This window comes from Nicotiana tabacum, chromosome 3 (assembly GCF_000715075.1).
Source record: "Nicotiana tabacum cultivar K326 chromosome 3, ASM71507v2, whole genome shotgun sequence".
NCBI lineage: Eukaryota > Viridiplantae > Streptophyta > Magnoliopsida > Solanales > Solanaceae > Nicotiana > Nicotiana tabacum.
In genome coordinates this window covers 116614731-116750848 of record NC_134082.1, presented here as the reverse complement: position 1 = coordinate 116750848, position 136118 = coordinate 116614731, and the positions used below count along the sequence as shown (strand labels likewise).

Genomic DNA, 136118 nt, shown 5'->3' with positions numbered 1-136118 from the left:
ACCTCAGCCCTGTCTTGAGCAGCTCACATCTTTCATTAACTTCTGCATTTGGATTCATTTCTTATCTTTCTTTTTGTTGTTGTTTTTTTTTTCTTTTTATTCTGGATTGTGACAAACTTCTGTTGATCATCTCAGACTGCTGACTCGTATTCTTGACGTGATCTTCTTTTGTTGTTGACCTGAATTGCATTCTGAATTGAAATCCCTTTTTTCAGGTGGGCGCCTGATTGCTGAACTTGAACTGACTTCCTTTGAAACTTTAACTGTTTTCCCTTGAAACTCGAACTATTTTCCCTTGAAACTTGAACTGTCTTCCTTTGAAACTGCTTTTCCTTGAAACTTGAACTATCTTCCCTTGTTCTCTAGGTAGGCGCCTGATTGCTGAACTTGACCTGTCTTCCTTCGAAACTGGAACCGTTTTCCCTTGTTCTCCAGGTGGGCGCTTGATTGCTGAAACTTTCTATGTTCCCTTGTTTTCCATGTGGGTGCCTGCAGTCAAAACCAACAAAACAAACGAAATTTTCTACCCCAGTTTGCACTAGCAAGATTTGTGAGTTGTTAGCAATATTGTAAAACACTTATATTATTGATGCTATGATGAGTAAACTAAATACTAGACTAGGATGTACGTCTCCTAAAAGTGATTGAGCTTGCGGAAAACTATAAACTAAGCTTGACTAAAGTAAAGACTGACCCCTATCTTCTTTACAAATATTGATAACTTATAAAAACTAAAAATTGACCCCTCTCTTCTTTACAAATTCAGATTTCTTTTTTTTTTCAAAATATCCTAGGAAAAAATTCGTTAGACTAGGTTTTCAATCTTAGGAAAAAGATTCATCAGACTAAGACGTTAATCCTAGGAAAACGTTCATCAGACTAGGTCCTTTTTCTCTTTTTTTTTTGTTTTTTTTGGTATCTTAGGAGAAAGATCCATCCGACTAAGACGTTTATCCTAGGAGAAAATTCAGCATACTAAGATTTTGATCCTAGGAGAAAATTCATCAGACTAGGTTTTCTATCTTAGGAGAAAAATTCATCAGACTAAGACATCTATCTTAGGAGAAAGTTCATCAGACTAGGTCTTCTATCTTAGGAGAAAAATTCATCAGAATAAGATTTTTATCCTAGGAGAAAGTTCATCAGAATAGGTCTTCTATCTTAGGAGAAAAATTCATCAGACTATGATTTTGATCCTAGGAGAAAGTTCATCAGACTAGGTTTTCTATCTTAGGAGAAAAATTCATCAGACTAAGATTTTGATCCTATGAGAAAATTCATCAGAATAGGTTGTCTATCTTAGGAGAAAGATTCATCAGACTAAGACTTTGATCCTAGGAGAAAATTCATCAGACTAGGTCTCCTTTTTTTGGTATCTTAGGCAAAAGATTCATTAGAGTAAGACTTTTATCCTAGGAGAAAGTTCATCAGACTAGGTCTTCTATCTTAGGAGAAAAATTCATCAGACTAAGATTTTTTATTTGTATCTTAGGAGAAAGATTCATCTGACTAAGATGTTTATCCTAGGAGAAAGTTCATCAAACTAGGTTTTCTTATCTTAGGAGAAAGATTCATCAGACTAAGATTTTTATTGGAAGGAAATCCATTAGACTAGGACATATTACCCTAGGAGGAAACTGTAAAGAGCAATGGCATGATTTTATGCATATTAACAAGACAAATAAAGGCAAAAATTTGAGAAATTTCCCTTCGTCACCTCTTCTCTTCTTTTCTATGTCTTTTTTTTCTATTTTTTCTCTTTCTTTTTTTTCCTCTTTTCTTTTCCCTTCTTTATTTTTTTTCTCTTTTTTTTGGAACCTCTTTCCTTGCACTGCTTTGTTCCTGTTTCAAACAAAGAAAATTTTGTCAGTTTTGAAAGTGATGGTCGGTTTGTGGCGTTGAGTCTTGAGTAGCTTGACTTTTGCTCGATCAGCCTGAGTCGGTCTCAAGAGACTTTTGTTCTGCACCAACTTTGATTGTTTCACACCTAGTACCGTTTGTATTTGCACCTCAAACAGCCTTATCCCAACTGGAGATCTTTGCTTAGGTGACCTTTTCTGATATCTTGAATGACTTCCTGCTTTTGAGCAATTTGTTTGTCAAAAAGAATCAGCAGTTATCTTTGCTTGCGCCAAGTAGGCTGACTAGAGTCTTTTGGGGAAGCCTTTGTATGAATCCTCAAGGTATATTGACAGTAACAACCGAGTGTACTGGCCAAATTTACTTTGTGCAACTGAAAAGCTGGTAGCAGATTTTGAAATATTTTCTTGCTTATTTTGACAAGGACTGACTCAGAGGGAAGGACACAATGCTATAAAGAAACAATATTAACAAGAAATTCCCCCTGTCGGAAGGACATAAGGAAGAGTTTCTTTTTTTTCCAATAACTAGCCTTAATGGTCATGACATGCATTTTGGACTCAACGGCTTGATCTATCAAACTAATCCAATCTTCCCTTTTGCCATTCTTATGAGCTTTGAAGTCGGGCTTGTTCGTACCAATTCTTTGCATCAGCTTCGCGACTCACTTTCGACTTGGGGTGCCCCGAGGGGTTTTCACCAACAAGTCTCTCTCATTTATTCATCTCTGCTCACCGTCGTCTTACAATGCCCGTGAGGGTTTTCACTAATAAGACTCTCTCATTTTTCTTTTCTTTTTCTTTCCCTTTTTGCAAGAAACTCGACGGTGTTCTACGTCATGTGACAACCGTTGCTCATTGCATGCTTCTCTTGGCATTCTTGAAGGCATATCGGGAGGTCTTTATTTGGAAGGATTTTGGATAGGGTTAGAAAGAAAGGACGTCATGAAGGCTCAAAATAAACTCAAAGTAAAGGGGGTTGTGGACTTACAACTCTTGGAATCGACTCTTCCAAAGGTGAAATAAAATCTCTGCCCCAGTTTCAGATGCTGGGGATTTTTGGATTTTTCTATTTTTTCTATTTTTTTTTTCTTTTTCTTCTAAATTCTTATTTGGTTGGACCGAACCGTGAGGCTGCCTACGTATCCTTTTTTTAAAGGGATCAGGTCTAACATAGTTCAAACATCTAATCTAAACTATTTTTCATCTTTCTTTTTGTTTCTCTTTTCCTTTTTCTTTTTTTTTTCTCTTTTTGTTTTTCTTTTCTTTTTTTTTGTTTACCCCAACTTCTATTTTTTAGGGCATGGACCTTTGACAATTCTTTTTTTTTCTGAACTTTCTAAGAATTGCCCTAGTTTGTACTCTTGGGCCATGAATTTGTTTTTTGTTTTTTGACTCTAAACTTGATTCCAAAAGAGGGTAGTCAAAGAAAAATAACATAGGCTCAAAAGAGGTAGCAAAGGATATAAAGTATTTGGGTAGCATAAAAAAGGTCTCCCAACCTAAAGAACATCAAACATGGTATCTTTTCGCGATCACAGCATTGACGAACATGTCTGTCTTCTTGGTGTTCCATGGTCACAAGACATTTTTTCATCCCTTAGTGATAAACTTTCCAACAAACATCAATTGATTAAACATCCTCAAGCCCGATCTTCACAATGATTTGAATGTGAATTTTACTCGACCTTAGTTTCAAAGTATTCCAACTCTTTATTCATCCTCAAAAGTATTTTTTTAGTTATCGAATTCCAGATTAAATTAGTTCCTAAGATCTGGCCAAATTTCTGCATGCATGTCATGTCATTAGAACTAGCGAGAAAAGAAATAGGAATAGAATGACACAAAAGGACAAACTGTATTTTATTGAGTAAAGGATGAAAGGATTTTACAACTAAACAAGCAACCTAAAATACGAGTTACAACCCTAAAATAACCTGAATAATAAAAATAGCAACAGAACAGACATACAAGACTCACACAAACAGAATGGGGGGAAAGAAGGGTTTGACTCAATAAAACAAATAAAATCTAGACCACAACCCTGAAATAACCCAGATAATAGAAAAAACATCAAAACAAGCTACCAAGATTCCTTCCTGGTGAGGAGGGAATGACTTTTCAATTGCTAGGCTTGGCATTTAGCCACAAATTTGCTTATCAGAATCAACAGAGCCTTCTCCAATTTCAACATCATTAACTTAAGTTAGCAAGTTCCCCAGAGGATTCTCATACTCCATGTCACCAGGCATCATCCCCACAAAGTGTGCATCATGATGTGCATGTAAAGGATTCTGCGCGACATTCTGGGTGTCACTGTCTTGGATCACAATCAGGTTTTCCTGGATCATCCTTCTATTTCTCTTTTCAAATCCCGACAGCTTTCAACATTGTGCCCCTGGGCATTGGAATGCTATTCACACCTTTTAGAAGGATCAAAGCTTCTTGTACGGGGGTCCACATGATTTGGAGGAATAGGTGCAATCATGTCATACTGCTTTAATTTCTCAATTAAGCTTGCATCGGACTCTCCTATTGGTGTAAAATTATCTTTCAGCCTTTGTTCCCTTCTATACCCTGGCTTGGATGTGGGTTATAAGGCATTTGAAAATTTTGTGGAGGCTGGTGGAGATTTTGCGATGCTGGTGCTCGCCTTCTGGGGTGTCTTGGTGGCCGGGCAACATACTGAGGTGTAGCAACAGAATATTGAGGGTTCTGAGGGGGATAGCAATGCTCAGGGGAGTCATGGGAAACCTGATGAGGCTGCGCATACCTTCGAGGTGTTTTCCTGGGACATCTTCTCGAACTTGTTGTCATCATGATTTCTTCATCCTTCTCATTCGTGCTACTGAAATTATCGGATTCAATCGGGACAACCTGAGTTGCGGCTTTGAGAATTGCTTGACTTATAATTTTGATTGTCTTAAGACCATTCTTAATAATTTCCCCCATTTTGATTGCTTCCGAGAAAGATTTACCCACTGCGGACATCATGTTTTGAAAATAATCTGGCTCTTGAGCCTGAAGGAAGACAGTGATTAACTCGTGCTCATCCATGGGTGGCTCAACTCTGGCCGATTGCTCTCTCCATTTAATGGCATATTCCCTGAAACTTTCAGTTGGTTTCTTCGTCAAGTTTGAAAGGGAAATGTGGTCTGGGGAAATGTCAATGTTGTATTGGAACTGTTTGACAAAGGCCTGTGCCATGTCATCCCAGACATACCAGCGAGACGTGTCTTGATCCATAAACCATTCGGAGGCTACTCTCGTAAGACTTTCCCCGAAATAAGCCATCAACAATTCTTCATTTCTTCCCACACCTCTCAGTTGATTGCAATACCTTTTCAGGTGGGCTATGGGATCTCGGCAAGTGGACAATGGGGAACATACATAGATCTTTGAAGGCAACACACTTTTGACCTGCCAACCCTTGCATGTTTTTCAACCGTTGTTCTAAGCTTTTCACTCTTTGGATCATTTCTTCCTGTACCATCTTTCGGGCAGGCTTCTTAATATTTGCAGGAAGATCAAACGAGTACGAGTGGTACTCAGGAGAGTGGTACTGCTCTTGCTGTGTAGCAGATTGTGACTCATGACGAGGCTGTCCTCGACCACTGGCCCACGCTTGACACATTTCGGTCATTTGCTGTTTCAGTATTCTATTTTTTCAAACACAGTAGACTCTTGTTGAACCCTCTGACCCTGAGTCTCTTGAGCACTTGTAACATCTTCGATGTCAGTTATCAGTTTTCCCTAGATCTTGTGTTTCCAACTTACCACAAACCCCACCTCAACTTTCTTCATAATTCAAAACAAAATATGTTAGAATGGACTCAGTTAGTCCTTATTATTATCAATATTTTTTCATTTCTTTTTAATGGTGATCGAACCTGATATGGGTTGCCTATGTATTATGTGGAAACATAAATCAGATCTTGGGTAGTTCGGGAAGATTAGGAATAAAGGAAAAAAACTAAATTTATGTTTTTCTGGATTTCGAATTTTCTTTTCTTTTTTACTTTTTTTTCAAAGGAAAGACTTATAAAGAAGAAAGAGAATATTTTTGGATTTTGATTTTCCTTTAGCATTCTTGCAAAGAAAGACTTCTAAAGAAAAAAGATTTTTTTTTTTTTTTTTTTTTGAATTTTAACTTTTATTATTTATTTTTTTGGAATATTTATAGAAAAACTTCTAAAGAAGAAAGAAAAATATTTTATCATTTATGGATTTTTATTCTGAGGTTAGGAAAGAAATACTTCTAAAGAAAAGGAAAGTATTTTTGAAGCTTGGATTTTCTTTTCAATTTTCGAAAGAAGAATAAAAATATTTTTGTATTTTTTGATTTTGAGAAGCAACAAAAAGAAAATATTTTTTGTATTTTTTAAAAATTGGGGTCTCAAAGAAAAAAAATTCTAAAGAAGGAAGTAAAAGAATTTTTTTGGATTTTTTGAAAATTGGAAGCCGGAACCGATGAGGTTTGCCTATGTATCTCACATCCGGTGAGAATCCGACCCGCGTAGTTCTACCGTTTTGACGGAACAGGAAAACATGACACTTGAAAATTTTGGCTCATTTTGAAATGACTTTTTTTTCAGAATTTTGGCAGATTTTCAGAATTTTCTTTCCCTATTCTAGAAGCCAGTCAACATGCAAGCCGAAATAGACATATACACAAGTAGCATGTAAGATGTATCAGGATGGTCTTTTAATTTGTATACACCTGTCCTAGACGGACCCAACCCATGTGTTGAGTCCCCAAATTCAAATGCACGTGATGCAAACAAGCGTTCCTACTAGGGATCCGCCATGAGGCTATGCTATTCTAGGTTTAAAATCTGGGTGTATTGTTCTAGACCTGGCTTACCCGAGCGGACAGCTCGAGCCGAAGGGGATGCAGCGTACCGGAAATACAGAAGCTTCACCGGCTTTGCAACTTGTCCGAACCTCGTTCTAAAATTAGGATATGACTCTAACAGAAAAGAAGTCACATGAAGTGCACACTTCCCAGATGATTAAGAAGACTCAGAGAGAAGTGGGTTTTTGTAACAGTTTATATACAGTTCAAGCAATATTAAAGCGGTATTTCGCACATTAGGCTCAAACACGCAAAAAATCAGAAAATAGATAAAAGCCAAGTATAATAGTTATTCTAAGCTCGAATTCTCAACCCTGAACTAGAGATTCTGGGTTCGATACCCAGCACAGTCGCCAGAGCTGTCACACCTCCTTTTTACCTACCCCCCGGGAATGGGTATATAAGGGAGTTTTTTTTCAACTTAAAGTGACAATCGAAACGGAATTTATTTATTTAAAGATTCAGAGTCGCCACTTGGAATAATTTTATGGTGTCCCAAGTCACCGGTTCGAATCCCGAATCGAGGAAAAGATTGACTCTATTTTATAGTCCGCGAACACAGAAATTCGGGTAAGGAATTTTGTTAACCCGGGAGAAGGTGTTAGGCATTCCCGGATTCCGTGGTTCTAGCACGATCGCTCATTTGTTGTTATTGGCCTATTATCTGATTCATAATACACTTTTAAACCTATGTGGATTTTAGCTTTAAACCACTTTTAAATATTTTAAGGAAGATTTCAAAGTCATCTAAAACACGTCTTTGGACCTGAATTTAGGAAAGGTGTATCACAACTACATCACGGGAACCGTACCCGTAGCAATGATAATTTTATTATAACGCGCCAAAAGCACACTACAAGTGTTCCTTAAAATGTGAGGCACACCTCAGCTCAACTTATTTTCAATAAACAAAATGCGAAACACCTCACTTTTCATTATTGTGTTCTGCCAGATCATAATATTAACACCAATGCATACGATAACTGCAAAGAGTGCACATAGTCAAGCATGAGAAGGTAGTGAAATACACTGACCCATTTGATGGATCACAAATCACTCCACTTAACATTTTAGATTTAACAGAAAGAGAACGCAGGTCTAACTTAGAACTAACAACGAACATGATATCTTAATAGTCATATCCACAGGATGCTAGTATATTCCAATTAACATTAATAACACCAGACCAAACAATTACTTAAACTGCTTATTCAAACACTTTTAATTTCTAAATTGATGAAGGAGAATATTTACCTCTTTTAACCATACAAGAATTTGAAAATTTAAGAGTGAGATGCCAGACTACTGCGAGGCACAAGAAACTGAAGTTAAAAGAAAGACTTTCAAATCCTAAAACAGAGCTTACACAATACTCATGAACTACTCAAAATAGCAAGGATGAATTCTCATGAACGCATCTAAACCAAATATGCAACAGTGATTCACAAATCTCAAACAATAAACAAACATGATTAAATCATAGGCTAATATTATTCTTATCACCACCATTAGCACTATAAACAGAGCATCGTAAATAGACTTAAATAGCATAGGTATATGAAAGGATTGAAACTCAAACCTCAAAGAAAAAAGAACAACGATTTCAAATCGAACCTCGACGGATAAACTCTTTATAATTAACTTCTGATCGAACACACGGACAAATGGAATGCCATTAACAAAAATCCAAACTCAAACAGACACACGCAGCGACAAAACAAACGAGCTACCATAGATTCAGTGAAACCCGGACAGAAAACTTTGAACCTGAACCTCGAGCGACGATCCCCACTTCAATTAGACTCCATAGCAACAAGATATTTCCAGCATAATTACTGTTACGCGGCGCCTTCCTGAGATTCTTTGGAAGGGTGACGTAAGGCTAAGAAACTGATGTCAGTGCAGTTGCTGTCCGCCAACTGAGGTCCCCTCCGTACGCTAGACTAGATTGTCAGTGCCGTACGGGAAAACCAATGTCAAGAGCAATTGAGAGAACAGGAATGAGAATTGAGAATAAAAGAAAGCTTGATTTCATTAATGAAAGCTATTACAGAAAGGCAACGCGGTGTCGAGGGGGAGAGACACCAGTACAGAGAATTGTTTGCTTGCTAGAAAGTTTGATTGCTTGATCCCCCTAATAATGCTTAAAAAAATAATCCAAAGCTACAAGACTAGACTTGATTAAACTAGAGAAACATAATGGAAGTACATGGAATAAAACTACTCTATATTTACAATGAAAAAGACTTAGTTTGCTATAAGGGAGAAAACAGGTCAGTTGTCGGCAGCATAGTCTTTGGCATCAGGGTCTGCGCGCACGGCGTTGTCTGCGCGCACGGCGCTGTTGGCATCTGCCTGCGGTTGGGCGCTGGCGAGGGATATCGGTGGGGCGATAGAGGCACATGCGAGCTTGTCACTTGGCGCGGCCAAGACCACGGGCCATCCGTGGCGCTAGGCATTGGAAGGCTTCCTAGGACGTCACGGGCCGCGCCCAAGGGGTCATGGGGCACCGCTGGAAAGCCGCCCATGACATTCTCCCCCACCTGAGTTGGCGACGTCCTCGGCGCCTTACTTGCAAGATAATCTTCAATTAGGCTCTTGTAGGCTTTGAGGTTTGTTCCCCTCTCCCAAGTGTTCTCCTCTGCATCACAGCCCTGCCATTTCACCAAGAACTCTTGGTGGTCTTTCCTTGAGGCATGAATCACTCTATCATCAAGGATAGCTTCAACACGCCTTTTCCCGGTTGAATTGGTCCCTCGAATACTGGGTATTGTGAGCTGGCTCCTTGAAGGATCCTCCGTATCTTCTCGAAAAGGTTTCAGGAGGCTAACATGGAAGACATGATGAATTTTCCACCAAGCTGGGGTATCCACCCGGTATGAAACTTTCCCAATACGCCTTTCAATGGACAAGGGTCCGATATATTTTTGCAATAAGCGAGGGTCATGGACCCCGCCAAATAAGTAACGCTTCGGAATTTTGACCATCACTTTGTCTCCTACTTGGTATTCAACAAAGCGACGATTCTGATCAGCATGCCTCTTCATCCGCTTTTGAGCCTTGACAAGATAGCTCCGCACTATCTCCAAATTTTTCTTCCACTCTTTAGAGAAGCTAGCAGCTCGAGGAGATTTAGACATATTTGGTACGTTTACTGTGTGTGCGAGTAGCGGTTGTTGTCCGGTAACAATTTCAAAAGCGCTTTTGTTTGTACTAGAGCTCTTTTATGAATTGAAACATAGTTGAGCAGCATCCAGAAGCTTCACCCAATTCTTCTGCGATCCGGTTACAAAATGACGGAGATATTCCTCCAACATACCATTGAACCGCTCCGTCTGGCCATCAGATTGCGGATGAAAACTTGAGCTGTGACTCAGCTTCGACCCAAGGCACTTAAAGAGTTGGGTCCAAAAGTTGCTAGTGAAGCGTGAGTCACGATCACTAACAATGTCTTTGGGTGGGCCCCAATATTTGACGACATGAAAGAAGAAGAGTCGAGCTGTATCTTCTGCTGATATATATTGTGGGGCAGCAATAAAGGTAGCATATTTGGAAAACCGATCTACCACAACCAAGATAGTTGTTAGATCTCCGACCTTGGGCAATCCGGTGATGAAATACAGGGAAACACTTTCCCAAGGTCTCTTTGGGACAACTAGTGGTTCCAAGAGTCCCACCTGTGTTAAGCGGTCTGACTTGTCCTTCTGGCATACTAGACAAGTCTTCACATACTGAGCAACGTCATTGGCCATTTGAGGCCAATAATATGCACGGCGAAGTAACGCCATGGTGCGTTCTTCACCGGGATGGCCGGCCCACAGAGTATCATGACATTCCGCCAGAAGAGTCCTTCGTAAATCTCCTCCTTTAGGAACATAAAGTCGGTTCCCTTTCACTTTCAGAAAACCATCTTCCATGTAGAACTGGCGAGTCTTGCCTTGTCCTACCAAATCAACCAAATACTGTGCAGTAGGGTCTTTGATGAGTAGATCTTGTATCTGGTCCTTGATGGAGGTGGCTACTTCGCTCCCCCTTAGGGTGGCGAGTAAGCACACCGATGCTACATCAGCTCTCCGATTGAGCGCATCAGCAACATGATTGGTCTTCCCACTTCGGTACTCCAGGTTGAAGTGGAATTCAGCTAGGAGTTCCTGCCACCTGGCCTGTCGACCATTCAACTTCGGCTGGGTCATGAAATGGCTAACAACTGTGTTGTCTGTCTTGACCACGAACGGGGTCCCCAGCAGATAGTGCCTCTAGAGGCGCAAGCAGTGGACGACAGCCAATAATTCTTTCTCATGGGCGGCATAGCGCCGCTCTGCATCTTTCAGCTTCCGACTCTCGTACGCTATAGGATGCCCTTCTTGTAGCAGGACGCCACCGAGGGCATAGTCAGATGCATCTGTTTGTACTTCGAACGGCTTGGCCAGATCAGGAAGGGCCAAGATGGGGCTACTAGACATAGCCGCTTTCAATGCGTTGAAGGCCTCCGCTCTCTTGGGTCCCCATTCCTAAGGCGTGACCTTCTTGAGGAGTTCTGTCAATGGTACTGCAATGAGGGAGTAGTTTTTCACGAATCGCCGATAGAAATTGCATAGACCAAGGAACGCCCTCAAGGCGTGGATATCCTTAGGTGGCGGCCAATCTGTGATTGCCTGAATCTTCTGCTGGTCCATCTTGATCCGCCCTTCCTTGATTACATGTCCAAGGAAGTCAATTTGCTTTTGAGCAAAGGAGCACTTAGATAGCTTCGCATATAGTTCATGCTCCCGCAATCGAGCTAGGACCTTCCGCAAGTGCATCAGGTGTTCCTCAAATGTTTGGCTATATACCACAATGTCATCCAAGTAGACCACCACGAATTCATCAATGTACTCTCGGAAGACTTGGTTCATCAAAGTGCAAAATGTAGCTGGGGCGTTAGTCAAGCAGAATGTCATAACCAGGAAATCGTACAACCCATATCTTGTCACACAGGTCATCTTGTGCTCATCATCCTATGCAATCCGAACTTGCTAATAACCTGTCTTCATGTCTATTTTGGTGAACACCGTCGCACCACCCAGTCTATCGAGCAAGTCTGCCATTAGCGGAATAGGGTACTTGTTCTTCACAGTAATTTTGTTTAGAGCCCGATAGTCCACACAAAGTCGTAGACTACCATCATGTTTCTTTTGGAATAGCACAGGGGACCCGTATGGGGATTTGGAGGGCATGATAATCCCTGTGTCTAGCATTTCCGTCAATTGTCTCCAAAGCTCGGTGAGTTCGGGTTGTGACATTTTGTAAGGCGCCCGGGCAGGTGGCTTCGCGCCCGGGCAGGTGGCTTCGCGCCCGGCACCAGCTCAATTTCATGGTCCACAGTGCGCCTAGGCGGTAGTCGCTTTGCCATGTCTTGTGGCATGACATCTTCAAACTCTAGTAGTAGCTCCTTCACGGGTTCAGGAATGGGACCCGAGGAGCATTCTACATCTTCGATGCAGAGGGTTGCCAGGAACGTGGGTTCATTTCTTTTGACCCCCTTCTTCAACTGCAAGGCCGAGATGTTTTCAACGGCCATCTTCATAGGCATGCACGGGATAATGTAGGGCTTGGTCCCGTTTGCTCCCATCATCAGTAACATGTCAGCATACGGTACATGCATGGTGTTGGTTTGCCTCAGGAATTCCAATCCAACTATCAACTTGAAGTCATCTATGATCACCATGCGCAGGTTGAATTTTCCTTCGTAAGGGCCAAGCTTCATCGGTACTTCTTTGGCTATTCCACCCACTGGCTGGGGAGGTGAGTTGATAGCTTTGACACGGCCTCTACCTTTCCCTACAACTAGACCAAGGCGCTCCACCTGAGTCGAGTCTAAGTAGTTGTGGGTAGCACCCGTGTCTACCATGGCCCGAATGGGCTTGCCATTCACCTTCATCTCAACGAACATTAAGGTCCTCTCGTGCTTAAGAGGAGTCTCATCATCCGCCTTCTTTTTCCCTTTCTTTGTGACTGGACATGGGTCCTTCTTCTTACGGATACCAGCACTAGTCTCTGCTAATGCCTCATAAATGGAGCCAACAATTGCATTGAAAGCACCTATTGGTTCAGTCTGATCCGCATTGTCTGAATCGTCATCTGTCCCATCATCAAAAGTCTGATGGGCGTTCATCTGTGCATGTGGGCACTCATTGTTCCAATATGGTCCGCCGCAATGACGGCATCCTGAAGGGGGCTTCCTCCCCCAATCATTGTTGTTAGACGCAGCACTGTTGCTGCCTGTGGAGGGAGCCTTAGGTTTGGTTGAGCTCCAATCTCCCCCACTTCTGCTAGGGCCACCATTGCTAGACTGGCCCCCTTTGAATCCCGCTCGGGCAGGCGGTTGAGGCCTATCCTTCCGAGCTTCCATTTAATAGTCCCTAAGGCATTCAGCTGCTTGGATCGCCTTGGGCAGGGTATCTACCCGTTGTCTTTGTAGCTCCATACGGGCATAAGGTTTCAGCCCTTCTAGGAAAGTGAAGAGCTTGTCTTTGTCCCCCATGTCGCGTATGCTTAGCATGAGCGCGGAGAATTCCCGCACGTAGTCCCGCACAGATTTGGTCTGGCGGAGCTCCCGTAGCTTTCTCCTTGAATTGTATTCAACATTTTCGGGGAAGAACTGTTAGGCGGATGGCTGCCTTCAGTTCTGCCCATGTTTCGAGAGCATCTTCACCGGCCTTGATGGCTTCGTATTTCACCCGCCACCAGAGTTTAGCATCACCCTGAAGATACATGGCAGCAGTTGCTACCTTCTTAGCTTCTTCTAGGCCCCCAACAGCATCGAAATATTGTTCGACATCAAAGATGAAGTTCTCCACTTCCTTGGCATTCCTAGCTCCACTATATGGCTTTGGCTCAGGAATTTTCAGTTTTTGTGTCGCGGAAGTGGGGTTTGCAGCGCCCCCGATCTGGTTTCCACCGCCTCGCAGTAGGCCCTGTAAAGCAGCATTGACAACATTGAGCTTGTCTGTCAAGTCATCAATAGTTTGTTGCATGGCAGTCACCCTGTCTGCCTCTTGTGCCCTGTAAGCTAAATCCTCGGCACGCTCCTGTTGGAGTCCCTCGAATTTGCCAAAAATTTCGGCTTCCTCTGTGGCTGCCCTTTGCCGATCTCCCTCGGAGTCACGACTGATGTTTTCTATGTCAACTTTGGCCTGGAGCACCCTGCGGTCCAGGTCATCCAACCTTTGCCCTAGGCTGGTTCTTAGTTCAGGCACCGTATCCATGATGGGTAGTAATCCGTCAACCGTCTGTTCAAGGGCCGCAATGCGGTCCCCATGATATACCATGGTCAGAAATGGTGGTAATGGCAATGCGTTCCCTCGTCCGATGTCGAGCCTAAGCTCTGATACCAACTGTTACGCGGCGCCTTCCTGAGATTCCTTGGAAGGGCGATGTAAGGCTAAGAAACTGATGTCAATGCAGTTGTTGTCCGCCAACTGAGGTCCCCTCTGTACGCTAGACTAGATTGTCAGTGCCGTACGGGAAAACCAATGTCAAGAGCAATTGAGAGAATAGGAATGAGAATTGAGAATGAAAGAAAGCTTGATTGCATTAATGAAAGCTATTACAGAAAGGCAACGCGGTGTCGAGGGGGAGAGACACCAGTACAGAGAATTGTTTGCTTGCTAGAAAGTTTGATTGCTTGATCCCCCCTAATAATGCTTAAAAAAAATAATCCAAAGCTACAAGACTAGACTTGATTAAGCTAGAGAAACATAATGGAAGTACATGGAATAAAACTACTCTATATTTACAATGAAAAAGACTTAGTTTGCTATAAGGCAGAAAACAGGTCCGTTGTCGGCAGCATAGTCTTTGGCATCAGGGTCTGCGCGCGCGGCGTTGTCTGCGCGCGCGGCGCTGTTGGAATCTGCCTGCGGTTGGGCGCTGGCGAGGGATATCGGTAGGGCGACAGAGGCACATGCGCGCTTGTCACTTGGCGCGGCCAAGACCACGGGGCCGTCAGTGGCGCTAGGCATTGGAAGGCTTGCTAGGACGCCACGGGGCGCGCCCAAGGGGTCATGGGACATGGCTGGAAAGCTGCCCATGACATTACAATCGACAAAACATAACCAGAAATTTCCTTGCTCTAACTTCAAACCGTCTATGCGTATTAAGGAAGGAAAAAATTAGTTTGCTCCTTGTTTCACTATTGTTTCGTCCTCTCTTCACATTTTTTGCGTTTCTTTTTAATCTCTCAAGCCTCTCTAGGGTTCAGCTTATCTTTAAAGTAGGGGTGAGGCGTTGGGTGGTCAAAATTTAGCCGACGAAATCGCCGATTTACTGCCCATCGGCGTTCTCTCTTAAAGAACGAGGGAGAGACAGAGGGAAATCTAGACAGGGGGTTGACAATGGGTGTGTTAATGGTTGAAGAAGGTGAAGTCAGGGGTGTGGGTTCTGATTTGCGGCGCTCTTTCTGTAGATTTTTAGGCCTTTTTTTGGTGTCCCTATATTTAGGTGTTAAGTACTATTATATTGGAGTAGGGATTAGGTTATGGGTATGGGCCTAGGAATGATGGGCTAGGTAATTGGGCCAAGACTAGAAAAATGGACTACTAGATTTATAAAGACGGGATAAACCAACCTAAAACTAATTCCTCCTTCTAAAATTATGTACAATTATAATATAAAAATATAAAACTAATTTTAATTAATTGAACTAAACTATAAAACATAGAACTATTTTTTTGTGTTTTCAAGATTATATAAAAATAAATATAAGGTACTATTTTTGTATATTTTTTATTTAAATTTACGAAAAATACGTAAACTAAAATATTTTTTGTAATTTTCATTTTTGTGACGAAATAAAGTAAAAGCGTCAAAATTAGCTGAAATAGCAATATTAGGCCTAAACTAAATATTTACATGCTAAAATGGGTGAAATTTTGGGGAGGGTTAAAAATCACATGTCTACACTTGGGGTAAAGAAGTTGTGGTAATGCCATTTTCATTACAGAACTCATCAAATTTAGCATTGTCAAATTCTGTTCTATGATCTGATCTGATACATGCTACTCTAGACACCATCTTCACCTGGATTTTCTTCATAATAGCCACAAATACCTCAAAGGGTTCATCTTTTGTTCTAAGAAATAGAGTCCATGTAAATCTGGAGTAGTCATCCACTATCACAAAGATGTATCTTTTTCCTCCCATGTTTTGCACTCTCATTGGGCCACACAAATCCATATGAAGAAGATCGAGTGGTTGTGAGTTGCTGATATCCTTTTTAGGCTTAAAAGATGACTTCACATGCTTTCCTCTAGCACAGACATCACACACTTTCTGTACTTTGAACTTTGACACGGGCAGACCACAGACCAGGCCCTTCTAAATTAGTTTATTCAGAAGAGCGAAGCTTGTGTGCCCCAATCTTCTGTGCCAGAGTTCAACATCATCATCAACAACTTTAGACAACTCAGATCACCACTTTGTATATACTCGAAATCAGCAACATAGATGTTCTTGTATCTATTGGCCACAAGTATCACTTCACCAGTTACCAGATTAGTAACTGTACATATCTTGGACAAGAACTCCACCTTGTTTCCTTTATCACAGATCTGAGAGACACTCAAGAGACTATACTTAAGACCATTAACATAGTATACATTCTCAATAGAGTGAGTGAGTGATTTCCCAAATTTTCCAACTCCAAGAATGCACCCCTTTTTCCCATTGCCAAAGGATACACTCCCTTTTTTGAGCATCCACTATCCATGAACCATTGTTGACTGCTTCCGTTCACTGTTCCCTGCACAAGGAAATCAAGAGTTAGTTTTAGGAACCCAAATAAGTTTGGGCCCTTGTATTAGGCAAGAGGATGAATAAGAGCTCTCTTAGTCCATGCATGTAATATGCATTTTTTATGGGTGGCACTTGGTCCCTTTTTAGTAGTTAAATTTTCAACAAACACTTTATTTTTATAAATAGACTAGACCCTAGCTTGATAATTTTCCTTGAAATGCTCGTTATTCCCACAGTGGGTACACAGCCAGTTATCTAATATAGTAACATACTTGCTATGGGGGTTGTAAGGGATTTTCTACCTTTGGAACCCTATTCCCTGTCCGTTTCCACCATTATTAACATACATGGCAGTGATAGCTTCTGAGGACCAGGTCCACTTTATGGACTTTTCAAGATCATTTTTTACTCTTTCCAGTTCAGTTTGGAGATGCTTGTTTTTCTCAGTTTCAACATACAAGCTAGTTCTCACAGCCTTTAACTCATTTTCAAGCCTAATATGTGCCTCACTGGCTACCTCTTTTCCTTTTCAAGAATTTCCAGGTTTATACTCAGTTCTTAATCCCTCTATTGTTTCCCTCAGGTCTGCAATTACTACCAAGAGATCATCTTTTTCTTCCTTAATCTCAGTCACTCTCTTCACTAAAGCCTCTTTTTCTTTACTGAAGTTCTCAATGGTTTTATTATAGTCAACAGCTACAACCACAAAGTCATCTCTTTCATGTTGTATGTTAGCAATTTTTTCGGTTAAAACAATTTTTTCTTTCTCCAACTCACAAAAAGTTTCCTTTAGATCAACTACATACACCACCAGATCATCTCTAGTTTGTTCAGCTTCTCCTAGCTCTAAGGTCAAGGCATACTTATCCTCCACAAGACTATGATAGGCATCAATCAATACACTAGCTAAAGACATGAGTTTCTTAGGAGAGTAGAATTTCATATTTCTCTGAACATACTTCAAATTTACCTCATTGTTTTCATTGTCTTCATCGTCATCTAATTGGGACATCAAAGCAAATATTGAATCATATTCATTTTTCTCACTTTCAACTGCCATCATGGAGTTGTCACTTGCATCTGTTTCATCTTCAGACTCACTAGAGGAATCTCCCCATGCTGCAAGAGCCTGTTTCACCACATTGTCAGCGGACCTCTTCCTTTTGAAGTGCTTGTCAGGAACCGGGTTCCTCTTGGCTACTTTCTCAAGGTTGTACTTGGAGTGTTCTTGCTTCAGGAAAGGACAATCTTTGATGAAGTGCCCTGGATTTCCACACTTGTAGCATAGATCAAAGTTCTTTGGTTTGCTGGAGTTGCCCCTTTTTAGTATTCCTACATTTCTTCTGACCATCTTCTTAAACCTTTTGGTTATGTAAGCCATGTCACTGTCCTCCTCGCTCGAGTCATTGCTTTCAGCTTTGAGTACCAGGTTTTTTTCTTTCTTTGGTTCTCTTCTTTCACTGTCTATCTTCCTCTTCATCTCGTAGGTATTCAAATTTCCAACCAACTCGTTTATGGTCAGCTCCTGCAGGTCCTTTGCTTCAGTAATAGCATTCACCTTGCTTTCCTAAGAACTGGGCAGGATACTAAGAATTTTCCCCACTAGCTTGTTCCTAGGAATGATTTCACCAAGTGAGTGTAGCTCATTTATGATAGAGGTGAATCTTGTGTGCATATCTTGAATAGATTCATCGTCTTTCATCCTAAAGAGTTCATACTCAGTAGTGAGCATATCAATATTAGATTGTTTTACTTGAGTGGTTCCCTCATGTGTTATTTGCAAAGCTTCCCATATCTCTTTGGCAGTTTCACAAGCAGAGATTCTATTATATTCATCAGGTCCTATTCCACACACCTAAATTTTATTGGCACGAAAATATTTCTCTGCAGCTTTCCTGTTTGGGTTAGTGTATTCTTTTCTGGTCTTTGGCATTGTCAATGGAAGGTCTCCAACTGCCTTTGTTGGGATATAAGGACCATCACATTTGACATCCCACAACTCAGAATATTCAGCCATGATAAAATCATGCATTCTTGCCTTCCACCACCCATAGTATTGCCCATTGAACCTGGATGGTCTATACGTAGATTGACCTTCTTCAAAATTTAGTGGAGCAGTCATAAGGATCCTTCCTATGTGTTAGCCTGATAGGAGAAACCCGCTCTGATACCAATTGATAGTTTATATGAGTCCCCCAAACTATAGATTACCAGGTCCACTATGAGTTTTCACTGTGAATACTAATAAAACAGTAAGTAAATAAGACAGGGAGAATTACGTGGAAAAATCCATGCTCAAGGGGATAAAAAACCACGACCTACACTGGCAGGATTTCAACTTCACTATGAGAAACTTTTAGATTACAACCTATACAATCTAAAAATTAAACTCTTAATCCCTGACTAACTTGTAATACACTTATTACAAGCCACTTTGCAATACACCTATTACAAAGACTTCAACTCATGACTAACTCTAGTCACGACACAAACACAAAGGGTTTATGGTTTTACAAAGGGGTTCCTAAGTAATGTTTCTAGCTAAGCAATTTAGGAATTACAATGAAGAATAATTACAAAGTTACAACTCAACTAAGGACAACAAAATATTAGATTTGGGAACTGGTCTGTAGTAGTATTTAACTTTGTTCTTGAGGCTCTTGCGAATTTAGTTCACTTTCTCTGAAGGATTGAAAACTTGAAGTGACTTCTCAAGTATTCAAGTGATGTTTTGTTGTAATACTCTTGCTAAAATGCCTTTGATGGCATCATATGAATGATGTAAGCAATTGGTTGGTCAAAGTACAAGTGACTGCAAAACTGCTGCATTGTGTGCACTGTTTCTGTAGCAGTCACTTTCCAGCTGTGCTTAGTTGACTTTCGTAGTGTTGTCAGGGAAACACAAGGGATCAAGTCCCTATATTATTTCTATATTTTCTACACTTGCAGCAATTCACATTAGCTGGAGTTCTGGCTGGAATACGTTCATTAACAATGTGTACCAAATGTGTCAGTTTCCCTATCTGGTTCTTTACAATAAGTTTGTTAGATCATCCAAAACATAAGTTAAAGAAATTGAAAACCCATCAAAGATAACACCAACAACACAAGAACACAACAATAACATGATATATACATTATTTTCCAATCTTATATACACCATAAAATACAACAAAACAATCCAATACACCCCAATCTCTTCATACACAAAACGACCATCGTAGTAGTGTCAAAAGACCCGAAAATGTTACGACGAATGACCAGCCCACCACCCTGCATTTATGTGGTATTTATCCAATCCATTCCTCCTCCAAAACTCCATAAAACAGTAGTAAAACACGCAACTGAACAGCAACACAAAAGAGTCCACAAAATAGTCCGTTACAAGTGAAAATCTCGAACTCACGGCTTCCGATCACCGTCCCATGAGTTCTTACAATTTTAGAATGGCTTTATACACATAGCCAAAATTATATGAAAGAGAGAAGTAAAATTACCTTATTTGTTGAATAACACAGCTCTTATCCTGGTTCTTCAAACTCAAGGTTTCGCCTCTAACTTCAACTTGAAAAGGAGAGAAATTTAAATAGGGTTTGTGTTCAATTTTTGGGAGGATGTTTGCAGGGGTTTATGTCTGGTTATTGTGCCCTATTATCAATGTATTACATGAACAAAAGATTCCTTTAAAATGTCTCTTTGGACGACCCAAACTGGTCCATTTTTGGACTCTCATTTAAGCAAGCAGGTGACACACCTACTTGTCACCTAGCAGCCTGCGCAGTCTTGCGAAAATGCATATACCTCTCTATTCTGATGACATATTGACAAATCGTTTAATGGGTTATAAAATAGACTAATATATCTTCAGTTTAATGGGTAGAAGACCCCGTAACTCTAAGTATATTGGGAGAAAATCGCAGTTACAATTGACCTAAATTTCAGTAAAACCTATGAACGTAACTTGTGATGACTTTCATCCACTTTTGTTCCACAACTCACTTGGCATCAAAACATAACACATGACTATCATACGACTAACATAACTCATAACATAACCTTTTTATCATTTTAAGCACCCTAGTCTCACCCCAAAAGTACATGTTATACATTCCCAACTTGTCGACTTTCGATGAAACATTATTTTCTTTAATTACTTAGCTTCTAAACCTTCCAACCCTCTTTATACTTGTTGTACATGATCTTCAATATATATAACATCTGAGGTAACATGATAACTTACTTGATATACTTCCAAAGATGAACTCATTTTTGGTCATACATTATTTTACTTACGATGCACTTTTAAGTACAAAAACATAGGGTGTACCAAGTTAACTAAGAGTCTAAACTATCGACTAATGACAATGCTAAGCAAAGGAAGTTATCAATTGGGAGAAGATATGGTTGATAGGATATGTGCAAGATAAATGTTTTGGATTTAACTTTAGATAGTTCACTTTTGATGTTCAAGTGAGTCTCTCGAATTCACTTGGTTATTAGTTTAATTGTTTAGTAGAAACTCCTCTCTCGATTATGTATCAACCTTACACGATGAACCAATTTTAAGCACGTGAAGATATGCAGCAATTCGTAATGGATTGGTCTGTAGGAGAACCTCTCTCGATTATCCTCCTAATTAAGTTTAATCAACAATTTAACAAGCCCCTTCTGATTACTAAGAAGAATTAATGACTTCAACAAACAAAATATAATGCAACAATATCACAAGTTATGCCTCTCTTCAATTCATGAACAAGTGAATATAGATGCAACAGTTATAACATCCAAAATAATTCAATACATAAAACTAGAGTTAATTATCCACAAACAAGTATCAATACACTAAATTCAGCAACCCTAAAGAGAACTACTCCATGGATATGGAGTAATTCATCAAAATAATGTTTAAGTTAAAGGAAAACATAGAACAATCCAAATTCTTGTCTTAAGTGAGAATTGAATGATGAAATCCTTGAGTTTTTGCTTTTCTAACTCCTCCTTGGCATACTTAGGTCTAAGATGTGTCAAAAGTCCCAAAAATAATATTTTTCCGTGTATATATACCAAGTAGGGTTGGGTCCAAACAAAAACACCTTTTTATATGCGAAATAGTACAATTACTCTACAAATTTGCACAGGCATGCCTCATGGGGCGATGCGCCATGCGGGGAATTTGTGGGGAAGTTCAGAGAGTTGATTTCTGACAAACTGCAGGAATTCATGCACCGCCCCACGCACCGCAGAAGTTTGGAATTTTGAAAAATGTAAAACATGAAAGTTGTATCCCTTTTAAATATCTTTCCAACTATATTTGTGGAGCCTAAACAGATTTCTGAGTGAAAAGTTTTGTGCATTTTGCTATACAATGCGCATTATGCCTACTCGATTCTTCGTTTCGTTCTTAAATTGCACTATCATTCGTTGATCCTTGATCACAATCCCCACTTAATCCTTGAGCTTTTACTCAGACTTCAAAGCTCCAGAATAGCTTGAATTCATTTCATAACCTCTACATAGATATGAACACTCCTACAAGGCATAAAACACAAAATTAGTACAAAACACTAGCAATTAATACTCAAACTCAATTAAAGTGCAATAAATTAGAATGTACTAATTGACTAAAACATGAGATTATTGCTACCATCAACACCCCACACTTAAACCATTGCTCGTCCTCGAGTAATCAAACCATACTCTATATAGACACGACCTTATAAACAACACTCAAGACTCAACATACCAAGAATATTTAAAATTGGCTAAGCACAATAGAGTAACATCCTTGCCTCAATATTTGACTCACAAGTACCACACATCATTCACAACTTACTCACTTACACTAACATAGAGGTGAACGACATTACCTTTCATTCATGAATCAAGTTCCCTCACACAACAAAAGAGAGTAGTTTCACACATATAAAATTCAAGAACAATTAGGAACTCAAGATAAAAAGAAATCACTCACTCTCAGAAACGATATTCATGTGCCATGAAGATGAACCATAGGCTTGCCCATAGTGTACTACTCTACTAATTGAGTTCATTCAGTCAAGGATCAAGTAGGACTTTAAACTAGTTGTAATGTAGGCTATAGGATAGGTAGGATATATGTAGATATAAGAGTGACTACAGCTCCTTAAGAACTTTAATACATACATTTAACATTCAAAACCCCACACTTATGTCAAACCATACTCCACTTTCACATCAATATGCATTAACTCCCTACTTCTTTAAGCACAATTACATCAAGAGTTATCACTTATCAGAAAATATTTTGCACAACAATACAACTAATTTTTTTTTCTTATTCAATTAAAGTGGCTCACACTTTCAAAAACAATGAATCATTCTCCTTATTTCATAAGTTCCACTCGAAAGCCAAACCAGCCACCCCGCACTTCAACTTTTACAAAGTTCCTAATAATTTTTAAGTGCTCAAGAGAGGTATATAGGTTCAAATAGATGATAAATTCAAATAAATGGGTAAGGCTTGTAATGTGGTTGCCCAAGAAATAGACTTACAGGCTCAAAAGGGGTTAACTAAGATATATAACAATTAGGTTGGTAAAATTATATAACTTGCTCAATAAAGAAAGGCCTATATCACCTCCAAGACTAAATAAAACTACTATTTTGCTTTGCAAACACACGGGCCAAGTTCTAGACATCAAATATAATGCATAGAATAACACAAAAATCTTACACACACAAGGAACATAACTCACTCAGAATTGGACTCATCAAGACACTCTAGTCAAAACAGTTAAGCAATGTTAAGATCATACAATTTAAGGTACTTTATACAAGAGTAAAAAACGAGCCTAAGCGTCGCAACTAAAGAACTCACTATTCTCAAGGCATAATAAAGTCAAGAGATATTGCTTTCAATTAAACTCATAGCACGGGGTTTCCTACTTCTACCAAAAATAAAAACTAACTATACTCAGTTCAAACAAAACCATTGTAATAGAATCGCAACATAAAGAAAAACCAAGGGGGGGATTATTACACTACCAACAAAAGAAAATCTTTTTGTCTCTTTTCTTTCGGCTTTAATTCCTCAAGAAACCTGTCGAATAATATCCATCATCGGGAACAGTCGAAAATTTGAAAGTTTGTATGGCTTTTCAATTTTTTTCTAACTACTATAAAGAAAAAAACAATCAAGCTAACTAAAGCAAAAACTAAGACTAATATACATACAACATACAAATATGCTCCACCGCAAATTTTAAGTTGTGGCATGTCCCCATAACACATAATTAAAAAGTGTAAGATAGAGGAAACTTCCCTGAATCTCTAGTCAGGATTTGAATCGAAGTCGGGATCCATTCCATGTGCCCGAACTAGTGCACACATCCATGTAGATAACTTCTTATAACCTTCTTGGGGTACACCCCACACTTGTCTTTTTCATTCATTGGGGCCTGTTTTTCACACCCTTCACCTTCCACTTAACACTTGTAGCTGGCTTCTCTTGTTTCACCCCTTTTTCCATATTCGTCTCAAAAGTTACGGTCTTATCACCCACTCTAAGAATGAGTTTTCTATCATGAATATCCAGTATATTTCTACCCATTGCTAAAAATGGTCTTCCTAGGATAAGGAGGACCTTCTTATTCTCCTCCATATTCACCACTATAAAATCTACAGGAAATATAAACTTATCGACCCATACCAAAACATCTTATAATATCCCCTCGGGTTTTGTAGTTGTTTGGTCTGCCAGCTGCATAGACATTGGTGCAGACCTTATCTCTCCAATCTCATTCTCCAGCTTCATGTACATAGACAACGGTATTAGATTTATTGAGGCACCTGAATCACATAAAGATTTATCAAAATTGAGAGTGCCTAAAGAGCAAGGTATGGTAAAAATCCCTGGATCTTCACACTTTTGTGGGAGTTTGTTTTGCAAGATTGCACTGCAATGCTCTGTGAGCTTGACCACCTTGGTCTCTTTTATCTATTTCTTCTCTGTAAGGATCTCCTTCAATAACTTTGCATAAGATGGCATTTGTGACAGAACTTTAGTGAATGGCAGGTTCACATTAACCTGTCTCAGCATGTCTAGAAATCTCTCAAACTGCTTGTCCAGCTTTTCTCTATAGATCTTTTGGGGAAAAGAAAGAGTAGATATATGCTTGCTCACATCATCAAATTCCTCCCTTCTTGAAGTTTCCTTGTTCTTCTTTTTCTCTGCTCCCTTCTTACCTTTCTTCTTCTCAGTCTTTTTATCATCTTCAATTTTCAGCTCATTCCCACTCTCTTTTTCAGGCGCAACTTCTTTTTGAATTAGAGTGTAATCTTTCAAAACTTGTCCACTTCTCAAGGTCAAAATATTTACTGTTTCTTTGGGATTCTTCTCAGTATCAGCTGGTAGACTGCCTGGGATTCTCTCAGATAATTTAGTTGTAATCTTTCCCACTTGTCTCTCCAAATTTCACAAACCTGTCCCAAGTTCTTTGATAGCTGCACCATGAGCATCTAGTCTCTCATATGTCTTGACAATGAAAGACTTCATCAAATCTTATAAACCAGACTGAATTGGCTATTGAGGCTGAAATTGCGGCCTTTGATGATTTTGGAAGCCTAGAGCTCGTTGAAATGTGGAGTTATTTTATTGCCATGCATTTGCTGTGCCCCTAGGTGAACTCCATGTAAACCCGGAGTATTTTTTACCCATTCCATTGAAATTATAAGTACCCACCGCATTCACTTACTCTATGGTAGCTTGACATTCATCATTAGGGTGTCCTCTTCCACATATATCACATGCTGCATGAGGCTCATTATGTACTGAGGCTATGGTCAGCTTCCTTATTTCTTTTGACATGGCATCAAGCTATACCAGCACAAATGTGTTAGTATCAACGTGGTGAACACTAGTTGATCTTATTCTTTTAACAATTTCCGAGGGCCACTAATTTGCATATTTAAACAACTCATCTATAATAGTGACTATCTCCTCTGGAGTCTTTTTCATCAACGGACCCCCAGCTACATTGCTCAATGTTCTGCGTGAGGATGATGTCAAACTATCCCAAAAGTCCTGGAGTTGCATCCAGAGTTCAAATCCACTATGTTGATATTTTGGCACAATCTCCTTAAACATCTCCCATGCTTCAAACCCGATCTCAGTCTCGTTCTGGCAGAAGTTACGGATTTCCCTTCTATACTTGCCTATTTTAGCTGAGGAAAAATACTTAGCAAGAAATTTTCTGGTCATCTCCTCCCATATTCTAATTGATCCTTGGGGCAAGATTTTAAACTAGTGCTTTGTATGATCTTTCATGTGAATGGGAATGCCCTTAGATAAACTGAATCTTGTGACACACCATTATATTGGAAGGTGTTCATAATCTCCTCGATGTCCATTAGATTATTGTTTGGACCTTTGTTCATCTTTCCTTTGAAAACACAGTTGTTTTGAAGGGTTTGGAGTAACTCTTGCTTCAATTCAAAATTGTTGGCTACAATAGGAGGGGTCTCACACTTCAAAGTTGTAGACCGGTCTAGCATAAACGCCAAATGGTCTCCCTTGGTCGGGTGGTATTTTTCCGTACTGGTCTAGAACGAAGGGCTGATTCTGAGCCAATCTCCGAGCCATCTCTTCTTCATATGCAATTTCTGCATCTCTAATAGTTACTTCCTTAGCATCCCGAGCAACTTTTTCTCTTATCTGGGCTGCCTCTTTCGCAACCAAATCCATAATATTATCATCTCCATCCATATTTACTGTGGTTGAGGATTGCCCAACCTTCTCAACTGTCACAATTGTTTTTCGATTTCTGGCTCGTATGGTTGCACTTTTTTCCTAGAAGATCGAGTCATGCACCAATCTAACCTGTAGTCTGCACACAGTCAAAGCACACCAAACATAAAAAGAGAAAATAAAATAAAAAGAAAAATTCCTGAATTAACACTACAAACTATTTCAAACACTATTGCTCGCTAGTCGAAAACATTACAAACTATTTCAAACACTATTTATAGAAGCACTCAACCCAATACCAAAGTACCAAAGGTGATACTAATTTTAGCTTTCCAGAACACAGCTGATCTCGCAATGCTTGACCTCTTGCTTCCTGTCTCCTCCACTCCTGCTGATATTTCCAACTTGGAATTGCAAATCGAAGCCTATATTACAAAATAAAATAACATTTAAAGTGCCAATCACAAGCAACTCATCCAAAAAATTGTGTTCAAACATAATCCAAATGACTCTACCATTTCTGCAGCCCTTGGCCCAAGCAGTTCGCTATGGCTCGGCGTGATAATTTCGTCCTCATTTGTCATGTTTTTACGTTTGTTATGAATTGTCACGTGTTACTCCATCTACCTGATCATAGGCTAAAAACCTGTAATTTAGTCGTTGTAACAACACTTTAATTATTGCATTTTACAAAGATTTGAGCTTAATTAATAATGAATTACTAAATTCATGTTTTATGCCTTACAGGAAGAGATTTCGACTTAAGAATTTAATTAGGGATGAATTTGATTAATTTGGGGCTTTGAAGTCTGAGTAAAAGCTAAATAAATCAAGTCGGGATCGTGTTCGGGGTTCGCATAGCAAGCCCGGATAGAAAAACAAGAGAAAAAATGAAGCAGCGCAAAAAAAATGTACTGTCGCGCTGCGTGGGGCGCCGCAGAAGTGCAAATTTTTGTGCTGCATTGTTTTGCTCCGTTAAAATGTATTCTGCCTCTGTCCAATCCATGTACGCGACACATGGGGCATCGCGCGGGGCGTCGCGGACGTGTAAAAATCGCAGAACGAGTCTATTTCGGTCCTAAAAGGGCATAATTGTCAAAACCCATTATTACATGATTAAAAAGGGTAAAAAAACCATTATTGGGGAGAAAGACCTGATTTTAGAGAGAAAAAGAAGAGGAGATTCATCTGGAAGCATCAAAAATCAAGAGGAACAATACTTTGGAGCAAGGATTAAAAGAGTTTTTCTAAACTTTCTTCTAGTATCTATTTATTTGATGTTTAAAAGTTATATTGTTGATGTTTGTATGAATGAGTGGCTAAAAACCCAAATATTCTGGGGTCATGGGTGTTAGATAATTATGTTGTTTGAAGCTTAAATGGATAATCTTGAATTTATCTTTATGGGTTGTTTATTTGATTTTGCTGTTAATTATTTTATTGCGTAGCTAACAGTGAAATACTATTTATGAATCTTGAGTTAAACTTGAAAAAGGAAATTGTTGATTGCATATAGAATCAAAAAAACAAGATCTTGATCCTGGGCATCGGGTGAGAGATTAGCGATTAAGATAGAAATATATTGCCTTGTTTGGTTGAAAAATAGGAATTGTAAATGCATTTGAGTTAATATTAATGCCATAGAAATACAGGTATTAATTTAACTTGAATAGGCATATAAGAATTGGACAGATTCTTATGGGTATTATTAACCCTATAATCAATAACCCAGATAATTCAATAAATCATTCTTAAGCTAAAAGCGTAGCACGATCTCTAGCAAGCTCATGACCCTGGAATATCTCTTTTATTAATTGTTAAAAGAAGATTGCATAAGTGGTATAATAAACTTTGAGTTGTATTATTGTGTGTTTACTATTTAAATTAGAAATTGGTTATTTATGTATTTTGTGATGAATTAGCTTGAATTGATAATTGTTTGAGCTTGCATCAGTCAATAAGTTGATCATAATTCCTCGTGGGAACGTTACTTTACTTATTACTATATTACTTGACGATCGCGTATACTTGCGTGAGTGTTTTCGTCGCATCAAGTTTTTGGAGCCGTTGCTGGGGACTTAGAAATTAGCTACTTGACTGAGTTAAGCTTCTATTAGCTATTGGTTTAAGCATTAATTTTCAGTTCACTTTGTTTGTGTCACGCAGGCTCTTCTCTTGAATGCAGAGGAGTAGAAGCACAAGCAATCTCTTCCCTCTTGATCCTAAAATTGAAATAACACTTCATAGAGCGAGGAAGGAGTTGGAAGTTAGATACAAAACAGAAAGAGAGTTGGACATTTTAGTTCAACCACAGCCAACAATGATGGCAGGTAATGGAGGGCATCCGATGATAGAAGCTGCAAGGCCAAATCTTGCTAATATGACATAGGCTAATGTGAAGCCTGATATCACTGGTCACTTTGAGCTTAAACAGTACATGGTATAGCTGATTCAGTCCACTAGGCAATATGTAGGCCTATCTCATAAAGACTCGCAGAGGCACATTCAGAATTTTTTGGAAATCACGGATACTTACAACTATCCAAATGTTTCCAAGGACTATGTCAGGCTGCTCTTGTTTCCTTTTTCATTGTTGGGGGAAGCTAAAGAATGGTTGCAGAAGGAGCTTGCTAATTCAATCCATACTTGGGATTATTTAGCAAAGAAATTCTTAATCAAGTTTTTCCCCACTAAAAAGACAAAGTCTTTGCGAAGCCAGATTCTTGGGTTTCAACAACGGAATGGTGAGACTATTCATCAAGCTTGGGAAAGATACAAGAAACTACTTCGAGACTGTCCACATCATTGTCAAACTGATGAGGTATTGGGCCATACTTTTGTTGGTGGATTAGATGAGACTTCAAAGATGAATCTTGATTCAGCTTGTGGAGGTAGTTGCATGGCGAGACCATATAATGAAATACAACTTTTGCTAAACAACTTTACTGCTAATGATTATAATTGGCAAGGTGAGGAAGAACCAAGGAGAGCAATGAAACAGAAAGCAGCAAGGGTACTTGAACTTGATGATTTTTCCGCCATGAGAGTAGATATAGCAAAATTGGCAAATCAAATGAATAGAATGACAATGAACTATACACAAAAAATGCAATATGTTCAACAAATGTCGATTTATTGTGAAATGTGTGGTGACAATCACACGAGTGACATGTGCCCCACGAATCCTGAATCTATTTATTATGTGGGACAACAAAGCAGAGGTCCGATGAATCAACAGGCACAATATGGGAACACTTACAATCCAGATTGGAGGAATCATCCTAATTTCTCCTGGGGTGGAAATCAATCAAATCAAAATCAATATAGATCCCAAGGAAATTTTAATCAACCTCAAAGGCCACCCCAGCAAGTAGAAGAAAGTACAAATGATTTGTCGAAGAAATTGTTGCATGACAATCAACAACTCAGAACTGATTTTAGAAATCTTGAAAGACAAATGGGACAGCTAGCTGCAAATCAAAACACTAGGCCTACAGATGCTCTTCCAAGTGATACAAAGAAAAATCCGCAAGTTAGTTGAATTACAGTTAGAACTGGAAGGGAATTAGGAGAAGTTCCAAAGAAGAGAAAAGAAAAGCTTATGCCTGAGGGTGAATTGATTCCCAAAGCAACACAGGAAGCAAAGAAAGATGATACTGTTTCAGCACCCGTGAATGTTCTAAGGCCACCACCACATTTTCCACAAAGATTGCAGAAAAAGAATGATGATCGCATGTTCAACAAATTTCTCTCTATGTTGAGTCAGATTCAATTGAATATTCCGTTGGTAGATGTGATTCGTGAAATTCCAAAGTATGCCAAGTACATAAAAGATATTGTGGCTAACAAGAGGAGATTGACTGAATTTGAAACAGTTGCACTTACTGAGGTGTGCACTTCAAGGGTCCAAAATAAGCTTCCTCAAAAGCTTAAGGATCCTGACAGCTTTACTATCCCTGTGAGAATAGGTAATGTTGGTGTAGGCCATGCACTTTGTTATTTGGGAGCGAGCATAAATTTGATGCCACTGTCTTTGTACAAAAATTTGGGTTTGGGAGCTCCAAAACCCACCACGGTGATGTTACAACTAGCAGACAGGGCCATAGCTTACCCGGAAAGGGTGATTGAAAATGTGCTGCTGAAAATTGGGAAATTTATTTTCCCGGCTGATTTCATTATCTTGGATTTTGAAGTAGATGAAAAAGTTCCTATTATATTGGGAAGACTTCTCTTGGCTACAGGTGATGCTATAACTAAAGTAAGATAAGGAAAAATGATCATGAGAGTTAACAATGAGGAAGCTATTTTTAATGTATACAAAGCAATTCAACTTCCTCGCCATTAGGAAGAGTTGTCTATAATATCTGTCATGGAGATGGATGAGCTACTTATTGCCCCAAGTGTATATTTGAAGGATTCTTTAGAGAAAGCAATCGTGTTGTTTGAGAGTTTGGAGATTAATGATGAGGTTGAAGAGATGAAGCATATTTTGAATGCATCATGTGAATATATGAAACGTTTAATTCCCTTTAAACCTTTGAACGGGCCAAATAGTCCTTCTCCGAAGCCATCAATTGAAGAATCTCCAAAATGGAACTAAAGCCTTTACCTTATCACCTTCATTATGCTTATTTGGGTAGTTCTGATACGTTACCTGTTATTATTTCTTCTGACTTGTATAAATTGCAGGAGGAAAATTAGCTGAGAGTACTATGTGAGCATAAAAGAGCAATTGGGTGGACAATGTTTGACATAAGAGACATTAGTCCATCTTTTTGCATGCATAAAATTCTCATGGAGGAAGAACACAAGCCGAGCATAGAACAACAATGCGGCCTAAATCCCAACATGAAAGAGGTGGTAAGAAAAGAAGTGATTAAATGACTTGATGCAGGTATTGTATTTTTAATCTCTGATAGAAAATGGGTAAGTCCAGTCCAATGTGTTCCAAAGAAAGGAGGAATGACTGTAGTGATAAATGAACAATTATCTGATTCCCATTCGAATTGTTACTAGGTGGAGGATTTGCATAGATTATAGAAAATTGAATAATGCCACCCAAAAAGACCATTTTCCTCTCCCCTTTATTGACCAAATACTTGATAGATTAGCTGGACCGGAATACTACTATTTTTTGGATGGCTACTCGGGATATAATCAGATTGTTATAGCCCTATAGGACCAAGAGAAGACCACATTTACATGTCCCTATGGGACATATGCATTTAAAAGAATGCCATTTTGTCTTTGCAATGCACCTGCAACTTTTCAAAGGTGTATGATGGCTATTTTTACTGATATGGTTGAAAGATTTGTGGAAGTATTTATGGATGATTTTTCTGTATTTGGATGTTCTTTTGATGAATGTTTAATGAATCTTGACAAGGTACTTGCTAGGTGTGAAGAAACAAATTTGGCACTGAATTAGGAAAAATGCCATTTCATGGTAAGAGAATGTATAGTCCTAGGGCACAAAGTGTCCAAGAATGGATTGCAGGTAGATAAAGCAAAGGTGGAAGTAATTGAAAAATTACCTCCACAGACATCAGTTAGAGGCATTCACAGTTTCTTGGGTTGTGCAGGTTTTTATCGTCGTTTCATTAAAGATTTTTCAAAAATTTCATCTCCTTCGTGTAGGCTTATTGAGAAAGATATATCCTTCAAGTTTGATGATGCTTGTCTGAAAGCATTTGATGAGCTGAAAAGAAGATTAGTTACTTCACCAATTATCATTGCTCCAGATTGGAAAATTCTATTTGAGTTGATGTGTGACGCAAGTGACATAGCCATTGGATCTGTTTTGGGGCAGCGAAAGGAGAAAATCTTTTACTCTATTCATTACACGAGTAGAACTCTTAGTCCAACACAAATGAATTACACTGTTATTGAAAAAGAGTTGCTTGCAGTAGTATAGGCATTTGATAAGTTCAGGTCCTATCTAGTGGGAACCAAAGTCATAGTTTACACATATCACTCAGCTATTAGGTATTTATTTTCAAAGAAAGATGCCAAGCCAAGGTTAATCCGATGGGTTCTTCTTTTGCAAGAATTTTATTTAGAGATTCGAGATCGAAAAGGGATAGAAAATTAGGTTGCAGATCACTTGTCCCGGTTGAAAAATCGAGGCCATGTCACTGAGGGAGAATCAATCAAAGAAACATTTCCTGATGAACTGTTACTAGCCATCACGTCAGATGAAACCCCAGGGTATGCTGATTATGTGAATTTCATTGCAAGTGGGGTGACTCCACCAGCATTCACAGCTAATCATAGAAGAAGATTTTTACATGATGTGATATTTTACATGTGGGATGAGCCTTTTCTATACAAGCAATGCGCAGATCAATTGGTAAGAAGGTGTGTCCCTGAGGAGGAGATGAATGCAATATTGCATGACTGTTATGCTTCTCTTTATGAAGGTCACCATGGTGGAGACAGAATGGCACAAAAGGTTTTGCAATCAGGTTTTTACTGGTCAAATTAATTAAAGATGCACATGCTTTTGTGAAAAATTGTGACAGGTGTCAAAGAACAGGTACAATCACGAAGAGGAACGAGATGTCTTTGCAAAATATTTTGGCAGTAGAGTTCTTTGATGTCTGGGGAACTGATTTCATAGGACCATTTCCATACTCTAATAGGCACAGATACATTTTGGTTGCATTTGATTATGTGTCTAAGTGGGTGGAGGCCATTGCTCTTCCTACTAATGATTCAAAGGTAGTGGTAAGTTTCGTAAAGAAGCACATTTTCACATGCTTTGTAACTCCAAGGGTGTTGATAAGTGATGGAGGAACATACTTTTGTAACAAATTGTTGAAAAATGTTCTAGCAAAATATGGGGTAAGTCACAAGGTTGCTACTGCGTATCACACTCAAATGAGTGGTCAAGTTGAAGTGTCAAACAGAGAGGTAAAATAGATTTTGGAGAAAACAGTGAGTGCAAATAGGAAAGATTGGTCTGGTAAGTTAGAAGATGCATTGTGGGCTTACCGAACTGCATACAAAACTCCAATAGGTACTTCTCTGTACATGTTGATTTATGGCAAAGCATGTCATTTGCTCGTTGAGCTAGAACACAAAGCTTATTGGGCAATCAAAAAGCTAAATATGGATATGGACTTAGCCGGTGAAAAATACTGCTACAACTCAATGAACTTGACGAGTTTCGGTTGCATGCTTATGAAAACACCGAGTTGTATAAAGAAAGGACCAAGAGGTGGTATGACAAGCACATCCAACATCGTGAGTTTGAGCCGGGTCAAGAAGTTCTCTTGTTTAATTCAAGGCTAAAGCTTTTTCCTGGAAAGCATAAGTCCCGTTGGGCAGGCCCTTTCGTTGTGGTGAGTGTGACTCCTCATGGAACAGTTGAATTGCGGGAATTAATTCAAGTGGTACATTCTTGGTGAATGAGCATCGAGCAAAACACTATAGGGGTGGTGATATTAAACGTCACAAGACCTCGGTAGATTTGGTTGATGTGTGATGAAGTGTTGAGTCATGCCGCGACGTTAAATTATGCGCTTGTTGGGAGGCAACCCAATAACTAACATCACTAACTTTTAATTGTAGTTTAGAAATGTTAGATTTTAGATGTTATAATGTTGTTAGTTAGGTGCAAGCATGAATTTGGCATAAAATCAATGTACAATGATGTAGGGGTGTAAATTGTGAGTTTAAAAATCGAAAAATAGGCTAAATTTGTAAAAAATTGGCCTACCGCGTCACGTGTGGCGTCATGCCACACACCGCGCTAGACAAAATTGCACAGGCAAGGCAAAATGCAAAATTTTCGGAGCAACTAAGATTTTTGCACTACCGCGCCGCAGCAATACATTTTCGTTAAAAAAAAGAATTTAAAAATAAACCCCTTAATAACCGAACCCCTGCCTTCCCCTTATTTCATTATTTCATCTCCCAAACTCTCTGCCTCTCCAAGTCTCACCCAAAAAGCCCCAAACAATTTCACCCAACAAATCCATCCCCAAATCATTCTTCTTCTTGCAAGGTAAGTATTCTCTTCGGTCTTTTCTTTCAATCTAGTAGTATTTTAGTTTGTATTTCTTTCTTATTTTCAACTATATTTGTATAAACCCTAGCAAGAATTGTGTTTTTAATTTTCTTTTAGTTTCTTTTGTTAATATTGTTGAAAATAGTATTAGATACTTAGAATGTATATTATCTTTTTGATTATGGAGGATTTTAGGGTCTGTTGAGGTGATATGGGTTGAGTTTCTTGTTGAAGATTGTTGAGGGGTATATTATTTCTAAAATACATGTAAGAAAGTGAAAAATTATGCATTGAATATTATTGTGAAGATGTGGTTATGTTATAGTTGTGGTGTGAGTCATATTTGTGTTGTTGATATGGTGATTATGCCTCATTTCAAGTTAAAATTTTAAGAATACAAGACATGCTTACAATGTATTTGTTAAAATGTCTAAGTGACATGAAATTGAGTAATATTTCAAATTGAGAAACAAATTGCATTGTGAGATGTTATTATTGATAACAACTATGACATTAGGCTAAACCATGAATTTTCACTTACTTTATGTAAAATGATATGTAGGATTCATGCTAATGTGCCAATGTAGTATATTTTGTATAATAATTTTGGATTTTGTAGAATAGACTAATTTCTTTTTATGTTTATTTTTAATATTTTTAGCCTAGTTTTTGATTTTATTTTATTTTAATTGTTGCAATTCTCTCTAATGATTGGGTAGGCCGATAAGCATTATATCATTCTACTTGAAGAACAGGGTAGTCTGATCCCTGTTATACATGTTATGTGTGAACATGATAATAACATAAGTGTGAGGTATTTTCTCCACTTGCTCTTAAAATGATTTTTGTGTGTTTTAGCTAATATATCATGTTGTGTAGGTATAATGTCTCGGCGCCCAAGCAAAAGATCAAACACTGGCCTATCTGAGGCTGCATCTACTAGCCGACGTGGAGGTAGAAGGGCACCCCCTCCGGCACCAGTTGAGGAGGAAGAGGAACACTTCAATCTGGATGCAGATGAGGTACCATAGTGCAAATATGGCATCGGGGCTATTCTAACCCATACAATACAATGGTTCCAATCATTTTTTCCTGTTGTGCCACCAACTCCTGAAGCTGCCATAGATTAAACAAAGCTCGCTCATAAGTACAATGCAATATATACTAACATTCGAGCTTTGGGTTTTGAAGGGTTGTTTCACCAAGGTGATAGTGTGAATGTCAACTTGGTAAAAGAATTTTATGCCAATTGGCAACTAGGAGGCAATTTAGATACAAGTTACCAAGTAAGGGTCAGAAACAAAGTGATTCCATTTTCTTCAAAGGTCATAAATCAAATAATGGGGTTCATTGAGCATTCATATAAGGTGTTTCAGAGGTTTCTTCGTAGACCAGACTACCCAGATATTCACAAGCAGCTATGTGGTGTAGATTCCTTTGCCTTGTGGACTAGAGATTCAAATGAGTTTCACAAGGAGATGAAAAAAGGAACATTCCAGCGTCCTGCACGAGTTATTTTGAAGATAATAAATGCAAAATCATGCCAACACAAAGTGATACGGCTGTATCAAAACTAAAGATTTGTTTGATTTACACATTTTTAACAGGAATGCAGGTTGATCTTGGGAAAATTATGCTAGAACATATGTCAAAAGTGAGACCTTTTGGGAGATGCCGCCTACACTATCCGAGTATGATAACTCGGTTATTGCAGACGCACTACATTGAAGAAGAGTATCACTATGATTGGAAGATAGAAGTAACATATCCTATCAGGGCGCTTGATGTCACGATTGTGATAGATCCGCCTGCAGTTGCACTTAATGCCGATCAAAGGTTTGTCTAGGTGGAAGAGACTTTGTAGATATTATTTTCTGACCAGCGCCTTCGCGCCTCCAGAGGGGAAGTGAACTTGGAAGAGTTACAATAAAATCACCCTCTATCTCCTTTCACTCAACAATGTTTAGGAATGGCTCAGCAACGACAAATCCCATCGGATAAAGATGTGAACTCTGTCCCCTCAGATGACGAGGAATATTTGCACACCTTTGAAGATGAAGATGCTTAGGCCAATGGCCTCAGGGAGTCTCTTTTCTGATCTATTTTGATCTTTTGCATTAGGGACAATGTAAGTTATTAAGTGTGGAGTGACTTGCCCCAATTGTAATGTACTTACTTTTGTATTTTTTGTATTTTTGGTTGTTTGATTTTGTTTAGATTTTTAAACAAATTAATTTGGTAGATTCTAGCGTTTGTAGGTAGTAAGTGATACTAATTTCGATTTTTTCCCGACGATGGATTTTCTTGAGGGAAATGAAGTCGAAATTCGAAAAAAAAAATTGCATTTTATTTCAGTTTAGTGTATGCTAGTTTTGGTTTAATTTAAAAATTTCCCCTTGGTTTTTCTTTATGCCGCGGTTCTTTTCCAAGGGTGTATTTGAACCGGGCATAGTGTAATTTTTTTAGTTCAATTGAATAAAAAGTTCCTAACTTACAGAGTTAATCTCCTCAAATGCACATGCTTTAGAAGTGGTATGTACCTTATTTGTGATGCTCAATCTCAGTTCTTGGTTCTAAAGTAAGTGCCTTAAATTGTGTATTTATAACTATGCTTAACTGCTTCGACTAGAGAGTCGAAAAAGATCTAAGCTTGAATGAGTTGTGTGCTAATGTGTGAGTGAGGTTGTTGAAATATTCTGTGCATAATAGTTGATATCTAGAACTTGTCCTCAAGTGTTTTGCAAAGCAAAATAGTAGCATTATTCAGTTTAGGAGATGATATAGGCATTTCTTTGTTGAACCAATTTTATAATTGTTCCCACCTAATTGTATATATCTTAGTCAAACCTTTTGAGCCGTTAATCCTATTTATTTGGCATCCACATTACAAACCTTACCAATTTATGTAAATATATCAGTTGTTTGAACCTCTATCTCTCATGAGCACTTAGTGTTGTTTTAATGTTGTTAAAGTTGAGAAGAGATTTGTTGGTTTATTTGGAAAACTAATACATATATATATATACATGTAAATGTATATATACACATATAGGGGATTGATTTTCATATGTAACATTCCCTAGCTTATGGTGCTTAAAGAGAATGGGATTTGTTGTTATTATGTATAACCTCAAAAAAGTTGGAGATGGTTTAACATAAGAGTAATGTTGAAATTGTGAAATGAAATGGTGTATGTATGAAGTGCTCAAAGAGGTGTAGCTACTACATTCTATATTTATCACACCCTTCCTCAGCCTGCATTACAACCAATTAAAGTCCTATTTGATTCTTGATTGAATAAGCTCAATTAGTAGAGTATTACACTAGGGGCAAGCATATGGTATATCATCTGTTGTACATGAATTTCAATTCTGAGAGTGAGTTAATTCTTCCTATTTTGAGTTCCTAAATATTCGTGAATACTATGTTAAGAGAAACTAGTCTATATTAGTTGTGGGAGGGCACATGATTTGTAAAAGCAAAGAAAAGTTTTGACCCTTGTGTTAGAGTAAGTAAGCAAGCTATGAAAATGCGTGGCACTTGTAAGTCATGTCTTGAGGTTGAAATATTATGAATTGGTACTTAAGTGTCGGCATGTGTTGTTAAAGAAATTGTTTGATAAATAGGTTGTCCTTATGTGAAGTGTATGTTAATTGCTCGAGGACGAGCAATGGTTTAAGTGTGGGGTGTTGAATATAAGCTAAAATCTCGTGTTTTAGTCGTTGTAACAACACTTTAATTATTGCATTTTACAAATGTTTGAGCTTAATTAATAATGAATGGCACTAAATTCATGCTTTATGCCTTGCATGAAGAGATTCCGACTTAAAAATTAAATTTGGGGCTTTAAAGTCTGAGTAAAAGCTAAATAAATCAAGTCGGGATCGTGTTCGGGGGTCGCATAGCAAGCCCGGATAGAAAAACAAGCGAAAAACAAAGCAGCACACAAAAATGCACTGTTGCGCCGCGTGGGGCGCCGTGGCAGTGCAAATTTTTGTGCTGCATTGTTCTGCTCCGTTAAAATGTATTCTGCCTCTATCCAATCCATGTACGAGTCGCGCGAGGCGCCGCGGACGTGTAAAAATCGCAGAACAATTCTATTTCGGTCCTAAAAAGGCATAATTGTCAAAATCCATTCTTACACGATTAAAAAGGAAAAATCAGCCATTATTGGGGAGAGAGACCTAATTTTAGAGAGAAAAAGAAGAGGAGATTCATCTGGAAGCATCAAAAATCAAGAGGAACAATACTTTGGAGCAAGGATTAAAAGAGTTTTTCTAAACATTCTTCTAGTATCTATTTATTTGATGTTTAAGAGTTATATTGTTGATGTTTGTATGAATATGAGTGGCTAAAAATCCAAATATTCTGGGGTCATGGGTGTTAGATGATTATGTTGTTTGAAGCTTAAATTGATGATCTTGAATTTATCGTTATGGGTTGTTTATTTGATTCTGTTGTTAATTATTTTATTGTGTAGCTAACGATGAAATACTATTTATGAATCTTGAGTTAAACTTGAAAAAGGAAATTCTTGATTGCATATAGAATCAAATAGAACAAGATCTTGAACCTGGGCATCGGGTGAAAGATTAGCGATTAAGATAGAAATATACTTAATTGCCTTGTTTGGTTGAAAAATAGGAATTGTAAATGCATTTGAGTTAATATTAATGCCATAGAAATATAGATATTAATTTAAATTGAATAGGCATATAAGAATTCGACAGATTCTTATGGGTATTATTAACCCTATAATCAATAACCCAGATAATTCAATAAATCATTCTTAAGCTAAAAGCGTAGCACGATCTCTAGCAAGCCCATGACCCTGGAATATCTTTTTTATTAATTGTTAAAAGAAAATTGCATAAGTAGTATAGTAAACTTTGCGTTGTATTATTGTGTGATTACTATTTAAATTAGAAATTTGTTATTTATGTATTTTGTGATGAATTAGCTTGAATTGATAATTGTTTGAGTTTGCATCAGTCGATAAGTTGATCATAATTCCTCGTGGGAATGATACTTTACTTATAATATTACTTGACGATCGCATGCACTTGCGTGAGTGTTTTGGTTGCATCACTACCCAATTGAATGTGATGGCAGGCTCTATCACTATAGCGCAAAAATCATTTGGGACATGTTCTTGGTTTTTGCCTCCATTTATATTGCCACCAGCATCATTTTTATGTGGCAAAAAAGGGATAACGAAGCTGAAGGGAAACAAATTTAGAATGTGGAATTACCTACCCCTACAAGTTCACCTGCAGGTTTATTATGTGGTACAACAAGGGAGCTCGAAAGTCTTCCTCACAAAAATTTGACGAGCTTGAAACACACACTCAAATATGCTCGCTAGTCGAAAATAGTAAATTATAATATCGTATCTATAGGGATTAGAGTCAAATAGTATTATCGTAGTTTGTAGCTGCATTGCTATCCAGGATGATCAATAATGGAGATTTATGTAATTTAAACTAAAGTTAACTAAGAGTCTAAACTATCGACCAATGACAATACTAAGCAAATGAAGTTATAAAATGGGAGAAAATAGGGTTGATAGGATAGGTGCATGATAAATGTTTGAGATTTAACTCTAGATAATTCAATTCTAATGTTTAAGTGAGTCTCTCGAATTCACTTTGTTATTAGTTCAATTGTTTAGTAGAAACTCCTCTCTCGATTAAGTCTCAACCTTACAAGATGAACAAATTTTAAGCGCATGAAGATGTGCAAGAATTCGTAATGGATTGTTCTGTAGGAGAACCTCTCTCGATTATCCGCCTAATTAAGTTTAATCAACAATTCAACTAGCCTCTTCCGATTACTAAGAAAAATTAATGACTTCAACCAAGAAAATATAATGCAACAATATCGCAAGTTATGCCTCTCCCGATTACATGAACAAGTGAATATTAATGTAGTTAAAACATCCAAAATGATTCAATACATAAAATTATAGTTAATTATCCATAAACAAGTATCAATACACCAAATCCATCAAACCCTAAAGAGAACTACTCCATGGATATGGAGTAATTCAACATAACAATGTTTAAGTTAAAGGAAAACATATAATAATCCAAACCCTTGTCTTGAGTGAGGATTGAATGATGAAATCCTTGAGCTTTTGCTTCTCTGCCTCCTCCTTGGCTTACTTAAATCTAAGATGTGTCAAAAGTCCCAAAAACAACATTTTTCTATTTATATATACCAAATAGGGTCTGACCCAAATGAAAATGTTTTTTCCTACGCGAAATAGGACAATTACTATGTAAAATTTGCGCATGCGCTCCACATGGGGCGACGCGCCATGAGGGGCATTAGTGGGGAAGTTCAGAGAGTTGATTTCTGACAGACTACAGGAATTTGCACAGGCGCGCCGCGACCCGCGCCCCGCGCCGCCCTAGTGTTATGTTACTAATAACTCAACAGAGTATGAGATAATGACTCCATGCAAATAAATTCATCTTGAAACTCAATTCACCAAGAAACACAAAGGCACAGGTTGGTACATTAAAGCAACACAGACAATCACGTGGAATGCATGACTCACATAAGAAGTCAAAGTTGTTCTCACACAAAAATAACAACAAATAACCAAATACAATCAAAATACAAGTGAGATGATTAATGAAAAAATAATAATCGTTCAAATCAGCAAGCCTTTCAAATGTAGAATGAACAAAAAAATCAGATCGAGGCACCGCATCATATGTTCACATTTCATAAATCACAATCACAATCTTCCTTATATAGCCGTGTGAGCCTTACATATATTTTTTAAAATATTTTTCCTGTAATAATTTCAAGCGCTTTAGCCCCCTTATCTCACCGCGTAGATTCAAGTAATTTCCTTACAAGAAACACACGTATAAATATCACCTTATCTCGGTGCATGCACATCAACCCCTATCCTTACACTGCCGCATGCGCATCAATATTACAACACAATAATCAACTTGCACCATCTGTGCACATATGCCACAATATTACCAAATCAACAATAACAATGTTACCACAACACATAGCCAAGAGATCAACCCTAATGTGTACAGAATGTCAATAAAAACAAAATGAATGAGAAATAACTCAACAAGGTGAGATATTCCATTAACCAACAGTTTCAACCACAACCGGGTTAATAGCTTTCAACAACCACAACTTCAATAACTCAACAATGAAGGTATTTCCATGAAATGACAACTTCAAATCAAATGCATAACTTAGGCTCTACAAGGAAAGAGATAACACGAACTAGCAACTACAAATAAATGCATGAGAATAACTTATCAATGGATGAAATAGCATGCAATAACAACTACCACTAAATGCATATAAGAGTAAACTCGACAAATAAAAAATAGAACATTTAGCAGCCACTTTAGCCAAGGCATGTAAGAATAAACTTGACAGGGAAAGTTAGGACATATAATAGCAACTTCAATTAATTTTATATAAGTATCTTGAGAATCTAAACCGGTCAATTGTTCACATATAAGCCCGTATACACACCACTTCCGGACGGCTCGAATCTTGCCAAAATAACGTAATATCATAAATAAAAGCCATATAAAATAATTTCGGATAATAAAGATTTGATTTTTAACTAAAATCAAAAAGTCAACCAAAAAATTCAACTCCGGGCCCGCACCTCTAGGCTCTTAAACCCTCGATTCTCGAGAAACTCGGTGATCTCAAAGTTTTTCGATGCCTGGTCCGATAAAACTCACAAATTCTGAAGACTCATTCAGATACGAGTTTAGCTATAACAAAATTATTTAATTACGACCTTAAATCGACCTTCAAATCATCAATCTATGTTTTAGAAAGTTTTTACTAAAATCCCTAATTTCTCCAATTCAAATCATTAATCAAACACTAAAATCGAGGTCGAAATTATGAAATAATAACAAATATGAGTAAAAAATACTTACCTTAATCTAAATAATAAAAATTTCCCTACAAAATCACTCAAACCCGAACTTCAAAACCTTGTGAGAAAAAGTAACTAAATTTTAAAATAATAAAAAAATGCATTAGTTATCCCAACTCGAATCAGGTCCTTGATGATCCCGAAACTCACGTTGGATAATTCTAACATGATCCTTGTGAGATTACACATAAGATAGCCTCTTGAATCACCCAATTTTGCTGTAAAATAAGGGAGATATAATGTTTTGATGTTTTAAAAAAAATCTTAAAATTTCAAGCACATAAATGGCATTTTCGTAATTACTTACACTAAAAAAACTACCAATAAGAAAATCTTCGTTTTAGCACCCAAAGCTCATTCGGAACCTTTCGGACACAAACCATATATGCACTTCAATCATAAAATGTGCTACAAACTTGCTCATGTATTCAAAATACCGAAAAGAAGTCATCTTGACCCGATATATTCCATGTCAAACTTTAAAGCCTTAACTAGTTTCTCAACCAATGATCCAAAACACACCCGAGCCCCTCAGGACCCCATCCAATCATACCAACAAGTACAAATACATCATCCAAACAGACCCAAAGCCTCAAAACGCCCACTGATATATCACAACAAAGAATCAAGGCTCAAATCGAATAGAATTTCTCTTAAGTTGTTAGATCTTCATTCTTTCAAAAGAGTGTATGAATCACAATTAAACACTTCAGATTACTTTTAAACATTGCATAGAATTTCAATTCAACTATATAAATCTACCCAAAGTCTCGAAACAACAATTGGAGTCCAACAACATCAAAGTCAACTCTCGGCCAAACTCATGAACTCATAACTTTCGGCATAGAGTGTCAAATTTTTCTAGGAACCTCCGAAACCAAATCCAAACATATGTACAAGTCCAAAATCATCATACGGACCTATTGCAATAATCAAAATCCGATAGCGAGTCCGTTTACCCAAAAGTCAATCCCTGATCAACTCTTCCAACTTAAGCTTCTAAGACGAGAATCATTCTTCGAAATCAAACCCGAACTCCTCGAAAATTGAAACCAACTATTCACACAAGTCAAAATACATAATATAAAGCTACTCAAAGTCTTAAACAACCGAACGGAACACTAAAGCTCTAAACGACCGGTCCGGTCATTACAAAATAGCATGTGATATTTGGGGATTTTAAATTGATATTTTATTCAAAGATCACATTATTTATTGGTTCTTATTCCGTCGTTACTATTGTATTTCATGTCTATTTTACGATTCATGCTCTTTATTTATTGACCTTTAGTAAGTGTTGATATCGACTCCTTGTCATTACCTCTTCGAGACAGTGTATTTCATGTCTATTTACTATTTATGTCTATTTTATTTCAGACAGTATTTGCATTGCTTTTTTATATTCTACTATATTGCTCATGCACTTGTGACACTGAGTTTTGAGAATTTTTAGTAGATATTTATAATTTGTCTGTTAATATCACCATTTCACTCTTATGTTTCACTTATGCTTTATATCACCATGACTTTCTATACTTAGTCTCTTCAATAATAAATTCATAATTTTAAAAGAAATAAAAATGTATAATTAAATGGATTAGTCCACGGTAGGCTATCCTAACAGTGACGATGGGCGTCATTACGACCTATGACGAGAACTGGGTCATGACACAAAAAGTATCAAATAGGAAAATAAGACTCTAATACTTAAAACAACCAGCGTGGCATTACATATCTTAGGTAAAACACCGCCAAATTTAACCTTTTGATTTCTTATTTTATGTATTAAAATCCATGAATTTTCATGATATATAATCAAAACCAATTAATATCACATACGCTCAAGATGTAAGTGAAACTCTTTTCAAAAACCGCATCAATTCGAGCTACTTAGCTCCAAAATGGCTAAATGATCTCACAAAACAAAATGGGAATATTTATACCCATGGCAGAAATCATTGAACGGATCCGTGGCGGTATCTGTGCCATAGGTCATGTGGCAGGTCGGTGCAATTCTGCTGCAACCTTTTCTTCTATTCCTGTATAGTGTATAAAATTTCTCGAATGCGTAGAAATTCACTTGAGCCCCTCGGAATCCTTTTAAATTATTCCAATAAATCCAAATACCTTATCCGAACCTAGTCAATGGCTCCAAGCACCAAGCAAAGTACAACAAGCAAAAATAAAAACTCAAGTCAAAATCATCCTAATAAGTCCAAATACCTTATACCGACCTATTCAATGGCTTAAAGTACGAAGCAAAGTACAACAAGCAAAAATAAAAACTCAAGTCAAAGTTAAGAATTCAAAAAGTTTCAGTTTTTATGCAATTGTCGAAATGCCATGAGCCCCTCAGGACCTAATCTGTATCCTGGATCATGTTCAAGTTTAAATACATCATATAAACTTCTTTGTAGCTTCAAAATATGAACCAAATCTATATTACTTAAATCGAAGGGTAAGGTTGCTATTTTAACTTTTTAACCTTCCAAATGGAAAATAGTATTCCAAATCTTTCCCGAACTCTTCGGCGTCAGAAACGCCTGCATCCACAAGTTATAAAATGCTAAATGAACCTACGAGAAGTCATTCTAGTCCCTTAAATTGGAAATGATGCTACACCAAATTCACAAAGAAAGTAAGGGTGGAAAAAAATACCTATTTTCATGTGACGACATCTATGATTGTAAAATTCAAAAATAAACAGTTGTAACAATGATGTTCAATTTCTTTTGACAGTTTTAGATTGTGGTGCTTTGAAAACTTCATTCGAGTCTTCTTTTGTTAGTTTATTTATTCAAAATGAGTAACCGGTTCAAAGAGGAGAAATCATGATGTTGGCACAATTCTTTTCCACCCTTACATTCTTTTGCAATTATTGTAGCATCATTTTTTAAAAAAATTAGATTGGTGAACTTCCCTTTCTCATTCTTATAAATTATATTATAAAATGCCGAAACAACCGAGCTTACATATATTGTGTTTTTAGTCAACCTTTTGCCGTGCCAAGAACAATAAGGCAATGATGACTTAACATTATTAATACTCCATCTGTTCCAGTTTATGTGAACTTATTTCCTTTTTGGTCTGTTCCAAAAAGAATGAACCCTTTCTAAATTTGGTAACAATTTAGCTTAAAGTTACAACTATACCCTTAATGAGAAGCTTTTATAACCACACAAATACTCTGGGCCCCATTTGGACTTGTTTAGGACCACAAATTCCAAAAATCTTCATTTTTTTCTTAAACTCCGTGTCCAGTCAAATAGGTTCACATAAATTGGAACATAGGGAGTATTATAAACCGTCTTTTAGCGTAGACAATGAAATTTCAGTTATAATGGGTTTTCATTTATTTGATACTAGATCCTTTTTTAATCGGATGATTAAATGGATATAAAAAACATGAGTAAAATGGATTTTATTATTAAAAAATAAATTTTTAACATGACATAGTATGTCAAATTTTATTTTCTAAATACAACAACAACAACAACAACCCAGTATAATCCCACTTAGTGGGATCTGGGGAGGGTAGTGTGTATGCAGACCTTACCCCTACCCTAGGATAGAGAGACTGTTTCCAAATAGACCCCGGCATCAAATTTTATTTTCTAAATAAAAAATTAATAATTTGATCACCCTATTATAAAAAAAAGTGACTTTGGTTTGTTATTTTCATAAATTGAGTGATTATCCAAGAAACTACCTCAACTGTTTAGTATCTCAATTGCCAAACTAATAGTTGTTCTCACGCAACCTGATTAGTATTTAATTAGTGTCTCAAATGTCAAATTCGATTTTGTCCACACGGTTTAGCATAATCTTTAACTGCAGCACGTAATACAAAGTAGAACTTGACTTCTTGAAAAACAATGGAAGGACTCTCTATAAATAACTTAAGGGAACATAAGATCTATTAATGCACGATATATTCAAATATAGCATAAGAATTAAGAATGTCTTCCAGTGAGTCAAAGCTTCCTTTACGAGATATCCCAGGTGATTATGGGTTGCCTTTTTTGGGGGCAATTAAGGATCGATTCGACTTCCATTACAATCAAGGCACTGATGGCTTCTTCAGGTCTCGCATGCAAAGTTACAAATCCACTGTCTACAGAGCCAACGTGCCTCCTGGTCCTTTCAACGCTCCTAAATCTAAAGCCATTGTCCTTGTGGACGCTGTTAGTTTCCCCATTCTTTTCGACAATTCTAAAGTCGATAAGACGAACTATTTTGATGGCACATTCATGCCTTCCACTGATTTCACTGGCGGTTACCGTTTGTGTCCTTTTCTTGACACTTCTGAGCCCAAACATGCCACACTAAAAGGACTTTTCTTGTCCACATTAGCAAACCTGCACAACAGATTCATACCCTTGTTTCTTAGCTCAATGTCTGAGCTATTTACCCATCTTGAACATGAATTGTCAGATAAAGGAGAAGCATACTTCAATACCCTCAGTGATGACATGGCATTTGACTTCCTCTTTCGTTTGTTTTGTGAGAAAAGTCCTTCTGAAACAAGTCTGGGCTCTGATGGGCCCACCTTTCTAAACAAATGGGTGTTCTTTCAGTTAGCTCCATTGATTTCTCTAGGCCTTAAACATGTACCCAACTTCATAGAAGATTTGGTTTTGCACACTTTCCCTCTACCGTTTTTCCCTTTAAAATCTGATTATAAAAAAATATTTGATGTCTTTTACAAGTCCATGGGGTCTATTCTAGATGAAGCTGAGAAGCTTGGACTGAAAAGAGATGAAGCATGCCATAACTTTATTTTTTTAGCAGGGTTCAATTCTTATGGTGGCATGAAAGTTTTCTTCCCAGCTTTGATCAGGTGGGTTGGAGCAGCAGGAGAGAGTTTACACCGTCGTCTCACCGATGAAATCAGGACCGCTGTTAAAGAAGAAGGTGGGGTCACCTTTTCAGCATTGAATAGGATGAGTCTGACAAAGTCTGTGGTGTATGAGACACTAAGAATAGAGCCCCCAGTTCCGTTTCAAACTGCAAAAGGCCAGAGAAGATGTCATCATCCATAGCCATGATTCATCATTCTTGATCAAGAAAGATGAAATAATATTTGGGTATCAGCCATTGGCCACAAAGGACCCTATGATATTTGATAACTCTGAGGAGTTTATTGCAGATAGATTTGTGGGCGATAAAGAGGAATTGATAAAGTATGTGTACTGGTCAAATGGTAAAGAGTCAGATGATTCAACAGTAGATGATAAACAATGTCCTGGTAAGAATCTGGTGGTGCTCTTGGGAAGGTTAATGTTGGTAGAGTTTTTCCTGCGTTATGATACTTTTGAGATCGAATTTGGAAGGCTGCTGCTTGGTTCCAAGGTGACTTTCAAGTCAGTAACCAAGGCGACATCATAAATTATCTTTTGCTTTACGCTGGATCAGCTGTTGTGACTTCATGTTAAATCGATTTATTAATATGTTTTAATGTTAGCATATGTACTTTAACAACTATAGTTGTTGATGTCATTTTAAATTGGTTTGTAAGTGATAAAATCAAGTAAATATGCTGTATATATACCATGAATAAGTATTGTCTTTCTGTTGGGCTGTTTCTGTTACTACTGCTGTATATTTACCTATAGATGCTACTATGTCTATGCAACTAGTGGCTTCCACTTAGCAGAACTGAGCATGAAGTTTGAGTGCCATGCTAGAGTCAACTGTTTAACCAAAAATTGGGATTTTGGTCAAAGCTTATTTTAGAAGAACTCGGTTACTGATAATCAAATAGAAATAAGAATAATTGAAAAATAATAACTGAATATAATGCAAAGTAAACCAATGTATTCCAATAGTATTTCGTGTCCTTATAAATGATCAGTCTTCTCCTTTTATAGTTATCTTTAGGTAATACGTTTTGTTTCTGCCATAATAGAGCCATTATTGACAATTAATGGCATTTAATGGCCTGTAACGTTACAATTGGTAATCATATTTGATTCACTACAGATTCCTTAACGTTTTTCGTATTTAATGCCAATAATACGTATCTATACCTCTTTTACTATCAGATTCATTCTCTTTAATCATAAAGAGGTTCGAGCGTCTATCTTTCTGAATATCTGTCTGTGCCTATTGAAGCTCGTGCCTCTTTGATCATTCTTTGTCACCTATCCTCCTTTGACTGGTCCACGTGTCATGACATATCATCTTATAATAAATTCCATATATGAACTTAATTTTTCCCAATACAGATAGTCCCCCCCCCCTTTACTTGCCATTTATTCATCAATAGAATATTTGAGAAGTGGATCTCATTAAAGCGAGAATATTTGCCGCCACTAACTCTTCCCTGGAACTGATATTTCATCTGTCACTTTCATTTAATGTTAGTGACATGTGGCGTCTCCCGGTTAGCTCTGCAATCTTTCAGCGTCTTTTAAGGTTTTTTAACGGATCACCAATTACGAAACCATAGTTCTCATAATGACATTTCCATCATTGCATCTTTTCCTTTGACGGTTGCTTATAAATATAATTTTTTACCTTTGTCTTTTTCACAAAAGTTTAGAGTATTCAATTCTAATTTTCTTCTTCCTCGTACTACTATGTCTTCTTCAAACCCTAACCCTTGGAGAGTCCCCATTGTTGACAACCTTCCTCTTGCTCCTGTTAGAAGTAGAAGAAGGGGAAGGCTTCGTAGTCTAGGGTCTTCTTCATCACGAGACCTCTTTATTCCTTCATCGAGTTCTACTCCACCTTCTAGAACCAGGGGTTCACTTTCTCAAAGATCTTCATCTAGGACTAAAGAACCCACTGAACCTCTTCGTGAACCTTTAGTGGATGAAATTGTTCCTGCAGAACTATCTTTCTACAATGATAGAGAATCCATCAGAAACCAACTGTCTTCATTAGATCGTGTTGACATCTACCTAACTCAAATTACTGAAGGCCTGATTTCTGTAGTTTGTAGAGACTGCCATTGGAGTAATGACTTCTCCATTATAATCCCCAATGCGAACCAAAGAATCACCTCTTATTTAACTGGGTTTTCTTTTGTTTATACATACCCTTTCACGTTGGGTTTTAAACTTGCTATTGACCCTGTTATCCTTGAATTCTGTCACTTTTTCAATGTTTGCTTAAGACAAATTGCCCCTATCGTGTGGAGGGCTGTTGCTTGCTTGCGGCATTTGGCCAACATGGCTGGTATGACTTTTATATTTTTTCATTTAATCCATCTCTATTCTCCCAAACTCTTTCGCCAAGGAATCTTTACTTTAGTAGCAAGAAGTAAAAGAGTTCTGGTTAGACCAGAAAACGATAAAGACCGTGGGTGGTATGCCAGGTTCGTCGCTGCCCCCACCATTGGTTTAGTGGGTAAAGAGAATGTTCCCTTCCCTAAGAAGGGGAATTTTGCACGTGAGTTTTCTTCTTAATAACTTTCTCATTCCTTTTTCTCAATTTTGATGGTCGTCATTTTAATTTCCTCTTCCTTTTCAGTAACCATGGGGGTTGTCGATGAAACTCCCAACTTTCGTGGTTGGGTAGAAAAGCTATTAAATGTTGCTCCGATGGATGGTAGGTCCTGGAAAAACTATTCTCATCGGTTTGGTTGGAGAGTGAAAACTCACGGTAAATGCTTCTTTCCCTCATATTCTTTGCTTTTCTGTTTACTTCTTTCTTTAGAAATTACTTTGACCCTTCTTGTTGTCAGGGTTTCCTATTTGATGCATAAGTGCTGAGGCCGTCGTAGCTTCCAAAATTTCTTTGGAAAGAGCCCAAGAGATAATTTTGGGTTCTTCATCAAAAAGGAAAGCTATTGTTGATCAAGACTCTGAAGAGGAGGAAGAACAAGACGGGGGTTCTTTGATAAAAAGGCCACGGGCTAGAAGATGCATTATTTCAGATGATGAAGCATCTTTCCCTCATTATATTCCTTCCACTGAGCCTGTTGAAGCCTCGTTGGTGATTTCCGATGATGATACTCCCGCGGTTGCTCATGATTCTGTTGATCAACTTTTTGCTCGTGGGTTCGATAATGAAAATTTGGGTCAAGTTTCTGACGAAGTGCCCCTTGCCTCTTTTTCCATGTCTGTCCCTATGACATTCCATCGCTATAAGTGTAGAATACAAGGAATAAGGACTTCTTCACAAGGCGAACAACTTAATGGGGAGAGCCTCTCCGCTAGGCGGGAGACTGTGACAAAGCTCACATCCGAGCTAGAAGCGGCCAAGGAAAGAGAAAGGATTAGAGATGCTTAATTCCTTAGCATGCAAGCTCAGATCAGAACTCTCCTATCTACTGGAGCTTTTCCGTTGCCCCGGTCTCATGAGTCATCGCCAGAGGCTCGACCTGCACATGATCGTTCCTTCCGTCCTCCCCATAATCGTTCCTCTCGTCCTTCCCGTGGTCGTTCTTCCCATCCTCTACAAGTCCCTTCTCGACACTGTCTTTTAGATGAAAGTTCATCAGACAGTGATGATGATATTGTACAAAACACTCTTTGACTTTTATATACTTTAAACTAGACAAATAGAACCTGTTTTGAACTAGTTGTAATAAATTTTAACTTGGTTTTGGATTTTTATGTTCAATTGAACTTTAATTTGTTAGTTTTAATGTATTTATTGATTGTTGTTGTTGTTGTTGTTGTTGTTGTGTTGTTGCTATTGTTTTATGTTTGCTATTAGGTGTATTGGTATGCTGGCAGGTGGTGTAGCTGCCAAAACAGGCATTTTATGCCAAATTTAAAACCCAGAAAACCGACCAAAGTTGGTCGGTTTCTAATTAAAAAAATATTTTTCTACAAATTACCGAGCAAAGTTGGCCGGTAATCAATAAAAAAATTTACAATTACCGACCAAAGTTGGTCAGTTAATGAACAAGTAATTCCCAGAATTCAACATTACCGACCAACTTTGGTCGGTATTGTTAAATTTTAATTTTTTTAAAAAAATATATATTTTCATTTACCGACCAACTTTGGTCGGTAATTTTTTGAATTTAATAATTAATTAAAAACATAATTTAAATACACTGATCAACTTTGGTCAATAAAATTAAATTATTAAAATATGTTTTCAACCAAAGTTGGTCGGTAAATGTATTAAATTCTTCAGATGGTCGTTTTAACATACCGACCAACCTTGGTCGGTATATTAAAACGACCATCAAAATAGCGCCCAAGCGTGTTTGGACGGGTTTTGGTCGGTAATTAGCCATAACCGATCAACGTTGGTCGATTTTTCTGGTCGGTATTTATCGAATTTCTAGTAGTGTATGTATCATATACCATATTTTTAGAGAATTTTTTTTCTTGAGAGAAAATAATTGTTCACTTACATATTACTAGGACTATATGTTGATTACATACGGGTCAAAAACTACCAACAAAAGAATATAGGAGGGTGCACCCTTTGATTGGGAGGAACGAAGTTGCTCGAGTGTCAAACATTTGCCTTGAAACTGATTATCCTCAATATCTCAAGGGACAAAAACAAAGGACAGAAGACGTTTAAAATGAAATTACTCCTGATGACTAATGGTCAAACTTTAGCAATCAGTTTACTCCTGTTAATATTCTCAAAGAAAAGTAATGTAAAAAAATGGGATAAAGGAAGTTGTCCATAGAATTTGTGTTGTCGTGTCGGGAATTTGTCCTGTTCGTTAGCTCTTTTCATATTTTGGATGTGAGGGGGCTTATTAAGACAACAGCCAGTGGTGCTTTGTAGGAAGAAAAAAAAAGGATTTCATTTGCTCATTCATCTCTAGCAATGAATTGATGTTAATAAGACTCGTCGTGACATAAAAGTTGAGCTTATACTTGGCAAAGTGAGGGTATGCAAAGGTTCATGGAAAAGTGCTTTATTAAAATGTTGAAACACACACTCCAACTATTGGCACACATGCATCATAGTGCTTTAGTTTTTAATGTATTGCATAGTTTTAAGCAATCAACTTTTTTTCTTTTCTTAATGTATCTTATTCCTTGCCTTGTTTTGTCTTTCCACTTACTTTTCTAGTGTTTTCTGAGTAGTATCTTCGCAAGTACTTTAATAAGTTTAATCTCATAGCTTAACAAGTAGTGACAACTGACAACCAGTGATCAAAAAATTGGACTTAAACACGAGAAGCTAATCGACGCATAACTAACTGTAATTCAAAGAGCACAGTGTTATGCCGAGAAAGAGGCAAACCCAAAAATAAAGAAAGTAAAGAACACCAAATTTTAACGTGGAAAACCCTTCAATTCAAAGGAAAAAACCACGGGATCACAAAGATCCAAAAATCTCCACTATAACAATAAAAGGGTTACAAAAGTTCTCCAAATTGGCTACACAATAAGTGCCAAACATGGAGAAACAATAGCAACAAGAGCAACAACAAATTAATTGAAGAAAGAGGAGAATCCACAAAAACGAAGCTGTTGTTCGAGGCTCGAAATCAGATGCTACGGGCCTCCAAATTCGATTCCCACCATTCAAATCAAACACCAAGATGTTACAAACACTCAGTAAAAATTTCAGCCCGATCCAACGGTTAACGAATCGTAAAATATGATTTGAAGTGCCCCACTAGTGGAATTTCACTGGGTCGTTGTTGTTGTTGTTGTTGGTGGTCGAAATAAAAATCTGCAACAAAATAAATACTTTTCTTCTCTCTTCTCTCTTGATGAAAGCTCTCTCAAAAACCACTCTTATATGCTTAAATCTTTCAAAAACTTGTATCAATGAGCATAGAATAATTCTTCAAGGTTATCCTATTTATAGATCATGAGTGGTGCTTTTCCTTAAAGCCAAAACCAACTCTAAATAGGAACAAAAATTGAATCCAATTCCGAATAGGAATAGAAACCAAAGAAGAATAGGATTAGGTCATTGGGCCTTTGGCTGGACAACATGGGCATGTTCCCAACAAACTCCCCCTCCAACCAAGGGGCTAAATATGTCTTCAAGTAGAGGAACTATTGGCAGGCTTCATGCTTGCCAATTTTCTGTAAAATTCATGTTTATCTGCAACCACCACCTTTGTCAGCATATCCGAAGGATTTTCATCAGTGTGTATCTTCTCAACCTCAAATAATTTCTCTCCACGACCATTCTTATCCAATGGTACTTTCTATTTATATGTTTGGTCTTAGAATGAAAAGTAGAGTGCTTAGTGAGACAGATAGCACTCTGATTATCACAAAATAAAATGAACCTTAGCTACACAAAGCCAAGATCATTAATAAACTCCTTCATCCATAATAGTTCTTTGGCACCTTCTATGACAACAATATATTCTGCTTCTGTGATAGATAGAGCTATGCACTTCTGTAGTCTAGATTGCCAAGAAATAGCTCTCCCTGCAAAATTGATCACATAACTAGAATTAGATCTTGAATTATCAAGATTTCCTCCTAAATCAGAGTCTATGTAACAAACAAGTTCAGGCTTGCCATTGCCAAAGCACAACTTCAAATCTGCAGTACCTTTCAAATACCTTAATATCCATTTTACTGCATCCCATTCCAGGATTAGAAAGGAATCTACTAACAGTACCAACGGCATGTGAAATATCTGGTCTAGTGCAAACCATAGCATACATCAAGCTACCAATGTTAGAAGAGTAAGGAATACGAGACATATCCTTTTTCTCTCCATCAGTAGATGGACTCTGACTAATACTTAATTTAAAGTGTTTAGCTAGAGGAGTACTAACCATTTTTGCCTCTGTCATATTGAACCTCTTGAGTACCTTCTCAATGTATTACTTTTGGGACAAAAGTAACTCCTTTCTATCTCTGTGGTGATGTATTTGAATGCCTAATATTTTCTTTGTTGGCCCCAAGTCCTTCATCGCAACCGATTTGTTCAACTGCTTCTTAAGGACTGCAATTCTGGATTTATTCGTGCCAACAATAAGCATGTCATCCACATAAAGTAATAAAATAATAAAATCATCATCAGAGAACTTCTGGAAGAATACACAGTGGTCTGAAGAAGTTTTCTTGTACCCTTGTTCTTGTATGATAGATTCAAACTTCAAATACCATTTCCTTGGAGCTTGTTTCAATCCATATAGGCTCTTTTTTAATTTGCAGACATAATTTTCTTTTCCCTTAGTTACAAAACCCTCAGGTTGCTCCATATAAATCGCCTCATCTAAATTACCATGAAGAAAAGTAGTCTTGATATCCATTTGCTCAACCTCTAAATCTAGACTTGCGGCTAAGCCTAGAACCACATGAATAGAAGGCATCTTCACAACAGGGGAGAAAATTTCATCAAAGGCAACTCCCTTCTTCTGGCCAAAACCTTTAACAACTAACCTCGCCTTGTATCTAGGCGCAGAGGTATGGTTACCTTGCTTTATTCTGAATATCCATTTGTTAGATATAGCTCTCTTACCTCTTGGCAATTTCACTAACTCATATGTGCCATTCTCATGGAGTGACTTCATCTCATCTTCCATGGCTTCGATCCACTGATCTTTGTGAGTATCTTGCATGGCTTCATCATAATTCTCAAGTTCTCCCATGTCAGTCAAAAGCACATACTCATCAGGAGGATAGTGCATGGATTTTTGCTTCTCCCTTATAGATCTTCTAAAAGAGGTTTCAGGAGCATTCGAAGTAGTTACCTGTGCAGGAATTGGTTGCTGATCAACCACAACTTCATCAACTAGAGCATCCATAACATTTACATTATGGTGATCATTTTGATCTTGATCACTACCTCCATCATTGTCTTGGGTTCCTTCATGTGCAATAGGTGCCTTAGCAATTGAAACTGGATCAATATCAACTAAGCTCTCATTACTCTGAGAATCTATCTTCTCAGCTTTGTCAATATATTCAATAGTTTGGTCTTCAAAGAATATTGCATCACGACTTCTAATAAGTTTATTGTCAACTGGATCATAAAAACGATATCAAAATTCATCTTGACCATAACCGATAAAGATGCACTACTTAGTTTTGACATCCAGTTTCGATCTCTCATCTTTAGGAACATGTACACAAGCTTTACACCCAAAAACTCGCAAGTGATCATAAGAAACATCTTTGGCAAACCAAACTCTGTCTGGGATATCACCATCCAAAGCAACAGCAGGAGACAAATTAATAACATAGGCAACAGTGTTAAGTGCTTCTTCCCAAAATGTATTTGGAAGTTTAGCCTCTGAAAGTAAGCATCTAACTCTCTCAACTAGAGTTCTATTCATCCTCTTTACCAAACCATTCAATTGAGGCGTCTTAGGTGGAGTTTTCTGATGACGAATTCCTTGTTCCTTGCAATAGTTACAAAGGGACCACAATATTCACCACCATTGTCAGTGCGAATACATTTTAATTTCTTCCTCATCTGTCTCTCAGCTAAGGCCTGCAATTCTTTAAACACGCCAAGTGCTTAATCTTTAGATTTCAAAAGATACACCCAAAGCTTACGAGAATGATCATCAATGAAGGTCACAAAGTAAAGTGCACCACCTTTTGACTTTACTTTAAAAGGACCACACAAATTAGAATGTAATCAGGCTTTCTTGAGGGAGGATGGCTATGAAAGGAAACCTTTTTCTGTTTGCTAGATAAATAATGGATACCTTTTCAGCTTTGCTTGCTTCAATCCAGAAAACAAACTTTTCTTAGCCAAACACGTAATCCCCCTATCGCTCATATGACTCAATAAATCTAGTGGAAAGTGATACTTTATCAGAATTGTGGCATAGAAGATTGAGTCATTAAGAATAGAGCCATGTGTCACATATAAATAACCAGACTTGACTCCACGAGCCACTACTAACGAGCCCTTAGTGAGCTTCCATTGGCCATTAAAGAGGGCATTATGGTAACCTTCATCGTCTAATCTTCCTGCGAAGATCAAATTGAAAGGAAAGTTTGGAGCATGCTTGACATCTTGAAGAACTAACGTTAAACCATTATTAGTTTTCAAACAAACTGTGCCAACACCAAACACCTTAACTTCACTAGCATTGCCCATCTTTAACACTCTAGAATCAACAGGAGTATAAGATGAGAAAAAATCTTTTCTTGGTGTGACATGTGAGGTAGCTCCAGAATCTACTATCCAGCTAGTCTCATGGGATACCAAATTGATGACGTTTTCGTCATAAGAAAAAAGAAGGTTATATCGAACAATAGCAGCAACATTGTTCTCGTTATTTTCAGCTTTCTTTCCTTCTCTAGAGCAGCAACATTGTTCTCGTTATTTTCAGCTTTTTTTCCTTCTCTAGTGTCTTGATTCAACTTGCGACAAAACATTTGATGTGTCCTTTCTTGCCACAGTGGTTGCATGTAATTTTATAGTATTTGGACCTTGACTTACTTCTACTTTTACCTCTATTCCTTGAGCCTCTTGTTCTATCTCTTCCCCGGTTTTCTGTAACCAAGATATTTGCTTGTGAGGACGAACCCTGAAAATCTTTCTCCTTACTTCCTCGTTCAACACACCACTCTTGCCATATTCCATGGTCACCTTACTTCCAGGAGCTGAATTTGTCAAAGAAACATGAAGAGTTTCTCAAGAGTCTGAGAGAATATTAAGAAGCCAAAGTCCTTGTATTTCATCATCAAAATTAACTCTCATTCCAGACAGCTGATCAAGGGCGCCCTGAAAATCATTTATGTGATCAAGGATAGGGATGTCTTCCTTGTATTTAAAGGTCATCAATTACTTTAGCAGGAACAACTTGTTGTTCCCAATTTTTGAATCATAAAGAGCCTCTAGCTTTTCCCATAATGATCTTGATGTGTCTCGTTCATAATATGGTTGCGAACCATTATCTTCAACCCGTTGGCATATATATCCACATACTTGTTGGTGCTCGAAATCCCAATCTTCATCAAATACACTCTCGGGTTTATGAGCTGCAAAAACGGGTAGATGCATCTTCTTCACGAACAACAAATCTTTCATCTTGCTTCTCGAAACATTATAATTTCTCCCATTTAAACATACCATCTTGCTCATATTCGCCTCCATTCTGTAACAACCCGGATAAATAATCAAGACTCTGATACCACTGTTATGTCGAGAAAGAGGCAAACCGAAAAATAAAGAAAGTAAAGAATACCAAATTTTCATGTGGAAAACCCTTCAAATCGAAGGTAAAAACCACGGGATCACAAAGATCCAAAAAGCTCCACTATAACAATAAGAGGGTTACAAAAGTTCTCCAAATTGGTTACACAACAAGTGCCAAACACGAAGCAACAATAGCAACAAGAGCAACACCAAATCAATTGAAGAAAGAGGAGAATCCACAAAAATTAAGTTGTTGTTAGAGGCTAGAAATCAGATTCTATGGGCCTCCAAATCCGATCTTCACCGTTCAAATCAAACAGATGTTACGAACACTCAGTCAAAATTTCAGCCCGATCCAACAGTTAATAAATTGAAAAACGTGATTTGAAGTTGGCTAGTCGAAATAAAAATTTGCAGCAAAACAAATACTTTTCTTCTCTCTTCTTTCTTGATGAAAGCTCTCTCAAAAACCTCTCTTATGTGCTTAAGTCTTTTAAAGACTTGTATCAATGAGCATAGAATAATTCTTCAAGATTATCCTATTTATAGATCATGAGTGGTGCTTTCCCTTAAAGCCAAAACCAACTCAAAATAGGAACAAAAATCGAATCCAATTCCTAACAGAAATGGAAATCAAAAGAGAATAGGATTATGCCATCGGGCCTTTGGCTGGACAACATGGGCATGTGCCCAGCACACAGTTGACTGACTTCTGATATTTTCATTGCTACAAAGTCATTGGACTCATTACGTAATAGCAGTAACTCACATTGTTGTTTAAATTTTATGAAGAGATTGGCCATGCAATGACCGAGTTCATTTATCTTTGGAAACGTTATGTACATAACAATTTTTCCTCCTTGACTTAAGTTTCGTTACGTTGGACCAACACAACGTGATTAGGCCCAAACCAAGACAGTTACTTGAAGCCCAGAGAGCCTCACTATACTGGACAAAAAGTGTGAGGGATTATCCCAGTAAAAATGACACCAGGTAACCACTCTATCAGGTTGCTGTTTAAGGAATAGCCAATATATCCTGAATTTCAATTTTTCAGTTCAATATTCTTAGTTGTCTTGAAATTAAGATTATTACTTTAAAATATCAGAATAAAATAAATAATAGTTAATCCCGGTATAACATCGCTGAGAATGACTATACGTACACGCCCCATTATCCCAAACCAAGACAGTTTACTCGACGCCGAGCAGCTTTCTGGGATTGGACCGCGGACTACGTCCACCACCTTGGACCAATTCAAATGTATTTTTCCAATTTTTAGTTTATTTATTTCGTACAACTTTAAATTTACGTAATTTTTTAACTTGCGACGTCCAAAAGTGATTGTTCTTGTTTTTATGAGTATGAGCCCGTTTGAATTAGCTAAAAAAGTAACTTTTCAGCAAAAATAACTTTTAAGCCAAAAAATAATAAAGTTGGGGTTGCCTAGCTTATTGCTTTTGGCTTGTTTTAAGTCGTTTTAAATTTATTTTAAGTACTTTTTAACTTTGTCAAACACTTAAAAAGTTAAAAAGAGTTTAAAAACTGATTTGATCAGCTTAAAAGCCAATCCAAACACCCTCTATATTATTGCATGAAACTTAAAAACTTTTAAGAACTTAAATTCGTGTGAGTCTAGAGCTGTCAAAACGGGTCAGCCCAGCCCAATCCAACCAAGCCTCACGGTCTTTTAAATTTGGTGGGCTAGCCCGCTATCTGAATGGGCCTTAAAATGGCAAGCCCAATCAAGCCTAAGAGGGCCGCAGACTAGGACGGGAGACCCTTTATTTTCTTAGAAAAAAATTTCTTCAGATCTTTAAATATTTCTTCGTGACATAATTGCTTAATCATGTGAACAACTTCTGTTTGCTTAGAGCGTACAAGAAGGTTGATACTTGGCAAGGAATTCCGTAATTGAAATGCAAATTTTATACTCTCTTCGTTTTAATTTATGTGAACATATTTCCTTTTTAGTCCGTGCTATTTTCATATTTGAAAACAATTTACTTTATGCAATGATTTATAACCACACAAAATATATGTGTCTCATTTTATACTATAAGTTCAAAACTCTTCTCTCTTTTCTTAAACTTCGTGCCCAGTTAAATAAGTTCACATAAATTGAAACGGGAGGGAATATATCTCTAGCTCTTCTTTTTTAACATTACATGAATATTTTTTTAAATATTTTTTCTTTCAAATTTCTCAGGTTTAGAAATTGCTTCAATAAGTTTATATGTTGAGGTCTTTTAATTTGGATTTAACATCATTTGCTGATTTCATCATTATAGTCCATAAATTTTTTAAAATTTAAGAAATTTTCTAGTATTGTTAATTTTTTTTTCGGGTATTAAAAGTTTATCTTCTCCGATACTGAAGAGCAGTTTAGTAGTTAATAATATACTACCTCCGTTTTAATTTATGTGAACCTATTTTCTTTTTAGCCTGTGCCAAAAAAAATATAACCCATTTTCATATTTGGAAACAATTCACCTTTATGAAATAATTTATAGTTACACAAGTCTTATCTCCACAAGTTTACACCACAAGTTTCAAAGTCTTATCTCTATTTTTTAAATTTCGTGCACAGTCAAATAAATTCACATAAATTGAAACGGAGGGAGTATTAAAGTAATTCAAACTGATCATTGACCACTTAAAGTATTATTCTCCTTTGAAAAAAAATATTACTGGCCACTTAAAACTTTACTAGTTCGTTATTAATTAAGCAAAAGCTTGTCATACTACATGTATATCAAAAATCAAAATTCTAGTTGATATGGAAGGGCAAATGAATAATGTAGGATTGGAAAATGGGGATTATAGTTAATATTTATTTTAGTTTTTACTTTTTTAATTGATATATTCTCTCCGTTTCAATTTATGTGAACCTGTTTGACTGGGCACGGAGTTTAAGAAAAAATGAAGACTTTTGGAGTTTGTGGTACTAGGGGTGTCAATGGTTCGGTTCGGTCGGTTATTTTGTAAATTTTGTACCATACCAATTTTTCGATTATTCATTATGTATAACCAAAATTAGACTTTTCGAAACCGTCCCAATTATATCGGTTTCTCTTTGGTATCGATACGGTTCGATTAATTTTCGGTATTTTTTTAAAATGTCATGTAAAAGTCACTAGTAGAAGTAGAATGCAATAACATCCAAACTTTTATAGGAGTTAACAAAACTCTCTAGACATTTTTACATTTTAAAGGGCGATAAATTAAGAAAATATGAAAGATGGCTAGAGTATAGATCCATCAACTACTCTACAATAGCGTAAAAGAAACTAAACAAATTAATATAAAGAAAATATAAATTACACGAGTGGAAAGATATTAATCAAACTGGAACTGGGACTGAAAAATAAAGTCTATAGAAGATTAAATATTCAAAAAGATAAACTTAAATCATACAAAAGAAAATATAATCAATACATTATAGTTTGCTACTCATAATCGCTATAATGCATTGTGTCTTGCTAGTGAATATGCTAAAAATAATTTATTTTCGATGGGAGTGGCATAATAGGTTTGAGAATTATAATTTTGCGTTTATTATTTGTTGGCTTGTAATTATTTTCATAATTCCAAAATCTAAGGAAAAATTTAATGTTTTATTATTTTTAAACTTAATAATAAATATACTTTTCACATGTAAATTTATTCGGTACGGTTCGGTATTTTTTCGATTTATTTTTATAAAATAAAAAATCTACCCTAATTATCGGTACGGTTATAGATTTATATAAAAACCTACATTTTATTAAAAGAAACCTAAAAATCGGTACGGTTCGGTCGGTTTAGTAGTTTTTAAATATTCATTGACACCCCTACTAAACAAGCTAAAAGGGATTTAGAGTATTTGTGTGTTATAAAAGCTTCTTAAGGATAGAATTGTAAAATTAAACTAAATTATTTTCAAATTTAAAAATGATAACTCTTTTTCGAACGGACCAAAAAGTAAATAGAAACGGAGGAAGTGGTCGGTAACATAAAAATTGATTGTGATCGCAGCACAACCAACAAGTGTTAGTGGAATTTAAAGCTAGCGCAGGAAGGAAGTGATGGTTTGGTCGTTTGGACTTTTTGAGTTTGGTGTATCCATTCCTTATTGTCAGCGAAAACAAAGCCTCCGGCAAAATGGCATCTCCTCCGCCATTTCTATACCCTCTTCTCATACTGATTATCTCATTTTTATGGCAAGCATCAGCTATTCAACTGCCTTCAACAAATGGTGCTCGCTATCTGGGCAATTTCTGGAGCTCAAGCAAAACACTTCCACTTGTTGGTAAAAGTAAAGCCCCGAAGTACGAGTACGAGACCAAATATTTTCAGCAGAAGCTGGATCACTTCAGCTTCGCTGATCTACCTTCGTTTCAACAGCGTTACCTGATCAATACCCAACACTGGGTGGGTCCCTCTCGCTTGGGGCCCATCTTCCTCTACTGTGGCAATGAAGGGGATATCGAATGGTTCGCTGCCAATACTGGCTTCGTCTGGGAAATTGCCCCTCGTTTCGGTGCCTTGGTTATCTTCCCCGAGGTAATTATACATTTAATTCTAACACTGTAGACTAGTTGTAATCAGTAGACTTGCTTAAAATGTTGATAATTGATGAATTATTTTAATTTGATTTTTGCAGCATCGATACTATGGGGAGTCAATGCCGTATGGAAGTAAGGAAGAAGCATATAAGAATGCTACCACTTTATCGTATCTAACAGCTGAACAAGCACTGGCTGATTATGCCGTGTTAATCACTGAGCTTAAAAGAAATTTATCTGCACAGGCATGCCCTGTTGTGTTATTTGGTGGATCATATGGTGGAAGTAAGTAGAAGTACTATATTTGTTTTAAATCAATGCTATGAGTTGTGCTTCACATAGAGGGTCTCTATTTTTTTTTTTTTTTTTTTTTTGTGTTTGGAACAGTGCTTGCAGCTTGGATGAGGCTCAAATATCCCCATATTTCCATTGGTGCACTTGCTTCTTCTGCACCAATTCTTCAGTTTGAAGATCTTGTGCCACCTGAAACCTTTTATAACATTGTCTCCAATGATTTCAAGGTCTGTAAGACTGAGTTTATATCTCTACTGACATCTAAAATTTACTAGTATCTATTTGGGAAACTTTCAGAGTAGGATCAAATTTTTTTGATACTACAAATTTTAACCAAATATATTCTCTTATAGTCTTATTGGAATATGTTCAGCTATTTTGATTTTTTTTGGTTATCCCGTTAGGTTTAGCCTCCTCCATTTCATTATTTGAATTTGATGAAGTGTAGACACTTATCTAGCGCCCATCTATAGAGTGGTAGAGTAATCTCGCCATGCATCAAAATTGGATGGCGTGCAGAATTCTTACTAGTTATGCACAACTTTTGTGCAATCGAATACTATCATGCCTTCAAATCTTATTTGTCTATGATTTGGAGATAAGTAGGAGTTCACTCGATCATAGTTCGGAAATTTGACCTATAATTCAAATTTAGAGCATATTAACCTATGTAAATATTCAACGTATAAAACTATTGCCAATTGTTAATTTATAAACTATAAAATAGATTTACAAACCACTACGAAGTTTTACGCCATTCACTTCAGGACCATATTTAATTCACATTAATATCAATCTCAACTCTGTAAATTGAATCTAGTATGCACTTGGCCAAAAATGCAATCACATTTGACTGAATTGATCCATATTTTGCCTTGTCAAATTAGGACAGGGATCCTTCACTAATGTAGTTCTTCTGATTCATTCCAAAGCTCTAGATTAGCATTTATGACATCTATGATGTATCACCTTCTGCAGCGTGAGAGTATGAGTTGCTTTAACATTATCAAAGAGTCTTGGGATGTGATTAACTCGGTAGGACAGATAAATGGTGGACTTGCACAACTGACAAAGACTTTCCACCTCTGTAGGTAAGATGCCTATGACACCACCCTTTGCTGTCTTGTTAGCTAACAGTGTCATTGACTTTTAGAATTTCATTATTCAAATTTCAAGTTGAGGCAATTTGATCCTACGTTGTGATTGGCAGGAAACTGGAGAGTGTTGACGGCTTGTCTAACTGGTTAGAATCCGCTTATAGTTACTTGGCAATGGCCAACTACCCCTATCCTACCGGCTTCTTGATGCCTTTACCTGGAAGCCCAATAAAAGAGGTTAGCATTGGACCTTATACTCTCCATGAAGCTACCTGGTAATTTCAAGATTACAATAAATGCTCATGCAGAAGCCATCTTTTTGAGGAAAAGCATTTGCATCTCAATTGATACAGAGTGGCAGATAGCAGATGTTTCCCTGCATGGTGATCAACAAGTAGTCAATTTTCTAAAGCAATTTCTTTCCTGTGAATAATATCCTTCCGACCTCTTTGCTTTCAGGTATGTAGGAAGATTGATGGTTTGCCTGATGGTGCTAGTGTCCTGCAGCGTATATTTGAAGGAATTAATGTCTATTATAATTACACTGGGAAAGTTGACTGTTTCAATCTGGACGATGATCCTCATGGTATGAGTGGTTGGGATTGGCAGGTATGGTGATGATGAATATACACGATCTTGCTCTGTTGTTCATAATTTGAGTTCTAAAGTCATAAAAGGATGCACTCCTACAAAAATTCCTCCCAACTAAGTTGCTTTCATCTTTCGTACAATGTCTACAGGCATGCACTGAGATGGTTATGCCTATGGCAAGTAACAAGACGACTAGTATGTTTCCGGAGTTTTATTATGACCCAAAGTTGAATGAAGAGCAGTGTTTGAAAGATTTTCATGTCAAACCGAGGCCGACATGGATAACAACTGCATTTGGCGGACATGTATGACAATGTGCAAATCTGTATATCCTTAAGAGTTCCATGGAAATTATATATACCGTGTGTAGAGTTACAAATAAAAACTTTTGAGGTCTAGATCACATGATCTATTCACTCTGACTGTGGATAGAATATGAAGGGGAATAACAATTTTGAATTTTTTTAAAATCTTTTTGATAAGAAAAGAAGAGTATATTAAAACTTTCAAAAGGGTTAAATACTTATTTTTTATTTAAATTGCTCAGTATATTGTAAATTTGTTTATTTTGATAATGCATAGAATATGGAATCAAGTGGCATTTCCTGTGCAGGACCTTGTATAATGTGCAGAATGTAGTAATCGTTCTATACTGCTTAGTTTCTAGATTTTCATTTTCCTTCAGCTTCCTTATTTGAGTTATTTGCTGTTTCTTTCTTGTGTTGAAGGCATTCAAGAGTGCGCTAAAAGCTTTTGGGAGTAACATCATATTCTCGAATGGCCTGTTAGATCCCTGGAGTGGTGGCAGGTAGTCTTTTTTCTTTAGTTTCTTTTGTAGACTATGGAAACTCAATCCAAAAGTTTTTACTAAAATTATATGTCAAAACATTTTGTGTAGTGTTCTGGAGGATGTGTCAGAAACTATAGTTGCTTTGATTACTGAGAAAGGTAATTCTCTGACTGCACTTTAAATAATTCCTCATTCTCAACGCTTTTTTGATATAAGTAACAGTGTACCAATGTCGTCTTTTCTCATAAGCAATCATCATCCTGAGTGAATGCTGCTGTCGTTGTTCTGTCTGCTGAGTTGATCTGATAAAGTGCATGTGACCTCATCCTCTCATTGTTTCTTCAAACAATCATGATTGATACCAATTATACCAATTTCTTCTTCTCTTTCCTTATTTATTAATTTCTATTACTGTCTGAGGCAGGGATAAGCACATTGCTAAAATCTTAAGTGCCAAAGCCAATATGTTTTTCAGTAAGAATGACAATCATTTTCAAACACTTGCTTTCTTTTTAAAGGATTCTTCTGTTTTACACTTTGATAAAAAATTTGTGATGGCTGCCTGCTTTCCTCTTTTCACATCTATAGCTAGTGAGCAACTTGCCATTTAGGCTCTAAGACGCAACTTGATGAAGTTGCAAATTCAGATACCGACACTCTATGAACCTCCATTAGTAAATATTGGGTTTCCAGTGGGACCATGTAATGTAACTGTTTATGTGATAAAAGTTTTGAATGAGACTGCAAGTTCATCAAAGTTTATGTGAGCTGGTAATAGAAAGCCCCTATAGATGGCACTCCAACACCTAAGGAAATCATCTGTTCTGAGAGAAGGAACTCCATTCTTAAGTTCCTTTTGTCTTTTGTTTTTCTCTTCCACCAATTATATTTTTAATGTGTGTTTGTACTCCCTGTTTTACTTTATATTTGTTTTGGGAAGTTCATGGTTTTGAGATTGAATAACAACATACCCAGTATTATCCTACACTGTGGGGTCTGGGATGGTTTTGAGATTGAGATAGCAGAAAATTGTTTGGTAGTTGATGGGCCATTACTTGAGCATACGATCGTGATCAGCTTGCTATCTATACTGGTGAGGTAGAGGTACCCGGTGGAATATTCAAAGTGCATGCAAGCTGGCCCGGACAACACCGTCATAAAAAAAAAAATTCGTGATAAACTTTCTGTCCCTCTGACTGCTTGGGTGCAAGGATTCAGTTCATTTTTCTTTATAGATGTGCAGTGAATACAATGGCTTTGACATCAATGTGTATGTTTATATATAATGTTGGTAATTGACTGAAAACCACAAGACAAGAGCAGTTTGCTTCACCATAACATGATAACTGCACTATTTTGTTTATGTTTAGGTGCCCATCACTTAGATCTACGTGCAGCAACAGCTGAAGATCCTGATTGGCTTCTGGAGCAAAGGTCAAGCGAGATTAAGCTGATCAGGGGCTGGTTGGACAAGTACTATGATGAAAAGAAGGCAACTTTCAGCATGTAGACAATACCTTTCCTTCACCAGAAAACTGGCAAATTTTTCTTCCCTTTGCTAACGTGAGAGACCACCTTTACCAAATGCTTCAGTGTTTTCACCATTCTACATATGACTTTCAAGGGATTAATCATCGGTCGTGGTGCAGCATATGGAACTGAAATGCCTTTTCTCTCCATCATCATATGATCACTTGTGGTAACTATCAAAGGTAAGATATTAGAGCATTAACAAACTGTTACCTTGCACAGATATTTCTGAAATAGAACAGAAGCATTTTCTTCCTACTTCTTAGTGAACTACATCTGCAGGAAAAGGATGTAGGAATTTGAAGACTTTGTTATGTTTACTTCCTTGGTTGCATCATTGCATCTCCAGTCTGGACTCCTTTTGTCCCTTTGTTTTATGCCACTGTTATTATATTGGAGCTTGAGTAATTGTACTGCTACCAATTTTTTCAAATATACCTTTAAAAATTTTAATTGAGCAACAGAAAATTTACAGTAATTTTATATAGTTTCTTAATTTTTCAATTATACTTTTCAAAAGTAAGCGGAGAAAGGGGTTTGAGTCTCTTAACTTAAATGTTCTTCTAGTATTTTAAAGTCGTTGTTATTCATTTTAGGATAACACTGAATAGGTCATTAATCACAATTCACAACAAAATATTTTACTCGAGTAAAAGTTGTTTGAGTGTCATTTGTCAGCCTAATGAAATTAATTAGCTTCTGTAAGGCTAGTGTATTTTTGACCAATTTGCTGGGAAACTAAAAAATCTCAACGACTCAACGTGCCACTATCAACTCAAAGCAAAATAATAAAGAGAAGAATGCTTAACGAAGTCCTCTCAATAAACGATCTGGTCCATCTGGATCAAAAGTTTTGCAAGAAGCACATGTTTGCCAGCAAATCATTATATTGTAGTAAATGCATCAACATAAATACATCCTTAAATGTTATCAGATCAAACTATCTTGGTTCTGAGTCATGTTCTAAGCTTTCACGAAAATGTACTTTTAGGTGCATACCACAAAAAATAAGTGCCAACATTTTGTAATTCAAAAGTATTGAATTTACTTGTTATATCCATTATTTTACAAGTTAGGATAAAAAGAAAAAGAGCATTGTAATCATGTAAATTTTAATATGAGATTTATGCCTTATGTTTTATAATAAATTTGTATAGCTTGTTTTTGGGTCGATTAAACTAAAATTAATATGAATTTCAGTAATTAATCCAAAAATTATTTTTAAATGTTAATTAATCTAACTTAAGATTTACCTGATCATAATATTGATTTTTTAATCACAAGACTGATACACATGTGACCCAAATTTCAAAAATTACAAATGCAATTTAAATTACCTGTGTATTGGTGAAATGTAATTGAGTAATTATAAATGTAACGCAGATGGCCATAGTTAAAGTGAAGCACTTAACTTTTATCCATACTCAAAGAAATCATAATTCGTAATTTCTTATTTGATTGCATTTTCTGTTTTATAATGATGATATATTATACAGTTTCAAGGAATCTTTTGTTTTGAATTGAAGTTCTTAACTTTTCATTGTAACTTTTCCAACTTACAGTAGATTTGAATTTCAAGTGAGGTTTTTGAAAAAGTTAAAGGACGTTGCAAACGTCTTCCTTACACTTAGTAGGCGTTTGGACATAAGAATTGTAGAATTCGAAAAAATGGTGAATGTAATAAAAGAAGAAAAACAATATTTCAGAGAAAGAGAGAAAAAATTCTTATTGAATTTTGGGATGATTTACAATGGGTAAGACCCCTCTATTTATAGGGGGAAAATGATTTAGCCACAAAGTAAAACTCTCTAAAAGATAGACATTCATTCTAATTATAACTCTATTCATAGCACTCCCCCCTTGAATGTCTACTCAATAAGTAATGTGCCTCGTTAAAACCTTAACTAAAACAAAACCCAATGGGAAAAAAATCCTGGAAAAGGAAAAAGAGTACACATGTTTAATAATACGCCTTTTGTTTGCCTCATTAAAAATCTTGCAAGGAAAACCAAGTGGGACAAAACCTTGTAAGGGAAAAAAAGAGTGCAACGCATATTAAACTCTCCCTGATGAGAGCATCAATTCACATCCTAGTCTTCGCATCCCAATCTTGTACACTAGCTTCTTGAAGGTTGGCGTCGGTAGAGACTTGGTGAACAAATCAGTCATATTATCACTTGAACGAATTTGTTGCACATTGATATCACCATTCTTTTGAAGATCATGTGTGAAAAATAACTTTGGTGAAATGTGTTTTGTCTTATCTCCTTTTATGAATCTTCCCTTCAATTGGGCTATGCATGCTGCATTGTCTTCATACAAAATCGTGGGTAGTTTGTCACATTTCAAACCACATTTGTCTCGAATAAGATGTATTATAGACCTCAACCGCACATACTCTCGACTTGCTTCATGAATAGCAATTATTTCACCATGATTAGATGAAGTAGCCACAATTGATTGCTTAGTCGATCGCCAAGATATGGCAGTGCCTCCACAGGTAAAAACATAACCTGTTTGAGATCGAACCTTGTGTGGATCGGATAAATACCCAACATCGGCACAACCAACAAGATCGGAACTGCAATTATTGCCATAAAATAAGCCCATGTCAGTAGTCCCTTTTAGATACCGCAATATGTGTTTGATTCCATTCCAATGTCTCCTTGTGGGAGCAGAGCTATATCTTGCTAAGATATTAACTGAAAAAGTTATGTCAGGCCTTGTAGTATTAGAAAGATACATTAGTGCACCAATTGCACTAAGATATGGTACTTCAGGACCAAGTAGCTCTTCATTCTCTTCTTGAGGTCGGAATGGGTCCTTATTCACATCAAGTGATCGAACAACCATCGGAGTACTTAATGGATGTGCTCCATCCATATAAAACCATTTCAATACCTTTTCTATGTAGGCAGATTGATGAACAAAAATTATGTTTGCCAAATGTTCAATTTGCAAATCAAGACATAATTTTGTCTTTCCGAGATCTTTCATCTCGAATTCCTTCTTTAAATAATCAGTTGCCTTTGGAGTTCTATGGGAATTCCAATAAGGTTTATGTCATCAACATATACGGCAAGTACAACAAATTTCGATGTTGTTTTCTTTAGAAAAATACATGGACAAATGGCATCATTTATATAACCTTCCTTTAATAAATACTCACTAAGACAATTATACCACATTCGTCTTGATTGCTTTAGACCATACAAAGATCTTTGCAATTTGATTGAAAATATTTCCCGGGACTTTGAATTATGTGTGTTGGACATTTTAAATCTCTCGGAAATTTTCATATATATCTCATTATCAAATGAGCCATAAAGGTAGGCGGTAACCACATCCATTAAATGCATGTCAAGCTTTTCATGGACAGTAAAACTAATGAGATAACGGAACGTTATAGCATACATAACGAGTGAATATGTCTCTTCATAATCGACACCATGCCTTTGTGAAAATCCTTGTGCAACAAGGCATGCCTTATATCTTTGTACCTTATTATTCTCATTCCTCTTGCGTACAAAGACTCATTTATAGCCAACAGGTTTAATTAGGTGTTTGGACTACAGGCCCAAAAACTTCACGTTTCGCAAGTGAATTCAACTCTGATTGGATTGCTTCTTGCCATTTTGGCCAATCACGTCTTTGTCGACATTCTCCAACAGATTGAGGTTCAAGATCCTCACTATCTTGCTTAATTCTAAATGCAACATTATATGCAAAGACATAATCCCCCACTATATCCAATCGATTCAAATTTGTCTCAATATCGATTGGATTTATTGATAGTTCCTTATTTTCTTGACGAGTCTCGGGCTCAGTGGTTTCCTCATGAATCTCAGAATTTATTAAATCGTGGATTTCTTCACGAGATTCTTTCGTAGTGTCATTTTGATCATTTGTTTTCCTTTTTCTAGGATTTCGATCTTTGGAACCCAATGGTCTGCCACGTTTTAGGCATGCTTTTGACTCATTAGCTATAAGATTAGAGATTGTCCAACAGGGACATCAATACGGATTGGAACATTTTCTGTAGGGATATGTAATTTTGTTATCTTTTTCTGATCCGTAAATGCATCTGGCATTTGATTTGTTATTTTTTGCAAATGAATAATCTTTTGCACCTCTTTTTCACAAATAGAGGCACGTGGATCAAGATGAGATAATGATGAATTTTTCCACAAAATTTTTCGTTTGGTTTCACCAATTTCTCCCCCTAATTTTGGGAAAAGTATCTCATTGAATCGACAGTCTGCATATCGTGCAGTAAACAAATACTCCGTTAATGTTTCGAGGTAGCGAATAATGGAGGGCGATTCAAACCCAACATATATTCCTAACTTTCTTTTGGGGGGGGCCATTTGGTGCGATATGGCGGTGCTACAGGCACATATACTACGCATCCAAAAATTCTTAAATGGGATATATTAGGTTCATGACCCAAAACTAATTGCAACGGGGAATATTTATGATAATTTGTCGGTCTGAGACGAACTAGCATTGATGCATACAAAATAGCGTGACCCCAAACAAAAGTGGACAACCTCGTTTTCATGAGTAACGGTCTTGCTATCAATTGCAGACATTTAATTAAAGATTCTGCAAGACCATTTTGAGTGTGAACATGAGCTACAGGATGTTCCACTTTTATACCAATTGATAAGCAATAATCATTAAATGCTTGGGATGAAAACTCGGCAGCATTATCAAGTCTAATAGACTTAATTGGATTATCAGGGAATTGCGCTCGTAATCGAATTATTTATGCCATTAATTTTGCAAACGCGAGGTTGCGAGATGACAATAGGCACGCATGAGATCATCTAGAAGATGCATCTATTAAGACCATAAAGTATCTAAATGACCCACTAGGTGGGTGAATAGGTCCACAAATGTTCCCTTGTATACGTTCCAAAAATGCATGGGACTCAATTCCAACCTTTGTTGGTGATGGTCTAATAATTAACTTGCCTTGATAACAAGAAGTGCAAGAAAAATTATTATTTAAAAGAATCTTTAAATTCTTTAATGGATGCGCATTTGAGTTTTCTATAATTTGTCTCATCACAATTGATCCAGGGTGTCCCAATCGATCATGCCAAAGTACAATAGTATTGGAATCAGTAACCTTTTGGTGTACAGTAGAATGTGTCTCAATTGTACTAATTCTTGTCCAATACAGGCCACAAGATAAAGATGGGAACTTCTCAATAACCCTCTTTTGGCCAGAGACATTTTTGGTAATGATGAGATATTCACAATTATTCTCATCTATTGTCTCAATATGATATCTATTTCGGCGGATATCTTTAAAACTCAACAAGTTCCTCTTGGACTTGGAGGAGAACATTGCATTCTCTATGATAAGTATTGTTCCTTTAGGCAGAGTTATAGTAGCCCTTCCAGAGCCTTCAATTAATTTACTACTACCAGAAATTGTAGGAACATCTGTCTTACACATACTTAAATGAGAGAAATATTTCTTCTCTTTGAATATTGTATGTGTTGTACATGAATCAACTAAACAAATATTTTTCCAATTGAACTTTGATCCAAGTTTGTTTTGTGTGATATTCATATTTGCTTCCCATTTTTTGACATACAAAAGAAATATACGAATAAACATTAGTATTTTTAGGGAAAAAGAAAAGAAACAAAGTTAAGACTATGATTTGATTATGTGAATACTAAAATTTACAATGGTAGCATGTACAACATAAAAGCTAGTACAACACAATCATATTTTGTGTACATATGTATTATTCAATAACAATAGGTACTATAAGAATTAGTGTCATTTGTGTACAAAGTTTGCATCGAATTAGTGAGATGATTGAAAACTCATTCTGTAGTTTCATAAGTTTCATGAGAAATTAGCCAAAGATTTTGAAGATTTCAATTAGGAAAAGTCGTAAAGGGAAAAGAATTTGTTGGGTGATTATTTGTGTAAAATAATGAACTTTGGTATAATAAACGTAGTTACGTAATAATATCAAACAAGACAGTGTAGCTTAAATAAATACTACTAATAATTCTCTGTCTAAGCAAACTGAAACATTCTTTAAAACAAATATTAGGATTATATTTAATCAAAACGAACTAACATTATTCCATAAAATAAATAATACTAATTGATACTAATAACTACTACTCATGTAAAGAAATGTGATTACATGATGTTTATTAACTACTACGAATATGCATAAACTACTCAATCATCTTTAACCACGGATCCATCACCGATCAAGGGGTCTATTTTCCCATCAGGGTGCTCAAAGAAGTCTCTCACATTCAAGTGGGTGATGTCAAAATCATTGTCAGAGACAAAATTAGCTTCAGAGCCTTTATTCTTTAGAGATGCTTGATAAAGCTCAACCAAATGTCTTGGTACACAACAAATATTTGCCCAATGCCCTTTTCCACCGCAACGATAACATTCAGTTTCTGAACCATTTGCCTTTTGCTTCTCATCTTTCCCTTTCCACTTTTGGTGGTTATTTCTTTGGGGGGTGATTAACACCAGGAGAATTTCTTCCTTGTCTACGGCCACGACCACGAATAAGGCCACGGCCTTTTCCACGCTTAGCATAATGGGAATACACCTCATCCACTTCAAGCAATGGTGTAGACCCAATGGGTCGATTTTCGTGATTTCTCATAAGCAAGTCATTGTTTTGTTCAGCCACAAGGAGAAGAGAAATCAACTCAGAGTACTTCTAGAAACCTTTCTCTCTGTACTGTTGTTGTAGGACCATATTGGAGGCATGAAACGTTGTAAACGTTTTTTCAAGCATATCATAGTCAGTGATAGTATCTCCACAGAGTTTCAGTTTAGAAGTAATTCTGAACATCGCAGAATTATATTCAGATACAGACTTAAAGTCTTGGAGCATTAGATGAGCTCAATCATATCGCGCTTGTGGAAGAATGACCAACTTTAAGTTGTCATATCTTTCCTTTAAGCCATTCCACAAAACAAGTGGATCTTTGACTGTAAGATATTCTATTTTCAACCCTTCATCAAGGTGATGGCGCAAGAAAATCAAGGTCTTAGCACAGTCTTGGTGTCACAACCCGGATTTTCTACCCTCGGGAGTCGTGATGATGCCTACTCGTGAAAGCTAGGCAAGCCGCGTAATATAGAATCCCTAACTCTTTTATTTAACATTTTTAACTATTTAAACTAACATGTGAATAACAGTGAAATATTAACGATAAATAGATACAAGCGGAAGACTTAATCTAATAAATTAACCATAAACAGTACGACAATGCCAACATACATCTCTACCCGGAATTCGGTGTCATAATATCACGGACTATCTACGAATACTACATATAAGTGTCTGAAAAAAAGTACAATCTGTCTCGGAAGAAATAAAAATATAATACATATAAAGAGAGAAGAGAACGTCGGGTCTGCGGGCGCCTGCAGGACTACCTCGGGATCTCTAACTGGACTGAAGGCAGCCACCCAATGCTACGGTCTAAAAGCTGCCACTAAGGGATCTGCACATAGTTCAGAGTGTAGTATCAGCACAACCGACTCCATGTGCTGGTAAGTGCCTGACCTAACCCCGGCGAAGTAGTGACGAGGCTAGGACCAGACTACCAAATAAACCTGTGCAGTTACATAATATGCATCGAAAAATAAAACAGGAATAAACAAGTAAAGATGAGAGGGGGTACATGCTGTGGGGGAATATCAGTACCAACAGTAAATTAAGAGAAAAGCATAAGAACAATTTAGAATTTTACAGCCAAACAATAAGGAACTCGTAACCAATCTATGAACACTTCATATTATAAATTGTTGCGGCGCACAGTCCGATCCCAAAACATAATAACTCTGTTGAAGCATGCAACCCGATCCATATCATTTATCACTGTTGTAGCGTGCAACCCGATCCAATTATATTATTGCGGCGTGCAACCCGATCCAAATATAGTATTGTTGCGTCGTGCAACCCGATCCAAATATAATATTATTGCGCCGTGCAACCCGATCCACATATACAGTTCAACACCAATCACAACAAGAGTCCCGACAAGGGATCAATAAAGAAATAACATTATCCCAGTAAAGGAATCGACAGTATAAGTAACTACGTCCCAGCGAGGGAAATCAGCTATAACCAAACTTGTTCCAACATCTAACTACCTCAATTAGCACCAATATTCAATCATAAGTAATTCCCACGAGATTAATCATAATCCTTGCTCAACACAGAGAATCAACAACTTAGGCATTCGTCGGATTTATCAAGAACACAACAATTTCAATTTAAGACTCACGGTCATGCTTGACACTACCGTATAGATACTTGTCACCATGCCTATACGTCGTACTCAACAAATAACATGTAGCAAATAGGACACAACTCCGAATCCCTCAAGCTAAGGTTAGACCGAACACTTACCTCGATGCCACAAACACAATTCAAGTCTTTACTATCGCTTTACCTCTTGATTCCACCACCAATTTGCTTGTATCTAGCCACAAGTTACTTAATTACATCAATAAACGCTAAATGAATCAATTCCAATGCATGAAAATAAGTTTTCCAAAGTTTTACCCAAAAAGTTAAAAATCGCCCCCAGGCCCACATTGTCAAAACCCGAGGTTCGAACCAAAACCCGATCACCCATTCCCCCACGAACCCAAATATATAATTTGTTTTGAAATCGGACCTCAAATCGAGGTCCATATCCCCAATTTTTGAAAAGCCTAGGTTCTACTCAAAACATCCAATTTTTCCCATGAAAATTATTGATTTTAAGTTGAAATCATGTGAAAAGATGTTAATGATTGAAGGAAACGAGTTAAAATTGACTTACAATCGATTTGGAAGAAGAGTTGTCTTTGAAAAATCGCCTAAGAGCGTTTTGGTTTTGAAAGAATGTGAAAAATGAAAGATTTTCGGCTAAGTTACAAAGTTGCAGGTTGCAGATGTCGCATTTGCGACCAGAGTTCGCAATTTCGAACCCAGACTTCTGCTAAGTTCGCATTTGCAAAGAAGTTCTCGCATTTGCGAGTTGGGAATTGCGAACAACTTGTCGCATTTGCGACGACTGGCTGAAACTGGGGGGGATCGCATTTGGGATAGAATCCTCGCAATTACGAGGTAGGCTGGCCTGGGCTACATTTCGCATTTGCGACATGGCCCTCGTATTTGCGAACTCACATTTGCGAGTCCGGCTTTGCAAATGCGAAGCCTGCAAGCCTGCACTGAAACAGTTGAAAACCTGCAATTCTCCAAGTCCAAAATCCACCCCGTGCCCTATCTAAAACTCACCCGAGCCCTCGGGACTCCAAACCAAATATGCACACCAACCTAAAAATATCATACGGACTCGCTCGTACATTCAAATCACTAAAATAACATCAACAACTATGAATTTAGGATCAAAATCATAAAATTTCTTAAGAACTTCAAATTTTCTAATTTTTCTCAAAAATGATCCAATTCACATCGTTTCAAGTCTTTTCTTACCAAATTTCACAGACTTATCCTAAATCACATATGATACATGTACTAGACGCCGGAACCAAAATACGGGCCCGATACCATCAAGTTTTAAACACCTTTCATTTCCAAAACTCATAAATAATTCCAGAAAATAATTTTCTTTAAAAATTCATTTCTCGGGCTAGGGACTTCGGAATTCGATTCCGGGCATACACACAAGTCCCATATTTTCCTACGGACCCTCTGGGACTGTCCAATCACGGGTCCGGATCCGTTTACCCAAAATGTTGACTGAAGTCAATTTAAACTCATTTAAATGCAAAATTCATTACTTTTCACAGATTTTCACAAAATGGCATTTTGGATACGCGCCCGGACTATGCACGCAAATCGAGGTGATGTCGAAAGAGGTTTTTAAGGCCTCAGAATGTAGAATTTACTTTTAAAACAAGTGATGATGACTTTTTGGGTCATCATATCCTCCACCTCTAAAATAATTGTTACTCCTCGAACGGACAGAAGAAGGAAGTACTTGAGTCGAGGAAAAGATGGGGATAACGGCTTCGCATATTGGACTCGGACTCCCAGGTCGATGCCTCAGCGGGCTGAACTCTCCACTAAACACGAACAGAAGGAAAACTCTTCGATCTCAACTGACGAACCTGTCGGTCTAGAATAGCTACCGGCTCATCCTCATAAGACAAGTCCTTGTCCAATTGGACAGTGCTGAAATCTAACACGTGGGATGGATCGCAGTGATATTTCCGAAGCATGGACACATAAAACACTGGATGCACGGCTAATAAGCTCGGCGACAACGCAAGTCTATAATCCACCTCTCCCACTCGATCAAGAATCTCAAACGGGCCAATAAACCTAGGATTTGCCCTTCTTCCCAAATCTCATCACACCCTTCATAGGCGATCCTCGAAGTAGTACCCGCTCACCGACCATGAATGTCAAATCTCGAACCTTACGGTCGGCATAACTTTTTTGCCTGGACTGAGCCGTATGAAGTCTATCCTGAATAATCCTGACCTTGTCCAAGGCATCCTGAACCAGATCCGTACCTAGAAACCGAGCCTCTCCCGGCTCAAACCATCCAACTAGCGACCGACACCGCCTACTATACAAAGCCTCAAAAGGAGCCATCTGGATACTCGACTGGTAGCCGTTGTTGTAGGAAAACTCTGCTAAAAGCAAAAACTAATCCCACGAGCCTCCAAAGTCAATGACACAAGCTTGGAGCATATCCTCCAAAATCTGAATAGTTCGCTCGGACTGCCCGTCTGTCTAAGGATGAAACATTATACTCAACTCAACCCGTGTGCCCAACTCTCGCTGAACTGCTCTCCAAAAATGGGAGGTAAACTACGTACCTCGATCCGAAATGATAGACTCGAAAACACCATGAAGACGAACAATCTCCCGGATATAGATCTCACCTAACCTCTCGGAAGAGTAGGAGACTGCCATAGGAATGAAATGTGCTAACTTGGTCAGCCTATCAACAATAACCCACACTGCGTCGAACTTCCTCCGATTCCCTGGGAGTCCAACAATGAAGTCCATAGTGATCCGCTCCCACTTCCACTCGGGAAGCTCAATCCTCTGAAACAAACCACCAGGCCTCTGATGCTCGTACTTAACCTGGTGACAGTTCAAACACCGAGCCACATATGCAACAATGTCCTTCTTCATCCTCCGCCACCAATAATGCTGTCGCAAATCCTGATACATCTTCGCGGCGCCTGGATGAATAGAGTACCGGGAACTATGGGCCTCCTCTAAAATCAACTCTCGAAGCCCATCCACATTAGGCACACAAATTCGACCCTGCAATCTCAAAACTCCATCATCACCTAAAGTAACCTGCTTGGCACTTCCGTGTTGCACCGTGTCTCTAAGGACACACAAATATGGATCATCATACTACCGATCTCGGATACACTCCAATAAGGAAGAACGAGCGACTGTGTAAGCTAACACTTGGCTGGGCTCAGAAACATCCAATCTCACGAACTGATAGGCCAAAGCCTGAACATCCAAAGCAAGCGGTCTCTCACCGACTGGAATATAAGCAAGACTACCCATACTGGCCGACTTCCTACTCAAAGCATCGGCCACCACATTGGCCTTTTCCGGATGATATAAGATGGTGATATCATAATCCTTTAATAGCTCCAACCATCTTCTCTGCCTCAAATTTATCTCCTTTTGCTTGAACAAATATTGCAGACTCTTGTGATCCGTGAACACCTCACATGCCACGCCATACAGATAATGCCTCCAAATCTTCAACGCGTGAACGATGACTGCTAACTCCAAATCATGAACCGGATAGTTCTTCTCATGAATCTTCAACTGCCGTGAAGCATAGGCAATGACCTTGCCACCCTGCATCAACACAGCACCAAGTCCAATCCGGGATGAATCACAATAAACCGTATAAGGCCCTAAACCCGTGAGCAAAACCAACACTGGTGCCATATTCAAAACTGTCTTGAGCTTCTGAAAGCTCGCCTCACATTCATCCGACCACCTGAACTAGGCACTCTTCTGGGTCAACCGGGTCATCGGGGCTGCAATAGATGAAAACCCCTCCATAAACCGACGATAGTAGCCTGCCAAACCCAAGAAACTCCGGATATCTTTAGCTGATGCTGGTCTAGGCCAGTTCTTCACTGCCTCAATCTTCTTCGGATCAACCTGAATACCCTCTGCGGATACAATATGACCCAGGAACGCGACTGAACTCAACCGGAACTCACACTTCAAAAACTTGGCATACAACTGACTATCCCTCAAAGTCTGAAGAACCACTCTAAGATGCTACTCGTGCTCCTCCAGCTGCGGGAATAGATCAAAATATCATCAATGAAGACTATCACGAACGAATTCAAGTAAGGCCCGAACACTCGGTTCATCAAATCCATAAAAGCTGTTGGGGAATTTGTCAACCCGAATGACATCACCAAGAACTCATAATGCTCGTACCGAGTGCGGAAAGCTATCTTAGGGACATCGGATGCTCTAATCCTCAACTGATGGTAGCCAGATCTCAATTCAATCTTCGAAAATACCTTGGCACCCTGAAGCTTATCAAACAAATAATCATTCCTCGACAACTGATACTTATTCTTGATTGCAACCTTGTTCAACTGCCGGTAATCAATACACATTCTCATCGATCCGTCCTTCTTCTTAACAAACAACACTGGCACACCCCAAGGCGAAACACTAGGTCTAATGAACCTTTTTTCAAGCAAGTCCTGCAACTGCTCCTTCAACTCTTTCAACTCAGGCAGGGTTATATGATATGGCGGGATAGAAATGGGCTGAGTGCCTGGAGCCAAATCAATGCAAAAGTCAATATCCCTGTCGGGTGGCATACCCGGCAGGTCTGAAGGAAATACCTCAGGGAACTCACGAACAACAGGCACAGAATCAATAGAAGGAATCTCGACACAAGAATCACGAACATATGCCAAATAGGCCAAACACCCCTTCTCGACCATACGCCGAGCCTTCACATAAGAGATAACACTACAGGTAGAATGACTAGGAGTCCCTCTCCATTCTAAATGAGGTAAACCCGGCAAGGCTAAGGTCACAGTCTTGGCATGATAGTCCAAGATAGTGTGGTAAGGTGATAACCAGTCCATCCCCAATATGACATCAAAATCAACCATGTCCAGGAGCAATAAATCCATACGAGTCTCAAGACCCTCTATCACAACTATACACGAGTGATGGAATCGATCTACCACGATAGAATCACCCACCGGTGTAGACACATATACAGGGACACTCAAGGCATGACCAGGTATGATGCAAAATAAAATGACACATAAGAGTAGGTAGACCCTGGATCAAAAAAAACTGAAGCATCTCTGCGACAAACCAGAACAATACCTGTGATAATTGCATCGGAAGCCTCAGCCTCAAGCCTGGCTGGAAGAGCATAACATCGGGGCTGGGCCCCACCACCCTGGACTACATCTCTACGACGGCCTGCAGTCGGCTGACTTCCACCTCTAGCGGTCTGCGCTTCACTTCTAACACCTCTACCTCAACCTCTAGCACCTCTACCCCCACCCCTAGCTCGCGGAGCGGGCGACGGAACACCTGGTGCCTGAACCATAGCACGGAACCCTGCTGCTGCGACTAAGTACCCACTAATCTCGGACAAGCCCTCCGGATATGACCATACTCACCACACTCAAAACATCCACCTGAATGCTACGGTTCAGGAAACTGAGACTAACCCTGGCGACCTGAATGACCACCCCAAAAACTCTAGAGCGGCGGTGCACTGATAGGAGCTGGTGGTGCATTATAGGGCTACTGATCAAAATACTGCATGTGAGAACCACGTCCACCTGAAGCACTGCGAGAAACCTGAAGGGCTGACTAAAAAGGCCTAGGAGGATGGCCTCTACCATACGAATCTCTGCCTCCAGACGAGGTACCACTGAATCGGCCTGAATGACGAGGCCTCTTGTCAGACCCCTGACCACCTCCCTACGATAGAACCATCTCAACTCTCCTGGCTACATTGGCCGCCTCTTGGAAAGAAATCTCACTCCCAGTCTCCTTGGCCATTTGAAGTCGAATAGGCTGGATAAGTCCCTCAATGAACCTCCTTACCCCCCTCTCTCTCTCTCTCTCGGTGGGAAGTATGATAAGAGCATGACAGGCCAAGTCAATGAATCTGGTCTCATACTGAGTAACATTCATAGAACCCTTCTAGAAACGCTCAAACTGCCTCCGATAGATCTCCCTCTGAGTAATGGGGAGAAACTTCTCCAGGAATAGCTGAGTAAACTGCTCCCAAGTCAAAGCTGGTGATCCGGCTGGTCTAGCCAAGCAATAATCTCTCCACAAAGTCTTGACGGATCCAGAAAAGCAAAAAGTAGCAAAATCGACCCCATTGGTCTCCACTATCCCCATGTTCCTGAGAACCTCATGACAGCTGTCTAGAAAATCCTGGGGATCCTCAGAAGATGCACCGCTGAAAGTAGTAGGGAAGAGCTTGGTGAACCTGTCCAATCTCTACAAGGCATCGACAGACATAGCTGCTCCCTCACTGGTCTGAGCTACCACACCCGACTGAACTGTTCCAACTGGCTGAGCTGCTGGAGTCTGAAACTAGGGAGCCATCTGCTCCGGAGTGCGAGTAGCAGGAGTCTGGGCTCCTCCTCTAGCCTGAGAGACGGCTGGTGCTACAGGAAGCAAGCCTGCCCGGGTGACACTCTCCATAAGTCCCACTGAACGGACCAAAGCGTCCTGGAGTACTAGGATAGCAATAAACCCCTCTGGGACCTAAGCTAGGCCCACCAGAACTGTCTGGGCTGGAACCTCATCATCAAAGTCAACTTGAGGCTCTGCCGCTGGTGCTGCTGCTCTAGGCTGAGCTCTGCCCCTACCTAAGCCTCTAGTACGGCCTCGGCCTCGCCCTATGCCCCTCGTGGGAGCTGCTGCTGGGGGCTCGGGTTGCTGATCGATGGATAAGGAATCACGTGTTCTCGTCATCTGCGAAAGAACAGAGTAGAAATTCAATTAGCATTGAGAAAACAAACCGCACGACAAGAAAGAATAAATGTGAAGTTTTTCTAAATCTATAGCCTCTGGGGATAAATACAAACATCTCTGTACCGACCCCTCAGACTCTACTAAGCTTATCCGTGAATTGTGAGACCTATGTAACCTAGAGCTCTGATACCAACTTGCCATGACCCGGATTTCCCACCCTCGGGAGTCGTGATGTGCCTACTCGTGAAAGCTAGGCAAGCCGCGTAATACAGAATTTCTAACTCTTTTATTTAGCCTTTTTAACTATTTAAACTAACATGTCAATAACAGTGAAATATTAACGATAAATAGATACAAGCAGAAGACTTAATCTGATAAATTAATCATAAATAGTACGACAATGCCAACATACATCTCTACTTAGAATCCGGTGTCATAATATCACGGACTGTCTACGAATCTACATACAAATGTCTGTAAAAAAAGTACAATCTGTCTCGGAAGCAATAAAAACAGAATACATATAAAGATAAAAGAGAACGCCGGGCTTGCGGGCGCCTGCAGGACTACCTCGGGATCTCTAACTGGACTGAAGGCAGCCACCCAATGCTACGGTCCAAAAGCTGCCGCTCCGGGATCTGCACATAGTACAGAGTGTAGTATCAGCACAACCGACCCCATGTGCTGGTAAGTGCCTGGCCTAACTCCGGCAAAGTAGTGACGAGGCTAGGACCAGACTACCAAATAAACCTGTGCAGTTATATAATATGCAACGGAAAATAAAACATGAATAAACAAGTAAAGATGGCAGGGGATACATGTTGTGGGGGAATATCAGTACCAACAGTAAATTAAGAGAAAAACATAAGAACAATTTAGAATTTTACAGCCAAACAATAAGGAACTCGTAACCAATCTATGAACACTTCGTATTATCAATTGTTGCGGCGCACAACCCGATCCCAAAACATAATAACTCTGTTGCGGCGTGCAACCCGATCCATATCATTTATCACTGTTGCGGCATGCAACCCGATCCAATTATATTATTGTTGCGGCGTGCAACCCAATCCAAATATAGTATTGTTGCGGCGTGCAACCCGATCCAAATATAATATTATCGCGGCGTGCAATCCGATCCACATATACAGTTAAACACCAATCACAACAAGAGTCCCGACAAGGGATAAATAAAGAAACAACACTTTCCTGGCAAGGGAATCGACAGTATAAGTAACTACGTCCCGGCGAGGGAAATCAGCTATAACCAAACTTGTTCCAACATCTAACTACCTCAATTAGCACCAATACTCAATCATAAGTAATTCCCACGAGAATACTCATAATCCTTGCTCAACACAGAGAATCACAACTTAGGTATTCGTTGGATTTATCAAGAACACAACAATTTCAATTTAAGACTCACGGTCATGCTTGACACCAACGTATAGATACTCGTCACCATGACTATACGTCGTACTCAACAAATAACATGTAGCAAATAGGACACAACTCCTAATCCCTCAAGCTAAGGTTAGACCAAACACTTACCTCGATGCCACGAACACAATCCAAGTCTCTACTATCGCTTTACCTCTTGATTCTACAACCAATTCGCTTGTATCTAGCCACAAGTTACTTAGTTACATCAATAAGCGCTAAATGAATCAATTCCAATGCATGAAAATAAGTTTCCAAAGTTTTACCCAAAAAGTCAAAAATCAGCCCCGGGCCCACATGGTCAAAACCCGAGGTTCGAACCAAAACCCGATCACTCATTCCCCCACGAATCCAAATATATAATTTGTTTTGAAATCGGACCTCAAATCGAGGTCCAAATCCCCAATTTTTGAAAAACCTAGGTTCTATCCAAAACACCCAATTTTCCCCATGAAAATCATTGATTTTGAGTTGAAATCATGTGAAAAGATGTTAGTGATTGAGGGAAACGAGTTGAAAGTGACTTACAATCGATTTGGAAGAAGAGTTGTCTTTGAAAAATCGCCCAAGAGTGTTTTGGTTTTGAAAGAATGTGAAAAATGAAAGATTTTCAGCTAAGTTATAAAGTTGCAGGTTGCAGATGTTGCATTTGTGACCAGGGTTTGCAATTGCGAACCCAGACTTCTGCTAAGTTCGCATTTGCGAAGAATTTCTCACATTTGCGAGTTGGGAATTGCGAACAACTTGTCGCATTTGCGATGCCTGGCTGAAACTGGGGGATCGCATTTGCGATAGAATCCTCACAATTGCGAGGTAGGCTGGCCTGGGCTACATTTCGCATTTGCGATCTCGCATTTGCGAGTCAGGCTTCGCAAATGTGAAGCCTACAGGCCTGCACTGAAACAGCTGAAAACCTGCAATTCTCCAAGTCCAAAATCCACCCCGTGGCCTATCCAAAACTCACCCGAGCCCTCGGGGCTCCAAACCAAATATGCACACCAACCTAAAAAATCATGCGGACTCGCTCGTGCATTCAAATCACTAAAATAACATCAACAACTATGAATTTAGCATCAAAATCATGAAATTTTTTAAGAACTTCAAATTTTCCAATTTTTCTCAAAAACGATCCAATTCACGTCGTTTCAAGTCCGTTTCTTACCAAATTTCACAGACTTATCTTAAATCACATATAGGACCTGTATCAGGCACCGGAACCAAAATACGAAACCCGATACCATCAAGTTTTAAACACCTTTCATTCTTAAAACTCATAAATAATTTTAGAAAATAATTTTCTGTAAAAATTCATTTCTCGGGCTTGGGACCTCGGAATTTGATTCCGGGCATACGCCCAAGTCCCATATTTTCCTACGGACCCTCCGGACCCTCCGGGACCGTCTAATCACGGGTCCGGGTCCGTTTACCCAAAATATTGACCGAAGTCAACTTAAACTCATTTTAAATGCAAAATTCATCATTTTTCACAGATTTTCACAAAATGGCTTTCCGGCTACGCGCCCGGACTGTGCACGCAAATCAAGGTGATGCCGAAAGAGGTTTTTAAGGCCTCGGAACATAGAATTTACTTTTAAAATAAGTGATGACTTTTTGGGTCATCACACTTGAGTGGATGTTTATTTTTATCTTTAATGGCGTCTCCAAGACCCATTGCATCTAAATGGATTTCAGCATCCAACACTCATGTCATATAGTTCTTGCCCGAAATTTCAAGGGCAACGAACTTTCTTTTCATAATATCAGTTATAATTAAAAGAGGAGAAAAGTTATACCTTAGTCTTTTCAAAGAGCTTCTTGAGACGGTAGAGTCTCGTGCTGATAGCGTGTAATAAAACAATAAAAGAAGAAGAACAATATTGTAGAGAAAGAGAGAGAAAATTCTTATTGAATTTTGGGATGATTTACAATTGGGTAAGACCTCTCTATTTATAGGAGAAAAATGACTTAGCCACAAAGTAAAACTCTCTAAAAGATAGACATTCACTCTAATTATAACTCTATTCATAATAGTGAAATTTTTTTTCAAGTGAAAATGATATTTGAAATTTAAAGTTGTATTTGGACACAAATTTCGGTTTGGGTTGTTTTTGAAGTTTTGTGAGTAATTTGAGTGAAAATTTTGAAAAACAACTTTTTGCAGTTTTTCAAATTTTCGAAAATTTCCAAAATGCATCTTTAAGTGAAAATTGAAAATTTTACAAACAAACACTGATTTCGAAAAAAGTGATTTTTTTTTAGAAAAAGCTTCCATCAAATTTTATGTCCAAACGGGCACTTAAATTAATTCATCAAAAGTTTGGAAAACCAAAAAGAAAAAGAAATAGTAAATCCATGCAATATGTCACAGTTTTGTTAATTACTTAGTTAACTTGGTTGACCTTAGAGCCTTAGATCTTAATATTCCATTTGGGATCTTAAGTATCAAAAATCATACTATTTGATAATATCCTATTGTATAATTTAGTTCGAAAAGTCCGTTGCCAAACTGAATTCAAGATTTGAATAAATTTGCTCTCAGTAATCTGGAATCTGGATGGGAGACGTTGGCAGCTAAGATTGCATCCGCAAACCAAAATTTTTTAAACTAATCACTCTTTTAAATTTACGTAATAAAAAAAGTCTTTTTCCTTTTTTAAACTTACCATCCGCAAAATTCGACCTAAAGTTTACCGGTAATAAAACGACGTCGTTAGGGTTAAGCTTATCACAGAAGTCTTGTTGAAGCAAAAAATCAGTACAAAGAAAAAACCACTACAATTTTCAAGAGACTTCAAATCGATTATTATTACTCGTCAAACGGTGGAGCAGCCAAGTCCACTTTGCATAGAGAGAGAATCGCCAGCCAACAAAGCAAGTGTGAGTTAAAGTGAGAGAAATAGCAAAAAAGGCAAAGAAGAAAGCAGAAAAAGTTTGTGTGAAGTTCCCACCAATACCATCAACTGCATTGTTCTTGTGAAGGGGAAAGTAAAGGGGCTAATTAGGCAAGAATTCAACAAATTGATTAAGAAAAAGTTGAATCTTTGATTTTCATCAAAAGTGTAGAGAAATCAAGAATGACAAGTCCTGGGTCAGAGAGACTGGCTTTGACTCCGGTGAATCGAACGCCTCTTTCGGTGTCGGGTAGGGTTTCAAGTTCAAGAAGTTTGACAGATGAAGTCATATGGAAGCGACTGCGTGAAGCTGGGTTTGATGAGGACTCCATTAAACGCAGAGATAAAGCAGCTCTTATTGCTTATATTGCCAAACTCGAAGCTGAGGTCTGTTAATTAATTTTACACTTATTATTTTACGTTTTAAAGATTTATTACTAGACCCGACTTGTTTGTGACTAAGGCTCAGCGTATTGATTGGTTAATGATATACCCCCTTAAATTCTGCTTTGTCTTTTTTTTTTTTTGCTTTCTTTTTTTGGGGCGGCTGAATTTATTACTATCATAGTATTGTCATATGTACTCGTTTTTGTTGAGGCATACCTACTGTTTAATTTACCCAAGTTCCATTCTAGTAATGTTCTTTATGTCCCTTTAGGAATATTGCTTGAATGAAATAAATATCAAAGTTTATATCGCACCTTTATTGGCCAACTTGGTTCATGATTGCATCTCTATACTGGATGTAGCTGTATGACCATCAATATCAGATGGGTCTTCTCATCCTGGAAAGGAACGAGTGGGATTCCAAGAATGAGCAATTTAAAGCAGCTTCCGAGTCAGCTGAACTCTTATACAGGCGCGAACGTGCTGCACGTCAGGCTGATGAGGTTGCAGCTAAGAAACGTGAAGATAATCTGAAGAAAGCTCTTGGGATTGAGAAAGAATGCGTCGCAAACGTATGCTTACTCCGCTTGTTTGCTTCCCCAAGTTGTTTCTTTTGTTATCTTGCTGACATGTTTTGAATTTTAAACAGATTGAGAAAGCGTTGCATGAGATGCGAGCAGAATGTGCTGAATCAAAAGTTGCATCTGAGAATAAATTGGCTGAAGCACGAAGCATGATGGAGGATGCTCAGAAGAAGTATGCTGATGCAGAGGAAAAGTTGCGTAAAGCAGAATCCTTGGAAGCAGAAGCCAGCCTTTTTCAGCGTACTGCAGAAAGAAAATTACGTGAAGTTGAGGCACGAGAAGATGATCTTAGGAGACAGACATTATCATTTAAGTCAGAGTATGTGCTTAAAGTTGATAAGGATGTTCTTCTATTTGTAATGTGGTTTGATGTGTGCTGAGCTCATGTTTTCCTAGTTGTTAGACTGTGAAAACACCACTCAGGTTCAACTGCTTGCATGTATTGTACCTTGTTCACTAAGATGCTATTCTCTTCAAGCTCGCCAGGACTTTGCTTCAATGGCAAAGGTAGTACAGCCCCGGGATGTATGGTAGACGCACATCTGCTATTTAAGTGGAGAAGGGTAGAGGGATGTGCCCGTTATCCACCGAATTCCTGATCTAGGAAAGCGGATTTCTCGGGTTTTAAGAAAAAAGAAAAGAAAAGGAAACTATGCTATTCTCTTTGAAGTATTATTTATAGGATTGACTGCCTAGTGTGGTTAGAAAAAAAGCATAGACATTTGTTGCGGATAAATATTTACTTTAGTCTTCTGAAAAATTTGATGTTTACAGAATATGTATTTTGGTGTAGGAAGACTTTATGTAAATAATTGACTGTGGACTGGACTTCATAGATTAGTTGCTTTCTTAAAGGAATGGAAGTCATATATATTTTGTCATCATGCAGTACCCACTTGGTTCTGAAGTTAGTTGATTAATAAATTTCTATCTTATCTCTAAAAAGTAAGGGATAGACTGCATTCATGATTTGACACTTATATCTGTAATTATTTGAATTTTCCACACCAAAGGATTCAATTGTTTCATTCCTTTCAACTAGCAGGGAATGATCATATTTTAGGTAGTCTAGGACTCTAGGTAGGAAAAGATAATTGCTTGATAATATCCTCTATGGAGGCACACGTGCTATTATTTTCCTCATGCACATGATTGAGTTAGCATTTTCTATAATCTGTCAGTTGTGAAGCTAAAGAGAAAGAGATCCATCTGGAGAAACAATCTTTATCTGAAAGGCTGAAAACTCTACAGCGGTCGCAGGAAGAGTTACTTGATGCTCAGGCTTTGCTCAATAAGAGGGAAGATTTTATATTTAACAGATCTCAAGAACTGAACAGACGCGAGAAAGACTTAGACAATGCTAAATTAAATTTGGAGAATGACGTTAAAGCCCTGAATGAGGAAAAGCACAATCTGGAGCTGAAACTTAAGTCTATATCAGCAAGAGAGGAAGTGAGTCTATTTCTCTCTTCTTTTACACTCTGCTTATTATGTATATTAGCCTTTTCAGATTAAAGATATTGAAGAATTTATTTATGCAATAGTTGTGTCTTTTCACAGGCCGTAATAAAAAAGGAATGCGAGCTTACCAAGAAAGAGGAAGAACTACTGTTATTGCAAGGGAAAGTTGAAAGCAAGGAGATCGTAAGTTTTGACACTAAAGAAAACTATGTTTCCATCCTTTACTGAGAAATACCTTTGTTTTCTTATTACTCTGATGAACCATGCAGGCTGGCGTTAAACAGGTTATGGCTAAACAGGAGGCCACACTAGTAACTAAGATTTCCTCTATCGAGGCTGAGTTGGAAGCAAAACGAAAATTGGTGGAAGATGAGATTCAGACCAAGAGGCGGGCTTGGGAGTTGAAAGATATGGATATTAAGCATCGGGAGGACCTATTTGCTGACAAGGAACACGATTTGGAGATTCAATCAAGAACACTGGTTGAGAAGGAGAAAGAGTTGGAAGATAGGTTACATGTTATTGAGGAAAAAGAAAGAAACCTCCAAGCTACTGAAAAAGAGATAGAGTTGAAGAGAACAGTTCTGCAGCAAGAAAGGGAAGGAATTAACAAAATGAAAAATGATCTTGAAAAGTCTGCGAAAATGCTGGATGAAAAAAGAAAATGCATTGACCATGAGGAAGAAAATGTGGAGGCTATGAAAAGTGAAACTCAAGAGTTGCTGATTCTGGAAACAAGGCTAAAGCAAGAGATTGATATGATTAGAGCGGAGAAGGAAGAGATTGAAAAGGAGGCAGATCGGTTGAAAGCAGAGAAAGCTAAATTTGAGACTGAATGGGAGGTAATTGATGAGAAAAGAGAAGAGTTGCAGAAAGAAGCTGAACGTGTGGCTGAGGAGAGGATAGCCATTTCTAAGCTTCTTAAGGATAGCCGTGACAGCTTGAAAGCAGAGAAGAATGCAATTCAAGAAGACTATAAGCAAAATCTGGAGTCACTTTCTCGTGATCGTGAAGCCTTCATGTATGAAATTGAGCGTGAGCGTGCAGAATGGTTTAGCAAAATTCAGAAAGAACGTGAAAACTTTTTGTTGGATGCTGAGATGCAGAAGAAAGAGCTAGAGAACCGCATTGAAAAAAGACGTGAAGAAATAGAGACTGACCTAAAGGAAAGGGAAAAAACCTTTGAGGAACAAAAGAAAAGAGAACTTCAGGATATTGCATCTCAGAGGGAGACTGTGGAGAAGGAATTGGAGCATGTTGGGCTGGAGTTGAAGAAACTAGATGCTGAAAGAAAAGACATCAATTTGGATCGTGAGAGAAGGGACAAAGAGTGGGCAGAGCTAAATAATGCTATAGAAGAACTTAAGGTGCAAAGACTGAAATTAGAGAAACAAAGGGAATTACTTCATGCTGATAGGGAGGAGATTCTTGCTCGGATTGAGCAGTTAAAGAAATTGGAGGATGTTAAGATTATTCCAGATCGTATTGTCACACCCAAAAAGTTATATTCTGATCTACGATCCACTGAACATAAACATTCTGCAAAAAGGTTACCGAAGCATCCCTCAGTGCTGGATGTTGGTCCGAATGGGAATTATAATAATGGTGTTAGACAAGATATTTCTTCCATCATGAAAGAGAACGACAATTCATCTTCTCCTCTCTCTACTCCATTCTCATGGCTTAAGAGATGTGCTGATACATTGCTAGATCGTACACAAAGTAACAAAAGGCGGAAGGAAAATGGGGATTTTATAACTCAATCGACCGAGAATGGTGCATCACGGTAATTCCCTGCTCTTAATAACTGACATTGTCAAGTGGCACATATTTTTCTGTTATCCCACTTTCCCTTCTGTATGTTTTAAAGTTGATAGTGAGTATTGGTCTGATGACTTTATTTGTTGTCTGGTTCTTTCTAGTCCATTATCAACAGCACCAGACGCACCAGAAGTTGAACACTTGGAAGTTCCACCAGACCAAATTCCCATTGCTGCAGCGGAAACCACTGTGCATGTTGATAAAATTGTTACAGTTCGAGAAGTGACAACAATCGATGTTAAGAAAGTCACGGAGGGAAGTCAGGTGAGCTCTATTCTCTTTATAAAAATACGTGTTCAAACAATGCAAGCATTGTTACAGTTTCATGATGATTAAAATTATCCACTTTTTAATTTTTTTATGTTTACCACCTTAACACGGCATATATTGTTAGAGTAGTGTTAGTTATTATGTGATACATGGAGTAATTTTCTGTCTTGATTCTCTACTATACTCTCTGTTTTAGGTCAATTTTTTTTGCTTTTCTATAACCCACATTATCTGCTGCTCTCATTTTTCTAGCTTCTTTTCTATTTTATCATATGTGCTTTCAAACTTCAGATAATTACCCAGCATTCTAATTCTGTGAAACTCAGGCAGTGCATGTATCCTCTTTTTTCAATGTACATGCAATGCATTTAGGAGGCAAGTCTAATTTGTCGTATGCATTAAAAGTAGGTGTATTCTTCTGTCTCAGTTATTAGTCCTAGATTCTATTCTGAGTTATCTGAAACTTGTGTCCACTCTTATAGAAAGGAATCTTTTCTCTCAATATCAGTTACCTTTTCAATATCCTACCATAAAAATGTTATCGTGGGGCCTATTTTCTCACCAGAGAGAGTTTGAAATCTTTCACAAATTTAATATTTCTACCTTTAGACCCTCACATATTTAAGTACAACGAAATTCCAACTTTCACTTGAATACCCGTTCCCTTGCCCAGTATATTAGGACATTTTAATTGGGACGAAGAGAGTATGGTAAAGAGTCTGGTCTCATCGAATTGAAGAGGTTATCCTAGTTGTCTTGGTTGTGGCTGTTGAAAATTTAGTTTTTGATTTGCCTCTCTTCTTCCCAAATTATGTTTTTTAGGGTGATGATTTCCCCATATTACCTTTTTCTTTTTGTGAGAATTTCGCCAAATTACCTTTTTCTTTTCACGTTCTGTTCGATGAATCATAAAGGCATGCTTCTGCAGGAGACTCTGTCTGAGGAAAGTGGTCAGAAGGTGGGGAACAATGATAGCTTGGAATCAGATCGAAACGGGAAGCCTGAAGGCAGATCCCGAAGGACTAGGGCAAAGAGGAAGTAGTGAGATTGCCAGATGTGAGAAGAGTAGCACCTGAGCCTTAAATAATTTGCTGTTCGCTTTTTCTTCATTTCAAACTTTCAGGTCTTTCTACAAAAATTTTCAAGCTAACGACTGATTGTGACTGGTGGTACTCTACTGCCATGTTTGGTGACTCGTTCTGTTCTTCCCAAACATGTAAATGTTTCAGGCTAACTCATGCCCTTAAGTATTTTTGTAAATGGCAATTTTTAGAATAGGTATGGTTGTGAATGTTTAGTGTTTAATCAAAGAGCTATGATTGTAAGTAACATTATATCAAAGTGGTTTGTGTGTCGTCTGCTATTTTGGTTTGCTTATTGTGGTAAATGCAACTTAGTACTGAGATTTTGGGGATTATGTAGTAGTGAATTCGAGTTATTTGTGCTTGTCTCCCCATGTTTCTAGACCAAGGTGTTCTAGTATTTGGTTGATCTATTTCATTACATTATCTTCCCCATGTATGTAATAAGATCATTTACATATGCATGATGCTTAAGCAAAGACGAGATATCGGGGGAATGAGGTAGATGGCTCTCTCAGGGATTGAGCTTTTGACCAATATTGTCCTTATCTTTGAGGGCAGGTTTATTTTTATCCTTTAAATATGACCCTGAGCACTTTTAATCCTTTTAGGGGTCGTTTGGTTGGAATACGATTTATACCGGTATAAGTTATATTGTGATAAGTTATGTTGTGATTTGTTATGCTGGAATTGCTGTTTATTCATTGTTTGGTATGTTATATTAAGAATGACAATTGCATAATTTCTAAAAAGAAGGTATAAGTTATATCGATGCTAATTACCCCATCTTCTATAAGGTATAAGTTATCCCAGTACTAAAATTAACACCGGAATAACTTATACCTGATTTGCTAACCAAACAGAATATTAAGGTGGTATTAAATTTTTATACTACCCTTATACCTTCTTATACATTATACCAAACGACCTCTAAGTAGGCTAAAATAGAGCACATTTAATCTCTGACAAAATCTGTTTAAAAACTAATGGTCTATCCCTTTGAACCAAAACTTTCCCTCTCCTTTTATTGGGTGACATAAATTATCACTTTAGTGTCCGTTTGGACATAAAATTTGATGGAAGGTTTTTTTTCACTTTTTTTCGAAATCAGCGTTTGTTCATAAAATTTTCAATTTTCACTTGAAGATACATTTTGAAAATTTTCAAAAATTTGAAAAATTGCAAAAAGTTATTTTTCGAAATTTTTACTCAAATCACTCACACAACTTCAAAAACAACCCAAACTGAAATTTATGTCCAAACACAACTCTAAATTTCAAATACCATTTTCACTTGAAAAAATTTTCTACCATTTTTTTGAGTTTTACAATTCTTATGTCCAAATGCCTACTTAGTTCATCCTTTTTATTGCTTTCATCCTACTTCCCAAACTTCACTTGAGGGATTACAATGGATTGTTGTAGTTCCTCCTTTTTAGGTAACATTTCCTAAAATTTTAACCTTATATCGCTCGTTTTCAATTTGGTTATTCGTTTGCTGCAATAATATCCTCGAAGTGATCTTGACATCTCTATTTTTTCAACTTTCAACTTTTCTTTTTGAAACAAATCAACGAATTTCTTAAAAGTAAAAGTTCCAACTTTAAACATTCAAATTTAATCAGCTCTGTATAATTAGTGGGTGTTGGTTAACATTTTCGATAAGTAAGCTAAAAAGACGGTGAGTGTCGAAACCAACCCCGTAAATTGATCATGGAATTAGTTCTTGGTTTCTATATTTTCAAAATTGATTTTGATATCCATATTTCAAAACTGAATTTATTTTTGCTCACCAATTGGTTGCTGGGACTGTGGATCAGGACGATCCCCCATTGTGATTGCAGTTCGAAACTACGATTTTGTAGTTTTACTCTTTTGGATTCTCTATGTGAGGTATTTTTGAGGAGTTTTAGAAGATATACAAAAAGGCTGAACTAAGAGCAGCTTCTTGGAAACTAGTCAGAAATCGAGGAAGACTATTTTCCAAAGAAAAGAAAAATGGGAATATTTTCTTGTGCTGTTGAGCTTTAAATTATTGCTTTGAAAGTTTGATACAATCCTTTTTTCCATTTTGCAGAACAGTAGAATGACTTTTCCTCAAAGAAGTAGGGAACTTCAGGAAGCTTTTTTTCGTGAACGAGTTGGGAGAAATGTGAATGACTTTTTTCTTTTACTGCTGGTCTTCTTCTTATAGTGTCACATGAGTAACACAAGATAATGTCGTTAGTTTTTAAACAAATTATGTCATTGAGACTAAAAATGTTATACTTTGGCATACTTAAGGGATTAAAGATGTTCAAAATCATATTTGAAGGGATTAAAGATGCTCAAAATTATATTTGAGGGACAAAACAGACCTACCCTTAAAGATAAGGGACAATATTGGTCAAAAACTCTCCATTATACCAAAATGTTGGCAAATATTCTAGCTAGCTTACGTTTATTGTTCTCCAAAAAGAACATAAAATTTGCTATGAGATTTTGATCTATAGAGTTATTTTATTATTTAAAAGAAAATGTAAATTGCACATTAAATTCATGACCATGTCTCAAGTTTTGTTTACGTCTACGGAATTACCTATTTGTTAATAGTTTTATGGAAATTCCAAGGGAAACTTGCAGCCACTAGCCAACTACCCTTCGAGTGCGTACTGAATAACCTGCTCATTGTGTACTCGCAAACCATACAGTATTAGAAGTTTACCATCTCTTCTAGAGACTTTTAGTGTGGCCCACATATAAGGTAATAAATTATTTACCTTGTCTCCCAAAGGAAATAATATATCAGATAATATTCTGTGGTTATGTATATATGGTAGTTTCTTTGATGGAAAGAAAAGTTTTTTATTAAGAGTCCCTAGGGCAACCGTAATTTATGGAGAAGTCTCTAGGGCTAAAATATTTACCTAAGAGTCCCTAGCCTACCTATAAATATGCCTGTGACTCCATCAGTCTGACATCCTACGATAGGCACATGCTAGAAGGCTCTAGGTTTTCTGTCAAGGTTGTTCCAAGGCAATTCTCCACATCACTTGAACAATCATGGCTGAAGGTACGTTCCTATTAATATTCCGTTGCGGTGGCTCTGCATATGTGTTTAAATTCTACATCGTGGTATCAGAGCCAACCTTTTAGCTGTGTTGTTCAGTATCTGTTGATAATGATTATGCATATTGTCTACCATTAAGTGCCGTCATATAACATGGTCTCTAGTCTACAGAGAAAACTATAGTTTTGCTCAGCGTTGATTTCATAAAGTCTGTGACCTTTATATATATCTGTGCCGACATATCAAGTTTTTTTTTTTAGAAGCTTAAATTTGATGAAATCGTTTTCTTTATATTTTTGGCTTTACTGCGTATTCTGTTTGAACAGTTTTCGCTTCTTACTGTTAACCTTCTATGAGTAATCGTGATTTGCCTTCTTTCTGTTAGCCTTTGTAAACATTGATTTTCTTCAAGATTCTGTCTTTGACATTGACAAGAAGATCTTATTGGCCAAAACAATCTTTTGACTTGATTGTTTATATGAATACTTGACATGATCTAGTTTCTCAAGTTTGTGGCATGACTAGGAAGTTCCATGTTTGACAATAGTTAAAGAATTGAATCAACTTTTGGTATTTAATTAGTAACTAAATCACGATGGGTTAAATATACGGTGCTAATATTCACAGTGTGTTGATAATAATTTATTTGTCTTTGGTTATCACATCATCAATACATTTTAATTAAGCCCATGATTATGCTTAATATTCTGAAGTTTCCTTTTCATATTTCACCAAATTTGTATGGTTTTGTCCTTAAGTAAGTTATAAGAAACGAATAGCTAAATTTTCTACAATTATGCTACTGTTCAACTTATTATAATATTTTTTAATTATAAGAATTGATCTTTAGGAAAATGTAGCGTCATGCTTATATCCAGTATACCCTTTTGGAGCTAATCAACATTTTGTTAGGTTGATTATTAAAGTTTATTATTTTGAGATGTCATTTTGAGTTTTTTTTTATGTCATGTATTTAGGAAATTGAGTTATTTAATCACATAAAGTTAGTGATTAAAAGTTATAATGACATCTATTTAGTCCAATTATTTTATTAAGTTGGTAACCCGTCCTTACAGGGAGGTAATTTTTTGGTAGATTAATTGGAATGAGATAGTAAACCTTTAAGTTGAAAATAATCTTATGCCCACATGTACAGACTAATTTTTGTATATCTTGGTTTACTAGTCTAATAAAGTAAAATAAATTCTATGCATGGGTTGCAACCTCTATCCACAGGAAGGTCTAGAATTTACTTAGAATCGGTATTTACGTGATTCACCTTTGATGGATTGTACTTCATAGCTTATATATGTTTATCCTTATTTTGTAGTCTTTACCGCTTTTCCTACTACTATTTTTAATGAGAATACTCGAATTCCAATGCTTTTTGGTGACAATTATGCTGAATGGAAGGAGAAAGTCCTTCTCATTTAAGGGTGCTCGGATCTGGACATAGCACTCCGTATGGAAGAACCACCTATTCCGACGGAATCAAGTATGCCAGAGGATAAGGCTAATTATGAGCGGTGAGAGCGATCTAATCGTTTAAGTTTAATGCTCATCATGTACCAACTTGGCAGTTTCGCAAGGTTCACCAATGTCAATGTAGGATAGTCTAATGATCAACAGATCAACATTCAATCAATATATTTCTGGGTTTGAATCCAGCGAGCTCCTTCACTGCTAGATCAAGTTGGTCTTTCTTCGCCGCAAGTTAACTCTTAGGAATATGCCACACTATTCCTTTCACATGCTAGTTCATTATAGGCCATATAATATTAATTTCCCTTGTTCATTGTTCTTGCAAAAACCTAATGGGGTAATAAAAAATTCAGTAGGAAGATCTCGAAATTCCAACTTGCTTAAATTAAGTGTCCTCTTCTAGCTTCCACATAACCATGGGTATGTGTCCTTATGACGTTTTCTGACACAAAGTTATTTACTGGGCAACAACCAGATGATGGTGATTTTGCGAAATAACAAAATTTTATGAGTAATCAGCAAATTTTGGGTGGAAACGACTATTTATAGATGAAGGATACATATCAAACACACAGATATACTTGACATGGATCATGGGATGAATAATCAAGATACACTCTGGATCACAAGTGTCTGAAAACCTCCAAGTTAAATTTTTTTGCACCAACAGAAAATACTACTCTTGATTGGAAGCTCACTTAAGCTCGACAATCCAACCCATCCTATCCTCCGTGAGTCCCATTTGTAGGCTAGTAAGTGCAGAGTATAATTGCTGAGACACAAGACCAACCCCATTATTTCCATATGTTACCCTGCAAAAGTAACTCCAATAAGAATTGATATCAAGTATAGATGCGCATATATTAGAATCACACATCGACACAATCAATATACAGGAAACATCATTTGATGCATCATCAGCAGGGCAAAACAAAACCAAACCAAAAAATATATGTATACCTTTTCCCTTGATGAGTAATGCTACCCACAGGAGATACAACCACTGCTGTTCCCGTACAAAAAACTTCATCAGCATCAAGCAATTCGTCCACGGACACCAGTCGTTCCTCAACCTACAAATTGACATCATGGTATCAGAATAGTAGTGATGCGACAGTTAAAGCCCTATTGTGCATACCAACTTAGTCTAACACCACACAAATCCATCATAATTATAGAAGGAACATAGCCGTTGCACATTCGTTTCCAAAATTCAAGTCTCAACAATAAGCTGAATGCTTGTTATTACACAAGTCACCAGCAACCTAATCTTCCAAGTGACCTTGGCAAAAATTTGGTGAGGTAGAAGAAAAAAGCTGACTTATTGTAGTAAGCTGAATTAAGAGGAATTTCTTAACATCCTACTAGCAAGAAGATACACATATAAGTCAGAGTTATTCAAAACAAATGATGTCTACCCAGGTGATTTAAGCAACAGAAAATCAGTGTTTTGGTTGCTTAACTTTGAATGATACGTCAGACATTTTGATACTAATGTGTCTCACCTCTTTTTTTCTTTTGTGAAGGTAAATTTTTATCGATGTGATGAGAAAGCCCGGCATACTAGGTGTATACGTGAAATAGTGGAATTCTAATGGCAAACATGGTTCTCTATGAAGTATATTCACCACCAACACTTCCTTAAGTGTCTCACTTCATTCAAATGTTCAATTCTCAATATTTCTAATGCTTATTCATTGAAAACATAATAGCTTCTCTGGTATTAGTTTCACGGATCTCAATTATATCGTCATTTTGATTTTGTAACCACAATAATGCTTCAGAGCCTTCTTCATCAAAAAAAAAAAAAACCAATGCTTCAGAGTCTTCTAGACTATGGTTCATCGAAAATATAACATAACAAGTTTGAATCTTCCTTATGGGTTAAGACTAGGGATCTTATTATGGGTTGCTCGGTAGCATGTTGTGCATCCTGGGGTCTTGGATCAACAAAGGCACCTCGGAAAAAAGGAAAAGAAAATGCAGAAAAGAAGAGGAAAAAACCCCCCCCCCCCCCCCCAAAAAAAAAAAAAAAAAAAGAAAAGAAAACTAAGAAAAAAAGGAGAAAGTTCATGAACAAATATAAGAAAAAGAAATAGCCAAGAGAGGAAGAGCGATGGGAAGGATGACTAACAGAGATGGGAAGCAAGGTGACTAAGATGGATTCGGGGAGGCGCAGTGCCGGCACAAGGTAAGGAAGACAAAGGAGAAGACACTGATGTAAGGGGATTGTTTTGGGGAGGAGGGGGGACCTGGTGACCAGATGGTTGCTGATAGTCGCTGGGGTAGTTAACACTCACAGGAGGTCACTGGGAGAATGCGGATAGCTGGAGCTGAGAGGAAGAAGAAGGAAGAAGCGAATTGGGAAAAACAGATCATCAATGATAATTGTATTGGGGGATAAAATGGTCCTTTTTCATCAAACTTAGAGAGAATAATCAGAGCATTTTAATACCACCAGCCAGGGGCAAAATACTCCCAGAAATGTCGGAAAACAAATCTAGTTTGTAGATCCAATCCAAACTTAGTTTACCAATTCTGTGATAATTTTAATCAAGCATCGGTCAATTTCCTAAGGTCTACCAAACAACATCTTAATATTTTTATATGACAGTCACTAAATAAATTAAGAATGAAACAAACTTACCACAAAAAATAAACAGAATTCAAAACCAGCATTAGCATAAGTGCAAGCATATTACGTTGAAAACAAACTGGGGTACCTCGAATCCTTGACTAAGAGCTACATCGATTATGCTCTTTCGTGTAATACCAGGTAGAATTGTCCCTTTAATTGCAGGAGTTACTATCAGATTACCCTGGAAACATGGTATCAAATAACATAGTTGCCTTCATTAATATGACAGTTTCATATCGATTTAAGTAAAGAGATTGTTCAGAGAACTCATAGTTACATATATCCATGTGCAACAAACAAATAAATAAAATAATCCCTTGTTCCAATTTGTTTGGCATAGTTTTACACGAAGTTAAAAAGAAAATGGAATCTTAAAACTTGTGGTCTTAAAGAACATTTGTGTAGCTATAAGATTTTTGAAACTAGTTGTCTTAAACATGCCATCACATTTTTGTGGCTATAAAAGCTTCTTATTAAAGATAAAATGAAATTTAAAGTTAATTGTTTCCAAATATTAAAAAATATACCAATTTTTTAAAAGAGAATAACAAGGAAATAATGCTAAACAATTGGAACGGAGGGAGTAATAATAATAGGTCCTATGCAAATCTTTGAGGAAGTTTTAAAAAAAAAAGTTTTTTTGTGTAGATAAATGCAAGTCGAAAAAGATTTTGCACACAAGAATCCTAAGATCTCTTTTTTTTTGGGTGATCAATAGAGACAATTCTTCTCTAGACTACCAGAAGATTAAATTGATTAACAAATCCACAAAATATTAGCTCACATATTAATAAGACATTATCTTCTACACAACCAAGTCTAAGTGTAAAAATAGAACGCATGTATCAAGGGTTGAACTTTCAAATACAAGAACCAAAACTTATGAAAAGATTGTGATAACTGAAAAGCTAAGATATTACAAAAGTCCATCTATTAGCAGAAAATCCACATGTTCATAATTAAGACAAAAAGAATAAAGGTAAAAGGCATAAGAGAATTTTTTGCAAGAACAGATTCAGAAAGAAATTTTTGTCTTCATTATCGAAAATAAAGTTCTTAGTCATTGATTACTTCTACAAAACCAGTATCACATTCTCATTCAGGCACCACTAGCAAAATATCTTACAAGGAGGACACGGAATATTGGCCTGACTTTATACCTTCACAATAAAGACATTGCAAGAGGAAACCTCTTCTAGGTATCTTTTCTGAACACTATCGAGGTACAAAACATCGGAATAGCCTTTTGCTTTAGCAGCACTCTGTGCCTTCAGAACCTACAGTTAAAACCCAAAGATGAAAATAAATCATCAAGGATGGCAAACTTGATAAAATATCAACAATTAGTGAACTGTGCAAGTAGCATTTCTTCCCATGAATCCATCTCGCATTTCTTTTTACATATGTGTAGGCAAAAAATAGATTAATGTTCTTCACCTTTGACACATGTGAAGTAATGACATGTGTAGTCCAAAATACATGAAGGAGCTCCAGTTAGGCCAATTGCGTAAGAATTCCAACAATTCTTAGAAAATGACTTCACAAACTTGTTAGAGAGATATCGAAGTGTAAGGGGAAAACTAATTGCAAAATATTTGATCATATCTTTGTGAAATACAAAAACATGAGGATGACATAAAGAAGGAATAAAGAAGCTCGAGTGGGGAACTCACGGATGTTTATTCTTGTGAATCTCTATGAAGAAAATGTAACTAAGGCTACAATTAAGGCGTTTGGCAGATAAATTTGTGCTTTACTCAAACAAATATTCTAATAAATTAAAGCTCCATAAGGATAGCTTACTGCAGCATAATTTCCAACAGTCTTGACGCCTCCGGTACCACCAGGGGTTGCGCGGTGCATTTCAGTCTCAACTACCAAATTTATTGGTGCCAAACCTTCCTGCGGACAAAGAAAAAAGGGAAAGAGATGAGCAGAGAGAGAGAGAGGGACCTGATATATAACATGATTATCAAAAGGTTTGAAAAATAAGCATGATTGTTGTAAAATTTTGTTGTAAATTTTTCATGTTTATTTTTCAAACCTTTGATAATCAACAACAAAACTACAATCCTCCAGTCCTTTCTAAATTCTGGACCATGGACGCCATCCTCTTTTGTGTTTTAGGTTGTGAGATTGTCTTGCAGTCAATTTTTTTTACATTCCTTTTCAAAAGATTTAAAAAAATAGTAACTTATTTTTACTTGTGCATAAGTATCTAAGTTGTTCCAGTAACTGCTGTTGAGATACCTCCCCTTTTGTCAGTCCCAAATTATTTGCTAAAATCCATCATGTCAAGGACTAATATACCACACTAAAGTTTCAAGATCTTATAGCTAGTAGAAGGTATTCAAATGACTAATGAGATATATCATCGTAAAAGTTAACTATTTTGATATAACTTACACTCCGACATTGTAACTCTAGCTTTTCTCATGATACACAGTCAGCAATTATCAAACTATCGAAGACAGTTTAACTACATTTCAAACATTTAATAGTCTGAGCTGTACTTCGAATATTGATATGCAGAAACTAGTTTTTTTATAGGCAGAAGCAAGCACTAAAAAGAGAAGATACACTGAAACCAGTCCGACATTGTAACTCTAGCTTTTCTCATGATACTCAGTTAGCAATTATCAAATAATAAAGATAGTTTAACTACATTTCAAACATTTAATAGTCTGAGCTGTATTTCGAATATTGACATGCAGAAACTAGTTTCTTTATTGGCAGAAGCAAGCACTAAAAAGAGAAGGTACACTAAAACCAGTAATAGGTATGGATCAGAAAAACAAAAGAATCCAGAAAAAAATACCTTAAAATAATTTCCAACAGGAGATACATAAATCAGAAATGTGTACTCAGGAGCTGGAGCAAGACCAAGGACAGCTCCACTCCCCATAAGCAGAGGTCTTATGTACAATGAACCTTTTCCTGAAGGAGGAATCTGAAGTAAGCAAAGAAAAAAGGTTTTAGTGGGCGCACGAGTCACTCAATAAAATAATTTTTAATTAAAGAGAAGTAACACATTACCCATCTTTCATTTGCTAAAACAGTGGCTTTTACTGCTTCCACAAACTGTTCAACAGACGGTGAAGGCATACACATGCGTTCAGCACCCATCTTCAAGCGCATTGCATTTTCCTCAGGTCGAAACAACAATATATTGCCATCATGTTTTCGATATGCTTTTAAACCTTCGAACAATCCCTATTAATATTTCCAATAGCATTTTTAGTGACTCTGACACATGAAGTGAATCAGTAACCATTCAAATGAATAACAAAGAAGAAATATATTTAAGAATAAGAAAGGTTTCGTGAGATACTATCATAATACAAAAGGGTAAAAACTAACCTGTCCATAATTTAATATTCCAGCAGATGGGCTCAATTCAATGTTACCGAAACGCTGTAATTCACCCTTAGAAAAGTTTTCACCTTGAGAACATTTCATGACATACATATAATCAGTAGGCATAAAGCCAAACCCAAGGTTGTCCCAATCAATGTCGGCTAATTCAGATGTTATGTTGCTGTTATAAAAACAAAGATCTTATCAGTTATGTGGATAGCAATAAACAAGTAATGCGAAGGATGTAGACCACTTCACAGATTGTCTGTAAATTAAATAACTGTATGACCCACAGGGAAACTGCATTTGACTAAGTCTGCGAGCTCTACCATGAAGTTGTTTTTTTTTCTCTTTTAATTGATGCATTCTGATGGTACTTGCATTGGAGGAAGTAATCACTTCCCTTTCTCACTGTAAATAGCATTCCATGACACCGTTGTCCTTCAGATAATTGATTAACATGTTAAGGCATTTCTGTTCTTCAAAAACGTATAAGTTTAGACATCTAGAATGACTAGCCTATGATGCTAGAGTTTTAAGGTTAAGGAAACTAAGTAGAATGTTTTAAGGTCAAGCCCCCTGAAAGTAAAAGAATTACTATTGTTTTTATCAAGCCCCTGAAAATATAAGATTCTATGCAAGTTTGTTCAGGTCATGTGTCACTAGTTCATAGTAGTGAGCATTTTTTACATAAGTTGATAGCGTAATTACTACCACCACTGGTTGTGTGAAAGGACAAGAAAATAGTTACTAACATATTCCATGTTCGATCTCTCTCTCTCTCTCTAATAAATCATGAGTATAGAAGAAGGCAAAAGTGGCAAAAGAGAAGTAGCATCATTGTGTAATTTATGTTGTCACCTAAATGCATCTGAGAGCAGAACGGTCCTAAAAGTTTCTACATGTTGCCAGGTTCTGCCCAATGTAGGTACCTAAATGCAGATGGGGAACAGACAAGACCGAATAGTTCTCTAAATTCTCTATCAACAGTTTGTCACATGAAACTGATATTCTATTTCCTTAATCTAGAGTATTCTACGGTCATGCACCATTATAAATGTAGTAATTGCCAATTACACACACGATACAACACAATTAGGATTCAGTATATATGCTTTAAGAGCAGGACATCTGAATACTAAAATTAAAAGAAATAGAAGCCGACAGAAAAAAGCAAAAATACCTTGCCGGAGATGCCACACGAAGTGTATTTCCATTGTTTATGGCGTTATCATTAATGCAAGAAGCATAATGCGACTGCTTCTGAAGCTGCAATACAAATTTCAACACACAAAATTAACCAAATCTACACGAATGAGCCAATCTAAACACAAACCATAGGCATGCACGGATTTATGAAGCCACGTACACATTAGCTAACAACATACAAACACGTATCCGTTAAACATCAACAAGTTCAATCGAAATACACGAGCAAACGACATTTCAATAGCTGAGAAGAAAAGAAAAAAGAACCTTGAGCGGAAGAGGACAAAAATGGTGTTTATCGGTGAAAGGAGGAGGAAGAAGCTTAATAGCACTTCGTGATGGAGCAAGAAGGTGGTGATGGCGGCCGGGATTAGGCTGAAGGCCGGCGAACACGGCGGCGCTCTCCATTTATTATCCTTGTGTTATCTCTATGCACGGCCTCCTTGCTCCGGCGTCGAAAATTAACAGATGTATTTTGGTAAAGACTGATAAAAAATGTGCCTGCTGAGTGTTATATTTGGTGACTATGGTTTTTACATATCTATCCAATATTGACTAGACCACGCCAATCATAAAAATTAATTAGTGCTATGGTTTATTAAACCCTAGTTTGAACATGCTAAATGTACAACGGGTGGATCAGGCCGTTCCTCAAAAAGCTAATAATTGTAACATGTATTATATAAAGTCTATAGCATTTATTTGTTGGAAATAGGCGTCGGTTAGGCTGTGGGGGTCCATCTTTTAAGTGAACCGGATCACCAGATGCTTCAGCGGGCCAACTGGGGTGTATGGGCCTTTTACAATCACGGGAGTAAAGGCTCAATACTATTTTCTCCGAGACATTTATATCTATACTCGTTTTTTGAATCACTTTTTAATTTATACCCGTTTTGTAAAAAAAATTGCAAGTGTACCTATTTTCGCGTAACTTCAGGTATACGGGCCTGGAGTAGCAAATTTTTTTGTCTGAAGTGGAGCAAAACTTCAGATATTTTTGCATGAAGTTTGGCCTAACTTGCAAAGGCAATCACGCAGACTTCAGTTTATAGTGCAAATGGCAAACTTCAGTTCAATAAAACAACAACATGTGTTGGTTGAAGCTTTTGTTTTGTATTTGTTGAACTGAAGCATGTTTTAGCTGAAGCTTTGTTCTGTATTTGCTGAACTTCAGCATGTTTTAGCTGAAGCTTTGTTCTGTTTTTGATGAACTTCAGGGCTGAAATTTGTTTTGTATTTGCTGAATTCAGCATTCTAGGAGCTGAAGTTTTTGTTTATATTTGCTAAACTTCAGCATTCTTAGAACTGAAGTTTTTGTTTATATTTGCTAAACTTCAGCATTCTTAGAGCTGAAGTTCTAAACAACAATAAATTTAATAGATCATGATTAACAACGGTTGATGCTGCTCATTTTAAAGATTAAAAAAGAATGAAAAATATTTTCGACATGAAAACAAGTTACTACTAAGAAATTAGAACAAAAAACTAATGTGCCTGTAAGGCTAAAAAATCTAAGAGGTTAAATTATTACGAATATATAAGACTAAACTGAACATAATGGGACAAGCAGATATATATGAATCATCAGGCTAGAACGCATAACAATACTCAATCTTCAGCATTCAGAAAACGAAGGAGGAGAAGGAGGAGGAAAAAAAAGCCTGAAATTGTTTAAACAGTAGGTACAAGTTAAAACTTTAAAAAGATAATAGGTATAGGTTAAATGGAGGCGACCAAATATGACACCCCCTGCAATTTTTACATTTTCTCCTAATAAGCTACCAATACAATGTTTTTCCATAGATTGAAGTCAAATAATTAAAACTTACTTAAGTATTGCAATAGCTGACATCTCATGCTTTAAAGCTTAGCTCTTTTGTAATACTTTATTTGTGTGTTCCAATTTTGTTAGACATTTCTTTGTATTCATAAAAAAGAATTGTACGAAAAGTGGAATGAAATAACTTGTACAAAAAAAGTGAACTCCATATAAACTACTGAAAAAACCAGAAAAACAAAGAAAAATCAAACAAGCAAAGCGAGCCTGATTCTGAATTGGTGCTGTAGTTGTAGAAAAAGGCCATTGCTAGTCCAGTCTCTCAATCCAAATGACCTAAGGGTGGACTTAATAAGGGGAAAACTATCTTATATACCCACCTAATCAAAAGTAATTATTCGTAATTACCCATTTTAAAAGTAATTATACCAAATATCTATTCTATTACAACTAATTACCCGCACAACCCAATAAATAATTAGCTTTCCTTTTTTATCTCCTCATCAATTCTCGCTGCTGCCGCTACCTGTCACGATCCAAGTTCGCCCTCCGTGAACTGTCGTGACGGCACCTAGTCCCTATGACTAGGTAAGCCTAACAATTGCGGAAAAAGAGATAAAAATGCGGAAAAAACTAATAAAAACTGAAGATAAGCAAATATAAAAGCGTTTAAGATGCCCCTCGGCATATACTAATACAAGATCCCAAAAACTGACAACTTCCCAAAACCCGAAATCTCATGAAATCACAAACTAAGGATACTACATAATGCTCTAACTCCAGAATGTCTAAAACAAAGTAAATACAGAAGGGTTGTAACTACAAGAGAGAATTGAGAGGGACTCCTCGGTCTGCGGACGCGGCAGATATACCTCGAAGTCTCTGAAGGATCGCCTCGCCTCAAGGATGATAGGGCTGAGCCGAAGAACCTGGATCTGCACATGAAAAACATGTGCAGAAAGGGCATGAGTACACCACAACGGTACTCAGTAAGTGCCAAGCCTAATCTCGGTCGGGTAGTGACGAGGAAAGTCAAGGCCCTACTGATTATAGATGAAATAAACAAGGTAAACAATATAGAATACGACAATATAATTTAAGTGCTAACAGTCTATAACAAATAAAAACACGGAAGGAATCTAACACAGTACACAGAAATAACAACAAGGGATCTCCCGGAATACCGTCCCGTAGTCCCAAACGTAAATGTCCAGAGGATCTCCCGGGATACAGTCTCGTAGTCCGAATTCATAAAGATTCCCGTAGTCCGAATCATAAAGATGCAGGGGAAACTCCCGGAATACCAATCCGTAGTCCCAAAAGTAAATATCCAGCACAGGGGATCTACCGGGTGCTGTCTCGTAGTCTCAAATATAAATATGCAGGAGGGGATCTATCGGAATACCGATCCGTAGTCCCAAAGTAAACAAATAGGGGGATCTCCCGGGATACTGTCCCGTAGTCCCAAAGTAAACGCACAGCAGCAACACAGGGAATATTCAATTCAATCCAATTTCCTACCAAGGTAAAACAGGTATTTCGAACCTAGCACGCTGCACATAATTCAAATAAAGCAGTTTGAACAAATAAAGCAATTAAGTCATTTAGACATGCTACCCTAATCTAACAATAGGTTTAAATTGCAAGTAATGTATAACAAGGAAGAAAAACACAGTTATAGTTACTTAATGAAAACAGGATTTTTCAACAATTAGCACATGTACGCACTCGTCACCTCACGCACAAGGCATTTCATATATCAACAACACCAAATCCTAAAGGGAGTTCCCCCCACACAAGGTTAGACAAGCCACTTACCTCGAATCGGCTCAAAAATCAACCTGAAACCACGCTCTTGCCACGAGTACTCGACTCCAAATGACCCAAATCTATTCAAATCAATTGCATCATGTAAATATAACTTCAAATAACTAATTCCACTAATTAATTCGAAGCTAACACGCGAAATTAAGAAAATTGCCCAAAAAGTCCCCTGGGCCCACGTCTCCGAACCAGGTAAAAGTTACGGATTATAAACCCCCATTCACTCGAGTCTAACCATACCAAAATTATCCAAATCCGATGTTAAATTCCCAATCAAAACTTGAAAATTAGGCTTAAGAACTTTTCCAAAATTTTTCCCAATTTCTCACCCCAAATCCGAAATTAGATGATGAATTCACGTTTAGATTAATGGGTTATAAGAAAAAAGGAGTTAGAAATTATTACCCAATTGATATCTCTGAAAATCCCTCAAAATTTCACTTAAATCCGAGCTCCCAAACTCTAGTTTTGACAAAAATGACTAAACCCTCGATTTTGAAATTTATGTTCTGCCCATACGCGTTCTTCTTCGCGAATGCATGACCATTGTCGCGAATGCGATGCACAAAAATCCACTAGCCAATCTTCCTCTTTTGCAAACGCGAGAGTCCACTCGCGAATGCGTAGCTTACACTGGCGGACCCTACGCGAATGCGAGGACCATGTCGCGAATGCGAAGACCAAAGGGTCCATACCTTCGCGAACGCAGGACATCATCGCGAATGCGATGAAGGTTTTCTCTGCAACACAACAACAGAAAATCTGCAATTCTCTAAGTCCAAAAATGACCCGTTGAGCATCCGAAACACACCCGAGGCCCCCAGGACCTCAACCAAACATGCCAACCAATCCTAAAACATCATTCAAACTTGTTCCAACCTTCGGAATGCTCAAAACAACATCAAAACACCAAATTAGCATCATATTCAAGCATAAGAACTCCAAGAACTCCCAGATTCCGCTTTCGATCAAAAAGTCTATCAAACCTCATCTGAATGACCTGAAATTTTGCAAGCACGTCACATTTAACACTACGGAGCTGCTCCAACTTCCAGAATTCCATTCCGACCCCGATATCAAAATCTCACTATCGAACCGGAAACTTCAAAAATTCAACTTTCGGCATTTCAAGTCTAAATAAGCTACGGACCTCCAAAATATAATCCGAACACGCCCCTAACCCCGAAATCACCCAACATAGCTAATGGAACCGACGAACCTCCATTTCGAGGCTGTCTTCACACTACTTTGATTACGGTCCAAATTCTAAAGTTTAAGTGTCACGACCCTAAACCCGGACCCGATCGTGATGGCGCCTCTCGTTAAGACAAGACCAGCTGACACTTTCCATATCCAATTATTAGCAGTTAAACCATAAGAAATAAATTTAAAGTATGATAAGATATCCAAAATTAACAGATAATAGCATAATTCGTGGAAAAATAACCCAACACAACCCGATACCGGGGTGTCACTAGTCATGAGCATCTAACCAAACGGAATACTCCAAATGTATATAACTATAGAGTTTAATACAGAAACTAAGAACAGAAAGGAATAAGATAGGGAAGAGCTCCGGGTTGCGAACACCAATAGCTACCTAGAGACTCCTCGGATCTGCCTGAGCCGGAATGATCAACACTCAGGAGCGGGACCAGATACGCCTAAATCTGCACATAGGGTGCAGGGAGTAAAGTGAGTACTCCAACTCAGTGAGTAATAATCATAAATAACGACTGAAAGAAGGAAATCACGTAAGGCACAAAAGCATGCTATAATAAAACAGTAAAACTATTTTAAACAGTAAACCAGTGAAAGATAGGTAAAATCCTTTAACTCAAAATTTACTTCTTGAAAAGCCTTTTTCAACAATTAAGCAGGAAATTAACAGTCAATTATGAAAATAAACACATAAAAGTTCGCCCCTCGGGCACAGTATAAACAAATCCGCCCCTCGGACGATATCTTAGAACAATACCAGCCCCTCGGGCAATCACATAGGACAATACCAGCCCCTCGGGCTCAATCTCACATCACAATGGGTACCCGCACTCACTAGGGGTGTACAAACTCCTGGAGGGCCCCCCCTACGGTCCAAGCACAATATCAAGCCACCTCGTGGCATCATCACTAGGCCCTCGGCCTCATATCAATCAAGCCACCTCGTGGCGTACATATCTCAGGCCCTCGGCCTCATAATCAGTATCAAATGTTTCCTCACAACATAGACCCTCGGCCTTACTCAGTCAAAAATCTCACAAGCCACTCGGGCTATAGTAAAACAGTGTTTCTCAGCCCAAAACATCATTTAAAAATATCATTTAAGTATTAAAACTGAGTAAACATGGCTGAGTACGAAAACAGTGAAGAATAACGTGACTGAGTTTAAGTATATAGTCAAAACAGTGAGGAAATATCAATACAAAACCCCGAAGGATTCAAATAGTTGGCACGAAGCCCAAATATGACATTTAGCCCAAATCATGATGATAGCAAATAGATTTTAGTCAAATATGCGGTAAAATAGTCATTCAGGACGGACTAAGTCACAATCCCCAACAGTGCACGACCCCACACTCGTCATCCAGCGTGTGCCTCACCTCAATGTAGCACTTCGATGTGCAATCCATGGTTTCAAACCCTCAGAATATCATTTACAATCATTACTTACCTCGAACCAGTCAAATCTCTAGCTCGCGATGCCTTTGCCCCTCGACTCAGCCTCCACTCGCGTCGAATCTATCCAAAATTAGAATGAGGACGTTAAAATAGGCTAAGGGAACGAAGCCCAAGCAAAAATAATCAAAATACTACACAAATCCCGAAATTATCAAAACCCAACCCCCAGGCCCACGTCTCGAAATTCGATAATTTTTACATTAATAGATTCTTTATCTCCCCACGAGTTCATACATATCAAAAGTTCTCAAATCCGACCCTAAATGGTCCTTCAAATCCTCAATTAAAGGTCTAAGTTTACAAGCCCTAGTTCTTCAATTTTTTTGGCTTAATTTCCATGATTTTCTAGGTGGAATTCACATAATAATCGAGTTTTAAGTCCAAGAATCTTACCTCCAAGTGACTCCCCTTGAATCCCTCTTCAATCTCCTTCAAAAAGCTCCAAAAAGACCAACTATGGAGGAAATAAACCCCACATTCGCGGACAAGATGGCCTTTTAAACTTCTGCCCAGGCCTGAAAATCCTTCTTCGTGAACGCGGTCAAACCCTCGCGTTCGCGAAGCACAAAATAACTTTGACCAAAATCCTCTTACGCGAACGTGACAAGACCCTCGTGAATGCGATGCTTTACACAGACGAACCTTCGCGAATGCGTTCCATTCATCGCGAACGCGATGGGTTAATTCCTCTGAAGCTCAGCCTCTCAATTCCTTCTATGCGAATGCGACTACACGCCCGCGAATGCGATGCACAATCTCGTAGCCCTTCGCAAACGCGTAACCTGCGTCGCGAACGTGAAGGATAAATTTTCACCTCCCTCAGCTGACTCTTCGCGAACGCGAGGGTCCACTCGCGAACGCGAAAAGTAAATACCTGCAACTCCTGAACTTGCAATTTCTGCAACTTTCTTAACTTCAAAATGATCCAGTTGACCACCCGAAACTCACCTGAGGCCCCTGGGACCTCAACCAAAGGCAAAACACATCCTAATACCTTATTTAAACTTATTCCAATCATCAAAACACCTCAAATAACATCAAATCACCCAAAACACATCGGATTCAAGCCAAACTTTTCTAAAATCTTCCGAATTCCGCTTTTGATCAAAAACCCAACAAAACCACGTCCGAATGACCTGAAATTTTGCGTACACATCCCAAATGACACAACAAAACTATTGCAACTCTCAGAATTCCATTCCGACCCCTATATCAAAATCTTGCCTACCAACCTGAAATCGCCAAAATATCAACTTCGCCAATTCAAGCCTAAATCTACTACGAACCTCTAAAATTCATTCTGATCATGCTCCTAAGCCATAAATTACCTCCCGAAACTAACCGAACCCTCGGAACTCACTTTTGAGCCCTCTAACACATAAGTCAACATCTGGTTGACTTTTTCCAACTTAAGCTTCCTTAAAAGAGACTAAGTGTCTCCAACCTTACCAAAATTATTCCGGATTCGATCCGACCAACCCGATACCACATAACACGGATAACAAATCATAAAAAAGTAGAAATAGGGAAAATAGAGTGGTAACTCATGAGACGACTGGTCAGGTCATCATATCAAGCTCTCTTTTAGGGACTAAGTATTCCAAAACACCCCGAAACTAAAAACAAATCATCCCGACAAATCAAAATAGTAGAAACAAACACGGGGAAGGCAGTTAATAGGGGATTGGGGCGTAAATTCTTAAAACAGCCGGCCAGGTCGTTACATCCTCCCCCTCTTAAAACATTCGTTCGTCCTCGAACGAGCATAAATACATACCTGAAGTAGTGAAAAGATGAGGGTAACGACTGCGCATATCCTGCTCGGTTTCCCAGATCGCCTCCTCGACTGACTGACCCCGCCACTGAACCTTCATTGATGCAATGTTCTTTGACCTCAGCTTCCGAACCTGCCTGTCCAATATTGCCACTGGCTCCTCAACATAAGATAAATCCTTGTCCAACTGGACTAAACTGAAATCCAACATATTCGACGGATCACCGTGATACTTCAAGAGCATCGAAACATGAAATACCAGATGAACTCCTGCCAAGCTAGGAGGTAAGGCAAGCTCATAAGCAACCTCTCCAACACGTCTCAATATCTCAAAAGGACCAATAAACCTCGGACTCAACTTCCCTTTATTCTCAAATCTCATAACGCCCTTCACAGGTGAAACCGAAGCAGAACCCGCTCTCCAACCATATAGGAAACATCACAAACCTTTCAGTCCGCGTAACTCTTCTGTCTGGACTAGGCTGTACAGAGTCTATCCTGAATCACCTTAACCTTCTCCAAAGCATACTGAACCAAGTCTGTGCCCAATAATCTAGCCTCACCCGGTTCAAACCAACCCATCGGGGATCTATACCACCTACCATACAAGGCTTCATACGGTGCCATCTGAATGCTGGACTGATAGCTGTTGTTGTAGGCAAACTCCGCTAGTGGCAAGAACTGATCCCAAGAACCTCCAAACTCCATCACACACGCACAGAGCATATCTTCAAGAATCTGAATAGTGCGCTCGGACTCTCCGTCCGTCTGGGGGTGAAATGCTGTGCTCAACTCCACCCAAGTACCTAACTCATGTTGTACGGCCCTCTAGAACCGTGATGTGAACTGAGTACCTCTATCTGAAATGATGGAAACTGGAATGCCATGCAGACGAACAACCTCCCGGATATAGATCTCCGCTAATCGCTCTGAAGAATAGGCAGTACACACAGGAATGAAGTGTGCGGACTTGTCCAACTGGACTAAACTGAAATCCAACATGTTCGACGGATCACCGTGATACTTCAAGAGCATCGAAACATGAAATACCAGATGAACTCCTGCCAAGCTAGGAGGTAAGGCAAGCTCATAAGCAACCTCTCCAACACGTCTCAATATCTCAAAAGGACCAATAAACCTCAGACTCAACTTCCCTTTATTCTCAAATCTCATAACGCCCTTCACAGGCGAAACCGAAGCAGAACCCGCTCTCCAACCATATAGGAAACATCACAAACCTTTCACCGCGTAACTCTTCTGTCTGGACTGGGCTGTACAGAGTCTATCCTGAATCACCTTAACCTTCTCCAAAGCATCCTGAACCAAGTTTGTGCCCAATAATCTAGCCTCACCCGGTTCAAACCAACCCATCGGGGATCTATACCACCTACCATACAAGGCTTCATACGGTGCCATCTGAATGCTGGACTGATAGCTGTTGTTGTAGGCAAACTCCGCTAGTGGCAAGAACTGATCCCAAGAACCTCCAAACTCCATCACACACGCACAGAGCATATCTTCAAGAATCTGAATAGTGCGCTCGGACTCTCCGTCCGTCTGGGGGTGAAATGCTGTGCTCAACTCCACCCAAGTACCTAACTCATGTTGTACGACCCTCTAGAACCGTGATGTGAACTGAGTACCTCTATCTGAAATGATGGAAACTGGAATGCCATGCAGACGAACAACCTCCCGAATATAGATCTCCGCCAATCGATCTGAAGAATAGGCAGTACACACAGGAATTAAGTGTGCGGACTTGGTCAGCCGATCCACAATCACCCAAATGGCATCGAATTTTCTCAAAGTCCATGGGAGCCCAACTACGAAGTCCATGGTGATCCATTCCCACTTTCACTCCGGAATCTCTATCTGCTGAAGCAACTTACCCGGTCTCTGGTGCTCATACTTCACTTGCTAATAATTGAGGCACCAAGCCACAAACCCAACTATATCTTTCTTCATTTGCCTCCACTAATAGTGCTTCTTTAAATCTTGGTACATCTTCGTGGCACCCGGATGGATGAAATACCGTGAACTATGGGCCTCCTCTAGAATAAACTCCCGAAGCCCATCAACATTGGGTACACATACCCGACCCTGCATCCTCAATACCCCATCATCACCAATAGTCACATCTCTAGCATCACCGTACAGAACCTTGTCCTTGAGGACGTGCAAATAAGGGTTATCATATTGACGCTCCTTGATACGATCAAATAAGGAAGACCGAGAGACCACGCAAGCTAGAACCCGACTGGGCTCCGAAAGATCCAATCTCACAAAATGGCTGGCTAAGGCCTGAACATCCATCGCCATAGGCCTCTCCGCTGCTGGTAAATAAGCCAAACTCCCCAAACTCACCGCCCGACGACTCAAAGCATCGGCCACCACATTGGCCTTCCCCTGGTGATATAAGATAGTGATATCATAGTCCTTCAACATCTCTAACCACCTCCTCTGGCGCAAATTAAGATCCTTCTACTTGAACAAATGCTGCAAACTCCGATGATCAGTATATATCTTACAAGGAACACCGTACAAATAATGACAACAGATCTTCAAGGCGTGAACAATAGCAGCTAACTTGAGATCATGGATAGGGTATCTCATGTACCTTCAACTGTCTAGACGCGTAGGCAATCACCCTACTGTCCTGCATCAATACTGCTCCAAGGCCAATCCTCGAGGCATCACAATAGACATTATAAGACCCCGAACCTATAGGCAATATCAAAACTGGGGCTGTAGTCAAAGCTGTCTTGAGCTTCTGGAAGCTCGCCTCACACTCTTCTGTCCACTGGAACGGAGCACCCTTCTGGGTCAGCCTGGTTATAGGTGCTGCAATAGATGAATACCCCTCAACAAATCGACGGTAATAACCCGCCAAGCCAAGAAAACTGCAGATCTTTGTAGTTGAGGATGGTCTAGGCCAACTCTGCACTGCTTCCACTTTCTTCGAATCCACCTGTATACCCTCACTCGATACTATGTGACCCAAGAAAGCCACGGAATCCAACCAAAACTCACATTTCAAGAACTTTGCATATAACTTCTTTTCCTTCAAAGTCTGAAGCACTGTCCTCAGGTGCTGCTCATGATCCTCCCGACTCCGGGAGTATACCAGAATATCATCAATAATGACAATGACGAACGAGTCAAGATATGGCTGGAACACACTGTGCATCAAATGCATGAAGGCTGCTGGGGCATTGGTCAGCCCAAATGACATAACAAGGAACTCGTAATGACCATACCGAGTTCTAAAAGCACTCTTTGGGATGTTTGGCTCCCGAATCTTCAACTGATGGTAACCTGAAAGTAAGTCAATCTTAGAAAACACTTGTGCACCCTGTAACTGGTCAAACAGATCATCAATATGAGGCAAAGGATACCGGTTCTTCACTGTAACTTTGTTCAACTAGCGATAGTCAATGCACATATGCATAGAACTATCCTTTTTCTTCACAAACAAGACAGGAGCACCCCAAAGGGATACACTAGGCCGAATAAAACCCTTATCAAGCAATTCCTGTAACTGATCCTTCAACTCCTTCAACTCAGGAGGGGCCATACGATATAGAGGAATAGAATTAGGCTGGGTGCCTAGCAACAGATCAATGCCAAAATCAATATCTCTGTCGGGTGGCATACCCGTAAGATCAGGTGGAAACACATCAAGCAATTCCTATAACTGATCCTTCAACTCCTTCAACTCAGGAGGGGCCATACGATATAGAGGAATAGAAATGGGCTGGGTGCCTAGCAACAGATCAATGCCAAAATCAATATCTCTGTCGGGTGGCATACCCGTAAGATCAGGTGGAAACACATCAGGGAAATCCCGTACTACTAGGACTGAATCAACTATATCGGTATCAATACTAACATCTCTCACATAGGCCAGTTACGTATCATACCCCTTCTCTACCATTCTTTGAGCTTTAAGAAAAGAAATAACTCTACTAGGAGTGTGATCTAAAGTACCCCTCCACTCTACTCACGGTACACCTGGTTTAGCCAACGTCACGGTTTTGGCGTGACAATCAACAATAGCATAATGGGGCGACAACCAGTCCATGCCCAAGATAACATCGAAATCTACCATGCTGAGCAATAACAAATCGGCTCTGGTCTCAAAACCACTAAGAGCAACCAAACACGATTGATAAAGGGTCTACAAAAAGAGAATCTCCCACAAGAGTAAAAACTTACAAGGGAACTCAAAAAATCCTGAGATACGCCCAAATGCGGGGCAAAATAAAAAGACACTTAAGAATAAGTGGAGCCTGGATCGAATAGAACCGATGCATCTCTATGACAAACAAGGACAATACCTATGATGACAGAATCAGAGACAACAGCCTCGGTACGAGCAAGAAGAGCATAATATCTGGCCTGGCCTCCCCCTCTAGGGCGACCTCTACCTCCCCGACCTCCACCTCTAGCTGGCTAGGCAGGTGGGGTAGCAACTAGTGTTGGAACCATAGCTTGGGAACTCTGCGGGGAACGCTGTGGCTGAGAAATCTGTGGAGGTGCACCCCTCATAAGTCTGGGGTAATCCCTCAGCATATGGCATGTGTCAACACACTCAAAATAAGCTCTGGGAGGATGTGGTGGCTGTGATTGGCTCAGAATAGGTCTGCTAGACTGACCACTAAAAGCACCCCGTGCAGGAGGCGTACTAGATACTGGAGGTGCATAATAAGGCTCATGAGGTCTAGGAGGAGCTGGAATACCACTGGCTACTGGAAGAGCTCAATGAATGGGGCGACTCATATAACCCCTACCATGACGAACTGTAGTTGGAGCACGGGCACCAGAATAATGGCCCGACTCTCGAGACCTCTTGTCCTCCCTCTCCTCCCTATCCCGAGCATGCATACCCTCCACTCTCCTAGCAATGCTCACCACCTGCTGATAAGAAATATCCATCTCCAACTCACGAGCCATGCTAGACCTGATACTGGGAATAAGTCCCTCAATAAACCAGCGAACTCTCTCATGAACTGTAGCAACTAAGACTGGTGCATGCCTAGCCAAGTCAGTGAAATGGACAACATACTTCGAAACAGTCATAGTGCCCTGGCGCAAATGCTCAAACTCTGCGCGCCATGCATCCCTGAGGCTCTAAGGAACAAATTCTCTCAGGAATATATCTGAAAACTGAGTCCAAGTGAGGGATACTGCCTCAACTGGGCTGTCCAACTCAAAAGTACGCCACCAATGGTAGGTGGCTCCTCGAAGCTGGAAGGCAATGAAAGAAACCCCACTCGATCCTGATATACCCATAGTGCGAAGGATATGGTGACACTTCTCTAGAAATCCCAGGGCATCATCTGATGCTAAACCACTAAATACAAGAGGCTTATACTTCTTGAACCTCTCAAGCCTCCGCTGCTCATCCTCTAAAGTTGCTGCCCAATCCTCGGGCTAATCTGCGACTGCAGGCGGTATTGGTAGGATGTGATCAACCTGGACTTGTTGCTCAGGAGTGCGGGCGACGGGAGTCTATGCTCCTCCCTCGGCCTGGGATGTGGCTGTAGCAAGGAGAATTAGCCCTGCCTGAGCTAGAGTGGTGTACATGCTCACGAACTGTGCAAGAGTCTCCTGAAGAGCTGGAATAGTAGTAGCAGTAGGCGTATCAGATGCCTGGACTCTGGCTGTAACTGCTGGTGGCTCTTCCGTGGAAGCTTGCGCGGGTGCTTTGGCTGCACCATGAATGCATCCTTGGCCTCTACCCCGGCCCCGACCTTTGACGGCTCTAGCAGGGGGCGCGGGTGCCTAGTCATCTCCGGTAGCACGTGTCCTCACCATCTGTGAGAGAATAGAAGACAAAAGTTTAGAATTGTGATATCAAAAATCTCGCACGACAAGGAAATCAAATGAAGTGAAGTTTTCCTAACAGTTATATAGACTCTCGTAGATAAGTACAGACGTCTCTGTACCGATCCGCGAGACTTTAATAAACCGGCTTGTGATTCATGACTCCTATGAACCTAGAGCTCTCATACCAACTTGTCACGACCCAAGTTCTCCCTCCATGAATTGTCGTGACGGCACCTAGTCTCTACGACTAGGTAAGTCTAACAATTGCGTAAAAAGAGACAAAAGTGCGGAAAAAACTAATAAAAACTGAAGATAAGCAAATATAAAAGCATTTAAGATGCCGCTCGGCATATACTAATACAAGATCTCAAAAACTGACAACTACCCAAAACCTAGAATCTCATGAAATCACAAGCTAATGATACTACATAATTCTCTAACTCCATAATGTCTAAAACAAAGTAAATACAGAAGGGTTGTAACTACAATAGAGAATGGAGAGGGACTCCTCGGTCTGCGGACGCGACAGATATACCTCGAAGTTCTGAAGGATCGCCTTGCCTCAAGGATGATAGGGCTGAGCCGAAGAATCTGGATCTGTACATGAAAAACATGTGCAGAAAGGGCATGAGGACACCACAACGGTATTTAGTAAGTGCCAAGCCTAACCTCGGTCGGGTAGTGACAAGGAAAGTTAGGGACTTACTGATTACAGATGAAATAAACAAGGTAAATAGTACAGAATACGATAATATAATTTAAGTGCTAACAGTCTATAACAAATAAAAACACGAAAGAATTCTAACACAGTACATAGAAATAGCAACATGGGATCTCCCGGGATACCGTCCCATAGTTCCAAACGTAAATGTCCAGAGGATCTCCTAGGATACCGTCTCGTAGTCTGAATCATAAAGATGTAGGGAAAACTCCCAAAATACCGATCCGTAGTTCCAAAGTAAATATCCAGTACAGGGGATCCTCTGGGTGCTGTCCCGTAGTCCCAAATATAAATGTGCAGGGGAGGGGATCTATCGGAATACCGATCCATAGTCCAAAAGTAAACAAACAGGGGGATCTCCCGGAATACCGTCCCGTAGTCCCAAAGTAAACACACAGCAACAACACGGGGAATATTCAGTTCAATCCAATTTCCTACCAAGGTAAAATAGGTATTTCTAACCTAGCATGCTGCACAGAATTCAAATAAAGCAGTTTGAATAAATAAAGCAATTAAGTCATTTAGACATGCTTCCCTAATCTACCAATAGGTTTTAATTGCAAGTAATGTACAACAGGGAAGAAAACACAGTTATAGTTACTTAATGAAAATAGGATTTTTTAACAATTAGCACATGTACGCGCTCATCACCTCACACACAAGGCATTTCATTTATCAACAACACCAAATCCTAAGGGGAGTTCCCCCCCACAAGGTTAGACAAGCCACTTACCACAAACCGACTCAAAAATCAACCCGAAACCATGCTCTTGCCACGAGTACTCGACTCTAAATGGCCTTAATCTATTCAAATCAATTGTATAATGTAAATATAACTTCAAGTAACTAATTCCACTAATTAATTCGAAGCTAACACGCGAAATTAATTAAATTGCCCAAAAAGTCCCCTGGGCCCACGTCTCAGAATCAGGTAAAAGTTACGGATTATGAACCCCCATTCACTATTGAGTCTAACCATAATAAAATTATCCAAATCCGATGTCAAATTCCCAATCAAAACTCGAAAATTAGGCCTAAGACCTTTTTCAAAATTTTCCCCAATTTCTCACCCCAAATCCGAAATTAGATAATGAATTCACGTTTAGATTAATGTGTTATAAGCAAAAAGGAGTTAGAAGTCATTACCCAATTGATATCTCTGAAAATCCTTCAAAATCTCGCTCAAATCCGAGCTCCCAAACTCTAGTTTTAATAAAAATGACTAAACCCTCGATTTTGAAATTTATGTTCTGCTCAGACGCGTCGCATGACCGTTGTTGCAAACGCGATGCACAAAAATCCACTGGCAAATCTTCCTCTTTCACGAACGCGTAGCTTACACTGGCGGACCTTACACGAACGCGAGGACCATGTCGCGAACGCGAAGACCAAAGGGCCTATACCTTCGCGAACGCGAAGCACGATTCAGCTGATTTGCCCAGATGCTCTACACGAACGTGAGAACCCTCTCGCGAATGCAATGAAGGTTTTCTCTGCAACACAACAGCAAAAAATCTGCAATTTTCTAAGTACAAAAATGACCCGTTGAGCATCCGAAACACATCCGAGGCCCCCGGAACCTCAACCAAACATGCTAACCAATCTTAAACATCATTAAAACTTGTTCCACACTTCAGAACGCACAAAACAACATCAAAACACCAAATTAACATCGGTTTTAAGCCTAAGAACTCCAAGAACTCCCAGATTCCGCTTTCGATCAAAAAGTCTATCAAACCTCGTCCGAATGACCTGAAATTTTGCAAGCACATCACATTCAATACTACAGAGCTACTCCAACTTCCGGAATTCCATTCCGACCCCGATATCAAAATTCACTATCGAACCGAAAATTTCAAAAATTCAACTTTCGGTATTTCAAGCCTAAATAAGCTACGCACCTCTAAAACACAATCCGAACATGCCTCTAAGCCCAAAATCACCCAACGGAGCTAACAAAATCGACGGAATTCCATTCTGAGGCTGTCTTCATACTGATCCGACTACGGTCCAAATTCTAAAGCTTAAACTCTCTTTTAGGGACTAAGTGTCCCAAAACACTCCGAAACTCAAAACAAATCTTTCCGGCAAATCAAAATAGCAGAAACAAATACAGAAAAATCAGTTAATAGAGGATCAAGGTGTAAATTCTTAAAACGACCAGCCGGGTCGTTACATTACCCATTTCTGAAGGAGAAGTAGCAAACACTTTTAAGAAGTTTCAAAATTAATTTTTCTGTTTTACTCCATGAAAAATCACAATTTTCAATCGGAAGTTCAATCACAAAATAGATAGCATTTGTATGTTGTTAGTATTGTAACCTTTTCTTGCTATCATCATCCTTTTTTTATGTCCCATAATTTATTTTATCTCCTAAAAGTAAAACAAAAAGTAATACGTACTATCTAACTAAAATTTGAATTTTCATGTGTGTTGAAGTATTTGTTGTTGTAATTTATCGGGTATTGTTCTTTGATTATGATGTTAATGCTAATTTTCAAAGATTTTATTGTGAAAATTAAATCCATCATTGAAGGATCTTGAAACTTGAAACTCATAACTTGGTTTGTTTGAGTTTTTAATTGTTTTGACCCGATCCTGTATGGGTTTGTTTGGAAAAATTATTGGAGGTTGTAGCTGAAGTTTTAGTCAATTTGGTGGAGATTTTGTAGCAGATTTTAGAAATTTGGGTTGAAATATAGTTGAACCAGAGAAGAAGACGAATTTGTATTGTATACCCAAATAGTATACAAATATACCATTTTGGTATACAATGCATTCCAACTATATACCCTATTAGTATAGCTATATACTATATTGGTATCATATGCTAGTTGAATCATTTTTTGGTTGTATTAGCTGCATTTAATTGGTACAATATTTAATTTTTTTAATAATAGTATATAGTACAATTTCTTGAAATACTTTATTATATTAATATGTGGTACACTATTATTTTATTTTTCTCTTTATGCATGTGTGTTATGTAATAGTAGTATAGTCATATAGTTGCCGAAAATTAACTAGTAAAATTATATACCATGTTGGTATAGTTATATGCCATATTGGTATCATATGGTAGTTTGAACATTGTTTTGGTTATTTTAGCTACATTTTAAGTGAATTCTATTATGAAATTATTTATATGAACATGATTTGCAGTGCTGGAATTTTTGTGTGCCGATGGACATAAATTATGTGTATTATATAATAATTTTTATAGTTATAGACAATTGTTGGAATGACCCCATACAACTATATACTTTGTTTTGCGAATATTTAGCTTGCAATACGAGCATGTAATTTTCTCATACTTTTATTGTGCCCTTTAATGTTTTGGTACAGTAGTATAGTCGCAGATGGTTGTAGCAATATTCTAGAGCAATCATATGCTCTGTTGGTATACATATATACCATATTGGTATTACATGGTGCTAGAAGTCTTTTTTGTTACTTATACTTTTATTGCATTTTTCATATTTTATTATCATTTTTATTCTAACTAGTATATATGGAGATTTGGTTGCCGTAGATTATGTTTTCTTGCTCTTTAACTGGTTGTATTACTGCTAATGGTAGAGTGTATAATGATATTTGTAGGGAAGGAGATCAAGGTTTGCATGACAATCACATGTTGATTCTTAAAATCTGATTATGTAATTTATGGTGCTTAGCATCAGTCAATGTGATATTAAGTTAATTAGATCAAGTGACAACTGATATTATTTCAGTTTGATAATTGAATTCAAAAAATAAAAAATAAAAAAAACAAAAAGTATATTGCACTAGTTATATTAAAATAGGTGAACAAATATTTACAATATCAGTTATTTTTTCTTATTGTACAAAAAAAAAGAATATTAAAAATAGTGAAAATAGTAAATGAAATTAGATTATGAAGAGAAAAAGAATAAAAAAAGAAGAAGTTAAATGAAATTAAAAAAGGAAAAAAGAAAAAAAAGAAGAAGAAAATGAGAAAAAAGAAAAGGAGAAAAGAAAGAAAAAAAGGAAAAATGAAAAGAAGCATAGAAATAAAAAAGAATTGGAGAAAAAAGAAAAAATTCCCCACAAAAACTACTATGGGTAGTAAAAGTAATTAGTTGAGGGTAGGAAAACAAATGGGTAGACAAGGGTAAATAGTTTTGTTTTGTGGGTAACTGTGTCATTCTCACCTTAATAAGTAGCTATTGTCCAGTATAAAGTTTATTGGGCGTTTCCGTTGGGGCAGCCCACCGCAATTCCAACCCTCAATCTCCCCCAAATAGGAGCATTTTCATAGGTACACAATTTTGAGGTGTAAAAATTACAGGGGGCGTCATATTTGATCGTCCCAATTTAACATGTATCCACTTTTACAAATTTTTAAACTAGTACCCAAAGTTTAAACAATTTCGGACCTTTTTCTCCTCTTTCTTCTTAATTGTTCTTCTTCTTCTTGATATGATGTTTGTGAACATATTTTAAGGTAGTTTATGATATTTTATAATGGTGAGCTGCTGTGACGCTTTATTTTTTACTATTGCTTAGCGTTTCTTCTTCTTCTTCTTCTTCTTCTTCTTAATTGCAAAATGGGTTCGTTAATTTATTGTTATTTTGATAAACTGATAATTGGGGTTTGTTTTTGATGATATTTGGAGGTAACGTTTCAAATTTAATCTCATTTGGAGTAGATTTAGGTGTTAAATCGTATATTGGATTGTTAAAATTTGAAGAAACAAATTTTCTGTTTCAGGGTAATTTGCATTTTAGGCCTATTTGGCCTTAAGTGCATGAAAATGTTGGTTGTACTTCATACCTATTTGGACTTAAGTGCATCTGAAGTGCATTTTTTTTCACTTAAGACTTATTGGCCTTAAGTGCATGAAACCATTGGTTGCACTTCAAACCTATTTGGCCTTAAGTGCATCTGAACTGCAATTTTTACACTTCAGACTTATTTGGGTTTAAGTGCATGAAACCATTTGTTGCACTTCAAACCTATTTGGCCTTAAGTGCATCTGAAGTGCAAATTTTTACTTCAGACTTATTGGCCTTAACTACATGAAACCATTGGTTGTACTTCAAACTTATTTGGCCTTAAGTGCATCTGAATTATAATTTTTTTTTACTTCAGACTCTCTGACCTTAAGTGCATGATAATATTTATTGCACTTCAGACCTATTTGGCCTTAAGTGCATTGCACTTTAGATTAATTTTTTTTAACTTCATACCTCATAAGTCTGAAGTTGATCGTAAAGTAGGTAGACTTGCAATTTTTTTGCAAAGTGAATATAGGTTTAATTGTGACCCCAAAACTGAGTATAGATGCAAAAGCTCCTTTTGAGGATGTTATTAAAGTAATATTTGTATTGCACAAATTTAAAAAAAAAAATTCTATAAGAATTTGAAGTAGTTTTATCTTTTCAACTTAAAATTCAAATTTAAGTTCTTTTATCTTTTAACTGCAACTTCAAAAAATTCGAATAGTTTTATCTCTTTAGTGCGACTTGATCTTAAGTCCTTCTATGCTTCTAATGGAACTTCAAAAAATTCGAATCTTAAATAGTTCTATCTCTTCAATGCAACTTTACAAATCGAATCTTAAATTCTGAAATATAAACTTGTTCTTTGAATTTGCACAATCCAACACACGACTCAATGCCCAAATCTACTCCATATGGCCCAAATTTGAAACATAACTTTCAAATATTATAAAGAATAAACTCAATAATCAGTTGTCAACAAATCCAATAAACCCATTTCGTAACTAAGAGGAGGAAAAAAGAAATCTTAAGCACAACCTATAATGGTGATTTATAACTAAGAAGAAGAAGAAGAAAAAAATAAATGGTTCTTGAATACATGGGACATGAATACATATCTAGAAAAAGAAAATAACAACGAAGAAGAAGAGAAAAGCATGGGTATCCGAAGTTACCCAAAAATTGAGTATCAGTTAAACTTCTTTTAAAAAATAAATACAAATTAAATAATAGTGACCAAATAAGGCGACCCATGAAATTTTTACCCATCAAACGCTGATCATATCCTTACCCTTTCAAACAGTTTCAAAAAATCTCTCTCTCTCTCTCTCCCTAAGGGAGGAATTGAAGAGTTGATGTGGCCTATCTCATAGTGAGGAATTCTATTTATTATTTTTCCTCATTTTTTCCCTTTTTCAAACCATTTATCTTATTTTAAAAATCTACATCCATATCTCACACCTCATCATTGAAGGTTGTGACTTTTCAAGTCCATAACCCCAATTATTTAATGTGTTATAGATTACATTTTAGGTTGGGGCTTTTGGAATCCATAATCCCCATTTGTTCAATGTGTTATAAAATATATATTTTCTTCTTTTTACTCACTAAACTATATCTTTCCAACGTTATGAGGTTTTATGACTTAACTCTCTCAGCTTTGCCCTATTTCATTAGTTAGATCTAATTCTCGCAGTAGTATCAACAAAAGCATACCCCACATATTGATTTAGTCATGTATCTTAGTTTTGAATCTGACAAGTTTTGGTTCCTTGCTCAAGCTTACAATCGCTAGGTATTATCAAATTTTTTCCTTCAAAACAAACTTCGTGTTAGTATCTTGGAAGGAGGGCTGCTCCAAAATCTATTTTCATCTTGTAAAATCTTCTTTATTTTCTTAACTGGTCCCTTATTTTCCTCTTGATCTCTCAAAATATGCTAAACTATTTAGCCTTCCTTTATTGAGTGGAGGATAAGCTTAATTAGCTGGTATTATGTGCTCTCTGCTTTCTATTCTCAAAGTACCACTGATACCGAACTCGGATACTTGCAATCTCCATCGTTCATGATATGTTGACAGTTTACATTATATTGCCATGCTAGAACTTGGCAACATTTGCTTGTACACGTTATAGATCTTAATTTTTCTCCTCATCCATCTCTAGACTTTATGTAAGGGTATGGCGTGGTCCAGTATACAATCATGTCTCAGAATCTATCCTATTTCTATTACCACATCTCGTGCTTTTCTCAATGAATATAACCATAGCCAAAGCCTAAAAGAACTTTCTTTGTAAATCACATCCGTCTACCAAGATGACAATTTTGTAGAGAAATGACTTCTGTTGTAAGTGTTGAAAGTTATTTTTTTCTTCTTATGAAAAGTTATTTGTTGAGGAAAATCTACATATACCTATATATGTTATGATGAAGGTGACTTTACACTTTAACTTTATTATGTTGCTGTAATAGAGAAAGGTAATGAAATTTTTTAACGATTATAAGAACTTATTGCAATTTATCAATTTAAAAAAGGTATATATAAGTTAGAAATGATATCACATGTTTTGAAGGTCAGTAAACGAAGAAGTTTTTTCGTGAATATAGTTCCAGACTGATCATTGCAAGAGGAGCGTAACTGCCTCTGGTAAATTGAAGAATTAAAAAATCTTGATTACATTCATCAGTAAAGCTTTTTTGAGGATATGTATTATACTTTCTAATTTATTTTTACAGTGAGTAAATATTAGGTTAATGATTTATTTTTTTAAAAATGAAGTGGAATTATATGAAACAATTCGCATTTTACAACCTTATTAGTCATGATAAAAAAAAGTAACAATACCTCTGTGGATTTGACCTTTTTTTATCAACAAGAGCTGTTAAAAATTCTAACAAATAAAGAAATAATTTTTATTTTTCATGACCCCAAACTGGACCCGGTCGTGATGACGCCTCTCGTGAAACAAGGACAGCCGACACAAACCCTTAAGCCATTTAAAAACAGTTATAATAATTGATTTTTAAGTAATAAATAACTATAAATCCCAAAATAAAAAGTGAAATAGAACAATTGCGGAAACAACACAGTTCGACATCGGGGTGTCACCAGTCGTGAGCATCAAAACATCTGTCTAAGAGCATGATAAAGACTACACAGTCTATTACAGAACTAGTACAAAGGAAAGTAAAGATAGGGAGGCGAAGCACTGGGCTGCGAACGCCAAGCAGCTACCTAGTCAACTCCGAACAGTCTGCTGGAAAGCAATCAGCCCTCGCTAGCATGACCCGAGACTCCTGAATCTGCACATAGGGTCCAGGGAGTAATGTGAGTACGCTAACTCGGTAAGTAATAAAAGTAAAGGCAACTGAGCGATAAGAAAACACGTAAAACACAACAAAATGCTACAAAGAGGAAGTATAAAACCAAAACAAAGCAATAAAATAGTAAAAACTTGTAGAGGCACCTTAGTTCAATAAAAACCTCTTTAAAACCTCTTTTAGCAGCTAAACGAGTGAATGAAAAGCAGTGAGAAAAGATAGACACATAAAAATCAGCCCCTCGGGCAAAATACCAATAGAATCAACCCCTCGGGCTATCTCACAATCATTCGTATCAGCCTCTCGGGCAATAACATAGAACAACATCAGCCCCTCGGGCTATATCACATCTCACACTGGGTACTCGCGCTCACTGGGGGTGTACAGACTTTGGGAGGGTCCCCTTACGGCCCAAGCGCAATAATAAGCCATCTCGTGGCATAATCAAACAGGCTCTCGGCCTTATATCAAGCCATCTTATGGCGTAACAACTCAGGACCTCGGCCTCATAATCATGGATCAGTATAATACTATTGTGGAGCGCAAACCCGATCTTATAGTATCCTTACAACACAAACCCTCGGCCTTACTTAGTCAGAATCTCACAAGCCACACGGGCAACAGTAAAACATGATGCTCAGCCCAAAATGTCATTTAAAATATCAAAAATGAGTAAAGATGACTGAGTTGTGAAAACAGTAGAATATAGCATGACTGAGTATAAATACGAAGTCAAAACAGTGAGGAATAGTAGTAAAATCCCCTAAGGGTCCAAACAGTTGGCACGAGGCCCAAATATGGCATTCATCCCAAAACATGACGATAGCAAACAGTTTTCAATCAAATATGCAGTTAAACAGTCATACGGGATGGACTAAGTCACAACTCCCAATGGTGCACGACCCCACGCTCGTCATCTAGCATGTGCGTCACCTCAAAGTAGCATAACGATGTGATATCTAGGGTTTCTTACCCTCAGGACAACATTTACAATTATTACTTACCTCTATCCGGTCCAAACTCTAGCCCGCGATGCCTTTGCCTCTCGCCTCGGCCTCATCTCGCGTCGAATCAATCCAAATCAGAATTATGATGTCAAAATATGCCAAGGTAACGAAGCCCATGCAAAACTAATCAAATTACAACACAAATCCCTAAATTAAAAAAATCCGACCCCCGGGCCCACGTCTCGGAATCCGATATAAATTACATCAATAAACTCTTTATCCTCCCACGAGTTCATCCATATCAAAAGTACCAAAATCCGACCACAAATGACCCCTCAAATCCTTAATCAGGGTCTCCAATTACAAGTCCTAGTTTCTTCAATATTTACCCACCAATTTCTATAAATTTCAAGCCTAATCAATGAAATAACACCATAGGAACGAGTTTTATATTCAAAAATCTTACCTCAATGAAGTTCCCTCTGATTCCCTCTTCAAAATTCCCCCAAAAGCTCCAAAATCGATTTAAAAATGGTGAAGAAAGGCTGAAAATCGCGAAGGATGAAATATATACTTTCTAACCCAGGGATTCCGCACCTGCTGTCCTTTTCCACTTTTGCGGTTCTGCTTCTGCAGTCTAACCCACCGTACCTGCGGTTTTCAGTTAAAGTCCCAATTCTGTATCTGCGACAAAATGCCCACACCTGCGCTATTGTAGGTGTGCTCCAGTAGCCTCTTATGCGGTTCCAGCTAACTTCCCTCTTGGCCGCATCTGCGGCTTGCCTTCCGCTTTTGTGGGCATCGCACCTACGGCCTCCCAACCGCAAGTGCGGTTATGACAGTAACAATAACTTCACCTGCCAAACTCAACTCCAAAATCTCCCGTCAACCATCCGAAATCACCCCGAGGCCCCCGGGACCTCAACTAAAAGCACGAACAAGTCATATACCACTATCCAAACTTATACCAATCTTCAAAACACCTCAAACAACATTGAATCAACCAAATCACATCGGATTCAAGCCCAAGGTTCCAAAAATCTTCCGAATTCCGCTTTTGATCAAAAAGTCTATCAAACCACGTTCGAATGACCTGAAATTTTGCACACACATCCTAAATGATACAATAGACCTATTGCAACTCTCGGAATTTCATTCCGACCCCTATATCAAAATCTCACCTATTAACCGGAAAACGCCAAAATTCCAATTTCGCCAATTCAAGTCTAAATCTTCTACAAACCTCCGAAACACGTTTCGATCACACTCCTAAGTCCCAAATCACCTCCTAAAGCTATCCAAACCATCGGAATTCACATTCGAGCCCTTTTTCACATAAGTCAACATCCGGTTGACCTTTCCAACTTAAGCTTACTCAAAAGAGACTAAGTGTCTCAAACCTTACCAAAACCTCTCCGAACCTGAGCCAGCCGACCCGATAACATATAATACAGATGAACAAGACAATAAGAAGCAGAAATGGGGGAAACAGAGTGGTAACACATGAAACGACCGGTCGGCTCTTAAACAAACGTTCGTCCTTGAATGAGTCAAGAAATATACCTGAAGCCTCAAACAGGTGAGGATATCTGCTCTGTATCTCCCGCTTGGTCTCCTAGGTTGTAACGACCCACCCGGTCATTTTGCCTTCTAGAACCTCGTTCCCTTAAATAAAACTTCCCGTGCTTGCTTTAGCTAATTTTCGACTTGCGGGGACGGTTGGTTCGGGATTTGGAAGAGTTTGGAGTGAAATATGCCCATTTGATTCCTTAGAATTTTCTTAAAAGACTAAGTTTGACTTTGGTCAACATTCTAAGCAAACGGACCCGGATTCATGATTTGATGGTCCCGGAGGGTCCGTGGGAAAATATGGGACCTAGACGTATGCCCGAAATCGAATTCCGAGGTCCGTAGCCCGAGTAATGATTTTTTTAGAAATTGTTAATCTGACGTTCTAAGGATTTAAAGAAACTAATTAATGATTGATTTCATAGGTATCGGGCTCGTATGTTGGTTCCGAAGTCTGGTACAGGTCTAAAATATCCTTTAAGACTCGCTTGTAAAATTTGGAGTCAATCCGAGTAATTTAAGGGCATTTTGGCCCGTTAGAGAAAAATTTAGAACTTGAAGTTCATAAGTTTGATTCATTTGGATTTAGGGGGTGATTCCTAGATTTAGCGTTGTTTCTGGTGTTCCGAAGGTTCGAGTAGGTCTGTCTCGTGATTTCAGACTTGTCAGTATGTTCGGGCGGGGCCCGGGAGCCCCGAGCGTCAATCGGATGAGGCTCGAGTGAAGTGAAATTTTTTGAGAAGAGCTGAAGCTGCTGCTTTTGTCATAATCGCACATGCGGTTGGTGGACCGCAGGTGCGAGACAGAAGTGGTTCTTTCATCGCAGATGCGGCCTAGGGCAGGCTAGGCTAGGAACCGCAGAAGCGGCTCCCAAGCCGCAGAAGCAGCTCCAAGACCGTAGAAGCGGTCCCAGCCATTTTAGCCCCTTTCGCATATGCTGTCCTCTTTTCGCAGATGCAGAAATCGCTGAGACAGTGAGGTTCATTTAATACGGGTTCTAAGTCATTTTTATCACTTTTTCACTCTTCCATTGGCGATTTTAGAGCCTTTAAGAGAAGATTTTCATCTAGCATCTTGAGATAAGTGTGTTCTACCTATTTCTAGTTTAATAATTTTGTCTTGGGTAGATTAAACACTAGCATTAAGGTGAAATCATGGGGTTAGAGCAAAAACCTAGGGTTTTAAAGAAAGTTAGATTTAACCACGAAATTTGCTATAGAATAAATTAGAAATTATATATTATCGATCCTTAGGTTATAGAGAACAACTTCCTTCGAAAAATTTCAGAAATCCGAGCATGTGGGCCCGGGGTCGGATTTAAGGAAACTTGTGTTAAAGGTTGGGAAATTGCTTAAATAGCTAGAATTCGATCTTGTGAACCTATATTGATTAGTTCTTACCTCATTTAACTAGTTTGGGATCGTTCGGCTTCGAATTGAGGGCTTGGACTCGTTCTTGGTATTGGAAGTGCACTTTGAAGCGAGGTGAGTCTCCTTTCTAACCTTGTAAGAGGGAATTCTCCCCATAGGTGTAATAATAGAATCAATTGCTATTATATGCGGGGGGGCTACGTACGCACTAGGTGACGAGAGTCCGTGCGTAGCTACTACTATGTTAAGTCCAGGTAGTCTAGGACCCAAAAGCATGCTCTACGTGATATTCTTGTAACTTGATGATAAATTCGGATTCGTATAAATTATTTTGATTAAGGTAAATGAGACTAGTGGAGGAACTTTATCCTGTTTGTTTTTTTAAAAGAGAATTTGGATATTCCTGTGAATAACTACCCCTCCGATATATATATATTATTGTCTGCTTGTTGATGAGCTTATTTATAGTTGACCGCGTCACACGTGTGATTCATGAGCTTGTGATGATTTTATTTATGTTTGACCGTGTTGCACGTGTGATTCGCGAGCGGGGTAATAGATGCATCTATGGTTCGAGCCGTTTGACCCTCGGCAGTGCACAATTTATTTTTATGTTGGATTGGGTCGTACGTCCCTCGGTGTTATTTGTGCATGATTTCCTTAGCACTTTCTCAATGGACAGAACTTCATATATGCCTTGAAAATGTAAATGGATACCATGACATTATTTGGAAAAAGAACTGTTACTCATTGCCATAAAACGTTAATAAATTGTGCTATCTATTCTTATTATAAATTCTTCTCATATTATTTCACCCTAGTAAGTATCAAGTCGACCTCTCGTCTCTACTTCTTCGAGATTAGACGGGATACTTACTGGGTACATATTGTTTAAGTACTCATACTACACTTTTGTACTTAATTGTACAAGATCCGAGGCAGGTGTATCTGGCTATCAGTCTGGTGCGCATCCTTGAGCGGACTCAAGACTTCTACGGTGAGCTGCTTCCCTCCCTTGCCATTTTAGCAGCCTGAAGAAGTCTTTATTATGTATTTTTGCTGTCTATTCTGTTTCGGACAGTAGGATAGTGTGATTCTTTTGTATATTCTACTAGTTGCCCACAGCTTGTGACACCAGGTCTTGGCACACACATTAGTAGACTGTATCATTTTGGGGTTGTATGATTATTTGACTTTATTAATTATTTTTGATTTTTATTTCAACTTAAAGAATTATTTCAACTATTTTCGGATAAAAGTAAACGAAAGTTTATGTAGTATTTTCCGCGTTGGCTTGCCTGACAATGGTGCTGGGCGCCATCATGACCTATTATGGAAATGGGCGCCATCATGACCTATTATGGAAATGGATCGTGACACAGGTAGCCTCCTCCACGGGCCGACCTCTCCACTACACCTTCACTGAAGCTATATCCTTTGACCTCAACTTTCAAACCTGACGCCCCAAAATAGCTACTGGCTCCACATCATAAGTCAAATCATCATCTAACTAAACCGTGCTAAACTCCAATACATGAGACGGATCACCAATATACTTCCGAAGCATAGAAACATGAAATACCGGATGCACACTCGACAAGCTGGGTGGCAAACCAAGCTCATAAGCCACCTCCCCAATCCTCCGAAGTACCTCAAAAGGCCCAATGAACCGAGGACTCAATTTACCTTTCTTCCCAAATCTCATAACACCCTTGATGGGTGAAACCTTCAACAGAACCTTCTCACCAACCATGTAGGACACATCCCGAACCTTTCTGTCAGCATAACTCTTTTGTCTCGACTGCGCTGTACGAAACCTCTCCTGAATCACCTTCACATTATCTAAAGCATCCTGCACTAAGTCTGTACCCGATAGTCTAGCCTCGCCCGACTCAAACCAACCAACTGGAGATCTACACCGCCTCCCATACAAAGCCTCATAAGGAGTCATCTGAATACTCGACTGATAACTGTTGTTACAAGAAAACTCCACGAGCGGTAGAAACTGATCCCATGACCCTCCAAAATCAATGACACAAGCACACAACATGTTATCCAACATCTGAATAGTGCGCTCGGACTGCCCGTCCGTTTGAGGGTGAAAAGTTGTGCTCAACTCAACCTGAGCACCCAACTCTCGCTATACAGACCTCTAAAACTGTGAAATAAACTGAGTGCCCCTATCTGAAATGATGGAAACTAGGACACCATGCAAACGAACAATATCCCGGATATAGATCTCTGCCAACCACTCTGAAGAATAGGTAGTACACATAGGAATGAAGTGCGCGGACTTGGTCAGCCGATCCACAATCACCCAAATAGCATCGAACTTCTTCAAAGTCCGAGGGAGCCCAACTACAAAGTCCATGGTGATCCGCTCCCACTTCTACTCTGGAATATCCATCTGCTGAAGCAAGCCACCTAGTCTCTGATGCTCATATTTCACCTGCTGACAATTGAGACACCGAGCTACAAATCCCACATTGTCCTTCTTCATTCTCCTCCACCAATAATGCTATCTCAGATCCCGATACATCTTCGCGGAACCCGGATAAATGGAATACCGCGAGCCATGAGCCTCCTCCAGAATCAACTCCCAAATCCCATCTATATTGGGCACACATATCTGGCCATGTATCATCAACACCCATCATCACCAATGGTCACATATCTGGCATCATCATGCTAAACTCTGTCCTTAAGGACAAGCAAATGAGGATCATCATACTGGTGCTCTTTGATGCGATCAAATAAGGAAGACCGAGAAATCACGCAAGCCAATACCTAACTGGGCTCCGAAATATCTAACCTCATGAACCGATTGGCCAAGGCCTAAAAAACAACTGGAAGAGGTCTCTCCCCAACTGGAATATATTTTAAACTCCCCATACTTACCGCCTTCCTACTCAAGGCATCAACCACCACATTGGCCTTCCCCGGATGGTACAAAATAGTAATATCATAATCCTTTAGCAACTCCAACCATCTCCGCTACCTCAAATTGAGATCCTTCTGCTTGAACAAGTACTGGAGGCTACGATGATCAGTAAACACCTCATAAGACACATCATACAAAGAATGCCTCCAAATCTTCAATGCGGGAACAATGGCAGCCAACTCCAAATTATGAACATGGTAGTTCTTCTCATGGGGCTTCAACTGACGAGAAGAATAATTAATAACTCTACCCTCCTGCATCAACACACACCCAATACCAACTCTCGAAGCATCACAATACACAGTATGTAAACCTAAAGCTGATGGCAAAACTAACACTAGAGCTGTTGTCAAGGTGGTCTTGAGCTTCTGAAAGCTCTCCTCACACTCATCCGACCACATGAATGGAACACCCTTTTGAGTTAACTTGGTTAAGGGTGAAGCGATAGATGAAAATCCCTGAACAAACTGACGGTAATAACCTGCCAAACCAAGAAAGCTACAAATCTTTGTGGCTGAGGATGGTCTGGGCCAATTCTGAACCGCCTCTATCTTCTTCGGATCAACCTGAATACCTTCGTTGGACACCATGTGCCCCAAGAAAGCCACTAAACTGAGCCCAAACTCACATTTAGAGAACTTTGCATAAAGCTTCTCCTCCCTCAATCTCTCAACACAACTCTCAAATGCTCCGCGTGCTCCTCCTAACTATGCGAGTACACCAGAATATCATCAATAAAAACTATGACAAATGAGTCGAGATAAGGCCGAAACAGGCTGTTCATCAAATGCATGGACGTTGCTGGGCATTGGTCAGCCCAAAAGACATCACCAGGAACTCATAATGACCATATCGGGTCCTGAAAGCTGTATTAAGAATACCGAGTCCCTGATCTTCAACTGGTGATAACCTGAATGGAGATCAATCTTGGAGAACATTCTCGCTCCCTGAAGCTGGTCAAACAAATCATCGATACGATGTAAAGGATACTTGTTCTTGATTGTAAATTTGTTCAACTACTTGTAATCAATGCACATCCTCATCGTACAATCCTTCTTCTTCAAAAATAGAACAGGCGCACCCCAAGGCGACACACTAGGCCGAATTAACCCTTTATCAAGGAGTTCCTAAAGTTGCTCCTTTAACTCCTTCAACTCCGCTGGTGCCATACGATACAATGGAATAGAAATGGGCTGAGTGCCATGCACCAGATCAATACCAAAATCAATATCCCTGTCTGGCGACATGCCCGACAGGTCTGCAGGAAACACATTGGGAAAATCCCTCACAACAGGAACAAAATCAATACTAGGAGTCTCTGCACCGACATCCCTCACAAAGGCTAAGTAAGAAAGACAACCCTTCCCAACCATATGCTGGGCCTTTAAGAATGAAATCACCCTACTGGGAACATAATCAGTCAAACCTCGCACTCAATCCGTGGCACACCCGGCATAGCCAATGTCACTGTCTTAGCATGACAGTCCAAAATAGCACAACACAGAGATAGCCAATCCATACCCAATATCACATCAAAGTCCACCATACAAAGCAATAATAGGTCCACTCGGGTCTCTAGACCCCCAATAGTCACCACACACGACCGGTACACACGGTCCACAACAATAGATCGCCCACCGGAGTAGATACACGAACAGATGAAACAAGAGACTCATAGGGCATATCCAAATAACGAGCAAAATATGGTGACACATATGAAAAAGTGGAACCGGGATCAAATAACACAGAGGCATCTCTACGGCAGACTAAGACAATACCTGTAATCACAACATCTGAAGCAATAGCATCGGGTCTAGCTGGGAGTGCATAGAAACGGGCCTGACTGCCACCTAATCGACCTCCCCCTCTAGGGCGACCCTTAGCTGACTGACCTCCACCCCTAGCTGGGTGGGTGGGTAGTGGTGAAGTAACTGGTGCTAAAGCCGATGACTGACTCCTTTGATGAGATGAACCCCCAAGACGACGAGGATACTACCTCCACATATGACCCAAGTCTCCACACTTATAGTAACGCTCTGGTGTTGGAGACAGGGATTGAGGGGAACCCCTAGCACCGGAATGACTAGCAGATGCACCTGGCATGGAAGAGCCCTGAGTTGATGGAGCACGGGACAAACTCTGGGCTAGAAGGGCATTGAGTCATGACTGGCCCTGATGAGAACTATGAAAACCATGACCCGATGACGCCCCACAGTAACCTGGGCGAGCTGACTGAGCATGTCTGAATGGGCGACCTTTGCCATGCTGAAACTGACCCCTCAAAGGAGCAACACTATAACTACCAGATCCCCAAGGCCTCTTGGCTTCCCTCTCATCTCGCTCCTGACGACGAACTGACTCAATCTCGCGAGCAATGTCAACAACCTCCTCAAAAGTAGCACCAGACACGCTCTCCCTTGTCATGAGAATTCGAAGTTGATATGTGAGGCCATCAACGAACCTTCGAATCCTCTCTCTCTCCGTAGGAACCAACCAAACAACATGATGAGCTAACTCTGAGAACCTTATCTTATATTGCGTCACGGTCATATCTTCCTAACACAACCACTCGAACTGCCTACGCAGCTCCTCTCTGCGATACTGTGGCACATACTTCTCCAAAAAGAGAACGGACAACTGTTGACAGGTAAGGGGTGATCCACCAACAGACCTACACCTCTCATAAGCCTCCCACCAAGTGAAGGCAGCTCCAGAAAACTGAAAAGTAGTGAAAGAGACCCCGTTGGTCTCCAAAATACTCGTTGTACGAAGAATCCTTTGACACTTGTTCAAGAAACCCTGGGCATCCTCGCCCTCTGCACCACTAAAAGTCGGAGGCTAAAGTCTACCAAACCTCTCCAACCTGCGTTGCTCGTCCTCTGGCGTAGCAGGAGCTACATAGTCTTGAGCAGCTACAACCAGCTGGGTTGGATGTGCCCCTGGTGTCTGAAGTCCCTGCACGATCTGCTCAGGTGTGCGAGCGGCGGGAGTCTGAGTACCTCCCCCGGCCTGAGAAGTAGTTGTGGCAATAGTAACTGAAACTGCCTGAGCTAGGCCAGTGCATATTGATAGAATCTGAGCCAAGGACTCCTGAAGACCCGGAATCACAATGGGCATAGCTGGTGCCTAAGCTGGTACTGCTGGAGCGTCCACAACTGGGACCTGATCCTAAACTGGGGTGGCTGGTGGATCTGCAGGTGCTACCCTAGCTGCTGTGCGGGCCACACCCCTGCCCCTACCGCGACCATGACCGCGTCCTCGGCCTCTAGTGGCCACAACTGGTGGTACTGGTGGTCGTCCATCCTGACCGGTAGCATGTGTCCTCACCACCCGTGAGAGAATAGAACAATATAAGTTTAGTACTCGAATCAACAAATTTGCACGACAAGAATTTCAAGAATATGAAGTTTTCCTATAGGTTCTGCAACCTCCCGAGGATAAATACAGACGTCTCCGTACCGATCCACGAGACTCTACTAAACCTGCTCATGACTCGTGAGAGATATGTAACCTAGGTTCTGATACCAACTTGTCATGACCCCAAACCGAACCCGGTCGTAATGGCGTGTCACACCCCGTAAGTTTAACAACCTTGATATCGTTATATATATATATATTTGATATGGTATTTTGAGTGAAACTTTTTTTTTACCAATGCCATAATCTTCACGTCTCTGTAAAAAAAAATTAGTGTATGTTTTAACTTTATAAAATTCCATGATTTATTAGTAATTGAATATTTCCAAAGTTCTATGTTGGGATGAAGACAAAATGATATTTTCTTTTTAAATCTTTCAAGGTGGGTTCACGTGGACTTGTTCCCATAATAGATATGTATGTCATAGTATATTATTAAACTATTAGATAAGAAGAATAAGTTTCTTGGTTTACTTAATCATACACTGCCTACTTCAATGTGCT

General features: G+C 38.3%; 5 protein-coding genes across 6 annotated transcripts; 3 read left to right on the top strand and 2 right to left on the bottom strand.

Moving 5' to 3' along the window:
- Nucleotides 1-18055: 18055 nt before the first annotated feature.
- Nucleotides 18056-24127, bottom strand: LOC142177097 (uncharacterized). The gene is made up of 2 exons (XM_075245559.1): nt 23945-24127; nt 18056-18343 (listed from the first exon to the last, which is right to left on the bottom strand). The coding sequence occupies exons 1-2, from the start codon at nt 24125-24127 to the stop codon at nt 18056-18058; spliced, it is 471 nt and encodes a 156-aa protein (XP_075101660.1).
- Nucleotides 24128-46070: 21943 nt separating this feature from the next.
- Nucleotides 46071-47756, top strand: LOC107772346 (allene oxide synthase 3). Its single transcript, XM_016591846.2, is given in 2 exon segments — nt 46071-47177; nt 47179-47756. Coding segments are annotated over 2 exon segments (1428 nt in total). The 5' UTR covers nt 46071-46124; the 3' UTR covers nt 47554-47756.
- Nucleotides 47757-61222: 13466 nt separating this feature from the next.
- LOC107796184 (uncharacterized) lies at nt 61223-66488 on the top strand. Of its 2 annotated transcripts, XR_001650333.2 has the most exons (11): nt 61223-61716; nt 61817-62003; nt 62106-62239; nt 62991-63103; nt 63223-63346; nt 63569-63718; nt 63850-64005; nt 64429-64508; nt 64599-64648; nt 65861-66202; nt 66303-66488. XR_001650333.2 is itself a non-coding variant. In XM_016618927.2 (10 exons), the coding sequence occupies exons 1-10, from the start codon at nt 61315-61317 to the stop codon at nt 65998-66000; spliced, it is 1536 nt and encodes a 511-aa protein (XP_016474413.1). In that variant the 5' UTR covers nt 61223-61314; the 3' UTR covers nt 66001-66488. The 2 variants fall into 2 exon arrangements, 1 of the variants encoding a protein (XP_016474413.1); XM_016618927.2 differs by having other exon boundaries at nt 65861-66488.
- An 18710-nt stretch (nt 66489-85198) lies between these two features.
- LOC107796185 (uncharacterized) lies at nt 85199-91323 on the top strand. The gene is made up of 8 exons (XM_016618929.2): nt 85199-85749; nt 86112-86321; nt 86399-86652; nt 87515-87785; nt 87894-87977; nt 88064-89580; nt 89717-89879; nt 90814-91323. Exons 1-8 carry the CDS (start codon nt 85546-85548, stop codon nt 90925-90927), a joined length of 2817 nt encoding a protein of 938 aa, XP_016474415.1. The 5' UTR covers nt 85199-85545; the 3' UTR covers nt 90928-91323.
- Nucleotides 91324-96020: 4697 nt separating this feature from the next.
- LOC107796186 (branched-chain amino acid aminotransferase 2, chloroplastic-like) lies at nt 96021-103379 on the bottom strand. The gene is made up of 10 exons (XM_016618930.2): nt 102969-103379; nt 102676-102761; nt 101496-101673; nt 101172-101348; nt 100954-101085; nt 99939-100037; nt 99296-99412; nt 98221-98316; nt 96458-96570; nt 96021-96309 (listed from the first exon to the last, which is right to left on the bottom strand). Exons 1-10 carry the CDS (start codon nt 103107-103109, stop codon nt 96192-96194), a joined length of 1257 nt encoding a protein of 418 aa, XP_016474416.2. The 5' UTR covers nt 103110-103379; the 3' UTR covers nt 96021-96191.
- Nucleotides 103380-136118: the final 32739 nt, after the last annotated feature.

Bases quoted from the DNA above. Each gene is read 5' to 3' on its own strand.
- LOC142177097 (XM_075245559.1), bottom strand. From the start codon at position 24,127: ATGGAGGAGAATAAGAAGGTCCTCCTTATCCTAGGAAGACCATTTTTA. The intron at 18,344-23,944 runs GTGAAGGGTGTG...AATAAAATTTAG, and splicing joins CTACAAGTGTTAAGTGGAAG to GTGTGTGGAATAGGACCTGA.
- LOC107796184 (XM_016618927.2), top strand. From the start codon at position 61,315: ATGGCATCTCCTCCGCCATTTCTATACCCTCTTCTCATACTGATTATC. The intron at 61,717-61,816 runs GTAATTATACAT...TGATTTTTGCAG, and splicing joins CCTTGGTTATCTTCCCCGAG to CATCGATACTATGGGGAGTC. The intron at 64,509-64,598 runs GTAGTCTTTTTT...CATTTTGTGTAG, and splicing joins GATCCCTGGAGTGGTGGCAG to TGTTCTGGAGGATGTGTCAG.
- LOC107796185 (XM_016618929.2), top strand. From the start codon at position 85,546: ATGACAAGTCCTGGGTCAGAGAGACTGGCTTTGACTCCGGTGAATCGA. The intron at 89,581-89,716 runs GTAATTCCCTGC...GGTTCTTTCTAG, and splicing joins ACCGAGAATGGTGCATCACG to TCCATTATCAACAGCACCAG. The intron at 89,880-90,813 runs GTGAGCTCTATT...ATGCTTCTGCAG, and splicing joins AAGTCACGGAGGGAAGTCAG to GAGACTCTGTCTGAGGAAAG.
- LOC107796186 (XM_016618930.2), bottom strand. From the start codon at position 103,109: ATGGAGAGCGCCGCCGTGTTCGCCGGCCTTCAGCCTAATCCCGGCCGC. The intron at 100,038-100,953 runs GTATTTTTTTCT...CTTTGTCCGCAG, and splicing joins CTGTTGGAAATTATTTTAAG to GAAGGTTTGGCACCAATAAA. The intron at 96,571-98,220 runs GTACCCCAGTTT...GTCAATTTGTAG, and splicing joins CTCTTAGTCAAGGATTCGAG to GTTGAGGAACGACTGGTGTC.